A 140,843-nucleotide genomic window follows, 5' to 3' on the forward strand; every position below is an offset into this window, starting at 1 on the left:
CTTGTATTCCTGACTTTGAGGCTCTATCACACCGTAACTGCCAAAATTTCCAGCTTAGATTGAAGAAGAATGCAAAAAGTTTGGGCCTTTGTTGGTGTGAAGATTTTAAATATGAAATTTCAATATAAAATGGTTATGACCCCCCAAATAATAATAATAATTTTTATAATAACTGTTTCATCAATAACTTACTAGGTGAATAAAAAAGTATTTGCAAATCATTAAATTGATATTTCTTTTAGTCTCCAGTATCTTAGAGCAGCTAAAAGTAAAAACCTAAAATCATGAAAAAATTTATTCCTTCTAGCCTCCTATATTCTGGAGCAGCTAGAAGGAAAAATCTGAGAGGTTGGAATGGTAGCCCATGACAGACTCTGGAATCTGTCCTGTAACTACTTGTTGACGAGTGCTTTGAAGACTATTGCTTTTTTCTTTCTTTGCTTTGTATATACGTTATATTATACAATTTAAAAACTTATAACAAAAATTCCATCATCCCATAGAAATAAAATTCCATATTTAATATTCCATAACTAAAAAAAAAAAAATGTATTTGCAAAGTCCCCTTGCAGGACTGGGGAGAAAGGAGGAAATATTCAACTTCCCCATCTGAAGAATTCCTGATATTCTCTCAAGCAAGTGGGGACAACCAATCAATAGGCTGAGCCCTCGATCTTGGGGTTTGCCCCTATGAAACCTACTCCTACAAAGGATAAGCTAAACCTAATTATAATTATGCCCAAAAGTCACCCCCAGAGAACCTCTTTTGTTGCTCAGACGAGGCCCCTCTCTCTCGGCCAACTCGGCAGGTGAACCCACTGCCCTCCCCTCTCAGCCTGGGACATGACTCCAGGGGTGCAAACCTCCCTGTCAGTGTGGGACAGAAATCCTGCGATGAGCCGGAACCCGGCATCATGGAATTGAGAAAGCCATCTTGACCAAAAGGGGGAAGAGAGAAATAAGGCAAAATAAAGTTTCAGTGGCTGAGAGATTTCAAGAGGCTGTCCTGCAGGTTGTTCGTATGCATTATATAGATATTCCTTTTTAGTGTTTGTGTATCGGGGCAGCTGGAGGGAAGTACCTGGCGCTGCTGAGCTGTGTCCAGTAGACTTGATTCTTGAAGAAGAGTGTGTAATGACGACAGCTTTTACAATGTGACTGTGTGATTGTGAACACATTCTCATGCTCCTTTTATCCAGGGTATGGACAGATGAGTAAAAAAAAAGAAAGGAAAAAATAAATAACAGGGGGGATAAAGGGTAGATTGAAATACTGGTGGTCAATGAGAGGGATGTATGAGTTTTTTCTTCTTTATTTCTTTTTCTGGAGTGATGTAAATGTTCTAAAAATGATCATGCTGAATATACAACTATGTGATGACATTGTACATCATGTATGGAATGTACGTGTGTGAAGATGTCCCAATAAAAATATTTAAAAAAAAAAAGAACTTCCTCGGCATCAAGCATTGTGCCGAGAACTTCTTGCATTATATCTCCCGTAGGTGTCACCATAACCTGATGAGAGGAAGCATTATCCCCTCTATCTTACAGGGACGGTAATGCCAGGGCCTGTGCTTCCAACCCTCTGCTGACTGCCGTGTTGGGGGTCATCCTAAAGAGGGTCAGCTGGGCCCCGCGAGCCCCCCTTGTGCGTTCAGAGAGCCCCTGAACCTGCGCTGGGCGGGACACAGGCTCTGGCGGGGTCTCAGCCCCGGGGGTGGAAGGACATTCCGGCGGCTGCACCTGGAGACGCGTGCTGGGAGGGGGCTGGCCAGGGGACGCGGCTTCCAGGCGGCGCAGCCTCAAGATGAATGGCCGTGGCCTTCAGGGCTGGACGGCCCCGGCTCGGGCCTTTGATGCCGGGAGCAGAACCAATGCGAGCCGGCCGCCCGGCCGCAGCTGCCTCTCATTAGGGCCTGCGCCTCCCGCCGAGGCAGCCACGGCCGCCGCCACATGTGCTGCCGCAGCTGGCTGCAGAGCTCGCTCCTGACCCCTCGCCCCCAAGCCCACCTCCCGGCCCCCCACCCAACATCCCCCCGGTTCTTCCAGCCAGAGCCCAGGGACTGAATGGGTGCTCCCTGCCCCCGCCCCGCTACATCCAAGTCACCAGTAGACCCCTGCAAAGCCCGGCTGCGGGCTCACCGCTTCTCTCCACCCCTCTGACATCGGCTCAGTCCCAGTCGTTTCGTCTCGCCCGGCGCTGGCAGGAGGCTCCCACCGCCATCCGCTGCTTCCTCTCTTGGCTCCCTCCCCTCCCCCTGCACACATTTAAAAATTCTGATTTGGACCATGTCGTTCCCCGGCTTGGAATTACGTAACAGCTTCCCTCGGCCCCCAAGGCCCCGCTGAGTTCTCGGGCTCCCTCTCCTTCCACCTTCTTCCTTGTCCCCCACATTCCGCCATGTCTGCTGTAGGGCCGACCAAGCTCTTTCCACAAAGGGCCTTTGCACATGCTGCCCCATTTCTCCCCTTCCAGTCTTTGCATGATCACCTTGTCTAGAGAGCCAGGGGCACGGGAACCCCAGGGGACGCCGCTGAGATGGGGAAGAGGGCGGAGAAAGCGGAGGGACAGGAGAGACACTGAGGAGGGACTCAGAGACTCTGAGAAGAGAGGGTGCCAGTGCTTCTCAACTGCTAGTGTGAGGATCCTGGTCCCCAATCTAGGCACTTGTGTAACCGTAGATGAGAACCTGATTTACTGATGTGGACCTCGGTTTACCCATCTGTAAGATGAGCCCATTATTACAGAACTAGACACGTCCTCATTGAATTCTCCCAGTAACCGTGCAGAGGGGATAGATACTAACCCAGCAGCAGGTGCTGTCGGCAGCTCCATTTTTTTAGAGGAGGAAACTGAGGTAGATGAAGTAAGCATGAGAAACGGCAGAGCTGGGCTTTGAACCAGACTCTCCCTGGCTCTGGAACCCACGTCCTTATAAGGGCCCTATTTACAACGGGGCTCGCGCCCGCAGGCACTACATGAAGACTGAGAACCAGCCTTTGTTGGGGTCCGTGATTCCACCGACGCCAGCACCTGTGAGCGGACACCCGTGGAGCTGGGTCGGCAATTTTTCGGGTGCCTGTCCCGTGTCATTCTCAGCAGTCTCTCTAAAAGGCGGGGTGCATCCGGGCCTGCTGTCAGGAAGAGGCGTCCGCGGTGCACGGGAGGCGGAAATACCCAGTAAAGACAATAGGAGCGGACACTGGCAGGCACCTCTGTGTCCTCTCCTCGGCCACCCAAACTGGGGAGAAATTTCTAAGACACGTGAGTGACACCCCGTGAGTTCATCCCGAAACAATGAGATAGCCGGGAGCCTGGTCATCGCGGACGCGTCCGGGTCCCCGTCCTCAGCTCCGTGCCAGCTCCGAGGGGAAACCCCGTAGGAGCCCGATGAGCCCCCGCACAGCTCCCGCGCCGCCGGGCGGCGTCCTCACGCGCGCTTTGGAAGGTGCCTAGCGGAAGTCAGAGGAACTGCTGCGGGCACCGGCAGCCACCCCACAGGGACTGTCCTCACACGTGCTCCCGTTTGACCCTCCGAGGTCCTCCCGACTCTACAGAGAAGGAAACTGAGCGTCCCTCCGTGACGCGGCTGAGCCGGAGGTGCGCCGGGGCTGTGGCCGCGCTGTCACGCTGGCGGCAGGCGGGCAGGCGACGCCTTAATTAATGCATTTTTCTAGAATCGTGTTAGCTCCATGACACTCCTCACCCCCCAAAGATGTCCCTTTCGCTTTAAAGTAGCCCCCAGCCATTGTCCCCAGGGTCGACATCACAAGCAACGGAGGGCACAGGCTCTGAAATTCCAGTCTCGTTCCCCAGCGCGCAGGTGAGAGACACGGAGGGATTTAGGAACAGGGCTTGTTTAAAGAGCGTGAAAGGGAGAGTTCGGGTCTGGAAAAGGCAGCAGAAGACTGGGTCTCTCGGGGGCTCTGCCAGGCGCCTGGGCCAGCGGGAGACGGAGGGAACGGGGCTCCTCCGAGTCTGAAGAGGGACAGCAGAGGGAATTAGCACCTTGCATCCCCCGAGCCTGGGTGGCAGCGAGCCCCCCGCAGACCTCTGGCCGCCCACTGTGTGGACGGTGGCGGCGTGACGGGGCCGTGCCATCCCCCGGACAGCGTGAACTGGAGCAGTGGTGACAATGGGACGGGAGAGCCTCCAGTCCCAGGGGTGCCCCACCACGCGGCGGCACTCACATGTCTAAAAGACAGAGAAGCAATTGCCCCAGTAGGGCTGGCCGGGCGGGGGGCAGAGTGGGGGGCCAAGCGGGCCTGGCACCGGGAAGCCCAAAGGGGCTGCACCGCCTCATGGGTGCCAGCCGAGGACAGCAGGTGCTGGCACCGCAGGCACGGCACGAGTGGCCCGGAGTGGGTGCCCCCTGCCTCCACCTCGAGGAGGGGAGCAGGAAATCCCACCCTCGTTCCAGGAAAAGCCACGAACTGACCGCGCACCCCATGCCTGCCCACGTGTGCCCTTGTGTGACTGCCTCGGCGGAACGGGGGCTCCAGAGAGACATGGGCTCGGCACAGAAAGGCGGAGGGGTCTCCCCTACTGCACGCTGAGCTGCGGTGCAGCCAGCGCCTCATCTGCCTGCTGCCCCACCTCACACCACAGGCAGGTTCCCACCAGGACAGGCAGTTCTCTGCACACCCACCCGTGCTCCACACAAACACACATGCATGCACACATGCGCCCATGCCCACGCCTACATGCTTGGAGCCTGGGGACACATCACGTTGGGTGGCAGAGTGGGGGGAGGGAGGGGGAATGAGGCTGCAGACGGGCTGAGGCCTCCTGGTCAGCTGACTCTGAGACGGGGAGGGCCTGCTGGACTACCCAGGGGGCCCAATGTAACCACAGCGTCCTCACAGGTGAAAGAGGGAGGCAGGCAGGCAGAATCAGAGAGGCTTGAAGAGGCCCCACGGCTGGCTTTGAAGCTAGAGGAAGGGGCCACGAGCTGGGGGCTGTGGGCGGCCTCTAGAAACTGGAAAAGGAAAGAGAATAGACTTTCCCCTGGAGCCTTCGGAAGGCACGTAGCCTGCCGTCACCTTGACCTGAGACCAGTGAGACCCGTGTCCAACCTCTGACCTCCAGAAGTATAAGACAAGCAATTTGTGGTGTTTAAAGGCTGAGTCTGTTAGAGCGGCAGTGGGCAGCCCGTCCGTCTGCGTGCGCAGGACAGCCCTTTCCCTCTGCTCCCTGACCTCCCTGCTACCGCTCCGCTACCCCGTCTCCTCTCATCACCACTTCCCTTGCCTTCCTGGTCCCTCAAGGCCACTGCTGTCCTCTCCAGGGCCTCCACCCCCAGCCCAGAGCTGGGAACATAATGGGGTCATTTCCTGGTTTGGGGCATAGCAGCGGGCAGCTCTCAAATGCCACTTCCCCTGGGGCAAGGTAGGAATAAGCAAGGCCTCTGGGACCGAGGCCAGACCGTTCTGGGCCCCCCGTCTTTGCTGAGGCAGCTCACCACACTCCCCCTCGCCCCCAAGGGCCCGAGGTGCAGCGCGGGCCCAGGGCTCCGACGGGCAGTGGCTCCCACGCGGCCTTGGAGCAGGAAAGGGGTGGGGCAGGGCCGGCTGGGGGAGCGCAGGGCAGGGGGGCGGGTGGATGGAGGGAGGAAGGGGTCATCGCGAAGGTGCCAGAGTGTATCACACCTCGTAAAACTGTGCGAACTGGAGCGCGGAGAGTTACTGCCCAGGAGACTTTCATCTCCTGTCAATAAAGCGTTATCAGCACTAAGCCGAGTTTTTGGCTCTTAATTCCAGATGTGGCCCGAAGCCTATCCCTGGCAGGGATCTCTCCCCTGCCCAGTTCCCACGCAGGGCAGCCAGGCCGGTGCTGGGCTTGAGGAAGGAAAGGCTCGTCAGAAAAGCCCAAATCGGTCTTTAAAGGCTGCGAGCTGGGGTTTCGGGCAACAGCGCGGGTGCAGAGTCTCTGCTCCACGAGGGAGACGCGAGCTGCTGGTGACTCAGCCCAAGACCTGGCCGGCCCTGCTGAGACGGGGGAGGGGCCCCGGCTGCACTGGGCACGTCCAGTTCCTTTTCTGGGCTCAGCAGCCTTGGCAGAGTCTGAGACACTTGCTTTAGTTTCTTTTGTTTATTCCACCAGGATCTATGTTTTAAGCCAGTAGCACAATTCGATGCTATTTGAGGCTCAGGGCATGCAGGGTGGACGGAGCAGCAGGAGGTGGACACAGGCAAGAAAACAGACAAGAGACAAAAGAGCCCCCAAATCACATTGGGACCAATGCTGTGTGAGAAGGAAACAGGATGATGTGATGGAGGTCACCTTAGAGGAAACGTTTTTAACAGGAAGGTGGTCAGGGATGGCCTCTCGGAAGAGGGATATGCGAGCTGAGCCAAATGGAAAGATGGACAGGAACAGCATTCCAGGCAGAAGGAACAGCGAGGGAAAAGCCCCCAGGGCGAGAACAAATTCGGAGCATTGGAGGAACAGAAGGATCATTGTAGCAGGCATGGAGTGAGGGAGGGAGAGAGGGTCAGGAGGTAAGGAAAGTCCAGTAACTAGGGGTCCGATTGTGATTTCCATGTATTAATTAGATGCAGGTAAGGTACATGTGAAAGAGGCTTGTAGTTTGGTGCTGGTGTAGCCCTCGACAGTGTCATGGCCCCAGCCCCTTCCACTTGGCTATTCCACATCCTCAGCTTGTAGTTTACTCCTCATGGTCCCTCATGGCTGCCTGAGTTCCAGACATCAAGTCCAGTTTCTAGTTATCCAAAAAGAGGAAGGAAGAAAGGAGGGCAGCCTTTTTCCCTTTTTGGGCACTGTTCAGTTTTTGAACACAGCACTTATGCTTACTTATTATTGGCCAGAAGTACTCGCATGGTTACACCTAGCTGCAGGGAAGGCTGGAAGGCAGTCTTTACTCCAGAGTAAGAACTGAAGTTACATCACTCATAGAAAGGCAAGACTAGGCATTGGGGCAGACAACTGGCAACTCTGACATAGACCTTGTAGGGAGTCGACATCCAGAGCTACCCCTGCTGCTTCCACCACTTAAATCCACTTGCAACAATAAACGAATCACTTTGCCCTATAAACCTAGGCCTCTTTTAGTCTTGTCCTATAAACCTGGGCCTTTTCTAGTCTTTCCCATCTCAGGAATTGGCATCACTGAGCAGTCAGATGCCTAAGACAGAAACCTGATGATCCCCCACAAAGACCCAAACCCAACATATCACTGAGGCCTGTCCATTTGACCTCCAAAATACAGCCTCTTCTCTCCCTCTCTCCTGCCACTGTCCTTGGCCCATCCTCTTTTCTTGTCCACTGCAAAAGCCTCCACACTGGTTTCTGAGATTCCCCATGAGTTATCCACAGAGCAGCCATCATCATCACTGTAAAAGTCACCGACTCTGTCAACGACTATCAGGATGAAAATAATATCTCAAATCCACGCCATGGCCCTGCAAGGATCAGGCTCTGAACTCATCTCAGCTGTGCTCTCCTCTCGCTCTCTCTCGCTCTCTTGCTCTCCCTTCCGCCCACACTGGACTTCTTTCAAGGCATCAAATACTCCAAACTCCTTCCTGCCACAGGACCTTTGCACGTGCAGTTCCCTCTGCCAGGAATGCTTCCTCTTCCTCCTTTCTTGCTAACTGAAATGCTAATTAAGAGGGACTTCCCTGACCTACCGCCTTGTAGGGCATTGACTCATGTACCCCCGGAAGACACGCTCTTAATCTCAATACGTTTTCCTGTGGGTGTGAACCCTTTGGTAAACAGGACCTTTTTTACCTTTGGAAGTTGTTATTATAAGTTTAAGTGTTCAAACTCAGTCAGAGTGGGTCTTCAGCCATACCACTGCAGGCCTTGCAAAGAGAGGAAATTCAGATCCAGCTGAAGAAGCCAGAAGTCAGAGAAAGGCACAGAAGGAAAGCAAGGATCCTGCCAAGTGATGGAGGTAGAGACACAAGCCAAGGGACCCCAAGGACTGGGACAAGCCAGCACCGGAAGATGATGGGCTGAGAGGAAGTAGCACCTTGCCAATGCCTTCATTTCTAGTCTCCCACACCGTGGGCCAATAAATTCTTATTGTTTAAGTGAACCCATTGTGTGGGTTTACCACGGCAGCTCTGGCAAACCAAGACGTCCCTCTGACCCTGCCGGGTCATTCACTCCCACACATCTCATGCCCGGCATTTCTCATGCACAACATGTAACGCAGTTGGAATTATTGTTTAATGTTTGCTCCTCCTACCATCAGGAGAACATCAGCTCCCCTGGGCAAGGGACTGTTTCCTGTGTACTAAACGGTCCCTGTCCCAAGCCCAAAGAAGGTTTCCAATGAATGTGGTCTCAATGATGACACTGAAGTTCTCTGCCAACCCCTTCACCTGTAGCCCTGGGACGAGCTGACGCTCCGATGCTGAAGAGGGACAGGCAGGCCCCTGCGGGCTGAGGAACTGGACGTGTTACCAGATGCAGAGACCCCAAACTCTTACCCATTGCATAATAAACCTTACGGCTCCACAAAGAGGGCTTCCCAGTTTCGTGAAGCTCTGGGTTGGCCGAGCCCATCTCTGGGTGTCAGTAACAGGATTAAACTGCACTCGCGACCTCCAGCTGGGGCAATTCCAGAAGGCAAGAGGGGCAGCAAGTGGGCATTGAGGGGGAGAGAGGGAGGGTCTTTGCAGGCTTGAAGGAAGCCAGGGGGTTCACAGGGCCTGGCGTACAGACACAAGTCCTTTGTAGACATATGTGGAAGAGAGAGTTTCTTGAACTTTTTTAGTATTTTTCACGGAAATGTTACATTTGATCAGGGTGGATGCAATGGCTGTGGACCAGGAGACCTACTCTGTGGGCTCACCTGCGTCCCTAATGCACTGTGTGGCATTGGGCATGTTGCTTTCCCTCTCTGGGCCTGCTTAGGTTTCTCCATCTGTGAAAAGGGGTGGGTGAACTAGAAGATTCTGAGGGTCCTTGAAAACTATGAGCTCCTGCCTAGCTCTGAAGATGTAAATCTTTTTAGCTGTGAAATTCAAATTACTAATCAAATCAAATTCAAAGTACTAATCAGTCTAGGCTGTACTGTGCTGCAGTAATGGATAAGCCCTGACATCACCTTGGTTTAACCCCACAACGATGTATGTCTCGTTCACATAATGTCTGCCGTGTGTTAGCTGCATTGTCTGGAGCACGTGGACTCCAGGGTCCCGAGGCAGAGGTGAGAGAAGGAAGCCATATCAGCTCTAAGGGCTTCTGTCCGAAGAGACAGCATCATTTCCACTCATGGTCCACTGGCCAGAAGACATCACGGGCTGCAAAGGAGTCCAGGAGACAGAGGGAGCACGTGGACTGTTTGGTGAGTTCCAAAAATCTCTACTCTGTGACATGATGTCTGGAGCTTCTCTATACTCAGGAGCTTTATTGCAACACACAAACATCAAGCACTTACCCGGTGTACACCCCAAAGCTGGGCCTCACCCCCTACACTCTCCTCTGTGCACAGGTACATTCTGGCTGAGATGCAGCGACCCCAACCTCTTCTCATGCCCTCTGCCCCTCAGCTGAGCATGCAGCTCCACAGAGCCACCTAGAATCCCTCTTCCTCAGTGGGAGACCTAGAACTAACCCGACCTGTGTCGTAACAGTTACAGGACATCCTTGGAGTAACGAAAGAGACGCCTGGGCTCCCGCTGACGGGCGTATGGTCAAAGGGGATGAAAACGGAGATGGGTCTCTCAGCAGATGAGAAAACGTTTGAAGAAGCCAACTTACTACGTCTGTCGGTCATTCTCCTGCCACGGTCCGTCCGCCCGTCCATTCCTTTATTCCACAGGCATTTAATGCTGGACCCTGGAGGAGACATTGGAGTACAGAACTCCTAAAATGTGCAGAGTGCCGTGGGACCAGATGGGGGACGGTTTAGCAGCCTTGTCCCCAGGAGCCTTCAGTCTCACTGGCTCGCCCCACGGCAAATAATAAAAAGTAATGGTGAAAAAAAAAAAAAAAAAAAAAAAAAAGTAATGGTGAGCCGGTCTCCGAGCAGCTTCTGCGTGCCAGGCACTGAGGCGCTGGGCTGGGTGCTCTGGGGAGAGTTTTCCCTTCGACCCTCACGACAACCCAGTGAGGCAAGAACTATTACCCCACTTTCTTGATGACTCAGTGTCCGAAGGCAGCATTGGGGTGCGCCAGCCGTGGGCTAGCTGGGTGCCAGCAGGGGTGCTTGGAGGCGGTATCTCAGTGGCTGCGCTGTGCATCCCTCCTCACCGCACAGCCCCGGGCCGGCTCTCCAGCCTTCAGGTTCAAACCCGTCGCACCTGGTTTCTGCAGCTGCCACCAGATGCTCTGTCATGTAGGTAGTTACAACAGCCAGGGGGGAAAGCCCTGGCATATGTGGGGGAATCCACCTCAAAGGGACTGTCTTCTCCTCCCAGCCCTGCCTCTGCCTGGGCTGAAGGCTTCATCCGTAGTTCCTGGATACTGAGCCCACCACCCCCACTTGGCCTTCGGGGGGGCCACGGCTGTGCCTCTGGCTATTGTCCACACAGCCACTAGAGGGCGCTGTCTAACCCGCACCGCTGACCCTTCCCTTCCAGGCCGCGAAGTGTCCACAGCGCCCAGGGACCGTTACGCAGAGGCGCCTCCTGGACTGGACCTTCTGGGCCCTGTGGGTCCGGCCTCAGCCGCCCGCATGTCCTCCCCGGGTCACCTCTGAACGGCTCTCCCAACGGGCGCCCCTTGGCGGTTGAGCCCCTGCTCCCCGCATCTGGCAGGGTTGCTGGCACCCGGGAAGGTCCCAGGAAACGGCTGTTCAGTCGCGTCCCTGAACTAGACGGGACCCTGCGTCGTCCACAGGCAGCCCACAGGCTGGCTTCAGTGGCATTGCTCGACGATTTTATTGAAGTTACTTGTCGGCATAGAAGGTGGAGATTCCCCAGTGGAGTGACCCTAACTTCTGCTCTGACCCACTCCTTCGGCAGGTGCTGGGGGGCTGCGTGGTACCCACAGGACAACCGTTCACTTTTCCTCGCCCACTTATGGGCCATTTACACAAAACCTGTCTGGGGCTGTTTTCAGCCCCTGATCTGTTTGCAACCGTATTTTACACAGGAAATGGGTGCTCTGCTGGGGCTTTGCTCAAGGTTGCCGTGGTTGCAAGGCCGGGGCTGGGGCCAGGTGTCCGCCCCCCTCCCCCCGCCACCCCCGTCCCCCCAGCCCCCCACCCCCGTCCCCTGCATCACTCTTGCGGGCTGGGACGGCTCTGCACACACCCCACACGTGCTTGGAATCTCCGTTTTGGATTTGTCTTAAGCTCCTTTTGCTACAAGGTTGGGGCTGTTTTAGAGCCTCCTACGTCTCCGAGCCGAGCCCCCCCGACCTCCCCGACGGGGCCCTGAGCTGCCCGGCCCGGCGTCCAGGACTGCATCCATCACGGACACAGAGCTGTCAGCGCGGCCGCCGGCCCCGCTCCAAAGGCCGAAGCGGGACCGATTTATCCCGGGGAGGGGAGGGGAGCCTCGTTATGCTTTTATGTCTTCAATTCATTAGATTTTCTGTCAGCGGTATAAATCAGGCCTGTGGTGCTCTCCTCGCACCGGGAATGGAGGAGACGCGCGGGGAGCAGGCAGAAGACGCGTGGAAAAGCCTGGTAAAGGGGCGTTTTACTGCCCCAACTGCCTCTTCCAACCCGATATTTGCGCTCTCTCTTTCTCTTTTATTTTAAGCAAAAAGAAATTTGAGAGTGGTCTTTGGGGTGGGGGTTGGGAGGGACAGAGAGGGAGGCTCAGATTTGAAGGTTTTGGTTTCCCCCATAATCCTGTGAGATGGCCCCTGATTCCTCCTTCCGTAGTCAAAAGCTCTCTCCTTTTATTCTGCTCCCGTGCCTAAGGGGCGCGGTCTGTTAAAACAGAAACCCAGTCCTGTTGGGTTCTTCAGTTGCCCTCCTCAGAAGTCAGAACAAAATCCAAACTCGCTCTCTGAGACCCCTCGGCGTCCAGCCCTGGCGTCCTCTCCCACCTCGTCTTGCACGACTCTTTGCTCGATAAGTTGCCATATGTGTTCATTCATTCATTCATTCATTCATTCATTCATTTGACAAATGTCTAATGGGCACCGGCCGCATGGCAGGTACTTTTCCAGGCCCTTGGGGTACCATAGCGGACAGACAGACAGATAGAATTCCCTGCCCTTACAGTGCTTGCATTCAGGAGAGACAATATTAAAATAAAATGTGTAGTATGGTAAGTCTTACCAGAAAAGGGGTAGAGAGAGGAATGGGAGCTGCTTCAGAGGAGGGGTCCAGGAGGCCTCTGAGGGGGCGTCGTCTGGGCAGAGACCAGAGGGAAGAAGCAAGTTCACAGGGATAAAAGTCAGGAAAGCATTCCAGGGAGAGGGAACAAGTGCAAAGGCCCTGGGGCAGGAGTGTGCAGGGGGAGTTTAAGCAAATGCAGAAAGGCCCATGTGGCACGTAAGGGGTGGGATGGGAGTGCAGGTGGAAGAGGTGGCCAGAAGCCAGCTCCCCAGGCTCTGGGGGCCACGACAAGGGCGTGGGCGTGTTCTGGGTGCAGTAGAAAGTTCTGGAAGGTCGAAGCCGGGGAGCAACCTGCTCACGTTTAGGGGTTTAAAAGGGTCCCTCTTGCTGCTGGGTAGGACAGGTACAGCAATACCCGAGTAGACCCTGGAAAAAAGGGGGTTATTGTGAAATTTCGGCAGGGGGTCCCAGCCTGAGCTGGGGCAGGGAGAGCCTGGTCAGGGTAGAGTGGGTGGGAAACTCTTGGCAGCGGGAGAAAAGAGAATGCAACTTTCTGCCTTGCCATCGAGGCACATGCTGTGATGTTTTGCAGACTCTGTGATTTCTATTACTATTCCCTCTCTCAAACCACCCTCTGCCCAAAACCGCCATGGATTTGGGATCTCATATCAGACTCTGTCTTTACTTCCCACATCTCTTTTGCATCTCTGAGAGGGCCTCTGGGTCACACCAGGATGAATTTCTCTAGATGGACAAAATACCTTCCTGAGAACGGAGAGTGAGAAAGGCCAGCCTCTGCCCTCCTGTCCCCGGGCTCATTCCCACATTGAGACCTTCGAGGCAGCCTCTCCTTCTAGACTGTGGGCACCTCGCTGCCCCCCACCCTTCACCCAGAGCTGCACCCCTCCACCCTTCAAAGCGCTTTTGATCACATACAACCTTCTCAGCAGTTAAAATATCGAGCCCCCCCACACATACTGTTTTATAGCTATTTACCAATTTGGTGCCTATACCCCACCTTTTACTCTCAATTTGTATATGAAACATTAGAGAAAACTTTTAGTTTCTTATTTTTAATTTTGAACAATACAAATACAAGGAAACTCTATTTTCTTCCTGGACCCCATGGGTCCTCTTGGGGATTCCTGTTTGGAGACCATTATTTTGGAAGTCAACCTCAGTTCCGTGGGAGCACCTTTTCTCATCTGCAGCCCGTCCACCGCTTACTGAGTGATGGTCACAGAAGGCCGACTGGGGACCGAGTGTGCGATGACGGGTCTGGCTCAGAGGCCACGGGCCAGCCTTGGTCAGCTCTCCTGCAACGCGGTCTCCGTCGCAAGGAGCGGCAATTTGTTGTGCTTAATGAATCACCTGTTTCTAAGACCTCTACCCTTCTCGCCAGCTCCGTGAGGACGGGGCCCATGCTGCGTCCGTCGTTATCTTCACTGCTGAATCCTTGGTGCCTGCTGCACAGGGGGCACCTGGTGAGGGAACGGATGGACGGATGGACGAACGAATAAGAGAGCCAATGAGTCAATGCCTGAGTTCCTCCCTTCGCTCCCTCTCTTCCCTTTCCTCCGGCCAGTCCTTGGCGTGAAAGAAACACGGAAGGAGCCCAGGGCAGCCTCCTGGCCGGGGGGAGGCAGGCAGACAGGCAGAGTGGGAGCAAGGGGAGAGATTTGTGAGCGGGGGCCAGGTTAGCAGCGGTTTTATTACATCCCATTAAGCATATGGTCATGATTATAATAAGCACATGAGTTATGGCGAGTGACATGTGTTGCTTAGGAAAAAAAAGGCAGAGAGGAGGGGGGGGAGAAGCAACACAGTGAGCCCCCAGAAGTGGTGGGGGGGGTATCAGAGGGCCCCACCCTGCGGCTTCTTAACCCCTTCCCATCCTGGGCGAGAGAGGGAAGGCAGCTGGGCTATAGAGATGCCGGGCTGGGAGAAGAGGGACTCTAGGGGCCAGTTAGGGTCTGGGGGCTCCCAGGAAGATCTTGCCCGCTTAACTGCAAGCTGCCAGGGGACAGGGAAGCGGTCAGCTCATCTTGGTGACCGCAGGTCTGGGGCAGGGTATGCCCCAGGCCAGGGTGTGTGTGGAGGGGAGGATGGTGTCGGGGGGCGTAGGACAAAGGAGGAGGACGAGAACTTGAGCCTCCACTTATTCATTCAAGAAACAGGTCTGCACGCCAGGGCCGCCCGTGAGGAACGACCGGTCCCCCCACTTCCCCTTCCTTCCTCCTCCTTGCGCCAGGGTCAAAGGGGATCATAATCAGAGCCTGAGAGACGCGAGCATCTTCATCCCGGCCTCCCCAGCCAAGCTGACCTCCACCTCTGGGCAGCAACAGGAGACAAAGGACCCTGCTCTGAAAAGTTCCGCCCGGCTCCGGCAGGCAGGCCTGTGGCTCTCAGCTTTGGAGCAGGCGCTGGATGCTGTGCATGGAGGGGGCCGGGGGGGGTACCTTGGCCGCCAGAACCGGGGGTGTCAGGAAAGGCCAACCCCCCCCAACACGTGCTCAGGTCGCCAGGAGAAGGGCTCCTCCACCGCTCTCGTGGCCTCACCGCCTCCTCCCACACGCCGGGACGGGCCCTGCTCTCGGGCCGAGCGCCAGCAGGTGCCGGGCTGGGCCGGGGCAGGAGCCCTGACTGCAGAGCCGCTGCTCGGCCATCCCTCTACCTGGGTGCCCGCGACACGTGAGGGAGCACCCCTGAGCGCGGTGTCCTGCCTGCAGGAGGGGCGGCCCTCCGGACGGCTGCGGGGAGGGGGCCCTCGGGGCTGCACCAAATCACGGCTCCCCAGTCTGTCCCCCCACCAAGGCGGCTTTTATTAGGCTGTGTTTGGAAAGATTTTATCTCTTGAATAAACTTTGTTTTACAGTACCAATTCATTTACGTCCCCCTCCTTATTCCTTAAAGATGCCCGGCTGCCCACTGGTCTGGGGGTGCCACGTGTCCACGCTCAGCTCTCAGCCCTCCCACCGCTCACAGACCGACGCCCTCTGCTCAGTCAGGACCCAGGCCGCGGCGAAACGTGTCGCAAGTGTACGAGCACTGGCCTGGCGAAATGGGGGGCTGTGCCCACTGCTGCCATCCCTCTGACGACCCCAATTTGTCCTCGCTGGCTCTGTCCCTCGTCCTCTTTCTGCAGAGCAGGAAACTGAGGCTTAGTGGCATTGACAAACCATCCACAGCCACAAGCTGGCCCGTGACAGTCTGATTCCAGAGGCCCCCCTAAATCCAACCTCAGGTCCCTTCCCATGCCTGAGTCTGGAATCCTGTCCCCTGGAGGGGGAGGGTCCTAAGGGTCCACAAGCCCTGCCCTGGGGCCTCCCTCAATTTGGCCCAGGGTGGACGCTGGTGCCTGCATCACATCCAGGTGGCCAGAAGAGCCCTGTGCTGAACTGCTTTGGGCAAGTCACCTCCCCTCTCTGTGCCTCAGGGTCTGCCGTTAGGAAGCATGGACAGGAATGCTGTGGCCAAGAGACAGCAGGGGCCAAACTGCCCAGGGACCTCAGCCCTTGGCCAAGATGAATCTGCTCGGGGCTGCAGGCCTTCTCAGTGCATTGCCCAGGGTGGGGGTGTGGGAAGGAAGGCAGAGGGGGATTGCATTTGGGGGGCCAGTCCTGAGAACCAGGGCTGCCCTGTGGAGTAATGGCCGCAGGGGGAGGGGCCTGCAGATAAATAAGAACAGTCCGTGTGAGCCGGGGCTCATCTTAACACTAAGCAGAGGGCTGTGGCCTGGACTTGAAAGCTGGGGGCCGAGATGGATGGGCTGCTGCCGAGGCGGGGGCGGCGGGGCGCGGGGATGAGTGATGGGGTGTCGGGGCGCTCAGTCCCCGCCAGCCAGAGATGCCGGCCTCTGTTGGGCCCCCCCACCTCCCGCCCCTCCCACCCCGCTGCCTGGGAATTTATGGCTTCGTTACAGGCCTGGAGAGCGGCTGGGCGAGGCCTGCGGTGGGAGGATTTGATGTCCACCCGCCGCCCCCGTTGGATTTCCGCCCTGCGCAGCAGAGGGGAAACCAGGCCAGGCCCTAAGGGGCAGTGGGGATGCGGGGTCAGGCACAGAGGGGCGTGAAGCCCGGCCTCCTTCCCTACAGGGGCTGGCCACTAAGGGCTCCTGGGCTGAGGGGCCTGGGGACCTCCCCGCGGCTCGCCCATTGGCCCCGCCCTCAGCCAATAGGACTTGGGGTGCTCCCAGCTCCACTCGTGCTCTCTAGCCCCTTGCCTCTGCCCACACGCCTCCGCGGCCCACGCTGCCCAGGAGCCCTGCAGAAACCCCACACAACCTCCCAGCCTCGGCGCTTGGGTCACCTCCTGTGGGAAGGCCCCCTTTGGCACCCTGCTCTGTGCAGAGTGGGGCTCCCTGTGCCCACTTCTTCTGCAGGAGTCCTTCCCAGCCTCTTCTACGGACATTGGGTCGTATCTGTCCCCGTGAGACCACGGCTGGAGAGCAGAGAGCCCTTTTCTTCATCCTGACACCCCCAGGCTTTACTCCATGATATTAACGAAGCCACTTACTGTTTAACCAAGAGCTGTGCTAAGGGCTTCACTTTGGAGCCAGGCCATGTTCATCCATTCTCCAGGTAAGGAAACTGAGGCTCAGAGAATCATCTGCCAGGATTCAAACCTGGGTCTGTTGAGTTCCTGAGCACAAGTGCTTCATTCTTCAGTCAAGCACCCACCTGGGGTCGGGGAAGGGATCCAGACAGTTTCACCTTTTCCTTGGCTCCTGTTTTGCCACGTCCACCCCCGAATGCCCCCGCTTTGCCTGTGCAGAGTAACTTGGCTTCACATGCATTCTCCTGTTTGCTCCCCAGAGCACTCTTGTGAGGTCAGCCTTACCAGGAGCACCCCGTTTTACAGACTGAAAACCCTGAGACCCAGAGAGGGGAGGCTCGATGTCCTGCCCTCTCCCGTGACCCCTCAGTTGTCCCCCCAGCACTGTGCCTCTCAGGCCAATCTCAGGAGGGCAGACCTTGGAGGGTGGGGTGGGTGGGGAAGAGACTCTGCAGGGAATGCTGGGGGACTCCTGGCCCTCCCCACCAGGGCAGCAGAGCAGCCTCCAGACTCACACTCTTGGAGTGGTCTCAAGACTTCCCACAACTGCCCTCACCCCCGCGCCAGGCAGGATTCGTTCCTGCATGTGAATGAGACCCCTGAGCGCCAGGCAGCCTGGGCTTTCCCTTCCTGGGATGTTCCTGGGTCACCCTGACCCACTGCCCACCCACGTCTGCCAGCGCGAGGGTTGGAGGCGCCCACGCATTCTCCATTCCTGTCCAGACCTGCAGCTCCAGAGTCTGCCCAGCTGTCCGGTGGGGGCCCTGCCCCAGAGGGTGTGGGTGAAGGGTCACCGAGGCTGCCTCGGGGCCGCTGGGCGGTGCAGGCCGGCCCCCGCCTCCAGCTCCCCCCTTCATCGCCCCTGGAGGACTTTGCTTGCTGGGTCTCTTCACTGCCCGTTTGGGGTCCAGATGTTTGTAAGTTGGCCCCCAACATCTGTCCCAAAGTGTCTTAGTTCAGTCACCCCGTCATTTCATTTAAGAGGAAATCGACGCGTCTGAAATCTCCTTGGGCCAGGACCATAGTGAGAACTTGAGCCTGCGAAGATTTCTGCTTCCGTCATTCATTCATCATTCATTCATTCACTCATCCGTGTTTGTGCATGGCACCGTGTGTCGAGTGCCTACTATGTGCAAGGTGCTGTTCTCAGCATGGGGGTGCAGGCATGAAGAGGCCAGGCAAAGCTTTTCTCTCCACAGAGCTCCTGACACTAGACAGATAATCAAAGAATAACTCATGCTGTGATAAATCACTCATCGCCGCTCAAATATCACCTTTTCAGAGAGGCCTTCCCTGACCCCCATGGCTAAAATAATACACTGTCAATCTCTGTGCCCTTTCCTGCTTTGTGTTACTTTTCATAGCATCTGGAGTATTTGGTATTGAGTTAGACGTTTCTGTGTTCACTGTCTGCCTTTCCCACTAGAATTTAAGAGCAGGATTATGACAATTCCGCACTACCTCTCCAGCACCTGGTACACAGTAGGTGCTCCATAAATATGTGTTGAGTGGAAAATGCATGAATGAACAAGTGCTACAAAGAAGAAAATGAGAAACCCAGCCTCACCTGGGGGTGAAAGAAAACTACCCCCAAAGCAGAAGCTGAGTTCAAGCTGGGCCCTGCAGCGGGCAGGACACTGGCAAGGAGGTGGCGGGGGCGGGGTGGGGAGCGTTTCAGGCAGAGGGACAGCAGCGCGCTCGGGGCCCAGGGACGGGATGAGAGCAGCGGGAGGAGAGACGCGCTGGGGAATCCTGTACGACGAGGGAGAGGCTGGCAGCGACAGGGAGGCCGAGGCAGGGGGAAGGAGAGGCAGGTCCTAGGAGGCCAGGAGAAGAGAACCCCCCTTCTCTGTAGGTTTTTCCCTTTTGCATGGGCAGGCACCAGGAAGCGAACCCGGGTCTCCGGCATGGCAGGCAAGGATTCTGCCACTGAGCCACCATCTCACTGCCCTCTCTGTAGGGTTTTATATGTTTACATGTGTGTGCAGACCTCGTGACTCGCAGGCCCCAGGTTTTGGGGGGGAGGGGCTTGGAGGTTCTTGATGATGAGAGAACCCCAGCCCTTCCTCTTCCATGACACCTCTGCCCCTTAGACCCCCCCTGTCCAGTTGGGCAGCCCCTGGTCACGTATGGCTATCTATATTGAAATTAATTTAAATGAAGTAAAGTAAAAATTCAATCCATCAGCTGCACCGGCCACATTTCAAGGGTGTGACAGCCACGCGTGACAAGTGGCTACTCGAGTGGACCTGGCAGTGTGGAACATTTCAGGAGCACACAGTCTTATCGGCTGCCTCCCTCTCTGCCCCACGATGCCAACGCCAGAGCTTGGGACCTGGTGACACCCACTCTGAGCCTCAGTTTCCCTACCCTCCATGGTCCCTTCCTAGCCGGCTCAGCATGCACACTTGGGAGTGACCACGTGGACTGCCCTGTGAAGCACAGTCGCCCAAGCACCTTAGCCCAAAAACAGATGAGCCCAGGGGCTCCTCCTGTGAGTGCTGAGCCCCGTTAGGGAAGAGAGGAAGGAAGAGCAAGGTGTTGCTAACAAGCAAGGCGGTGAGGAAAGCACTCCCTAAATGCCCGAGTGCTTCCACCTGTGTCACCTCACAGCTGCCTCTCAGCCCTGGGGCACCTGTATTCTACCTCCAGGTATAGACCGGACAAAGGCCGCAGAGAGAAAGGTGGTCATGGAAGGTCAGTGGAAAAACTGGGATGGGAAAGAGAGATGAGAGTCTGGGACTCAAGCTTTTTTCCAGGATGCCATCATGGGACAGTCATGGGAGGTATATGGGAAGGAAGCCTTCGTCCAGCTAGCTTCTGGCTCATTCTCTTTTGGGAGGCGACACAGCAAGGCCTCTAGACCCTTGGATTAAAATTCTGGATCTGCCACCTCCTGTATAAGTGAGCTTGGGCAAGCCATTTTAAGCTCCTGTGGCCTCCATTTCCTCACCTGTAAAATGGGCATGAGTTTGGCATCTATCTCATGGGCTTACTAGGAGAACCGTGGAATGGCAGGTGTGAGGGGTTTTTAGAGGACAGCTCTGGTAAGATTTCAACAAATGCTGGTTATTGTTGCCCACAGCTGCCACCCCTCTCCTGCGGAAAATTAGGCTTAGGGACTCTGGATTTTAAAGACGTCATTTCTGGGAGTCTTTGTTTTAGGAATGATGGGGTAGAAAATCCAAAGGACTGAGGGTTATCAGTTTACTCACTCAAGTAAATCGCCTGCCTCTCTGGGCCTCAGTGTGCCCCAGCTGCAGAAGGAGGCAGCTCCGGCTCCTGGCTGGACCTGCGGTTCCCCGCCTCCAGCCTGCTCCACCCCAGCTGCCTGGCCCCTGGGGCTTTAGCTTCCCGTCGGGGGGACCAGGCACCGCTGGCCCTTCACCTCCTGCAGAATATTCTGCAGCTTCCCCCAGCCCAGATGTCCTGGAGCCCGGCCTCTCCGGCTCTCTCCGGACCTGCTCCCTCCCCCTGCCAGAACGACTTGCAGCCAGGAAGCTGCTGTCCCCTCCCACGCCCCAGTGCCTGCCATCTTCTCAGCCCTGAGAAGGCCGGGGAGCCCAGCACCCTACACCTCCAGCCCCCACCGTCCGGGCCTCGGTGGCCAGGGGCATAGCCCACACTTGCAGTAATTCCTTTGAGGCTGCTGACTCCCAGGGCGGGTAGGGGGCTGCCCTACTCTTAGAGAGGAGCTTATTCACCCCTCACCCCAGGTAGGCAGAGTCACACCCCAAGGCCTCAGGAGGACGGAGAAAGCTTTCCCCCAAAGCCGGCACCAGAAGCTCGGGCGGGAGAAGGGGGCACGCAGACCCAGCGTTTTGCCCCCGGCCTCAGCAGGCGGCTGGAGGGGAGCTGGGGGCGCCGGACATGTGGGAGCCCCCATCATCCTGCGGTTGCCCACCGACAGGGAAATTTCTGGGGTCGGAGGCGGCCCCGGGATCCTAACAGGGTGGCGGTGAGCCGGCTTCCGCAGGCTGGGACCCCGGGAAGCCACCGCCCCTCGTGGGCTGGCGCCCTCCTCCGCAAAACGTCTACTTCCAGGGTCGCCGGCGCTCAGCGCGGCTGGTCGCAGCCCCAGCCCAGGCCCTCGGGGTGGCGGGCGGAGGTGAGGGGCTGCGCCTCCGGGCCTGTGCCCGCATCCGCAGGGTGGACGCCGCGGCTACCTGGGGGTGACGAGTGGTTCCTGCCAAGGACCTAACCCGAGCGAGCGGGGCCCGGGCCCAGGGAAACGGCCCCGCCCCCGGGGTCTCCCTGCAAGGATGTGGTCCTGAGCACCCTGTAGTGATGTGTGGATTTAGGTGATACGATGAACGTCCCTCTCCCCCTCTGGGGGGTCCCTTCAAGGCAGGGATCATGAATCTAGCACGTGGTAGGTGCTTCTGTTGGTTAAGATCCTGTTGGGAAAGCAGAACCCATGCCAGAGAGTTCAATCGAGGGGATTTAATATGGGGAGCTAGTTCCCAAGGGGTGGGAAGAGCCCAAGGGCCAGGTGGACGACGAGGCAAGAGCAGCGGGTCCCTGCAACATCTCCTAAGACTCGGGGGGCAAAGAGAGGAGGGACTGATGCCAAAGCCCAGGGGCCAGAATCTCGGGGTGATGCTGGAACCGCAGTCAGGTGGGGAGTTGCCCGGAGTAGCTGAGACACAGGGGCCGGGGGGCTGTCCACTTTTCCGGAAGCCACCGAGGAGACCCAGCCACTGCCCAGATGCCCCCCGGAGCAGAGAGGGGGGAAGTACCCCGGACCCGCCCTTCCGCCTGCCCCTGCGCTCCAGCAGGCCCCTCCGACTGACCAGCGCTCACAGGAAACTGCGGGCAACGGAGCCTGGGAACTGTAGTTTTCAGGGTCAGCTTGAGCTGGGGACGGCGAGGGACCAGATCCACGAGGCAGCGGCCAGATGGCAGGCCCAGGCTCAATTTACTTCTGCCTTTACAGATGATCACATAGCACCCACTGGGTACTGGGCTCTGACCTATGTCTCTGGGAAGATGAGCTCATTTCATAAGCGTGTGTTTAATGAATGAACGCCGAGCGCTCATTGATCCCCATCACTGATGCCTGTTGTTGTTGTCAGGGCTCCAGCCTGCTGGGATGCTGAGATTTTCTCATCTCTGACCCCACAACCCCAGCCCAACTCTGGCCTTGGACCCAGGCCCCCAGGCCCTCGCCAGCTGTGAGCAGGGGGAGGGAGGGCAGAGGATGTGGCCTGGAGCCTAAGCCCCCATGGAGCCCTTCCACCTCTGCTCCACAGGGACCAGCGCTCCCTTTCCCCGCCTGTCAATCACGCCCAGCCGCTTGGAAGTTCAAGCGTGGCCAAAAGGAAGCAGATTTCAAAACACACCTCTGCTTGCCCTGCTTTCCTCCCCGCCCACTCCCCAGGGGCCCCTGGCCCCTGGCCTGTCCCAGGCAGAGCTGAGAGCAGAAGGCTCTGGGGCAGAGGCCGGGCGGGGAGTGGGCGGGGCAGGGGAGGGCTGAGGAGTACCAGCACATGGTCACCTGGGCGCCACTGGGGGCTGTTCAGGCGGGAGGAGGAGGAATCTGAGGGCGGCGGTGGCCCTGGCAGGGAAAGCGGGCCTGGCTCCAGAGAATCGGTGAGGCTGCAGCCTGCCTTCCACATTTCACCCTTGCTACTTTTGTCTAGTCCTCTGGAAAGGTCTTCTAGAAGATTCCCCCAGAGTATCTGTTGAATGAATGAATGAGTGAGTGAATGAGTGGATGAATTCCCGCCAAGGAGGAGTTTGAACCAGGGAGTGGTGCAGGCTGCAGGGGTCCACTGACCACCTGGGGCCCGACCTGGGCAGCTCCTGCCCGTGTCTGCCCTCCCCTCCTCTCAGCAGGGGAGTTGGGGTCAGAGCACTTGGGCGATGGCCCTGACCGCTGTCTTCTAACTGTGTGCCACTGGACAAGACGATTGCCTCTTCGAGCCTCCGTTTTCCTCACCTGCAAAATGGGGAGAGACCTCCCTCTCCCATGGGATGCTGTGAGGCGGGAATTGAGGTCCTTCTGCAAACAGATTCCAGCACAGCACCCCTGGGCAAGAAGAGAGCTGCACAGCTAGCGTGGCCTTTGGAAGCGCCAATGAGCTGAGTTGTCAGTAAGGGTAAGAGCAGGGCCAAGGACTCCAAGAAATAGCCAAAGCGTCTTGTTTATTTGCAAAAGCAAATGTGACTGAAACAAGGCCCAGGCAGTGCAGACGGATTCTGGAATGAAAGTCTTGGCGGAGGGAGCTTGCCTTCCCTGCTGGGCTGGTGAGTTTTTTCGTCTCCCCTTAGCACTCTCTTCCCGCCCAGAGTCCAGTCATAAAAGCCGCGAGAGCTGGGACCACATTTTTCACTTTATTGCAGTGTTGTTTTCCATTTGGAAAATTTCTCCTCAGAATTTGCTTGAAATTTTGAAGAGGTGAGTTAATATATTGATGAAGTCTTTATTATCAGGACGCTTCCTGAATTAGAAATAAAAGGTTCTGCTTCATTCAATAAAATGAAGTGGAGTTGGGAGGGATTTCCTTTTGTGGGATGAGAGCCTACCTTTTCTGGCTAGCTGGGGTGGGGTGGGTGCTGGGGTGGGGTGAGTGCTGGGGGAATTAAAGCTTCTGAGGCTTGGAGCTTCGGGTTGAAGATTTCACTGGTAACCCAAGAGCCTGTCTGGCGTTCTGAGCCCAGTTTTCCCCTGCAGAGAAGTCCCTGCCCTCCTGGCAGCAGGGCTAAGCGGGTGGGTATCTGTGGTCCTTACCTGGCCTGCCCAGCACCCGCCTTTCTGCATGCCGGTCCATGGGGCAGACCCTCCCTCTGCAAACCTGTGAAGCGGTGTGCTGCACTTAGTGCCTCTCCTGCTTCTCCAGGCCCCCCAGCCCGAGCACTTAAACCCTGGGTTGCACCCCCACCCCCAGCCAGGCTTCTCCTGTCTTTTGAGAATGAAGTGAGTCTGCGGTTCATTAGGAGAGGCGGATGGCAGAATGGATGGGAAGGACCGAGGCCTGGGGTTGCAGAAATCAGGGCTTGAGTCTCCCTGGTCTCTTAGTTGCTGTGTGAACTTGAGCAAGTGGTTTCATCTCTCTGTGCTTCAGGTTCCTCTGCACACAAAGCTGGATAATCTCCTGTTGTAAAAATGAGCAGAACGAGATGGAAACAGGAACACGGGGCCAGGTGAGCTACTGCTACTCCTTGTTCACTTTCTGGAGGCTTAGAGCACTGGGAAAGGAACAAATTGGAGGGAGGGAGAGCCTATGGATGTGGGCAATAGTGGGGCTGGGCAGCACGAGTTTCTTCTCAAGGAGAAACAAAGAAACAGGGTGGCCATTTTATGAGCATCTATAATGTGTCAGGCATATAGCACCTCTTATTCTGTGGGTCCAGAGAGGCTAAGTTTCTTGCCCTAGGTCACACAGCCAACAAAAGAGACTCAGAGATCAGATCCATACCCAGGTCATCAGACTCCCAATCTAGCCTTCAGAATACCTCTAGGCAAAGGAATGACTCTCAAAAGGTGGAATGTCAGGCTCTACAGCACGGGGACAGAGGAACTCCCATGTCACCTGCCAGAAACATGTGAAAGGAGAGAGAGAGGGAGGGTTCAGGCAGAGGCCCTCCCCCACCGATTCAGCCCTGGCTACCATTTCTACCTGTGATGGGGGAGTCTGCTCTCGCAGGAAGAGGCATGCCGCGGCCCACCATGTTTCCCTAAGGGGAACATCATATTCAGTTGGAGAGTGGGATCTGTTCCCCAGGCCCCGGTGTTTTCCGATTCCATTTCTTATTTCCTAGGATTTATCTGCCCTTATTTCCTGACCACCTGCCACTCTGTGCCCCAATGCCCTGCTCCTTGGCGGCCACCTTCATGGGTGTCCAGGACCCAGAGATGGGAAGCTGGGGGAGCTGTGCCCCCTGGCCTATCTCTGTGCCATAGTCAGGGCAGATTGGGTGCAGATCCGGGGGTTTCAGACCTCTGGGGGTGGGGCAGCTGGACTGGGTGGGAGATTGGGCCTTGCCTTGGCCACAAGGAATGGCGAGGGGTCAAGCTGAGTAGTGGGGCTGGGGGCAGGGGACACACCTTTAGCCAAAGGTGCAGCTTGGCAGGGGTAGCGTGGTGGCAGGCCTCAGTGCCCAGCGCCAATTCCCTTCACCCCAGGCAGCCAGGCAAAGAGCCCAGCATGTCGAGTCTGTTTGCTATGAGCCCACCCACCTGCTGAGTTCTCGAATTAGTTGCTTCCCCACCCTGCATCTCTCTTTCCCCACCTGGAGAATGGGGGGGGGGGTGCACCCTTCCCTATACATCCCTTTGGGACCGTCAGATCTCTTCTAGCTCCATTTTCCCAGTCTTTCCCCCCAAATGCACTACATCCTGATCCTCTTCCCTCAGGCACCCATCAAGCTTCCAGCTAAGCTGAGAAATGCATCCCTGCCCATGTTCATGCATTCACTGGAGAGGGCCCTACCTCTCTGGAAGGTTAGTTACCAGGAGGTAGCATGAGCCTCACTGCGTTGGCAGCCTGGGTTTGAATCCCACCTCTGCACACCCATGGGTGTCAGCCTCTGTGTTGTCCATTGGCGAGACAGCAATGGCCATCCCTTGTTCAGGATGTGAGCTCCCACAGCCTGGGCCATCTGTCTTTGCCCCAGGGCAGGGGGTCATGAAACCCACCTTCAGATTCAGACCTGGGCACTCAGGTGCTGTGTCCTGGGGTACAGGAGTCCATGTCCTTGTGCCTCGATTTCCCCATCTGAACAATGAAATTGCACATCCTCCCATCCATCCACCCCATGGCCCCAGATGCTCAAAGGAGCTGGAGTAGAAGGGGCTCAGGTGGGAGAGCAGCTGAGCAACCTGGCCTGGAGGCCCCAAAGAGGGCAAAGAGGTGGGCAGGAGGCCGCTGCAGTGCAGCCCCCCAGGATTGCTTGCACAGGCACATCTGCAGCCCCAGCTGGTCTCAGAGCACACCCCCCTGTCCCTACCTGCCCAGAAACACACGGTCTGGCCGCCTGACCTCGAGTGCACCCCCGCCCCCTGCTGCTTTGCCCGCACCTGTATTTGTACCTGGAATCTGCATACTTAGCAGCTTACCACACGACAGGGCAAGAGAGCCCCGAGGCCTGGCTTGTGAGTCCCTGCTCCCCAAGTTTCCAGGAAGGGGCACCCCCTCTGTCCTCAGCTGTCCCTGGGCCTCTGGAGGCTGAGCCAGGCAGCGAAGAAATCAGAATAATCAAAATATTTGGAAGAAGCAGCGCAAAGGGAAATCAGAATGATTTCATTTGGCTTTCGGGGTGCGGAGTGAGGTAGGTTGGGCAGCACCATCATGTCCATTCTGTAGAGGGGTAGACTGAGGCTTGGGCTCAGTCCCAGTTACGGGGCTGGCTCAGTAACAATGCCAGGATGAGCTGTCATGTCTTGAAGGCCTGGCCAAGGCAACTGGGATTCTAATTCCCAACTCTGGAGGCAGGTGGGAGCCTCAATCCCAGCTCGGCCCCCAGCCAGCTGTGCAGTCGTGGCGATAGGTTTGAGCCCTCTGAAGCCCTGCATGCCCACGTGCCCCTGTGCATCTCCAGGCAATATCCAGCCTCCTGCCTCCCCAGCTGCAACCCCAAATGGGCAGCACATTTCAGCATCACTGATTCTTCTCGTAAAAATGGAAACAGACACCATTAGAAAGTTGTTACCAAGAAATGTGCTCAGCAGACCTCCTGGTGCCCTCAACCCATCACTGAACCTGACCCCGCCCCTAGAACATCAGTCATTAGCATTTCCGAGCTCTGTCTACGAACCAGATGGTGAGATGTGCAGTCTGTGGAGCTTTCTCCTCTAGTCCTGCCATCAGTCCTTGGGGGAGAGAGGAAGATAAAGATGAACATGATGGAGAAGATGGCCGTGGCCATTGAATCTCAGAGCAGTTATGTAAGGCCAGCAGTACTATTGCTCCCATTTTCCAGGGGCAGAAACTGAGGCCCAGAGAGGTGAAATGACTCACCCAGGGCCACAGAGCTAGCGAGACTCAAAGCTGGGGATGTCAGATGTGGGGCCTGGGGTTTTGTCACCACACCCTCCAGAGCCAGGGGAGCCCTTGGTAAGTCTGACTCCTACTTTCTGTTCTTTGCACCCCCCCTGCAAATCCCCTGGCCCCATGTGGCTACACCCCGAGGTTCAGCTCTGCACATTCCCCAAGACCCCAAGGGCATGCCTGCCTCCCTGCCTGCAGTCCCCACCTCCACTGCTGGTCCCACCTACCTCCCTGCCTGTAGCCCCCCTCCACTGCCGGTCCCCAGGCAGGAGCTCTGCCCTGAGTGCCTCCTCTGCAGACGTGTGTGTCGCAGGTGACCTCCGCACCTGACTTCGTGGCCATAGGTCTGGTCTCGTCCCCCGAGCAGCGCTGTCTGCTCCCCAGGGCAAGACTTGGGTATCCAGGCCTTGAGCTCCCTCTTCTATTCATGCATTTAACAGATGTTCACTGAACCCCTGCTGCATGCCAGACACTGTTCTGGTGGTGGGGATAGAGCCATTTAAAGGATGTCATTAGTCCCATGAACTTCAGCCCAGGCTGGCGCCCAGGGGTCCCCCAAGTGTCCACGGAAAGATAGAACAGAGATTTTAGGAGGAAAATGGTAAAGCCACATCTGGGACCGGAAGACCAGGGTGCAAGCACTCACCTTGCTGTAAATTTACTGTGTGACCTTGACTGAGCCACTCACTCCCCGGGCCTCAGTTTCCCTACCTGTCAGGTGGGAGACCTGGACTCCAGCACCCATACAGCCTCAGCCAGGCCCGTGTCACCTTCCCAATTTTCACCACCTACACCACATACCACCTGTAACCTTATTCAGAGAATATCACCTTTAAATTAATGTAGCTTTCCAATTAAATACATTTGTTTTAACAGGAAACTTTACATTGCGCCACGTGCCAGCAAATGAAAACCTTGTATCAGTTGCCATGAGAAATAGAAAGTAACCAAGAAAATAAATACGATGAAGATGAGGTAATGTTATTAACCTCCCTGGAAGCTGCTCCCTCTGCCAAAGGCCCAGTGCCCTGCTCTCTCTTCTCTCCGTTCATGGGACAAATATGTATTGAACTCCCACTACAGACCAGGCATGGTTCTGGTGCTAGAGATGAAGCAATTAAAAATAAATAGGACAAGTGCTTGTCCATGCAGAGCCCACACCCTAGTGGACGAAGACAAGCAACGAGAAGAATAAATAAGTGTTTGAAGCACAAGACACAGAGAAAAATAACGAAAAGTAGATGGGGGACATGCTGATTCCTTACGCAGGTGCTCTGGGAAGGCTTCAGTGTGAATTTGAGCAAAGCTCTAAAAAAGCGAGGGCATGAGCTGAGAAAAAAGCATTCAGGGCCAAGAGAACAGCAGATGCAAAGGCCCTGGGGCAGGAGCAGGCCGGCATGCTCGAGGGAGAGCAGCAAGGTCAGTGCTGAGTGAGCTGGGGGAGAGCACAGGACCTGAGATCTGAGTAGAGGGAAGCCGCTCTCAGCAGGGCCAGGTGGGAGTGCAGAGAGGAGTTCAAGACAGAGGAGCAGCAAGCTGCAGTTTCCTTGTTGGTTTCATCAGAAGGGTGGAAAAGAAGTCGCCTTCCTGGTCCTGGGACCCAGAGCTATTCACCAGAGTTTGAAATCTTCCTATGGAACTCCAGGGCCAGCCCGCCTGGCCACACAACCCTCCTTCCACCAGCGCCCATCGGGGCTCTCTGGGCTGCCTCCACAATTCGTGATTCTTCACGATGCTAAGCTGGGCAAGGTGCATCCACGCAGCTCGGAAAGTGATCTGCAGTGGCCTGCACATGTCCAGGGGGCTTCCCTTTCATCACCGCCTCAATCCATCTTGTACTTATGCATCTGCATCTTTTTTTAACCCCCTCGCTTCCTGGACAGAGCCCTCAGCTTCGAGACTGTCTGCTGCCAAGCAAAGCACTTGGAGATTCTCTCCGTGCCAGAGCCCCCAGGCTGGGCCCTTGACCCCGGAGCCCAGTCCACGCACTCCCTCCACTAGCGCTCGCAGCAACCCCAGCCTGTCCCGTTGTTCTCCCCATTTTACAAAGAAGGAAAGCAAGGCCCGCAGAGGTCAACAGGGGCCCACCCAGCCAGGAGGTAGTGACCTCGTGGGCACCCCAAGCCAGGTCTGAGGGACCCCCAGATTTTGCCCTTTCCCTCCACTCCACATGCTCTGCCCAGGAGACAGAACCATTTGTGAACTCCCGAGGAGACTGACTGCAAAGAGAAGCTTGAGGAATGTGGGGTGAGGGGTTTCCTGACACCAGGCTGGCCTATGGGTTACCCCTGGGCTCTGTGCCCTCGGTCAGTGGGGAGCCAGGACTGGAAAATTCAAAGACTTCCAAGCTTTGAGCCTACCCCCAGGCTGCCCCAGTCAAAGCAGGGAGGCTGCCAGACAACCCATTTTTCCAGAAGGACCCAGGCTCAGAGAGGTGAGAAGAGGACCCAGGGACAGACTAGGGTGAGGCAAGCGAGGCACCTGGGGTATAGCATTGAAGGAGACACTCACTCCCAGGACCTTGCAAGTGTGGCGCCGGCATTTGCCCACACAGACAGAAGTGCCTCCTTCAGTTTTGCTCTCTGGGTGCCCCACTTCCCTCACCCTAGTCCTGGCTGTGAACTGGGACCCCATTCTCCAGCTTCACCCAGGGGAGAAGGAAACCCATCCACCCCTCACCGTTCTCACAGCTTAACACTGCAGAGCATCAGGCTTGCTAAGCTGATGCTGCTAACAAGTTGATTTCCACCTCTCACTCTGTGTGATTTTGGGCCAGCCCCTCCCCTATTTGGGCCTCAGTTTCCCCACCTGTACAAGTGGAAATTTGAGTCAGATTACACCAGAGCATCAGCATCATGGGGAATGCTTGCAGGGGAGGATGGGGTGGCCGCTGCAGACTTCAGAGCCCCGGACTCCAAACCTGGAGTCTCATGGACTGCCAGGTCGGTGAACTCCTCAGAGTTTTCCAGCTCTGACTCTCTTTGGGTGTAGGTACTCCCAAGTGGAGAAAAATGCCATTCATTCATTCATTCATCCACACATTCATTCATTCATGCACTCCATCAGCACGTATCTCTTGGGTGCCTGCTGAGGACCAGGACAAGCAGTGGAAGGAGGGGCCGCGTCCCTCCACTCTCGGAGGACCTGTCCTAGCGAGGAGGTGAGCGACAGTAAGCAGGACAATGCAGGCAGCACAGGAAGATCTTAGAAAAGACTTGTGGAGTGAGATGAGGGAGGGTCAGGGTGGCCTTAGGGGCTTAGAAGCGACTCTTTGAGGAAGGAGCATTGGAGCTGGCGCCGGGATGGTGAGACCCTGGAGGAAGCATGTCCAGACAGCAAGGACAGCCGGTACCAGGGCCCGGCCGGAGACAAACCCAGCGCAGGTGAGCAGTGGAGGGAAAGCAAGCTCGGCTGGGGGGGTGGTGAGCGAGGGGGAAGGAACCGGCGCGAGGGGAGAGGCAGGCAGGGGCGGGGCACACAGGGCTGGCCTTGGCAAGTCGGCAGGTTGCAGCAGGAGGAGATTCCTGTCTCTAAAAGATGGCTCAGCCTCTGGCTGCAGACGTGCACTGGAGAGCGGGAAGGCAACAGCAGTGGCTCCGGGGAGGTGGCCTGGTGTCCAGGTTAGAGGTGGTACAGACAGCATCTATTTTGGGGGGAGGGTCCTGCCAGCCCTCTTATGCTCCTGTTGGATCTCTTGTGGTGGTTTGAGTGCCCTGAGGGTAGGGCTGGGTCTCAGGGCAGAGGCCACTGATGGGTTATAAGAACGCCTGCAGGGCCACTGGAGCGCTGGCAATTCCCGACATGGCCACAAGATGGCAGAATTTCAGCGACTGTATGCCTTGTGGGACAGAGGGGCCACCTGGGGGGGTGGGGGGTGCCACAGCTCTGAGGGGGGCCCCTCTTGTTGCATTCTCTGTAAATGCTGCCTCCTGGGTCCTGCCGGGCCCGGCCTGGCCTGGACCCCCGAGCTCTGGCCTGCCTGGTGGTGCTGACCAGTAAGTGGGAGCTGAGCTGGGTCTCACCCCTGCCAAGAACTTCCTGAAAGCTCAGACCCTGGAGCTGCCCGGTGGGGGTTGAAGTCTGACCCTGGGCTAGCTGTCCATCCCTCCACGCCTCAGCTTCCTCATCTGTAAAGTGGGGTAGATTCTAGTACCCACCTCATGGGTTGCTGGGCACATTATATGAATGAATGCACATAAAGTCTTAGAATGGGGCTCGTCAGTGCTCAATAAACGTGCGATTTTAAAATAAACGTGGTGGTTGCCGTTATTAGTTCGTTCTTCGGCAGGTGAGCTGGGGACAGGGTTTGGCTCAGGCAGGATGGGACGTGGTGAGGGGAGGGCTTCATCGGTAGGGCGGGGGCGGGGGGGACAACCATTTCCCGTGTGAGCTGGACCCAGAAAACAACAGGGTGAGTCCCAGGCCCGGCGGGAGAAGCTTCGTGGTCAAACGGTGGAAAGCCAGCCAGAGCGAGTGCCAGGACAGCAGGGGACGCGGGCGGGGCCTGGGCTGACCGAGGAGGCCCCTGGAGTAAGTTGGGGACCCTTGGGAGGGAGCAGGCAAGCTGGAGGTGGGATGGAGGACAGCAGAGGGAGGTGTTACAGCCAGGAAAAACTGGGCGTTCCCTGGGACAGGGGAGGGGCCAGAGCCTGGATGAGGAGGAGAGTTTTCCATTGATCCCTCTGGGCTCCTTTTCTACTCTGCTAGCTGCTGGAATGTGATATATCAGACACAGAATGGCTTTTAGAAGGGGGAATTTATTAGGTTGCATATTTTACAGTTCTAAGGCCATGAAATTGTCATAATTAAAGCAAGTCTATGGAAATGTCCAATCTAAGGCATCCAGGAAAAGTTACCTTGGTTCCAGAAAGCCAGTGAAGTTCAGGGTTTCTCTCTCTCTCCACTGGAAAGGCGTGTGCTGGTTTTCTCTCGGGAGTTTTCCTTCTTCATCCCCAAAGGTCGGGTCAGACTTCAACCCCCGCCGGGCGGCTCCAGCGTCTGAGCTTTTAGGAAGCTCTTGGCAGGGGTGAGACCCAGCTCAGCCCCCGCTTACCAGTCAGCACCACCAGGCAGGTCAGAGCTCGGGGCTCCAGGCCAGGCCGGGCCCGGCAGGACCCAGGAGACAGCGTTGCACGGGCCCTCGTGCTTCTCGTGCCTTATCTGTTGTTCTCCCGTCATTCTGAAGCTTTTTCCAAAATGTTCCCTCTCTTAAAGGATTTCAGTAAACTAGTCAATACCCACCTGGAATGGGTGGAGTCACATCTCCCTCTAATCAAAGGTTAATACCCACAATTGGGCGAACCACATCTCTGTGGAGATAACCTAATCAAGTTTATAACCTATGTTAATTGGATAGGGATTAAGGGAAACAGTTGCTTCCGTAAGATTGGATCAGGATTAAAACATGCATTTTCAAACCTGCACAGGGCCCCTCTGGGGGCCTAATATAAAAGGATTTCACAGAAGCTTATAATGTGCCAGGTGCTAACACATGTTATCTCCTGTAATGTTCAAAACGTCCCTCATTATCAATGACTATCATTATCTCTGTTATAGACGAAGAGACTGAGGCTCAGAGAGGGGAGGTATTTCTCCCAAGGACACACAGCTGCGTGGGGCAGAGGACCTTGGGAATCGGACAAACTCTCTTCTGGCTCTGGCTCTGCTTCTGCCTCGCTGTATGCCCCTGCCCTGAGCTCCCTGCCCTTTTCTGTGAAATGGAGTGGGGTGGGGGAGCTGACGGAGAGGCTCTCTGAGCAGGGGGAGAAGGGTCTGCAGGAGAAGCAAGGGCTGGGCCGTGACCTCAGCAGGCGCCGAGAGTCTGGGTCCACCCCTTCTCTGGGGGGAGGGGCGGGCGGGGGCGAGGCCGCGCTCCAGGTCGTCCTGGGAGCTCTGGCCGGCCTGGCCTGGACTTAATTAGCCCCCGGGAGGCGGGATGGTGTCCGCGGGACAGGCACCCACCCGCCAGCGGCCGGCCGCCAGGCCCGGCACCTCCGGACATCCGGCCGGCGCGCACGTGGGCTGGAGAGAGGCTCCGCGGCCCGGCAGGGGCTGGGGGCAGCTCGGGGGAGGCAAGCCGGCCCTGGATGGACCTGCCTGGGGACCCAGCTTCCAGCCAAGTCCTAGGGTGACCTGGGGCGGCCCCAGCAGGCCTCAGGACCAGTCTCCCCATCTGTGACGTGCGGTGGACAAGCGGTGGCACTGGTCCATGGGCTCCCTCCCACGCCCCATTTCCAGGGTGTGCGAGTGTGGGGGCCAGCCAGCGAGATGGGAAGTCCCTGGGGCTTGGGGTGGGGGTCCGAGTGTGGGTGGACAGCCGGCGGTGAGCCAGGGGAGGAGGACCTGCAGAGTCAGCACAACTCCCACTTGGAGAGGGCCTTGGACAGATAGCCAGTGGGTCACGGCGGGTGGCGGGGGAGGCCATGGGGGGAGCTCCCTGCCCCGCCCCCCGCAGCCCCTGACAGCTTTGCTTTTTCTGCCTCCACTTCTGACTTCCACACAGATGTGACTTGAAACAAGGCATAGGTGCCTCAAAACCAACGTGAAAATCGTGACCTAGGCCCACCTCATTTCACAGAGGGAAGGGGCAGGGAGGGGGACGGGCTTGCTCCAGTCACGTGGCCAAGGAGGGTGAAGCGAGCAGACACCCCACATCCCATTTCCCCTTAACTCTACCATGTCTGCCTCTCAAGAGAGAAAGGTCTTTAGTGTACACAGGGTGGGCTCATACAGGCACAGAGGAGCTACCCAGAGGTGTGGTCCACCTGGACCACTGGCTCTACTGAGGCTTTTGGGCTCACAGCCAGTTCCGTTCATTCATTCTTTACTCCCCGGCTGGTGAATTTTCATTTCATTTCCACTCAGAGACCCGGAGTCGGTGACGTTGGGAGGTCTACTAATACCCCAGCCTCCGATTCTGCGGCAAAAAGAGCAACTAAAAACAAGCAAGGAAACAAGAAAGCAAATCAACCCCCATCAACCATGATATTGGGCCTGACAATTTACCATGTCCTCTCACAGCATCACTGCCCCTGCTCGGCCGATGAGGAAAGTGAGGCTCCGAAAACCCAGGGGACTGTCCCCGGCTGGGAGGAACTGGTAGAGCTGGTACTAGAGTGCAGGCCCTGGGGTGACCCTGCCCCACGCAGCCAGCTCCTGGGAGGCATTGCACAGCTCTCCCAGTGTCTGCCCCTGCGTGCAGCACGCATCCCACCTGCTGGGACCACGGCTTCCTCCATGCCGTCTCCCCAGGGGGGGACCACTGAGGGTTGGGAGGGCCGGTCCTGGGGACAAGGGTGACACCTCGTGGACACTCATGAGCATGACATGCTGCTATGGGTTAACCCAGTTCTGAGAGTCCCTCGCTCCCTTCCCCCCTCAGTGCACAATTAGGGAAGCCCTGCTGTATGCCAACAACTGCAAAGCAGCAGCTTTCACATTTGTTCCTTTTAATCAGAATAAACAAATTCCTATGTGGACGTGTAATTTGCAATAATAGCCAATGCATACCAAGGATTTGCTGCCCACGGGTCCCTGAACTCAAGGCATTACCCGAGTTAGCACATCTCATCCTCCCAGCAAGCCCGGGAGGCAGGCCAAGCATCAGCTCCGCTGCACAGATGCGGAGCTTGAGCAACTGGCCAGGGCCACACGGAGTCAGGAATTGCACCTGGGTTGACGGGTTCGTGTCAGCATGGTACCGCCTCTGCAAACAGCTGGCAAAAGGGAGGCGTCACTGGTGGAAGAGGGGGTGGGTGGGCAGGAGCCAGGCTGCTCAGCCCGTCCTAGCGCTGTCTGGACCTGGGGACAGTGTTTCTGGCAGAAGAGTGCAAAGGCCCTGAGGCGGGAGGACACTCGGCACGTTAGAGGAAAAGCGGTGCGGCTGGAGCTAGGGAAGGAAGGAGCTCAGAGAAGGAGGCAGGGGTCAGGCCAGGTGCATGGTAAACAGCTTGGGTTTTTGTCCAGGGCAATGAGACGCCATAGGAAAGGTTTGGGGCAGGAGCATGGCAGGCTCTGATTTGCATTTTTAAAGGGTCACTCTATTTGCTGCATGGAGAAAGATTTTAAGAGAACAAGAGTGGAAGCAGGAGCGCATTAGGAGGTGATTATATTCATCCAGCAGAGAGACCTTGGAGTAGGGTGAAAGTGGGAGAGATTTAAAGAAAGGAAAGGATTCAGATGCACTTGGGGGCAGAGTGGGCCAGGGTTCCGGGTGAGCTGGACATCGGAGGAGGCGAGAAAAAGGGAGTAGTCAAGGCTTTGACCTACAGTTTGGACTCTCAGTGGCCGGTGCTGTGATGTACTGATGAGGAAGGCAGGGTGATGGGCTCAGGAGCTCCTCATGGTGTTACCAGGAGAGATGAGACATGTGCAGCTGGGCATGGGGATCTAGGTATTGCTGAGCAGATCACAGCTGAGAGTATAAATTGGGGTGTCTCGTTAAGAAAAGGCAAGGCACGGTCTGGGAGAGGACGTTCACAATCCTATATCCAGAAAATATCAAGAACTTTTACAAATCAATAAGAGAAAGACTTGTGCAATATTTATAAATGGGTGAAAGACTTGAACAGGCACTTTGCCAAAGAAAACAGCCAAATGGCCAAAAAAAAAGAATTGAAATTTGCCCAGCCTCAGTAGTCATTAGAGAAATATAAACTAAACCCACAGTAAAATAACACTTCACTCCACTCAAATGGCTAAAATTTAAGACTGGATAAAATGAAAAGAATGGCTAAAATTAAGTACTGGTGAAACAGCTGGAGCTCTCATTCACTGCCAGCGAGAGTCTAAGTTGTGCTTCTCTTTGGAAAGCTGTGTGACAGTATGTACAAAAGTTAAACATACTTATGCCCTATGACCCAGCAATACCGTCCAGAAATGAATGCTTATAGCCACCAAAAATCACATTTAAAGAACGTTTATAGCAGCTCTATTCATGATAGCCCCAAACTGGAAACTATCTAAGCGTCCATCATCAGAAGGCATAAATAAATTGTGATATATTTACACAATGAATATTACACAACAATAAGAAATGGATTACTGCTACAACTAGACAAAGCACACAGATTGTGACATATGGTGGACCAAAGAAAATGAGACATAAAACAGTACATACTGCATCATTTCATTTATTTAGAGTTTAAAAACAGGCAAAGTAATCAATGTTAATAGCTGTCAGAATAGTGGTTGTCTTTGGGGAGTGCTGAGAAGGCAAACTTCCTAGGAGCTGGAAGTACTTTTGCTATAACAGGTGAGAAGATGGGTGTATATACGTAAACATTCATTACACTTGATATTTGTGGACTTTACCATATATAATTTGCACCTCGATAAAAGGCATAAAAAGTAGGGTGTCATCTGTCTAATAAATAGGGTTATTGCCATGGTCAGGAGGGTGTGTGAAGGGGTAAGGGCAGAGGGTAGATGGGGAAGAGGTTTGAATTCTGGGTCACTTAATATTTAAAAATTTGAGCAAAATATGAGAAACTGGCAAGGAGAAGAGATGGGGCAGTTAAGGGAGGAGGGAAGAGTGATTGAGTGCAGTTTTCCAGAGGTTTCAAGAAGAGATTATCAAGTACATCAAATGCTGCTGTGAGGACAAAGTGAAGATGGAAATCTAACCAGCGGACGTGATAGCCTTTGGTGACGTTGACAAGAGCACGTCGGTGTAGTGGTGGGAAGAAAACCAGGCTGGGTGGGGTTGACATGGACTGAAGGTGAGGAGGGGGTCACTGGGACTCTAGGCAACTCTTGAGAAGTGCTGCTGTTAAAGAAAGAAAAGAAATAGGGTGTTAGCTGGAGGGTAATTTACAGCATGGGAATTTTTTTTAAGATTGGAAATATTACAGCATGTGATGGAAATGATCTAATCCACAGAACAGGAAAAATTATATTGGAGGAAGAAGAAAGAATTGAAGGTGCAAAATCTTCAAGATGGCAGGAGCAAATTGGGTCTAAAGCATAAATGATGCACAATCATAACCACCATCAGCCACTATTGACATCACCATCAGCATCTGAGATCTCATGGCCATCATCATCATCACCACCACCGTGACCATCATCATCACCACCATCATCATGACCATCATCATCATCATCATCACCACCGTGACCATCACCATCACCACCACCATGACATCACCATCACCACCACCATGACATCATCATCATCACCACCACCATGACATCATCATCATCACCACCATGACATCATCATCACCACCATCACCATTATCATCACTATGATCACCATCACCATTACCACAAGCATCATCACCATGATATCATCATCACCACCATCACTATCACCACAACCATCATCACCATCATCACCACCATGACCATCATCACCACCATGACCATCATCATCATCACCACCACCACCATGACATCATCATCATCACCACCACCATGACATCATCATCATTACCACCATGACATCATCATCACCACCATCACCATCACCATCACCACAACCATCATCATCATCACCACCACCATGATATCATCATCACCACCATCACTATCACCACAACCATCATCACCATCATCACCACCATGACATCATCATCATCACCACCATCACCATGACCATCATCATCATCACCACCACCATGACATCATCATCATCACCACCACCATGACATCATCATCATCACCACCATGACCATCATCATCATCGCCACCATCACCATCACCACAACCAGCAATATCATTGTTGACACCAACATCGGTACCATCATCACATGCCATCCTAGCCATCACCAGCACCATCATCGCTATTGTTTCCAGCAAGGTGAGCGGCTGTGTGACAAGACAGGCTTCAGCCAAACTGTGACAGGTATGACAGACCAAAGAAAGACTCAACAAGTCCATCTTGATGAGAAAATGAGTCGATTTATTAGATGCCTTATGTGGGTTCTCACCCTTAGTGGTGGGAAGAGACATAGCACTTCTCCATCTCAATTGTTCACACTGACCAGAGGACAGGATGTGCAGGAATGCTGTTTTCTTCAAGCTAATATATACAGTTTTATTGGTAGGGAAGACATCTCTTCTCTAGGGCTCATGGGCAAGGGGAGAGTTGGAGGGCTCAAAAGTTCATTTATGTTCAGCCATCATCCCCATTACTACCACCAGCACCATTATATGCCTCATCATCACTACCACCAACATCATTGCAGTCTCTATCACCCCCATCATCATCAACAGCAGCAGGAGCATCATACCACCATCATCATCACTGTTACATCACCATCATCCCCACTATAACCATCTCCATCACCATCATCATAATCACTATCTCCACAACCATCACCACCTCTACCACAATCAATGTCACTATGGACACTACCAATATGTAATCATCCTCATCATCACTAACATTTCCACCATCACCTTCAGCCCCATCATCATATGACCCTCCATTACCATCACATCATCACCATCACTATCTGTATCATCGTCAGCATCGCCATGACTATCACCATCATCTTTATCTGCATCACCATCACTACTGCCACTGCCATCTCCAAGACCATCAGAGCACCTCCATCGCCACAACTGCCACCATTATAGCCATTGGTACTTCCACTTCTGTCACCGCCATCATCAACACCTGTTCTTGAACTTCATCCTTTTCGTTAAGACCCTAAAGTCCTCATTCATCTGTATGCATCTCAGTGCCAACAATGCCTGGTTGGGCTCAGTCTTTCCACTTTTCAGATGAGGAAAAGAAGCTCGAAGATGGGAAGTACTTTGTTCAGGATTAGCCATGGAATTGGAGATGGTGTTTCTGGTTCAGGCAATGATCACCTGAGTTAGAGGTCCCTATGATTTAGAGATGAGTTTTGGGGAAAAGGTCACCCTCAGAAAAGACCCCTCCAAGAGAAGCAATACAATTGTTAGGATAAAGATCAGGCTGCTATTAAAAGATTCCAAAATTTAGTGGCTTAAACCAGATGGAAATTTATTTCTTCCTTGGACCAGAGCTGGAATGGCTACTATTTTAGTTTCCTAGGCTGCTGAAAGCAGATATTATGAAATGAACTGGACAATGGGAATTTATCAGCTTGCAGTTTTCAGGCTGAGAAAAAATGTCAAATCAGTGTGTCATCAAAGAAGTCCTTTCTTCTTGAAGACTGGAAGTCAAGTGATCCTTGACTCTTCTGCCACATGGCAAGGCACGTGGTGGTGTCTGCTTGTCTCTCCTTTCTCTTCTGAGTTTCTTTGCTTTCAGCTCCTTGCTCCCATGGTTTTCTCTCTCCGTATTCATCCTGTTTATAAAGGACTCCACTAAGAGGATTAAGACCCATCATGAATGAGGTGGCTCACACCTCAACTGAAGTAGCTTCAACAAAAAATCCTACTTAAAATGGCTCCCCAACTACAAGAATGGATTAATTTTAAGAACATGCTTTTCTGGGGTACATGCAGTTCCAATCCACCACAGCTGCTCAGTCATGGTGGGGACTCAGACTCTTTCTATCATGCACCTCTATCATCCTTGACATGCAGCTTCCATTCATTTTAAGAAAGCTTCTCCACTTCACAGTGCCATGTCCTTATTCCAGGCAGTGGAGATGGGGAAAAAGGAAGAGACAGTTAATCTCCTTCTCCTTTAAGGATATGACTCAGAAATTGAGCACATCCCTTCTGTTCACACCCATTGACCAGAGAGAAGGGTCATCTCCCATCAAGATAACTCATATTTAATCGTTACTAATTGTTATAAGAAGTTATTGTTTGTTGGATCACTAAGTATAAAAGCAAGAAATTAATACATACCATTTCTAATTTTGTGAGACAGATATTACACTCTTTTAATTGCCTTCATTTTATACATAAGAAAAGTGCCATTCAAAAAGGTCAGATCCATTGTGTCCAAGATACCCGCTGAGAGCTGTTGGGCCCTGCACTCTGCTCTGGGGAGGGACCCAGCTGGCACTCAGGCATCAGCAGCCACATCTCCTTGCTGATCTCTCAAGTCGAGGGTGAGGACTCCCGAGTCTGACTGCCAGTATCTAAGAGCTGGTTCTACCCCTCCCTAGATGTTTGACCTTGGGCAAGTGACTTGGACTCGCTATCCCTCTCTGTGCCTCAATTTTCTCATCTGTAAATTGGAGACATTAAGAATGGGATGGTCCATGAAAAGCCCTCAGCATACAGCCTGGAACACAATGGGTTCTCAGGAAAAATCTAGTAGTAACGGTAGTAATAATAGCAGCAGCAACAGTTGTTCTTATAACTGGAGCAGGAATAGTGGCAACAGTATTTCTTATTGGAAATCATTCCTCTAAGGATTCTGGCCTGATAATCCACTCTGCTGGGATCATTCAGTGCAGCAGAACGGTTGGTGATGCTGGTGGTGATGGTGATGGGACGGATGCTGCTGATGGGGATGGTGACAATCTTAAAGGCAATGGTGACGGTGACGGAGATTGTAGGAGTCAGGGTTCTCCATGGAAACAGAACCAACATACAGACTTACACGTGTGTGTTCAGAATTGGCTCCTGCAACCATGGAAATCGGCTTGTTCAAATTCCGTAGGGCAGGCCAAAATTTGGGAATCCCGATGAAGGTTTTCATGAATTGCCCAGGGAAAATTGGCTGGCTGAAGTAGAGATAGAAATTCTTTCTTACGGCTTAAATCATCAGTTCTCCCGTTAGGACCATCAACTGATTGGATGAGACCTCTCTCTTTTGTTGATTATATCAGCCATAGATGCAATCAACTGACTAACGGTTTAAATGCAAGAAACACCCTCACAATAACAATCAGGCTAATGCTTGCTGGACCAAGCAACGGGACACACCATGCCCTAGCCAAGTTGACGCATGAACTTAACCATCCGGAGAGGGAAATGGTGATGGAGGTGATGGTGATGGCCTTGGTGGTGTTAATAGTGACACTGATGGTGGTGGTGATGATGATTCTCTTCAAAGAGATGATGAAGATGGTGGTGGCTGTGATGGCGGTGCTGAGTGGCATTGCCGATGGCGGCTAATGGTGATAATGATGCCATCGCTGACATTCAGTCCCCCTTAAGTAACGTGTAGATGTAGCTGAGTTTACAGTGCTGAAACCCTATACCTTCTATCTTTGTGGCTTGGCCTCCTCAACACTTAACTGTTATTTTGAGTCTAAAATAGGGGGAGGGAGGGAGGAAAAGGCACTCTCCTGCCCTTTTAAGGCATAACCTGAAACATTTTGAAATGGAACTGAAACAGAACATTCTTTTAAATACTGTCATCATGGGTAAGGCTCATTAGGTAGTCCAGTGATCCTATATGGAAAGATCTACAGGCAACCTCCTCTCAGATCCAGAAGAAATGTGGTCTCTCTTGGTGACCTGAAAGCTTTTCTTCCAGAAGAGGCAGCAAAATGTCTGGGCTTCAAAGACAAAGTATCTGCTTCCAGTCTGAGCTGCTGACCGTGAGGCCAGGCTGGGGTCCGGGCCGGACACTACAGGTCTGGGGTCCGAATAAGGGGCAGGGTGGGCTTCTACCCTACCCGGTGGCAGGGAGAGCGCTCAGCAGACAGGAGCACTGCTTCTGCTCCCGACACACGTTCCCAGCGGACAGCGTTAGCATCCCTGCTATGGTTCGGGCGATGGACAAGACAATGGGAGAAGGAGTCACAAATACATAGTTTCTAACTGTGGTTCTAGCACTCACTGCTTTATAGACTTAGACAGTTCTCTAATTCTCACTTTTCTACTTTCCATTTTTGCTTTTGAAAAATTTAGAATACACACGTGTGTATATGAAAATGTATTTGTCCACTTACGGGCAAAGTTAAAAACAAGGGCTTGTGTCAAAAATTATGATTTGGACCAACTACTCAGCCTCTTTCTTCATTTTCCTCATTTCTGAACTGGGATTGATCATAATAAACCTGCCTAACCCACAGCCCTGTTTAAGCATCAGATACATATGACATGTTAAAGTCTAAGCTCAATGCCCAGGACAAGGGAAGTATTCTTTAATATTGGTTATCATTAAGGCCTTTAATTTTATACGTACAGGCATTCCTCACAAAAAAGTAAGAAAAAAACAACTAATCAGCAACTGAATGTTGGTTGGTGAATTTTGTATAGTGAGTGTGACGGTTTTAGGTTCTGGGGTCACCTTTGCCACGTGTTCTCCAGGAGGCTGTATGTGACTCAGTGTCCACTCTATGATGCTGTTTCTCCCACAGCCATGGTTCACGGGTTCCGGAATCAAGGGGTGGAAATGGAAGTGGCACCACTCACTATCACCCCTAGTGATCCACTAGGACAATTTTTACTTCCTGTCCCTGTAACCTCAAGCTCTGCGGGTCTTAGTTCCAAAAGGAGAAGTGCTCCTTCCAGGAGACACAGCGGTGATTCCATTGAACGGGAAGCTAAGACCGCCACCTGGCCACTTTGGGCTTCTCATGCCACTGAATCATCAGGCAAGGAAGGGGATTACTGTTCTGTTTGGGGTGATTGACCCTGACTGTCAAGAGGAAACAGGACTGCAGCTACACAATGGAGGTAGAGAAGAGTTTTTCTGGAATACAGGAGACTTCCAGGGCACCTCTTAGCACTACCATACCCTGCAATCAAGGTCAATGGAAAACGGCAACAACCCAATCCAGGCAGGACTACCAGTGGCCCAGAAACTTCAGGAATGGGGTTTGGGTCACCCCACCAGGCAAAGACCCACAGCCAGCTGCAGTGCTGCTGAGGGCGAAGGGCACATGGAAAGGGCAGTGGAGGAAGGGAGTGATAAATACGAACTAGGACCACGTGATCAGTTACAGAACCGAGGCCTGTGGAGGGATGAATATTTCCTCCCCGTTTTGAGTAGGTTCGCATTTGTACATAAGCAATGATCTTGTTTTCCTCTTATCATGTGACAGAAGTTGTGTCGCTCATGTTATAATATTGAAGTCATAGGATGTGAAGTTAAGAGTGATGCTACCTGTGGACCCGCACCCTGTCCTGGAGAGATGTAGTGCGTTTTGGGTTGTAGGCAGGACAGTTGAGAATCGTTAGATGAAACCTATGTCTAGAGTGCTGACTCATAAAATGAGACAATACATTTTATTTTAAGTGGAAAAGGACTGCATTCCTAACCCAACCAAAAATCCTAACCAATTTCCCCAAATATCATGTAAACATATATAACAAGGCAACAAGGATTTCTGCATAATATAAAGCACCCAAAACACCAGTGGCTTCAACATCATTATCCATTATGGGAATGTAAATCAAAACCACAATGAGACACCAATTCACATCCACAAGGATGGCAATTATTTTTTAAAAAACAGAAAATAACAAGTGTTAGAGTGGATGTTGAGAAATTGGAACTCTAGTGCACTGTGAGTGAGAATGTAAAACGGTGCAGCCACTGTGGAAAGCAATATGGCAGTTCCTCAAAAAGTTAAATATAAATTATCATATGACCCAGCAATTTCATTTTTAGGTATATATCCAAAGAAAGAAAGAACAGGGTCTCAAGCAGAAACGTGTGCACCACTGTTTACAAGCAGTATTCACAAGAACCAAAATATGAAAACAGCACAAGTGTGCACCAATAAAGAATGGATAAACAAAATGTGGTCCATACACACAAGGGAATATTATCCAGCCATAAAAATGAATGAAGTTCTGAGACATGCTGCAATAGGGAGGGACAATGAAAACTTTCTGCCCAGTGAAATAAGCAAAACACATAAGGACAAATATCATATGATGTCACTTTTAAGAGAAGTTTTAGAAATGGAAAGCTGCAGAGAGGGAAGAGATTAGAGGTTATCAGGGGATAGAGAAGGAGGGAAGGGGGGCGTATGCAGATATGGGGTGTCATGTGAGTAAAAGTAATTAAACAAAACACCAATTGCCGAATTATCGAATGCTTCACAGACTCATTGGCAGTGAGGACATAAGGCTCGGGGGTTCCTTGGCAAATGGTTGTTTGTCAACTGCTCAGCCCATTATGCCACTGCGCGCATTCCCCAAGCACGATGTGGTGTTTCCGGAATGGGATGATGTCTCCCAAGCCAACAACGCTTCTATAATCGTTCTTTACTTTCTTATACCAAAAAAAAGTGCAGTAGGGGGAGGTACGTGCATGGACAAACTTGGGTCTCCTTGGCTTATGTCTTTGATTACCCAACTTTTGGTGTAGATTAGGTATTTTAGGCCTCTTGGCTCCCCTACTTTCCTCCACGGCTTTCCCTCTTTTATAGAAAACATGTACACTTACTGATGTGGGAAGATGACAGTGGAGAGCCAAGGCATATCACACAGTGTGACACGGGACAAGGCTCTCCCAGAAAAGCTGCTGAGACACGAAGGCCACGCGTGCTGTGTCATCTCATGGGATGTACCCCCCTCACCCACAGATAAAGGTTCTTCTGGCATTTTCGTGCAGAACCATGAGAGCAGGCTTTTAGCTCATTAATCAGAGAAGGAATTTTGCATAACTATTTTTTCAGGTCATTATGGCAATTATGTACCTATTATGCATGTATGTGTGTGTGTGTGTGTGTGTGCTCTTGGGATCACCCTTTCTTCAGAATAAATTTCATCCCTATATGCAAAGCAAGCGAGAGCAGGGCAAGGGTGTAGCAGCCCTGGAGGCCCCTTCCCGTGGGCCCCGTGCTCATGCCATTCTAGCCACGGTGAGCAGACTCAGCCACAGGACCTTTGCACGAGCGGCCCCTCCGCCTGGGTGCTCTTCCTTCGGGCACCTGCAGGACCTCACACCCTCACTTCATTCAGCTCTCGGCCCCCAGTTAGGCTTGCCCGGTCACCCTTGATACAAAACAGCTCCTTCCTCCCACCTCCTTGAGAATTCTGTACTCCTTACTCCACCAGTATTCTCCAGCCCACCCACGTATACATATATATATTTATGCATATGTGTGCATATATATGGAAATGTCTATCTATATGTGTGTGTATATTACTTGGTCACTGTCCATCTCCTCCACTGGTAAATAAGCCCTGAGAGTGCAGGGATGCTGCGTGCTGTGTCCTCAGTTGTTCGCGCTGCAGCCCAGTGGCTAGGACCATGTAGGCAACCTTGCAGCCAGCCTGTGGACGGGGGCCGAGGCCCCTCCGATCAGACACTCCCATGCCCGGCTTGAGCATGGGGAGGAAACAGGCTCTTTTGAGAGCCTCTGGGTTTTGCTGGTGGGTGAGGCAGGCTTCCTGGTGGTTTCCCAGGGGTTGCAAAATTGACTTCTTGGGGCAGAAAGGTGTGGCATGCAGGAGAGGGACGGTGCCAGCTGTCTCCTTAGGACCGTTCTGTGGCCCAGTGAGTGTACTTGGGGGTTTTATTCTTGAAAACCAAGCTTGGGTCTGATTCTCCAGGCAGCCCCAGCCCCCACTCAGCAAACCCGGTGGCTTTGCAAGAGCCTTTTTAAAAAGGCTCTTTATTTTTTATTACAGAAGTTGCAGGTTTACAGAAAAATCACGCAGCAAGTACAGTTCCCACCACACTAACGCAAGGTGTTAATAATAGGGGCGAATAGCAAGAGCCTTTTAATATTTTTTTCAGCTTAAATAACTAGGGTCCACTTTTCACGCTCATAATTAGCACCATAGTTAATATTATTATTGCAATTGCCATTACTAGATGCATAGTCATCAAATTCTCTAGGCCAGATATCCAGCTAGCATTGCTTTGCCAATCCCACACCTCAAGTTTCTTTGTCCAAGTTGGGTGAGGTGCCTGCACTTGGAACCTGCTGCAAAGATTAATTCCCTGTCTGCTCTCGCCTGGCGCCGGGGCCTGGCTCCACCCTGCCTGGCCGACCTCTGTCCTGGGGGCCTGAACTGATCTGAGGTCACGGGGTGGGGGGAGGGGGCGGGGGGGCGGGAACCCCAGGCTTTCCTTGTCTTCTCCTGCCCTCTCTAAATTAGCAGCACTGCCTGTTATGGACACCAGAGGGCGGTAAAGGCTTATTTTAGAGAGAATGAGGCCAAGAGATTTTTTTTTTTTTTTCTCTCCGTTTCTATTAGTGAAAGAAATGACTTGGAAACAACAAACTAGTCCATCTCACAGCCCTAACATTGGAGATATCCTGTGTGCATGGCTCACGGTTTGCAGTGAGGAAACTGATTCCAGGGGGTGAAACTGTGTTAACTGAGGTCACATGACTAGTAAGTTAGCTAAGCCTGCAGCGTCTGTCCCCGGGAGGGCTGTGCCAACACTGCCGCACTCATAGGAATGGCCGGGGAGCGAAGGGAACAAAAGAAGAGGACGCGGTGTCCCTGCCGTCCTGCAGAGGCCCAAGCAGCACTGCTGCTACTCAGAGCGCTCACAGGTGAACCCCAATTCAGCCAGCATCTACTGGACCCAAGAAGGCAAACTCCGCGTATCCAGGAACCACGCCGATGGCAAAGATGAGGGGGCAGGCTGGGAGGGGCAGCAGGGAGCAGCGGTGACTGCGGCAGCTGGCGGTGGAGGTGGCAACCGCAGGGGCAGCCACAACTCAGGCACCCTGTTGGAATGCAGATCGGGGTTTTCAGATTTTCCTATTTTTCAACAGAAGCTATAAATCTGTTAGTGGGAATATTCCTGATTTTTAGATGTTCCACATTTTTTTTGAACTTAACTCTCTGCGCCTTGGTGTTCTCAATTGTACCGTGAACGGGGAGGCTGTCTCCATCGCTGGCTTATTGGGCTACAGGAGGGTTTGTTTTCTCTGCTGTTTTTTTAACCTCAGACCCCATTTGGGGAAGACTCTCACGCTGGTTTTGCTGAGCCTGTCCCGATGGCAGGTGTGGCAGCTCCCCTTTCTGCTCCCAGGCGTGCAGCACCTCATCACCCAGGGCTTATGAATAGCTGGAGACACTGGAGAAGAGGCGAGTAGGAGCCGTCTCCATACTCTGCTCCCGCTACCCTACCCTGTGGGTCTGGGGGCCGTGCAGAGATCCCCAAGGTGACCTACTGGTGTCAGACAGAACACGATAGGGGCACTCATTTTCATTTATTTATACTTCTGTATGCATTGAACGGTTTTAATAACTATTTTTATCTCATCTGGCTTTTCTATGTGTCTGGTTTATAATATGCCAAGTGGCTAGGAAAACAGTGCACACATGTTGATTATAAATAAACACACTAACATATATTGGGGTGTGGGCTCATGACCGTTTGGGGTGTCCACGTCCCACCACGGGGTTGAGCTGATGCCTGAAAAGGGAGAGGAGAGGTGTGATAAGCAATTGTGGAGGAGGCAGGAGGCATCACGGGATAGTTTCAACCAGTTACGCAAATGCCCAAGTTGTAGAGAAAAGTTTTGTGATGTGGAAAGTACCACCCAAATGCCAGTTACCAGACTAGTTAAATGCACTTAAAGACATTTTTAAAAGACGCCTTGCCCACGGCACGCGCTTACTTATTAAGCGGTGGCTGCTAAAAGCACGGTGGCACCAATGAACCACGGCAGTGCAGGGTGCGCTGATTTCCGGGTCTGCTTCCCCCCTGCGCTGAAAGCCCCCCGAGGCTGGGGCTGAGCCCGACTGACCTCGAACCTTCCGAGGCAGCTGGGGCCAGCGTGGACCAGCCCAGGGGCTGAGTTGGCATTGGGGAAATGATGGAGACAGGACCATTCAGGGGCTCAGGCTCCTCTGTGGGCCTGGCCTCAGCGACAATAGGCTCAGCCTTCAGATTCCCATGAAGACCTTTCAGAGAAGTCAGTAAAGGAATTACAGGAAGTAAAGGAAGTGCAGGAATTACCGCACTTAGGAAAGGACAGAGGGACAGAAACTGCTCTTAAGCACCTCCTAATGCTGATGCTAAGTGGGAAGACAGAATGCTAAGTAGCTGGGCAAAGCATGGGGCCAGTGTTCTTTCTGCCACCACCCAGAGAGCAGAGATCCCCGGGGAAGCTCTCTGACCCAGTGTGCGCCTTCAGGGTGAACCATCTGGTTCTGTTAGGTGCTCAGAGCCCGAAACCTGGGCTCCAGGATCCTCCTGCCTTTGGGCCTTCACCTGGGGCTCAGTCTCTGCCATGAAAACCGAGCTGGCTACAAACTCTCATTTCTCTTTGCTCCACCACCTCAGGCACGTTACTCTCAGGACCTCCATTTGCTCATCTGGGAAATGGGCATACTAGTAGGGCGTGCCTCCGAGGGCTGTTACGAGGAGTAAATGAGTGCTTTGTGGGTTTACAACCTTAAGGAAACAGGTAGATTGAGGGGAGGAAGTTGTTGGCTCCTTTCCGAGGACTCCCCGAAGAACGAAGAGCCTCAAGAAACCAAGCGCTCAAGACAAATTGTCAGCTGCCTGCCAGAATCATTTGTGCACGGAGGGTGGTGTGAGAAAAGCTATTTAAGTCACCTTAATTTGGACTCTCTACTCACATCAGAGAGAAATCTATTCCAATCATTCTGAAGCCCCACCGTGGCAGGTTGCTTTTCCAAAGATATCCCCGCCTGCTCTGTCTCAACCGCTTCAAAAACTTTGCCACGAGGTGCTCTTTGCTGGGGACTGCTTATATACTTTTTTCAACTGTGAGCAACAGAAGCGTAAGCTGCTGTGTCTCCAGCTTCCGTCTACTGCCGTCAAATGGGCCCGTCAGAGCAACGAGACATGTGTGCTGCTTTGAAAGGATGTATGGACCCTAGAAAAGCCATGTGTTAATCCTAATCCCATTTTGTAAAGGCAGCCATTTCTTCTAATCCCTACTCAGTCTGTATATTTTTGAATCTGTAATTAGATCATCTCCCTGGAGATGTGACTGAATCAAAAGTGGTTTTTAAACTGGATTAGTTTACTGAATCCAGTTTAGGAGATGTGTCTCCATTCATTCGGGTGGGTCTTGATTAGTTTCCTGAAATCCTATAAAAGAGGAGGCATTTTTGGAGAAAGCAGGAGATTCGGAGAGAGCAGAGAACATCACAGCACCACGAAGCAGAGAATCCACCAGCCAGCGAGCTTTGGAGATGAAGAAGGAAAATGCCTTCTGGGGAGCTGGAGAGGAAGCTAGCAGATGACGCCGTGTTCACCAAGTGCCCTTCCAGCCGAGAGAGAAACCCTGACCGTGTTCACCATGTGCCTGTTCACTAGAGAGAGAAACCCTGAACTTCATCAGTCTTCTGGAACCAAGATATCTTTCCCTGGGTGCCTTAGATTGGACATTTCTATAGACTTGTTTTTTTTTCAGACTCGTTTTAATTGGGACATTTTCTCAACCTTAGAACTGTAAACCAGCAACTTATTAAATTCCCCATTTTAAAAGCCATTTTGTTTCTGGCATGTTGCATTCCGGCAGCCGGCAGACTAGAACCACGTGTGCGCACAGGTGCCTACCATACTTTCGTAGACAGAGCTCAGGCTGCTGACGTTTTCCCAGGTGGCCACCAGGTTCTAATCTTTTTCAGGAGGAGAGGTGCTTGTCGCTGCCAGTACATTGAAACCACTATGGGAGTTCCACATGGAGGGTAGGGGCTAAGGGCGGGGAGGGGACACTGTGACCCTAAGCCTCTGACCTGGAAGCAGAATGATTTTCTGCAAATCCAGGTCTGAAATTGATGGCTGACTCTCAAACTTTATTTTCCCCCCTTCTCAGTATGCATTTCCTATTTAAACCCAGACTTATTTTAATTCCCCTACCTTTCATTTCTGCTTCATTCCAGAGAGGAAAAAAGTAGCGTTTAATGTTTTTGAGCACCCCCCATTCTTTTCACACAACCCTAAGCCCCACTTCCCTCATCACTTCCCCCCCCAAAACCTACCCTCTTCCCAGCCACCTTAACTTCCCTTTCAGATCTCTAATTATCCTCTTAACAGCAGCTTGAAGAAATTTATTTTTGCACGTTTTCTTTTTGTCAGATGTATCTAATAAGTACGTGTAGAGAGACCTGCTCCGGGGCACCTCCCCGACCCCCCATATTCTCTCAGGCCTTCTCTGCTATTTATAATACATCACAGTCTTACAGCCCCTGGTTATGTCTTTTATTTTTTACTTTTTTTTTTTTAAAGCTTTATATATATATTACTTTGTCAAGCTTCTTTGTTGTACAAAAGTCTTTAAAACTATTACTTGTATGACGGTGGTATGTCAATGTTACAAAATTATGAAAGAACAATTCATTTTTGTTACTGGTCTGTTTCATAAATCTTTTTTAAATTGGTTTATTGTAAGATAGTTATGCAAAAAAAAATGTGATGTGATGCATTTTGGTTGCAGACGTAATGTGTGATAAACAGTAGAACGTGAAAAGCACACAGACTTGCCACTCCCCCATCAAGGGAGGGAGGCTGCCTCCAACCCCTGAACTGGGTGGACCTTGGAAGCTGCACCCACCAAAAGAGTGCAGAGGAAGGGGTGCTCTAGGGCCTCCGAGGTTCAGTCATAACATGCCACAGACTTCTCTCTTGTTCTCTGTTGGCTCTCACAACCCAGCCACCTTGCCGTGAGGAAGCCCGAGCAGCCCGGGGAGAGGCCTGCGTGGACAGGAATGGAGGTCTCCAGTGGCTGAGAGCAAGCGCCAACTTCTAGCCATGTGAGTGCACCATCTTGGAAGTGGATCCTTCAGCCCCCACTGGAACTGCCTGAGCCGACACTACAAAGAGCAGAGATAAGCCTTCCCTGCTAAGCCCATGACAAACTGCTGATGTACAGGCCAAACAAATGAGTGGAGTGGTTAGTTACACAGCAATAAGAAATGGACAGACTACTCTCTGTCCTTCCCTCCATCCACCCAGAGGGCGCAAAGGTCACGGGATCTTACCTAGGCTGCCCTATGGTCAACAATCACCAATGAGACCCTGACATCCCCGACTTACCCACAAGGACATTCAGGTCTCCTGTCCCTCAGCTTCTGTGTCACCTTTGGGTGGTGGAATCTTCTGAAAGGCTGGGAACTTCATGGTCGTGCCCTTCCCTTGCCATATTATCATCACTCCACCTCCAAGTTGGCTATTTGATATCTTTTTCAAGACTTTCTAGAGTGGTTCTTCTTGTCCCTTTTCTCACCTTCAAAATTCTTGGCTTCTACCTCTGAAATGGATTGAAGAACTTCACAAAAGAAGGAATGTGTCCCTCATTAGAGGTGGCTCTACTCTCCACCTGGCAAAATGCCCTAGGTGAGTCCCAACAAACCCTGGGTCCTGCTAGAAGAGAGGGGAAGAGGAAAATGTTGGGGAACCAATCAGATATGATATTTCAGTAAATAAGCCAGCCATACATTCACTCAATGACAGCACAAGGCTGCCAGGTGCTGGCGAGTACTGGGTGCTGGGGAGACAACATCAGCCAAATGGCAATGCCACCCAGAGACCCAGGCAAAAGGGACACCTTCCCAGGGCCCTCTGTCCATCCAGAGCCCACATTCCAACCCTCTCAAACCATGCTACAGGCATCTGAGGAGCTGAAATTCTCTGCCTAACTAGCCTGAGTCCAGTTTTAGGGCTCATACAAGCTGCTTTGCAGACCCATCCTTGGAGTACGCATCCCTAAACGGGTGGCCGAGCGGTGGCTGCAGGCAGGGTGGGTGGACAGAATTTGAGTGGTGGGCTGGAGCACCCACACGCCTGATCCTAGCCATGCGTGACGCAGGACTGACCTGGGGTCAGGACACGTGCGGGTGGGCTGAGGGTTGGGGACCAAGTTGACTCTTCTCATGCTGCCATGTTTCCACATAGAACTCCAGAGAGCTCCAAGAATTCTGAATCTGGACATGACATTTTTGGTCATTATAAAGAATATTTGTCAAGGTAGGTGAATGAACGTATTTTAACAGCCTGTTAAATATTTAGACCTCAGGTACGTGGACCTTAAATGTTTACTTTAGGGTAGATCTGTGGGACTGAACAAGCCCCAGGCTATAAGCGCCTACAGGAAGACCCTCTTCTAGGGGCTTGCGACAGTTTGGAGCTGAATGTACCCCACAAAGGTATGTACTGAAACCTACTCCATTCCTGTGCATGGAAACCCACTGTAAGTAGGACCTTTTGATGAGGTTACTTCAGTTAAGGAGTGGCCCACCTCAGTGAGGATGGGGCTTAACCCCATGACTGAGGTTCTTCATAAACAGAATGAAATTCAGACAGAGAGAAAGTCAGAGGGAGCAGCCCGAGGCTGAGCATCAATGGAACCCGGAAGAGAAGGGAGAGAACGGGAGACATCGCCATGTGCCTTGCCATGTGACACAGTAAGGACCAAGGATCGCCAGCAGCCAGCCCCAGAAGGCCACAGCCTTCGGGAAGAAAGCATTGCTTTGATGACTTGATCTGGACTTTCTCCCAGCCTCAAACCATGAGTGAACAAATTCCCATTGTTTAACCTGCCCCACTTCATGGCAGTTCCTTGAGCAGCATAGAAACTAAAACAGGGCTGCAGAGGATGGTGGGGAGCATGGCAGGGATTCCAGCAGCCACCTGCAGATGGACCCTCTCTGCTGCACAGCTGCCTCCACCTCTAATCCACAGAGGCAGAGACAGGAAACAGCAGATGGACTACTGGGAGGGACCATCTTTCTGGGGGAAGAGCGGCTGTTGGGCTCCAGCTGTTTTGCCAGCTGCCAGGCTCTATCACAAACACCCCCCGCTTAGGTGGTGTGGGATGGGGATGGGCCAGGGTGGAAGGGGAGGGTACTCTTATGCCCACTTTACAAGGTTGGGTGGGGTGGAGAGCTGGAACCCAGTTCAGGACAGGGAGCATCAACATCCTCTGGGGACGTGTTAGGATCTTGGCCTCTTGAGGGGTAGGTGGTGCCCTCTGGGAGTAAGGCAGCAGAGAGGCACATTGCTGGGCTTAAAGGATCTCCAGCCCCACTCCCGTACCTTGGTGTGGAGATCGTATGAAGGAGACTTTTTATTGGAAAGAGACCATTTGCTGAGCATGCACCGTGTGCAAGCATTTTACCAGTGTCACCACATTTCATCCCCCATGGCCACTGTCAAGATTGAGATGATTTCCCTTTCCAGGACCCATCCCAGACAGGTTTTAAGTACCCTGTGCTGGCCACAAAGCTAGCAGAAGCTGCTAGGACTGCGCGACCTCCAGCACACCCTAACCTCCCCACCAGCTGCTAATCGGTGGTCCTCAAGCTCCAGCCGCTTCTGAATCACCTGGAGATCTTTTCAGAACAGGTTGTCAGGTTCTGCCCCAAGTTTCTGACTCAGGAAGTCAGGGACCGGGCCCCAAATTACACATTCCTCAGATGACGTTCCCAGACGATGTTGATGCGGCCTGGTCCTAGCACCACGCTTTGGGAACCACACTGCAGGGCTGAGAACAGCTCCCCACGCCACCCCACCCATGCAAAAGAGCAGACTCACATCCCCTTCACAACGGCGTGCTTGTGAGATGCCCATGAGATAATGCAAGCAAAAGCTGAGATAATGCAAGCAAAAGCGCTCTGTCAGCTGCACAGCTCCCGGCCATTAACCCGGGAACCTGCAGAGCTGGTCCCCTGGGGTCTGGAACTGCAAAAACCTGGCATGCGGGGCGTGACAGCCGTCTGGAGGTCTTGTGTAGCCCACCTTAATGCTGGGTCTCTTCTCCTGGGAGAAGGCCAACTCCTGGAGGCGCCAGCAGCCCCTCCTGTCACCCCCTCACTGGCCACCCCGCCTCCCTCCCTCAGGCCGCCTGCGGGCACTGCGTGTCGGGGGCCGGTCCGGGCGAGCCCGGGCAGCCACAGGCCTGCGATTCAGGGCCCGGGGCTGGATCTCGCTCAGCACCGCCTGGAGTGTGAGACGCAGGGCCCGCGACTTCCCTGTACTAAGCCCCAGACTGCTCGGGAGTGAAGAGGGCGTAACGTGAACGCCGTCTGCCCAGGGCCGCGGGAATCCAAGGGCCAGGGCTTCTCACGGCGCTCCGGGCGCCGAGCCCGCTCCTGCGAGGGCCGGGTAAGCGGGGCTGCTGGTACTTCCAAAAGGTGCCGGGGCCTGGCCGCCTGGGGATCGGCGCCCGGGCTTGGAACGCAGCCACCCCCACGCCGCTCCCGGCTGCGCCCGGACGCGCCCGCCCCGGAATGCCAGCGTGGGGCCGCGGCCGTCCCGCCCAGGGCTGGGGCCGGTGGGGCGGGGCCATGGAGGGGACGGGGCGGGGCCTCGCCCGGGGAGGGCCAGGGGGCGGGGCTAGCCCGGAGGCGATGGCGTAGGAGGGGCGGGGGCGGGGCTAGAGGGCGTTGAGCCCTCCCCCCCAGCTCTTCCGCGGCCTGACGGGTGGGGAAGGATGAGGGGGGTCGAGGCGGGGCGGGGGGACCGTTAGGCAGGGCCGTGAGTGGGGCGCCCCGCGCCCAGCGGGCCTGGACGGGTGGGGAGCAAGACGCCACCCGGGAGGGCCGGGGACGGAGCTACCGGGGCCAGAGTCGGCGGCCTTGGAGGCAGAGCCAGGGGGCGGGGCTGCAATCCGGCCGGACCCGGGACGGGCCGACGGGCGTCGGGAAACCCAGTGGGTGTGGCCCGGGGCGGGGCCTCCTGGGGGCGGGGCCTGGCCGAGGCCTCCGCGCTCACCGACGCCGCCGGGAGGAAGCCGCCGAGGCTGAGCGCAGCGCTGCGCAGTCCCACTCCGGCTGGGGCGCGAGCGGGCGACGCCGGGCGTGCAGCGCCGAGCGGAAAGCGTAGCCAGCAGGTGAGAAGCCAGCGGGGAGGCCGGCAGGACCGCCGGAAGCAAAGTTCGCTTTCGTTCCCCGCCTCCCAGAACTGGGCCGGGCTGCGTTCTGCGAGCAAGTGGCAGGTCGAGCGCGGAGGCAGCTGGTAGGTGAGAAGGCACATTGCGCATCTCGCCCCCCGCGCCGTCCTGCCCCCTTGATTCTCTCTCTCCGCCGTGCACGGGCCCTGTGACCCCGGGTCCGGCTCTGGGACTCTCGGGTTCCGGTAAAAGGAGGTGGTTGAACCAGGTGAACCCCATGTTCCCGTTGTCCTTTCTCACCAAAGCCGGAAGATGAGGACTGGCAGGTGAGAGCCGGCTGTGGCTCAGCCACAGGTGTTGGCGGCAGCTGCCACTTCTTTCCCTGCAGAAGGGGGCTGTGCTAAGTGAACTCTCCAGGAGCGTAAAGCGAATTGTCTTAAAGGTCACAGGAGTCCCTCCACTGAGGCTCGAACCCAGAGCGCTGGGCAAGGAGACCCCCAAACTGGGGAGGTACCGGCACCCCTCCTCTCTCCTGTCTCTGAGCGCTCAGCTGAGCCTGGCCCCCTGAGTCTTCAGATGGGAAATTCAGTGGGATTTTCAGCCACTTCCTGGGGCTTTACTAGGTGAGCTGGCCTGACAGGCCCAGGGCGGAAACGAGAGGGACAGGTTCTTATCCGGGTGAGTGGGGAGAAGGGAAAGCCCAGCTGGTTGTCCAGCCCTGGGGGCACTTCCCACATGACTCAGGTTAGTTTTGTGCCTGTGGAGAGAGCTGGTAGGGTGTAGTAGCTGGGGAGCCTAGTGCACTAGTCAGGGCCTTGGGCTTTGGGCTCATGGGTTCCTCTCCCCTCCATGCAGCAGTTTCCTTATCTGAAGACTGGGTCATGATAGTACTGAAGGGTAGCAGAGGGGACTAAGTAAAATAATGTGTGCACAGTGCTTAGCAAAGTGCCTGGCATTGGGGGGCCCTGCTACATGGCAGCGTCCCTGATGTGGGTGGACAGGTGATGGGCGGGCTTCCTGCCGGGGATTGAGCCTACTTTTTGGAGGGCCAGAGGCTTGCTGCAGTTCCTCCTGACGTATGGGACAGCCAACAACTGCCATCTGCCACCAGCGTCAGCCTGTCTGGTGGGCAGGAACTGTGTCACCTGGATAGAGAGTAGCAGCGTTTTCCATGATCTTGCCTGAGCCTGGTGGGTATTCAACTCCATAAGCTGCACATGCTTACTGAGCGCCCACTGTATTCTGGACTCAGAGCTAGGGGATGCAGAGGGCAATTAGCCAGACCTCACCTTGAGTTGCCGACAGTGAGGGTTCCCCCAGCAACCCTGTGCCCCTGCAGGAGAGGGTAATTCACACGCAGAACCAGGAAGGATTTCATGAGTCTGTACTGCCCTCATGGCTGGAATCCAGCTCTTCCTTTGCACGCCCGGTTCGGGGTGGAGGGTAGGGGTGGGGCAGCGTGGGCACCCGTCTCTCCTGAGCAGGAGGTGCCCCAGGGTGCTGCGTGTGCCCGCTGCATCTCTGGCGGAGACTAGCCATCCCTCTTAGAAACAGCTGGAAAGGACGAGGAGACAGAGTTGGAAGGTTGCACTGAGTGGAGGAGACAGTGTGTGGCTACGGGTGCAGGGCGGGGGTGGTGGCTTCCGAGTTGGTGAGACTTGAGCCTAACTCTCTGTCTGGACTCCAAGTCTGTGGAGCTTAGATCAACGTGGGGACACTGACTCCTCTGAGCATCTGAGCTGCGTAAGATTAGAGTTTGGCATGGTGGGGAGGGTGAGGGCTCAGCAGGTGGTACTTTTGGTGGAAAGGAGAGGATGTTCATTTCACATAGTGCTTATTAAACATCCAGTGGAGAACCGCCTCCTCCCGGCTCTGCATGGTGAGTGACAAGTGATGACACATGTCCCCACCCTCTAAATTGCTTACCATCTGGGAAGGGGGTTAGATGAGGATACCAGTGACCCTGAGACATGATAAATGAGGAAGGATTGATGAGATCTGGAAAGCTGAATCAGGAAGTGTTCTGGGTGGCCCTTAAAGATTGGGTTTCAGCAGCCAGAGCAAAGGCTGCGTTCCGGGGAAAGAAAAACACCTCGGCAGAAGCAAGGATGTCAGAACGTGCAGGGAGTTCTCGAGAAGCTCCTTGGTTGATCACTCTGGCTGAAGAACTGGGGCTTTGCCGGAGGTGGGGGGAGGATAGGAAGTGAGAATGGTTGGATCCGCTTGTGGAGGGCCTTGAATGCCAGGGTGAGGTGTGGTATTTGACTCATAGACAGTGGGGAGCCATTGAAGGTTTTTGAGCAGGAGACTGACATATCTGAGCAGCACTTTTGGAAAGGCAGTTTGTGCTAGAGGTGCTGGGATGGAGGCTCGGCGGTCAGGGGAGACTGAACCGATGCCTTTGGTGATGGTTTGGGCAGAGAAAGTGGGGCCTGAGTGGCTTTGGGGATGTCTGCAGCTGGGGGCTGAAGGAAGTGACATCAGCTGTGGGAAGGGAAAGGCACAGTCAGAGGAGTGGTGGGGGAGCCAGGGCAGCATGGGGAGAGGAGTGTTCCAGGGCACACCTGCCTCCCTTCCTAATCACTCACCCAGCCGAGGCCCTGGCCTATAGCAGGGAAGGTGGGAGATGCTGAGGACGGTGACAGGTGCTGAGGGTGATGTGGGGGGGGGGGGAGCATCCAGGAAGGCCCTTGTGGTTGCCCGTGAAGCGGAGGCATCTGCAGGGATGGGGGGAGCTTGAGGAGGCCAGCAGGAGGTTTGGAGTGGGGTGGGTGGAAAGAAGGGCCTGTGGGTCTTCCCCTCCCAGTGCCAGCCCAGGGAGGGTGGGGATGAGATGTCAGCTCCAGCAGGGGGGCACCAGCCTTCTCCCCGCAGTGGAGGGGGTGGTTTCCCGGTTCTTTCCCCTGGGCCCCTCTGAATGTCCTGCGGTGCTGGGGCAGCCCCGTCTGGCTTGAGGCCTCAGACTTTTGAGCCACAGTGTGGAAGCTGGAGCGCTTTCACGCCGAGCTCTGGTTTTGGCCTGGCCCTTGCTGCTGACCACTCACCATTATGGCCGCCTGCCTCCTCTGCTCCAGGGTGGGGGCGGCAATGACTTAATCAAGAGGATCAGACCAGGGTCTGTCCGTCAGGAGCTGGCTCTGCGGGAGAGGGGGGAGCACGTGGCTGCTGGGCACCACCTCACCTGGCTTCCCTGGGGGGCAGGGCTGGGGGGCTGGGTGAAGCTCAGCAGGAGCTGCCCTGCCCACTGGCTTCCCCCCTCCAAGCCTGGGCATTCCCGATCTTGGGTGCAGGCCTCGGAATCTGCCCCGTTGTCGTTGTCATCTCTGGGGGCTGCCCTGCCCCCGCCCCAGCCCTGGGGTTCCCCACAAGGGGAGGGGAGGGGCCTGCATCTGGTTCCCGGAGTTGATTCCCAGCGCTGCTCTAGACGCCTGTGCGGAGGGGGAGCGCAGGCCCTTCTCCTTGCCGGCTTCCCAGCCCTGCTCCGTGAACGGCCCAGGGGCTTCTGCAACCGGGGGTCTGTTTTTTGTAAAGTAGGGCCCAAGTGAACACTCACACACACATACACTCACACACTCACTCACTCCTCACGGTCTCAGTGCACAGAGGCACTGGGAGGCGCCTCGCAGAGGACGGTGTGTAGTCCCACCTCCTCACTCTCACTCTCCCGGTTCTGCCTGAGCATGCTGGTGACAAGCTGCGTCTCCGAGGTGGAATCTGGGTCCTTTTCCATTCCTAGCATGCCGGACCATTACCGAGCCTCAGTTTCTGAATCTCTACATTGGGGCTGACAACGGTAACTCGCTCAGCAGGTGACATGAGGATAAAATGTAAAGAACAATGCAAGTGGAGCTCTTAGCCCTTTTGTGTGTAGCACACAGTAAGTGCTCAATAAACGGGCGCTGTTATTTTCTGCAGGTGGCTGGTCTTTCAGGACTCACACCAGGCGGGGTCTCTGTTGCCCTGAGCGCCCACCGTTCTGGACACAGTCTGTACCGTGTGTGTGTGTGTGTGTGTGTGTGTGTACCCCGAGACGCTCGTCATTTCCGGCTGTGGGCTGCTCCCCACTTTTCTGGGGGTCAGCTTTAAGTTTCCTGAGGGGAAGTGGGTTGAGGGTTGATGACGAACTTTCCCCAAACCGCCTCCTTCCCCACCCCCTCCCTCCTCTGTGCTGGGCTCCTCCTGGGTCGTGCTGCTGGCTGGGGCATGGGTGTCCCCTGGTCCTGGGCAGGGACTGCCCTCTCTGTCTCTATCTCCTTGATTCATGGCATGAGACCTGGCACCCAGCAGGCGCTTGAGGAATGGTAGCTGAGTGAGTGAGTGATTCTCCTCGAGGTTTCTCCACGCCAGGCACTGGGAGACTCCTTGGCAAAGTTGGAGCTGGGGGCCAGGGTCTGGATGCCCCGCTCTGCCCCCACGGCAGGGAGGCTGGAGCAGGCCGGGATAGCCTGGGATTGCTGGGCCGTCCTTGTGAGGCCTGGCCTCTCCCCGGTTGGAGGGAACAACCCACTTCCTCCAGCCCCAGCCCGGCGAGGGGCTGCTCTGGGTCAGAGGTGAACCTGCTCAGCCAGGAAAGGCACCTCCGAGTCAGCAGTTATTTCAGCAGGCGCTCCTGCCCCAAGGGGCCAGGGAGTAGGGGTGGGGGTGCAGTGGAGGTGCCCTGCAGGCACCCCTTCCCCACCATTGTCCCAAGGGGGTGGGCAGCTCTGGGGTACACCTCTGCTCCCCCATCCCTTTCTTCCCCTGTGCTGCTGGGTTAGGGGTGAACTGGGATGGGAGACAGTCAGAGTTCTGGGCCTCAGCTCATACAGTCAATGCAGGGAAGTGGACAGAGCGCGGGGGGCTGGATGTCGGAAGCCTCGATGCCAGCCCGGGCTCCGCGGTGGAGCTGCAGAGTGACTGGCCAGGGAGGCGAGCCTTTTCTTATTCTTCAGGCAGCAAGTGCTCTGGAAGCCTGCCTGGGACACTGTGGGCCTGGGAGAGCCAGGAAGGGGCTCCAGGCAGGGTGAGGGGCCGAGAGCTGGGGCTCCAGGCAGGGTGAGGGGCTGAGAGCTGGGGCTCCAGGCAGGGTCAGAGGCCGAGAGCTGGGGCTCCAGGCAGGGTGAGGGGCTGAGAGCTGGGGCCCCAGGCAGGGTGAGGGGCCGAGAGCCGGGACTCCAGGCAGGGTGAGGGGCTGAGAGCTGGGGCTCCAGGCAGGGTCAGAGGCCGAGAGCTGGGGCTCCAGGCAGGGTGAGGGGCCGAGAGCTGGGGCCCCAGGCAGGGTGAGGGGCCGAGAGCCGGGGCCCCAGGCAGGGTGAGGGGCCGAGAGCCGGGACTCCAGGCAGGGTGAGGGGCCGAGAGCCGGGGCTCCAGGCAGGGTGAGGGGCCGAGAGCTGGGGCCCCAGGCAGGGTGAGGGGCCGAGAGCCGGGACTCCAGGCAGGGTGAGGGGCCGAGAGCCGGGGCTCCAGGCAGGGTGAGGGGCCGAGAGCTGGGGCTCCAGGCAGGGTGAGGGGCCGAGAGCTGGGGCCCCAGGCGGGGTGAGGGGCCGAGAGCTGGGGCCCCAGGCGGGGTGAGGGGCCGAGAGCTGGGGCTCCAGGTGGGGTCAGGGGTGAGAACTGGGGCTCTGGAGTAGATTGCCTGAGGGTGATGCTTACTCTTTATCAGCTGAACATGGCCTTGGGCAGGAACCTGAAACACTCTGTGTATCAGCTCCAGCATCTGTAAAATGGAGATAATAATAGCGCTTCCCTCCGAGGGTTTGTTTGAGAGTTGTGTGTTATGTATGTGGAACATTTAGGACACCCTCTGGTACATTGGAAGCTCTACACGTGTCACCCGTATTGGTAACGTTTCTGCCATTAAGAGGAGGTCGGATTTGGGTCTCTTGGTGAATGGCCTGAGTCTGGGGGTCAGGAGGCCTAGATTTTTGTCCCAGCTCATGTTCTACTTTCCCCGTGGCGTTGGGCAAGTTGCAGGCTTCTCTGGACGTCATTCTCCTTATCTGAGAAAAGAGAAGGAGTTGAGGTGGGTCCCTTCTAGCCATGATTGGGCAACGGCCCTCTATCTACCACCCTGCAGGGGCCACACTTGGCTTTTTGTGAGCCAGGCGCACGTAGAACCCAGTGGGCGGCCGCGGGGTTCATTTGGGGAAGGGCCCCCGGCCCACCCTGCTGCACTGCACTGAGACCCGGAGGCGGGTGACCCCAGGGGGTGGCTTCAGGCTCCTGCCCAGCTCCCCCGAGACTGGACGCCTGCTCTGGAAGGCCAGACAGTAGACAGATGCAGCCACGGACACCACTGCAATGGGCTTCCACAGATCCAGTAACAGAAGAACTTCATTATGGTTTCACTTGTCCTTATTTGCTGGGTCTTCCCCAGGGAGCCTGAAAACACACACCCACACACACACACGAAAATGCCAGGGAACACTTACTATGCGTTTTTAAACAAAAGAATATATTCTGTGAACTTGGAATCCAATTGAGGTTTTTGTTGTTGTGTGTAGGGTGTTGGTGAATCACCTTTTTTCAAAGGGGCCAGCCAACCCAGAGAACACCTAGGGCAATATAGAAGACTCCACAAGGGCTCCAGGCACTAGAGTAACTTGTCAGAAACCTACAACTTCCAGATGGGTCCCTGGTCCAGAGAAGTCCTGAAACCTAGTCCAGCCTCTCCAGAACATCAGATGGTTCCACCTCCTTGCCCCATATCAGTGACAGACCCTACCAATTAAAAATTTAGAATGGCTATAGCCCAAACATCCCTAGAGAGAGGGATGGAAAGATCAAAGGTGATGGTGGAGTTATACAGAGAAGGGAGGGTTTAACAAGTGAATGTGAATGCTGAATAATTAAATGCATATCTCTTGTAGTCTCCAGTATTTTAGAGCAGCTAGAAGTAACAACCTAAAATTGTGCAACTGTAACCCATGTCAGACTCTGAAGTACATTCTACAGCTAATTGTGATGCTATGCTTTGAAATTTATAACTTTTTGTATATATGTTATTTTTCACAAAAAAAAAGGAAAATGATAAAGTATTTAAGCCCTCTAGCCTCCTATATTCTGGAGCAGCTAGAAGGAAAATTATGAGAGGATAGTATGGTAGCCCATGACAAACTCTAGGATCTGTCCTGTAACTCCTTGTTGAACAGTGCTTTGAAAACTATTGCTTTTTTATTTCTTTGCTTTGTATGTATGTTATACTACACAATGAAAAGTTAAAAAAAAACAAAACACAGCATCTGAGGGGCTGGGGCTGTTGGTCTGAGTTAAGCGTCGGGAGTCCGAGGGAGTGTGTGGAGGGCCTGTCTGTCCTCCAACCCCATGGCCTCGGGCAGGAGCCAGGAGTGGAATGGAGCCCAGCTTCCTGGCGGAGGAGGTGACAAGGATGACGGTCAGAGGGTTATTGCCGCTGCAGCAGGGCTGGGGTCCGGGGGTCATGCTCGCCCAGCCCGGCATGGGAGGGGCCCCTGCCCAGTGGCAGGCAGCACCGGGAGCCCATGGCAGGGTGGCTCCTGGCAGCCTGGCCTGAGAAGCCCCTCCTGGGGGGAGTGATGTCCAGAAGGGATGGAGCCAGGCCAGAGGCGACCCCCGGGAGAAGTCCCTCAACAGGGGAGCACGTGGACAGTGACGTTTGCCCCGCCACACACGTAGGAGCTTTGAGTGGTGCGCGGTGCTCCCTGAGCACGCCATACGTGTTAATTGGTTGTCGCTGCCAGTAATGATAATGGTTATTACACTGCCTCCTACTCACCGCCTCAGCAGCTTGTCAGCATTTCTCTGGAAGATGGAATATTAAAATGTTGCTAAAACATGAGCTGCCACCATTGATGGAGGAAATAGAAACTCAGTGCAGTGGGAGGGGATTTGTCTGAAGTTGGGCAGTGAGTGGGCCGTCGCTTGCTTAGAAGCCCACCTCCCCGACCCCTGCTGTCTCAGGACACACGGGCAGGCACAGCAGGGCCAAGGGAGGGTGTGCCGTCTGCTCGGGCACTCGGCAGTTGGGGCCCAGCGGAAAACCCCTCTGCGCCCCTTTGCCCTGCCCCACACCGTCGCTGGCAGGCGCCGGGTTCTCTGACTGTGCGTGTCAGGAAGCCCTGGCCAGCACGCGGCAAGTTGGGGACCGCTGGGGGTTGGGCTGCCACTCGGGCTCCCTCCGGCGTCCACGTCCTGAGAAGGCCAGACTTGGGTGCAGGCCAGCCCCCCCTTGCGCCGGCTGCTCACCTCTGGGCTAATTTCTCAACTTCTCAGAGCCTTGGAAGGCATGCGGCACTTTCCTCCCGGCTGCGTAAGGGCTGGGCGAGCTGCCGTGGGTGAGACGCTCGGCGCGCCCGGCACAGCACACGCTCAGTGCGGCCGCCCGCCACTCCTGTCGGGCAGTGCCGAGAAGCCCCCTCTCCAAGGGCTCAGGCCCCTCGTCCATGGTGAGGGGTCTCTCCTGGGCTGTCGGGGGCTGTGGGTGCAGGAGGGGCCTCTGTGGCCTCAGCCAGACCACCTGGACCTGGGTGTGCTCGGCCTAGAGGGGAGGGCACAGTTGGGGGGCTTCGGTCTCGAGTCCCAGGAGCTTGGGGTTGTTGGCAGCTCTGTGTTCCACTGAGTCAGCCTTCCTTCCCGGCCTTTGCTTGCACACTTCAGGGTTTGGGGAGTCACTGCCTTTGCGTCTCTGGGCAGAGCCGACGCTGAAGGAACTGCCTTGGCCCGACCCCCTCCTACCCCACGCAGGTCGCAGCCCCCGGGCTAGGGCTGGGACGCCGCAAAGGCATTTCTGTCAACTTTTGTTTTAAAAAAAAAATCTTCATCTCCATCTGAACCACGCGACTGCTTCAAATTCCTTCCCAGCTATGAAGTAACAGTTTCCGTAGAAATATTTGGATGATAAAGAGCAGCCACAGAGAAGGAAATAACCGGTCAGATAGCCACTGTGAGCAGTTTGGCATTTTTGTCCTCTTTTTTTTTTTTTAAGCGGAAGATTGGTATCTCCCCAAATCCGCCACTTCCTGTGCCGGTGCTCTCTGCTCAGCGTTATAGGGGAGGATTTCCCCCTGTCCTCAGATGCTCTCCGGCGGCCCTTCCCTCGCCTGCAGGCAGCCCCCGGGCCCAAGGAATGGGGGTGGGGGGCGCCCCCTGCTGTGGCAGGGTTGGGCTGTTTGGGATTTTTCATTCCTGTCCCCGTGGCTGCGGTGAACCCCTTGCCCACCTGTGGACCTTGTGCTCGGCTCAGATGGTGCCGACAGAGGGAATGCCTGGAAGCGGGCCTTGAGGTGGGTGGTTTAAACCTCAAGGTCTGCCCACCAGATTCCCAGGCAAAAGCCCTTTTCCCAATGCCCACCAGGCTGTAACCCCACTTTTGGTTCCAGTCCCCCTGGGGGGTGAGCAGTGGCTGCCCGTGTGTGCTGGTTAGCCAGCTTAGCCAGGAAGGAGGCAGGCCTGGGGGGTGCGTGCGAAAGAGACAGAGAGAGATGGGGGAGTCTTCTTCAATAATCGTCTGACTTCTGACCCTCCCTCTTTCCTCTCTGGGGCCTCATTAACTAACTATGGCGTCTCTTTACTATTTCATGACCTCCCTCCACGATGGCTCCTTCCTCCCCAGCAGCCTTCTGGAAGCCAGGGAACAGGAAGATGAGCTGGGGGAGGACATTTCTCCAGAGTAGGAGGTGGGTCCTGGCGTGGTGCCTGGCTCTCAAACTGGACACGCCTGTCACCTGCAGGGCTTGTTAAAGCACAGACCCCTGGGCCCCGTCCCCCGGGGGTTCCGGGCCCATTGGCCTGGGGGTGAGGCCTGAGATGGTGCATTTCTAACACGATCCCAGGCAATGCTGCTGCAGGGGAGAGGGGCACGGAGGCCATATGGCATGTTTCCACTCCTGGTGCTGCCTGCAGCCAGAACCTGCCCTGCTTGCCCCTCCCCAGCCCCCACCTCCCCACCCCTTTCCCAGCACACTGTGTAGAGATTGGAGGCTTTATGGACATGAGAGCCATCACCGTCTCCACTTTATAGAAAGGAAACCAGCTCCGGCAGGTGACCTGATAGGTCTAAGGTGCTCTAGAGCCAGCAGGAGCCCTGGCACCTGCCCTGCCCTCCCAGCCCCCCTCCTGGAGTCCTCCCATGCCTGCTGGGGCAGGAACAGAGGTGCCTCCCCTGAGCTGACCCTAGACACCCCAAATGAGGAGGCTGCAGAGGCAGGGTCCCCCATGCTGTCTCCGAGCCAGAGTCTCAGACATACTATACTTTTTATCCCTCCATGAACCATCCAGTAACGTGATCCTCTCCAAGGTTTGTTCTCTAGCCAGTTTATGTCGCAGTTATTGTTCTGGGCCGGTTTTCCCGGAGGCCGGAAACTTTCCCCTGCTAAGCTTTCCAGTTTCTCCTGGCGTGGCCCAGCAGGCCTGCATGGCGGGGGGATGAGCGAGCGCCCGTCTGCTCAGCAGCTAGAGTGCACCAGCCCACACTGGGCACCCTGCGGCACTGACGTCAGGCCTCTTCCCACCAGCACCCCAGCTGGAGGGCGTCATCAGCCCCCATTTCACAGACGAGGAGACCAAGGCTCCAGGAGCTTAAAGCAGCTGGCCCAAGTTCAGACCTCAAAGAGGCAGAGCTCCCAACTCCAAGGCTGAGACTCCCGGTCTGGAGTGGTGATGGGCCCTGGACAGGAGGGAGCCGGGATGGGGGCGCCAGCCCAGCCCACCCCCCATCCCGCAGAGGGTGTCTGCCTGTGGGGCACAGCCCTCTCGGGACTCGGGGTCCTGCAGGGGGAGGTCCCTGGCCTCGCCATCCAGAGACTGTACCCCAACTCTGCTCTGCTGGCACCTGGCTGGCTGACCTTAGGGAAATCTCTCCCCTTCTTGGGGCCCCAAGTCCTCATCCGTCACAGCGATACGTTGTGCTTAATCGCTTTCAGCAGCGCACGTTTTCTCAGGTACTTCCTTGCTCGGGCCAGCGCCTTGTGAGCCAGGTGAGTGGGGTGTTTTTACAGCTGATGACAGGGCCAGCGGGCCAGCTGCCCAGGGCCCTACCTCGAAGGAGGTGCAGAGCCAGGACATGACCTGGCGGTGTCCCCCATCCCAGCTGCCTCCTCCCCGGACCCTTCCCAACCCCAGCCTTAGGGTTAGAGATCCCCCCCCCAGCCCACAAAAGGCTGGCCTGAGATTCTTGCTTTGAGCCAGGAACTGGGGGGTAGGGAGAGGGGCCCTGCCCCAGGTGCCCCAGGCTCTCCCTGTTTCCAGCACCTGCCTAGGCGCTGGTATCTGAGACCCTGGCAGCAGGAATGGAGAGGGATGTGACCCAGGCCCTGCTCGCATCAGCCCTGGCTTCCCTCCAGGATTGCACCTGTTCTCCAGGTGCATAGCTTGCAGAATTTTCCAGACTCACACACCCAGTGCCCGGGCCCAGCAGCTCTGCCTGGAGTACCCTCGCCAAGTCTCTGTCTCCTGCCCCAAGCTCCCCTCGTTCCTCCAGCCGGTCCCGGCCTCCTCCTTCCCTGGGGCGCCCCCCACCCCGGTCCTCCGCCCCAGCCAGCTCAGCCGTCTCGGGCTCTGCCCAGAGTGTGGCCTGGCTCACTGGGCGTGTGACACCCAACCCGGCTGTGAGGGCAGGGACCGTGGCCAGTGTGAATCCACACGGCCGGCTCTGTGCGTGCTGGGGACACAGGCCCACTCAGGGTCAGCACCGACCTGTGCCCCCTTGCGCTGTGTGACCCGGGGCGGGTCACTTACCCTCTCCAAATCTCGGCTTTCTCTAACAATAAGGAAGCTGCCCTCCTCCTTGGCTTGACTCGGGAGGCCTACACGAGAGGCACTAGGCGTGGCTGGCACCTCGGTCTGCTGGGTCCCTGGTGCTCAGGGCCTGTCCACCCCTCCCCTTCCCTGGAGTCGTCCCGGCCACGCTGCGCCCCCGCCCGCCCCGGGCCCCGGGATGGGGGTCTGGCTGAGCCTCACCACCTACCCCTGCGCCCCCCTCTTGGAGGGTGTTGGCTCTGTCACGTGCTGCCTTCCCGGGGCCACGCCTGGCCGTGCCTTCCCAAAGCGCGGGGAGCAGGGTGACCCCAGGGCAGAAGAGGTGTGAGTCTCCAGGCCTCGAGCCCTCAGGCATCGGCTTAGGGTAGAGGGCCCTGCATTCCACCCTGCCTGAGGGGCAGGCCCGGGACCTGTCCCCCTTGCCCAGGTGGGGACGCAGCGGCTGAGGGAAGGAAGCGGTGACAGGCAGGCCTGGCCGAGCTCGTTCCCTCCCTCCCGCCTTCCTCGCAGTGCCTGGGGGACAGCAGGGCCCTTTGGAGCTGGCCGTGGTCATGTCCCCTCTCTGTGCTTTGTCTTCCCTGGGCATCTCGGAGAGGCTTGGGTTACACCCCATCTGGCAGCCCGCTAAGGCCTTTCGGGGAGGAAGGTGTTAGGGGCCTCCCTGCGGCCCCTAGAACCTGGGGGCGACTGCGGCTAAGAGGGAGGGGCTGGGGAGGGGCAGGCCACCGTGAGAGCCGGGGGGGTGGTCAGAGCCAAGGCGTCCAGGGAGGTCACGTGGGGAGGCCGGGCTCATGATTTCCGACCGGGGTGTGGCGTGTGCTCCCAGGGCAGGCTCGGGGTGCAGGGTTCCTGGGCCCTCGTGGGCTTCCTGTGGTGGCCAGGACGACTCAGGTCAGCAGGAGGGAGCCCCGTCATGTCAGAGGAAGCCTGGGCTGGGGAGACAGCGAGAGTGCCAGGGGAGACAACCAGGTCCCCAGGCTGCAGCACGTGCTGGGCCTCTCTGCCGTGTCTGTTGCCCTCTCTCTCAGTGTCTCTGTCCCTGTCTCGGTGTCTCCGTCCCCTTCTCTAGGTCACTCTCTACCTCTCATTTCCCCGTTCTTCCTTCCCCCACCTGCCTCTCTGGCTCCCCCTCCTTCCTCGTCTCTCTCTCTTCCCCTCTTGCTTCCTCCTCTATGCCCACCTCCCCACCCCCACCTCCCTCTCTGGGCACTCCTGAATCTGGGCTGCTCTGGGGGTGCCAGGGCCAAGGCCACGCTGGCTGAGCCCAGCCCGGGAGGGCCGGAGGCAGTCGGGTTGGGGCTCCCCAGCAATCCTGGGGGGACCTGAGAGGCCGGGAACCCTGGGGAGGGAGGCCCAGTGGGCTGCATGGCCCCCTGTTCCCACCTTCCTGACTGGGCTGCCAGGGATGCGGATGGGTGGAATGCCCCGCCCTGCCTGCGAAGCAGTGGCCTGAGCTCCAGCCTGTGGGGTTGGCACAGCCCTCTTGGGCCCAGCCGCCTCCTCATGACTGTGGAAATGGATTTTCTCTGGGCCTCTTCCCTATGGAGTCCAGGGCCTGGGTGCTGGGTGACGTTGCCCCGGACACACCCAGAACCCCTGTGCTTTACTGTCCTGTTCTGTCGCCTGCAGAGACAAAGTGATAAGCGAGAGGGAGCGAAAACAGCCCTGTGAAGTTCCCCTGGGTTCACGGGGTTTGGGGCCCAGTCTCTGAATCCAAGCAACTGAAGACACGCTGGGGCTGCACAGGGCACTGGGGTCCAGCTCGCACACTTTATAGAGCCTGGCTGGCTGAGGACAGGTGGCTAACCAAGGGTTAAGCTCGGGCCAGGGCTGGTGTTCCTAAGAGACTGAGGCTAGGCCTGGGCCCTTGGCAGCTGATTAGGGGGAGGAAGGGGGTCTCTAATCAGGGACCCCACATGATAGCAGGCAGGTCCTTCAGCGACAGCCTGCCCTGTCCAGGCAGTGAGCTCAGGAAGGGAGACAAGAGGCAGATGAGATGCCACCGCCCCCAGGCAGCCTTCCCAGGCTCTACCACAACTCCCAGCTCTACCGCTGTGTGACCTTGGGCAGGCCCGTTACTGCTCTGAGTCTCAGATTCTTCAACTGCAAAATGGGGTTAAATGCTGTGCTTACCTCAGAGCGGTTGAAAGGGTAAACTGAGTCACGTGAAAGGGTTACCACAATCCTTGGCAAGTAGTAAGCATGAAATAGTAGCTTTTATTATTATTAAATATGGGAGACCACACTCTTAGAGCCCTTCTTGACCCTCAGAGGCAGCGCCGGGGCCTAGGTGGAATCCCCTGCTGCTTCATGATCAGGTGGGTGTGTGACTGCTTGTGGTCAGTCCTGGTCCCTGAGGGCAGACTGGACACTCCCTGAGGGCAGGGATGGGTTTGAGTCCTCCATTTCCTGTGTCCAGTAAACTGCAGTGGGCGGGGGCTCAGGACGGAAACCCTGAGAAGACATGGCTCCTTGGGAGGCCTTCTGGAGGAAGGTGCCTCTGAGGGTTGGTCCTGGGTCCACGCCCTGGCCTGCCCACGGCCCCTGTGCCCACCGTCATGGTTGGCTAGCATAGGCGCGGGTGTTTGGTAAACCCACAGGTGCCCGGCTCCGCTGCTTGGCGTTCTGACCCCCTGGGCTGGGGCCCGGGCACCGTCCTTCTGACATCTGTCTTCAGTGACCCCACCGAGAGAGCACTGGAGTGCAAGGGAAGCACATCCCAGAGTTGGTGGGACACTGAGCTCGGGTCGGAGGGACCTGAGGGTAAAGCTCAGCCAGGCCGCTGTCCTGCTTTGTGACTGGGGCAAGTGCCACCGCCATCCTGAGCTCCAGTGACCCCGGGTGATAAAGCCAGAGTCTCTAGCTTGCAGGGTGGTGGAGTCCAGTGAGAGAAGACCAGTGAAGCACTGGTCACACGGTGGCCTTCCCTCGGCCTGACCCCCTTTACAAGTTCTTGGTGACACTCATCTTCCTGGAGCAGTTATAGGAACCCCTTGTCCCACATCTCAAGGGGACAGCCGTTGTTCACACTTTCCTCCCACCGTGTGAGAAGGGGACACCTTGTTAGGCCTAGCATGACCTCTCCCCAGAGCTCCAGGCTGCTGCCAGGCTCACATCTGGGTTTAGCGAGCTGGTCCTGCCTTCTTCCCCATTTTACAGGTGAGAACACTGAGGCTCAGCTTGCCACAGTTTTTGCTACAATTTTGAGTAAAGGGATTGGAATTTAGGTTGTCCTCAGTTCAAAGTCCACAGCAAGAACTGGTTCATAGTTCTGCCTCTTGCCATGGGACGGGGAGGGTCCTTGGGAGATGACTGACCGCTGGGAGCCATCCTGGGATCTGTTAGGGCTGCCTTTCAGGTAGTCCCTAAATGTCCCTCTAACTTAGAGCTTCCCAACCAAAGTACACGCCCAGATGGGTTCCAGGTGTGTTGACATGGTCATTTTAGCTCTCAGGGGCAGAGTCCTGGGCAAGTCATCTCAGGCCAGGTACAACCCAGTCTGTCCACCCCAGTGTGAACACCCATCCTTCTCTCTGTGTGTCTTGATGTGACACCAGTTGGGAAGCACCAGCTGCTCTAACAGATCTCCCTCCCATCCTCCTATATGCGCGCGCGCGCACACACACATATATTCCCTCGAAGGGTGGGGATTCTCTGGCCCTCAGACTCCTCATCTGAGAAATGGGGACTGAACTAGATGATGTCCTCAAAGACCTTTCTGGCCCTGTGATTCTGAGCATTGGAGCATTGGAATTCAGCATCTGAGGGTGCAAGAGCTAGTGAGGCCCAGACAACCTGCTAAAAAAGTCAAATAGTCAAGAAAAGGAACCCACAGAGAGGGGGACAGTTAGAGGCTATGGTTCAACCTCAGTGTGAGGCTTTGGCTGCACGCAGGCCAGGTGAGGAGGCTGGAGGATCTGTGGTCTGCCATGTCCCCACTCTGCATCCTCCCATCAGAGAGGCCACTTCTTCACATCTCAGGCCCTCCAGTCTCATTGCTTAGGTTTCAAAGCAAGACTTCCTTGGAAGGACTATATCTGCAGACCTCATCAGCTATGCCAAAGGAATGTCCTAACCACGATTGGTGGAGCTGATCTTTTCCTTCCTGACGGGAAGCTGAGAGTCGGGCCTTCAGGGAGCTTTAGGAGGAGGGGAGGTTGGGCAGACAGGCAGAGGGGTGGAACGGTGAGGTGGGGGAGCTTCAAAATCTTTGTTTCACTCAGGCAGCAGGTAAGGAGGCAGGAGTTCTGGGCTCAAGTCAGACCTGAATTTTATTTAATCATTTAATTTGATGCTTTTTTAAAGAAATGTTTTATTGATATATATTATATATTTACATATGTACTCATCCAAAGTGCAATCAGTGGTTCACAATATCATTATGTAGCTGTGTATTTTTTCATCACGATCGATTTTTTTTTTCATTTTTGTGAAAAATAACATATATACAAGAAATAAATTTCAAAGCGCATCGCAATAATTAGTTGTGGAGCAGATTTCAGAGTTTGGTATGGGTACAATTCCATAATTTTAGTTTTTTACTTCCAGCTGCTCTAAGATACTGCAGACTAAAAGAAATATCAATGTAGTGATTGAGCAGTTATACTTATTTGTTAAGCCCGACCTTCTTGGTATAATCCACCATCTCCTTTGATCTTTCTCCCACTCTTTAGGAGTATTTTGGCTATGCCCGTTCTAACTATTTCATGTTGGCAGGGGCTTTCAGTAATTTGGAATAGGGGGATGAAACTAGCTGATGTTCTGGAGAGGCTGGCCCTCTGCATTTCAGGACTTATCTGGTCCAGGGACCCATCTGGAGGTTGTAGAATTCTGGAAAGTCACCCTAGTGCATGGAACATTGGTAGAATCTTATATAACACCCTAGGTGTTCTTTAGGATTGGCTGGAATGGTTTTGGTTGGGGGTTGGCAAGCTGTGATAGTCAGCAATATCTAACTGATGCTTGCGTAAGAGTGACCTCCAGAGTAGCCTCTCCACCCTATTTGAACTCTCTCGGCCACTGATACCTGATTTGTTACACTTCTTTCCCCCCTTTTTGTCAGGATGGCATTGTTGATCCCATGGTGCCAGGGCCAGGCTCATCCCTGGGAGTCATCTCCCATGCTGCCAGGGAGACTTTCACCCCTGGGTGTCATGTCCCACGTGGAGGGAGGGCAATGGCTTAGAGAGACTGAGGCCACATCTGAACAACAACAGAGGTCCTCTGGAAGGTGACTCTTAGGCATGCCTATAGGTAGTCTGAACTTCTCCTCTGCATCCATAAAGTGTCATAAGAGCAAGCCTCAAGATCAAGGGCTTGGCCTTCTGATTTGGGTATCCCTAATGCTTGACGCAATATCAGTGGTTTCCTGGTGGTGGAGTTTAATAGTTCCATGTATTTTTTTCCCATCCCTCAAGCAAACCTGAATTCTAATCCTGGCCTAGCCACTTACTTGTTGGACCACTGGAAAGTCACTGAACCTCTGAGGCTCAGTTTCTTTGTCTGTTATCTCCGGGGTGGGGGGTAGGGGTGACTTAGAGATTAAGTGAGATACAGTGAGGAAAGGCATGAGACAAGCTGTAAAGTGCAGCCGCTCGTCTGCCACAGTCTGGCCAGGGCAGGGCTGCTGACCTGCGTTCTTTGTGCCCCTGGTCTCCTTCCCCCAGAGGTCAGGAGTCAAGCCTGGCTCCCACCTCCCAGCTCCAAGGCTTGTCTGTCCCCAGGAGAGTGGGGCTCCCAGGATTGTGTGATGGGGCTTGGGAACCACATGTAGTAGGCAAGCAGGAGACCCTCTGGGCTCTAAAATCGTCTGATTCCCGGAGGTTGTGAGAGCAGCGTGCTTCTTCCACGACGCTGGAGGGAACAGCTCTCGGTTGGTTGGACTCGGTTGACTGTGTCCCCAGAGCTTTGACATGCATTTTCTCACTTCTGCAGCGATCCTGCAAGATGTGGGTCTCCTGGAGGGAGGCCGCTGGGGCTCAGAGCGGCTGGCCCAGCAGCTCACCTGCTCGGCTAGTGGGAGGCAGCCTGGGGCCTTAAAGGGAACTTGTGCTTTATGGCCTCACACTTTTCCTGGTGCTCAAAGTAACAGCTTTTTTTGTTTGTTTTAACAACTACAAAAAGGTGGGGTGAATAAGACCAGAGATGAAAAAATAAGATAGTAGGGCTCAGAAGCCAGCCCCTGGAGTCAACTGGGGTTTCTGGAAGCACAGCACCTGTCAGATGTGGAAACCAGCACTGCCGCCTGGGACCAGCCTCTTTCCTGAGCCAACAGGACAAAGTCCAGACAGCAGGAGAGCAGGATGGCCGCGCACCAGTGTGCAGGCGGGCCGGCTTCCAGGCCACGCTTTCCCCCTCCCCTTCCAGCCAGAGAGGCAGACTGTGCTCCCACGTGGTCGATTGCCTGACTCACCAAGCTGGCTGGGCCATATCTCGGCCAAAGGCCCAGGGCAGAGACCCCGCCCGTGCAGAGGGCAGGGGCCCCGGTAGGCTGTCCAGCTGGGCCCTGCCCTGCTTAAGCCCGCCTTCCCTTGGCCAGGAGTAGCAGTGAGCACTGTCCGACCGGGAGGCCGCCAGGCCAGATGTGTCTCTGCAGGCTGGGTCAAGCCCCCAGTGGCCTTCACACTGCTGGGCGAACAATCGACAGTTTCCAGATGATGATAATCATCATCATCACAATTGGTAACATTTATTTGGCACATCCTGTGTGCCAGGTACCTTTCAGGTACCTACTCGCCACAGGCCATTATTAAGTCCATTTTACAGGTGGGAATAATAAGGCACAGTAGTGAAGTGATGATCTAGAGCCACATAGCTGGGAAGATGTGGCAACTGCAGCAGCTTCAGGTGGGAGGCGGGAGGCCAGGCAGCAGTGTGGACTGAGCCCTGCTGTGGCCCAGCCTGGCTCACCTTCACACCTGTGTGGGATGGGCGGCCTTAGTATGCCCCTTCACGATAGGGAAGCAGCTCTGCATAGGCTCCCAAGTTCAGGTGGTGGACACACGGCAGAACCAGGAGTAGAAACCAGGGGCCAGCTGTGTGACTCTCAGTCCAGTGCTCCGCATGCCTCTCCATGCTGAGGTCCTGGTGAGCGGGGATGGGGCAGCAGGTGGAGAGAGATTAGCTCTGGGCTGGGAATCTCCAAGTCCCTCCTGCATGCTCAGTCCTGAGCGGGCCATGCCAGCTGTGGCAAAGCTCTTGCTCGCTCTTCCTGGGCCCCTCTGAAAACACTGTGGTCTCAAAGTTTCTTCTCCTGCACGGTGATATTGCTCTGGGGTAAATGACCCAGGGGGAATGAGCCTCCAGGAAGAGACAGAGGGAGTGGCAGTGTCACGCGCCACTGCTTTCCAGATGCCAGGGTGCCAGGCAAATTCTCCCAGGCCAGGTCCTGCTGCACCAGGAAACCCAGCCTTGCCTGCAGCCCACGTGGGAGCAGTGGGACTAGACTGTGCTGAGGGTGGGGTCTGAGGCGGGTGTCTCAGTAGAGCCGCAGATGCCACGATGCAAAAGTTGATGCCCAGGCTGCACCCCAGACCCGTGAAATCAGGATCTCTTGGCAGGGGACCCCAGCATCTGCATTATTTAGAGCCTTCAGGGAGTTCCAGTGGGGGGCCAAGGCTGAGGAACCACTACTGTAAGACTCTATGGGCAGTGGGGGAAGCCAGAACCTCCTGCCTCCCCAGGTAGGCTTCTTGGGGTCAGTGAACCCAAAGCCTGCTTGTGTGTGTGCAGTTTTCCAAGAAGAGGAGTCTGCAGCTTCCATCAGTTTTTCTGACTCAAAAGAGGTTAAAAACCCCAAACTCCTACATCCAGCAATGTGATTTCTAAAGACTGGAAACCTCCAGGCAGGACCAAAGTTGGTTCGTCTTAGCTCTTCTGGAAAACTATCCTGGCCTCTCCAGACCCCTTTCCTCTCCTTCTTCCTGAAAATATCTACTGAGCATTTACCAGGTCCGGGGCCCTGCTCTAGGCTCTGGACACAGGGCTGCAAAGGACAGGTCCGTCCCTGCCCTCAGAGAGCCCGTGTTCGAGTGGGGGGCACAGGCATGCTGTGAGCGAGCAGGATGGTGGCACTGAGCCATGGTGAGCACTGGGAAGGTGTGCACAGGTGGGAGCGACAGACCCTGGTGCCAAACCTGGCATTTCCTTAGCATCATGGGAGCTCTGGCCCCACCCCCAGGGGTTCTGAGGACTTGGTCTGGGGTGGGGCCTGGGCATTGACAGTTTTCATTTCTAATGTGCAGCTGGAATTGAGGTTCACTGTGTAGGTCAAGTACCAGGAAAGGCTCCCAGGAGGAGGGAGCTTGGCTGAAGCCTCCAGGGAGAGGAACCAGCCAGGCACTGGGGGGGGGGGGGGGTTGGCGGTGGGGGGGGTGGGGCAGAGTACTTGAGCAGTGGATCTGCAGGACAAAGGGCCTGGTGTCCTGAGACAATGAGGAAGAGGCCAGGAGTCTATAGGGTCCAGGTGGGCGGGCGTGGTAATAGTAAGGAGGACAGAGGAAGGGCAGGGGCAAACAGGCAGGGCTCCACCGGCCACATAGGAGTCCGGATTTTATAGCCAATGCAGCAGTAGCTATACTTAATATGGTGGAGACCTGCACATGGGGGAGTGACAAGATTCAATTTGCATTTTTAGAAGAGCCCCCCTTGCTACGTGGATAAGGGAGTGGGGCAAGCAGGACTTGGTGAGGAAGCTGCACTTGTTCTGGTGGGAGCTGGTGGCATAAGGCCGAGAGAAGGGGTGGGCTGGAGGCACATATTGGCTGTGGGGGTGGGAAAGGGGGTCCTGAGAGTGGCCCCTAGGTGTGTGGCTTGAGCCAGTTGGGGGGGTCGAGGGGCCGTTTACTCCCCTCCTCTGAATCCCACGGCCCTTGGAATCCTGGAGTGCCAGCTGTGAAGGCACCTTCGAGGGCCACTGGCTCAGCATTTCTAAGATGTGTGCCACATGGTGTTAAGAGCTGTTAAGGGGAAAACAGTTTCAAATCCGTTTGGAAATGACTCAGTCAGCAGCGTTTTCCTGGCTGACGCCTCAGAAACTTCAGTAGCCTAATATATGGGGGGGTGGTTCCGGGGGAGGAGAATCAGGGCACACGTACCTGGTGACAATAAAACCTTTTGTTCTTCGCAGCGCATCTCCTGGGGCGTCTGCTCTGAGGAGCTCTCCGAAAAACACTGTTGAGGCCCGCTGACAGGTGAGGACCATCCCCTGTGCTGGGCCAAGGGTGCCGTGTCCTGCGAGCAGGGGTGGGACCCCCGTTCAGTCTGGCCACAGGTGCTGTGGCCACCACACCGCTCGATTCCCCTGGGGCTGTCAGGGGCGCCTGGGTGCTGTTGTCAGGCTGGGAGGGCTCCCGCCTCGGTGAAGGACGAGGGGACTCTCCATGTGTAGACTGACAAGGGACCCAGAACAGAGAAGGAATTCTGTTCCAGAGACCGCCCCTCTCCAAACCCACCCCCTGCTCCAGGGGCTTGGCAGACGCCGAGAGAGGCGAGGCGGGGGGTCCTGGCGCGTGGCGCTGGCTTGGGGAGTTCACCCCATGTGTCCCCCACCCGGCCCCTTAGACTTAGGACACAAGAAAGCCCCTGAGCTGACGGGGGCTGTGGGTCTCATTCTCTTCAGGTGAGTGAGCACTGAAAGTCCCGGTGGTCTTTGTGGCCATCTGGTCATCCCTCCGTCCCTCTGTCCTGCTGTGCCTCTTCTCCTCCATCCACTTTTTTATTCGGGAACATTTGTTCTCATGAACACCAGGGAGTCCCTCCCCTCACAGCGTCGTGTGCAGGGGAGATGGCCAGCAGCGTGGTGAGTTACAGGAGCAGCCACCATTCACTGAAAACCTGCTGTGCGCCAGCATTTTACACAGATTCTCTATTCTAATCCCTGGACTAATCTACAACACAGGTGTATCTTCCTCTTTCTACAGATGAGGAAAGTGAGGCTCAGAGAGGTTAAGTCACTTGGTCAAGGTTACACAGCTAGGAGGTGATACGACTGCATTCAAACACAGGCAGTCTGGTGCCAGAACCTGGGAGCCGTGTCAACATCTGGTGCTATTAGAAGCAGATCGGAAATGCCGCTCACCGGCATATATGAGGGGGAGGCAGTAGGGGAGTGACAAGGCTGCTGGGGGAGGAGGTTTCTTGGAAGAGTTGAGTATTGCAGGGTGACTGGAATTTAGTAAAACATTAATATAATAATTTCATTGTATAAACTGAATTGATACAAAAGTATGTATTTGGGCGGTACGACAGTGGCTCAGTGGCAGAGTTCTCACCTGCCATGCCAGAGACCCAGATTTGATTCCTGGTGCCTGCCCATGCAAAAAAAAGAAAGGGTAGTGAAAAGTATATATTTGGTCAATTTAAACTGTAGTTGCTTAGAAGTAGTCAGTCTGCCTGCTATAAAATATCATCTAAAACCGGTACCTCCACTCTCACTGCTCACACAGCTGCGGTGACTGTTCCAGAATTTTCCAACAAGCTGTGCCTGCAGCTGGTTCCCTTATTTTGTTCCCATCAGCACACACCAGCAGGAAAGCACAGGCAGACCCTCCAAGTTTGCAGGAAATGTATATGAAAGAGCTCAACATGGATAGTGTTTCGGTTTCTTAGGCTGTTCCAAGGAAATACCATGAAATGGTTTGGCTTAAACACTGGGAATTTATTTCTTGGGATGGAGTCTGGGAAAATGTCCAGTTCAAAGCATCATCAGGGCGATGCTTTCTTCTCAAAGACAGCTGCTGGGGATCCTTGGCTCCCCTGCCTCGTGGCCAGGGGCTGGGCAGTGACTGCTGCCTTCTCTCTTCTCTTCCTGGTTCCATTGATCTCAGCTTCTCGCTTCCATGACTTTCTCTCCCTATGTCTGAACTTCGTTCTCTAATAAAGGACCCAGTCATGGGATTAAGATCCACCTTAGTTGACGTGGGCCACGCCTTAACTGAAGGAGCCTCATCAAATTCCTACTTACGATGGGTTCCCACCCTCAGAAATGGGTCAAGTGTAAGGACATGTTTTTGTCCTTAATTTCTCCTGCAAATGACAAGTTCCCTGCTCACTCCTCCCACACGTATGGAGCAGTCGATGACGACGATGCTAGAGGTGCTACTGCCAGCTCTGATCCCTGAGCCCTGCCCGTGCCCCTGCCCAGCCGCTGCCGCCTGCTTCCTCTTCCTAGCAGACCAACCAGCGGGTGCTTTTAGGGGTCCCACTCCGCACGTGAGAAGAGCGAGGTCTGGCAGTCCCTCACCCAGACCGTGGGGGGCAGAGCCGAGGTCTGGACTCGCACCTGGGACCCTGTCTCTCCTGAGGACGCAGCTTCGGTGCCTGCCCCCAGCCTGCTGTCCTCGCGCCTCCAGCGCCCGCCCCCTGGACCCTGGGGTGCCCCACGTCATCCCCTGCAGCACTGCCCCGGGATGTGTGGTAGCTGTGAGCAGGACCCAGGCCGGCGGGCCTGGCCGGCCCCGGAGCAGCTTTGTGCATGGACCCTGAAATCTGGATTTCATGTGTTCCACAGTAATTTTTTATTTTATTTTTCCAGCTATTTAAAACTAAGCCCTGCTCCTAGCTCACAGCAGGCCGTGGGCCGGGTTAGGCCCACAGGCTGTCGTTGGCCGCCCCAGGCCCTGGACCAACCCTTACTCTGGTCTCCTGGCCGAGGTGCTCTCCCCTCCAGCCTTGAGGCCTCCCCAGGGCCCGGCCGTGGTTGGGGGTTCCCTGCAGGTGACAGTGCCCCCCACCGTGGGGCGGCCAGCGTGCGGCTCCCTGCCCTCGAGGGCCCACCCTTCTCCTGCGGGGTCATTCCCTGCTCCCTGCCGACCAGCCCGGGTAGAAGCGTCTGCACTCTGGGGGAGAGAGGCTTCTGCCATCCCGCAGGGGATTCCCAGGCGGCTTCCGGGCCCTTCCCGTTGGCCGAGCTGCCTGCCGCTCCCAGGGCTGCCGGCTCCTCCTCAGCACCTGAACTCACCCAGCTGCCTCTTCAGTGGGGTGGAGAGACTGGGACGGCGGCGGGTGTAAGGGCTGGGGCCCCACTTGCGACCTCGGCCAACTTCCTTCACCCCCCCACTCCCTGCCTCAGTTTACTCAGAGGGTGTGGGAAGGGCTGAGCTCAGTGCCCGGTTCCAAGACCAGAGAGGCTGCCCAGGCTCTGGAGTGTCAGGGCCAGCCCAGCAGCCTCTGCCTCAGGTGTGGGTTTGATGCCATCGAGGCCGGGGCCCCTGCGGTGACATTTCCCACCCTTGTAGTGCCCACCAAACCAGGGCTCCTCAGAGAGTTGCCTTGGGACTCACCCATTAACCTGACAGAGGAATCCCGGCCTGCCCCTGAGAGCCCTTTCTAAGTCTTGGCCACTACCCCAGAACTGGGGTTCCTCTTGGGCTCTGCAACCCCAGGCAAGTCACTCACCCTGTCTGAGCTCCGCAACCCATCACCACATACCAGCTGAGCGGCCCTGGGCAAGTCGCTCACCTTCTCTGAGCCTTAGGTCCCCAAGAATAGAACTAACTGCCTGCTGGGCTGGTTGTGAGACTCCAAGGAGATGATGTTCGCAAATGTCCCCGTGTGGTTGGTGCTCCTACCAGCGGCCACCCCTCCCTCAGCTACCTGCTATTTCTAAAGCACTGCTTTCCCCCGAATGCCGTGTCTGCTGCCCTGCGGGGCCACGTGGGGCCGGCCTGACCTGAGGCTTTATGAGTCATAAAGTGTAGAAACCCCTTCCTGGAGCCTCCAGGCCTGTGCGGCAGAGCGGGACAGGATTGCCAAAGGCCTGTTTCCACACTGAGTCACAAAGAGACAGTTAAGGAAGCCTTCTCTAACAAAGCTGTCAGAATACCATGGCCCTCTTGTGAGGTAGTGAGCCCTTCATCACCGGAGGTATGTAAAATAGAAGCTAGGCTCTCATCTGGCAAGAGCTAGCAGGAGGTGATTTTTGAGATCTTGTCCAGCCCTGAATTCTCATTTGTCCAGAGGAGGGTGGGGGACCCCACAGGCAGATAAGGGAGTTTTGTAAGACTTTTTGACCACCCTTCACCCCTCGTAGAGGAGAGGGGGTGAAGTTCCTTCCTGGAGCCATCCTTCCCCTCCACTCTCTGGCCTGCCCCCTCCCCACCTCCAGACATAGAGCAGCGGGAATGCAGCTGAGCCCAGCCTGCCCATGCAGCTGTCCCCAGCCAGCTGTCAGGCCCCAGTTGCCCGACACTGACTCTTCTTGACCCACAGAGCCTGCACTGGCACTTGTCATTCCTGGGTTGTTTGGTTTCAGGAAGGGGTGAAGGGCAGCCAGCTTCCAGCTCCCCTCCTCCCATCTGAGCCCCCCTCCTGGGATTATTTGGTGTGGAGCGGCTCTGAGTGCTCAGCATGGCTTGTGTCGTTTCAGAAGGTGTATCGCCCAATGTGACTGAACAATTGCAAAAAGCCTGTGTCCTATCTTAGAGTATCAGTTAAAGGCTTTATGTTTTAGCTATGTCTGCGATTTTAAACTGGGTCCTTGGAGTTCCTGCATGGGCTTCGTGAGGTCTGTGAACCCCCAGAAATTATTTGCAAAATACTGCTTGTGTCTAAATTTTCTTGGGGGGGAATTGTCATTTCCAAAATATTAATAAGCACTGATTGATAAGATGGAATCCCATGCAGTGTGTACAGTTATGTTGTAGAGCATTTTATCAACATGCAAAAGTTTTCCCAGTGTATTGTAGAATGAAAAAAACAGGCCCCCAAACAGCAGTCTTTGCAATATGAGTCCAGCTTTGTTGTTCACACACAGATGCACTAGACATACAGCTGTTAAAATGATGATAGTTTTCATTTCTAGGGTGAGATGATAGGCAATTTTTGTTTTGTGCTTTCCTGTATTTGTTAAATGTTATATAATGTAAATTTATTCCTTTTTAACAAGGTTGGGAGGGTACTCAGTCCATTTTCTGCAGAGAAGTAGAGCCCTCCTCCTCTCCCCGGTAACTCCGCCTTCCTTCTGGTCCTCTAGCCCAGGAGGGGTCTGCAGGTCTTTGGACAAGCTCCAGATTTTGCCTCTGTGACTCTAGTCAGTCACTAGCTTACTTACATGTTGACTTTGACCAAAGTCCATCTGGGGGAGTTTTGGAGCCTTGGAGGCTATGGAGGGGGGCGTCTCCCTATGTTTTTCTTTCTAGCCCTACCCCAGTGGAGTCGCTGACCCCAGACCCATCAGCCATGCATCGAGCTGCTGAGACTGCTCATAGGACCACACTTCCTGGCTGTGTGACTTGAGGCCAATCACCTAACCTCTCTGGGCCTCAACAGCCCATAAAGCACAAAACCTGCCTCATAGGGTTTGTCATGTGAGCAAACTGGGACAGCCTAAGGTTGGCAGATTGTGGGGGCCAGTCGTTGCTGTTTTCTCTGACATCGCAACCCAGACACCCACCCCACCCCCACCCCCAACTGACCTGCCTACCTGCCTTCTCTCTTCTCCTCAGGGAGCTCCGGGACCGGCGAGATGGGGGCCGCTTGTATTAAAGTCACCAAGTACTTTCTGTTCCTTTTCAACTTGCTCTTCTTTGTAAGTACAGCAGTGCCGCCTCAGCCACCCCATACAGAGCCTCTGCCCAGGGCTGCCCCAGCCCGATGGGATGGTGGCAGGTGTGGTCGGTGGGGGCTGAGGACAGAGCGTTCTGAGCGGCATCGGCTGGGGGTGGCCAGGAGATTCCCGGCATTCCCAGCTGGCCCTTTGGCAAAGCTCTGAACTCAGTTCCCAACCTCCCCTCTCCTGGGGCACCGAGGCCTGGGCCAGGCGGGGCTGGAGAGCGCCTGGGATGTGACCCCCAATTCATCACTGGGCAGCTTGGGGGAAGAACTTCCCAGCATCTCCTAGAGATCCCCCTGGGATCTCTGATCCTCTCCTGATCCCCCTGCCTCCTCCGCCTCCTCGGAAGAACTTGCCTGTTTCAGACCCAGGTCTCAGCTGTCCTCATGCCACCTGTACCCCGTCGGGGGGACTGTCTCCCCAAACAGCGTTGGGGTGGGCAAGGGGCGGCGCTGGGCCAGGTGGGTGCAGAAGCTATCAGGCAGACGCGCTCCCTGTTCCCCAGATGCGTCCTTCAGAGCGCACAGGTCCCCAGACACGAGGCACCCAGATGTCAGCCCTGAGCACAGCTGGAGCTGGTTTTCTTGGGGCCTGGGCTCTCCTCCGGGGCCTGGGCTCTCCTCCCTGGCCTGGTACTGACGGACTCCTGCATGTTGCTGCCAGGACAGTGGTGTGTTTGTGTGTGTCCATGTCTGTGTGTGTGTTTGCGGGGGATGAGGGTTCGGGTGGGAGGGCCCTGGTGCTGGAGGTGGTGGGCTCCCTCACACACAGTGCACACACCCGCGTGTCAGCATGTTGCTGGCTCATCCTGACATGTTAAAAAATCAGGTTATACAGTAGAATGTTTATCATGGTCCAATTTTATTTTAAAAAATTGTACCCATGCATGAATATTTTTGAGAGGAGAAGGAAATACCTCTGAAGATTAGCATTGGGATTCCTGGAAATTTTTATTTTATTCTTTTTGCCTCTCTGTACTTTCCAAATTTTCTATGATAGACATGAATCACTTGGAGAAAAAAATATTTTACAATATTGGTTGTGTAAGATTACAGAAAGTTTGGAAACTAAAGAAATGAATCATCCTAAATCCCCACTTGTAACTTTAACCCAACACGTAGATACTTACAAGTGTGTTCCTGGGCACATATGCACGCAGATGCATACACACACATGTACTGTACACAGACATGCATGCACATGTACTGTGCACACACAAAACATGCACACACAGACATGCATGCACACATGTACTGCATGCATACACATGCACTGTGACACAGACATGCATGCACACACATGTATGTGCATACACAGTCATACATACACCCACATGCACTGTGCACACATGCACACACAGAGACATGCACACACATGCACTGTGCACGCACACAGACATGCATTCACTGCATGCACAGACATGCGCGCACGCACATGCCCCATGACACAGACACATGTGCATGTATAGATATGCATGTGCACACACATTGTACACACACATATGCATTGTGCATGCACCTATGCATGCACACCCACACATACACACATGCACTGTGGACACACACAGACACACACCTGTGTACACATGCACACACAAATACACACAGCCCAGGTGCTGCCTGCCCGTTTGTCTGCTTCTAGCCCCAGCTCCATGCTCACTGGCCGCGGAGGCTGCGCTGTGGCTGTGGCCGTCCAGGGCTCATGGCCCGGCCTGGAACCTGCCCCGGGCAGGCCTGGGCTCCTGGGCTTCCCTGGTTTGGCAGAGTGGCCCCTCCAGGCCAGCCTGGCTGCTGAGGAGCGGCTACCCCTGCGGTGAGAGCCAAGCCCTCCCTGGCAGGCCCTTGACTCCCAGACCAAGGACTGACTTCAGGGCCAGCTTGCCAGGATGCAGGGAGTGGGTGGGGTGCAAGCCCCATAGCTTGACCCCTGAGGGCTTAAGGGTCTAAAGAGTGGGGGCCTGGCTACAGCCTAGGAGGCCGGGGGCATGGGGCTAGGGGTTCAGAGACATAGATACTCCCCCTTCCCCTGAGCTGGAGAAGGAGGGTCAGAAAGGAGTGAGGTCAATGGTTTTGGCCAGGGTGTCCCTTCCTGTCCCTCTTCCAGGCTGCCTTAAAAAAAAAAGCTTCTGTCAGGTCAGCACTTGGGGGGCTGGTCTGTGGCCATGCGGGTCTGGCTTCTCCCAGGTCTGGCAGGAGTCAGGATTAACTCCCTGTGTGCTGGGGCCCAGGGTGAACTGTTGGGACGGTCAGTGTGGGGCTGGTTATGGATGGGTGGGGCTTTTATCGGAGAAGGACAAGAGGGAAGAAGAGGATGAGGTGACTGTGCCCATGCACTCCTTCACTCACCATTCATTCAGCACACGTGCTTGACATCTCCTTGTGTCCCGACCCTGACCTGGGTGCTAGTGGACAGTCCCAGGAGGGAGAGCCAGGGCTACTGCCCGCAGGGGCTTGTGTCCTGGGGGACAGCAGGCTTCTATCAGATAAGCATTCAGGTGGATTATAAAGCTGCAGTCTTGGTGAGCACCAGCTCCCATGAAGGATAGCCACGCTAGGAAAGCAGATAAGAAGAGCCCTTGACCTTGTCGGGGAGGCCAGCAAAGGCTTCTGGAGCCCCACTGTGTGGATGGGGAGTGGGCTCTGATGGGGCAGTGGGCCAGAGCCTGCTCTCCAGGGCACAGACCGCGCCCGGGAAGGAATTTGCTCTTTGCCTTATGCACCTGATGACATTATGTTCTGGGGAAACCGCCCTGCCTGCCGTGTGGGTGCCCACGCGTGTGTGTATTACACCTTCACATCCTTGCCTGCATGCCCTCCTGGCCCCAAACTGGGAGAAAACTGCCCCGCCAGCTCTGTGAGGACCGAGGAAATCCAGAGGTTGCTGGTGCCATGTGTCCTGGCGGAGGGCTGCACACGGGTCCTGGCTCCTCACTGAGCCTCTCAGCCTCGGCGGGCCTGGGGCTGGCTTAGGCAGGGTGGCCCCACGCCCCCAGTGTTGGTTCAGAGAGAGGAGGTGCCGCAGAGCCTCATCCCTTCTGCAGGGCCACAGGGCCGTCCTCCTTCCTGGCCTGTTCCCCCACCGCGGTCAGGCCACGCCCGTGGTGCTGGGAGCAGCCCCCGCAGAGGGCCTGAGCAGGCAGTGCTGGCACTTCCCTCTCTGGGTTCCTCTTAGCAAGCTGAGCAGCCCAGCTGGGCAGTCTGGGTTTTGATTGGCCTGGGATGTTTACCCAGAGGTAGTTTTCTGCCCTGCCTCCCCCAGCCTCCTTGTGGAAGGGACTGTTCCTGCCTCTGTGAGGACAGGAGTGGGCTGGGCTCTGCCCACGTGGGTCTGAGGCGCCTGGGGGCTGACCGCTGGACTGAGGGCTGTTCCCCGCCCAGCTGTGCGTGGGGTGGGGGTCACGTGGGCAGGGGTTCAGGAGTCTTTGGGAACCAAACCTCCAGCTCTTCCCAACACACTGCAGCCCAAGGCGCCCGCACCCTCGGGCAGATCCTGCCCCTCCGCAGGGTCTCAGGACAGACCCCCAGTCACCCCTGCACCTCACATGCCACCCTCTGACTGAGGTTATTGGTCAGACCTGGGTTCAAACTGATGGATGAGTTGTTGATCTTGGACAAGGTCAGGGCATCAGTTTCCCCATCTGTAAAGTGAAGACCCATCGGACGAGGAGAGAAGAAAGGACACAAGCTAGAGGAAGCCAGCGGTAGATACGTGTGGGGCCGGCCTTCGCTCCGTGGCCCTCAGTGGTGTCTTTCACAGGCCAGGACTAGGGCGAGGCAAGCGAGGCATTTGCCCAGCATCACCAACGGTGCTGAGGCATACTGGGGCCCGAGGTTAAAAGGAAAGCCAGTAGCACGCGTCACGTCTTTACTTAAGATTTTGACATTTGTTCATCATGGATTTGTTTAAGTTTTTTGCATTCATTGTGATTTTTAAAAATGTATCTTGATTATTGAGTTTTGGGGCACCCTCTTAAATTTCGCACTCAGGGGAATGCCTCACTTGCCTCACCCTAGTCCTGGTCCTGTTCTTTGATAACAGCAGAGCGCTGGCCTTTTCCTGGCTGTGGGATGGTGGCTGAGGAGGAGCCCACAGCTGGTGGCAGGTGGGTGGAAACCCAATGGGTTTTCCCCCAGGCCAGCCTCGTGTGGTGATGCATCCTCCGTGGGGTGGTGGATCATGGCTGGGCCAGCCCTGGGGAGATTGTGGGTGCCCTCCTAGTGGAAGAGGAAGGCAGGGCACCTGGGCGCATGGTCCCTGTCCGTGTAGTTTGCTGAGGCACAGCTTGGTTCGTGAATTCAGTCCTTCTTTGTTCAGTCACCCAGTGCCGGCCCTTTAGGGCTCCCACAGATACAGAACTGTGGCCAGCCCAGCCCTGCCCTCAGGGGGCCACGGTCCAGCCAGGCAAGGATGCACACAGCTGCGTCAGATCCCCCGGGAATGGCTGTTCAGAAGGGCTCTCGGCGTGGCGCTGTGGCGGTTAGCAAGAACATGCGCCTTGCAAGACGTGGCCAGGAAGGAGCCAAGAAGAAAGCGGTTGATTCGTTTTCTAAGAAAGAGTGGCGCGGTGTGAAGGCACCAGCAATGTTTCATGTAAGAAATATTGGGAAAACACTAGTTACAAGGACTCAGAGATCCAAAATTGTATCTGATGGCCTTCAGGGTCGTGTTTTTGAAGTGAGCCTTGCTGATCTGCAGGACGATGAAGTTGCATTTAGAAAATTCAAGCGAATTGCTGAGGATGTGCAGGGCAAAAACTGCCTAACCAACTTCCACAGCGTGAATCTGACCCGTGACAAAATGTGTCCCACGGTCAAAACCTGGCCGACCACGACTGAAGCACATGTTGATGCCAAAACTGCCGATGATTATTTGCTTCGTCCATTCTGTGCTGGTTTTACCAAAAAACGCAGCCATCAGGTTAGAAGACCTCTTCTGCTCAGCACCAGCAGGTCCATTCAATCCAGAAGATGGAAACTATGATGCGAGAGGTACAGACAGATGACTTGAAAGAAGAGGTCAGTAAGTTGATTCCAGACAGCCCTGGCAGAGACGTAGAGAAGCCGTAGCAATCTGTCCTCTCCGTGGAGTGTTTGTTAGAAACATGAAAATGCTGGCGAAGGAGCTTCACGGTGACGGTAGTTCTGAAGAAGCCGCTGGAGAGGAGACGGGTGCTCAAGTGAAGTGAACTGATGGCTATGAGCCAGCAGTCCAAGAATCTGCTTAAAATTTAGGCTTTTAGAAGTGACAAATAAAAGGTCTTATTTGTGTAAAAAGAAAAAAGAACAGAGGCTGGGCAGTGGTCCAGAACAGGGGTCCCTTTGTCTGCTGGGGGAGGTGGCCCGGAGCTGAGATCTTTAGGACAAGGAGGCAGGCACGGAGGGTCTTCCCCAGAGCCTGGCTTGTTTGGGAAGCGCCCAGCCCCCGGAACCAGGCTGGCATGGAGGGGCCAGGAGGCTGGGCCCTCCCAGCCAGTGTGGCCGTTTGACCTCATGTGGGGTGAGAAGCGGGGCGGGAGGGGGTGCTGGCTCTTGGCCCTGCTGCCTGGATTCCTGGGGTTTGACAGGGACTTGGGGCCCGAGGCCATCCCGGCCTGCTGGCTCGGGCTGGGGAAGGGTGGGCCTGGAGCCCCCTGGGCCCCCCTACCTGGGCTCTTGGGCTCCCCACTCACTGCCCTTTTCCTTCCAGATCCTGGGTGCCGTGATCCTGGGCTTCGGGGTGTGGATCGTGGCCGACAAGAGTAGTTTCATCTCCGTGCTGCGTAAGGGTGCTTGCGCTGGAGGGGGGATGGGCAGCGGGCAGGCCCCCCCACCATGGCTCAGCCTCAGCGCCCACCAGTTTGCCAGCTGACCTTGGGGCCTTGCCCGGTCCTCCTGCTGACCACAACACCACGGGGCCCTCTACAGGGGGTTCCGGAAGGAATTTTCTCTCCCACCCCAAAACAAAGCAACCTTGTCTCGAGAACACTGGGGGATGAGAAAGGCTGATTTTCCCATCCCGGCCCCTTCCCTTGGCTGTGACCTTGAGCGAGCCTCTTATGTTCTCTGTCCACTGGCCTGTTGAGCACGGGTGGGCATTGCTGTCTCTCCTCCCCAAGCCAGGGAGTGAGGGGAAGGAGCCGGGAAGGTAGATTGTCCGGTGTCGAAAGGGCTCTGCATGTGCCATGCACCAGCCAGCTGGGTGGGTCCCTGCATGGACAAGGAAGGCGCCAAGAGCGCTGGGTGCCAGGCGCGGTGCCCATCATTCCACCCGTGCAAATGGCCTTAACCCCGCAACACCCTGTGAGGAAGCGTCATCACGTTCCTGCCTCACAGATGGAAAACCCGAGGCTGGGGGACAGTAAGCCCCGTGCTCAAGTTCACGCAGTCAGTGGGAGATGTGGGGCTGGAGCCCCCCAGGCTGCTCAGGCTGAACCATGGGTTAGAAGCTCCTGGGAAGGTGCCCCTGGGTTTCAGGCAGGACCCCTCTGGGTCTACTCAGTCTCTTCCAGGAAGTCTTCTAGGTTTGCTGCGTGGGGTGGGGGAGGGGCACGGCAGAGAGCCCCAGGGAACAGAGTGGTGCCCCCCCCTTCATTAAGTTGTCCCTGGGTCACTTCCCCCTTCCCACAGCTGCCCGAGGCAACGTATTTGGGCCCGGGCTCATGACAGCTGCTTGATTTGCGTAAAACGGAACCAGGCTGGGCCACACCTGTCACCCTGGCCCCCGGGGGCCTGCCCCCTGGAAGAGGCTGGAAGCAGGTGATGCCTCTGTCCAGCCGCAGCCCGGGTGGACTGCCTCCCACTGCGGGGCTGGGGACCAAACCCCGGGTTTCCTGCCTCTGCCTGGTGCCCCCTGCTCTTCCAACCCGGGGGCACTGCTGTCGGCCCTGGCTGAGCCCAGGCCCCCAGGCTCCCTGCTTTCTGGGCTGTGGCCACGAGCAGCAGGCCCTGTGCCAAGGGCAAAGTCCGGCACCCAAGCTGTTGCATTTCTGCCCTCCGTGCCCCACCCAGGGCTCTAGGGTTGGGGGTTGGGGGTGGGGGGCCTCTGGCCACTTCTCCAGCCTCCTGCCTGGTGGGTCTGAGAATCTGGAGCTGGCCAGGCTTGGTGGCGCTGCCTAGATGCCCCGGGGGGTGTTGGGGGGGGCTGCTTTTTACAAATACCAGGGCTCTGTCCCCACCCTCACCCTTATCGGCCTGAGTGCTGATAATTTTTAAAAGCTTCCCAGTGATTCCACAGGCAGCTGGCATTCAGAAACATTCATCCACTAGTTGGGTAAACTGAGGCTCAAAGAGGCGAAAAGGACTTGCTTAGGGTCCTCAGTCTCTTCACCTACTATGTACTGGGCCATGCACTCGGTTTCCCCCTTTACCTAGTTGGAGCCTCACGTGTCCACGGGACTGGTACTGTTACCCCCATTTTATAGAGAGAAAATCATGGCCCAGAGAGGTGAAGGAACTTGCCCGGGACACACAGCTAGAAGGTGGGGGCCTTGAGCCTATACGCTTAACCTTGAACCACAGATCTCTGCTGCTTGCCGTGCCTTGGCACCTTAGTGAGTGGCACTGGTGCTGGGGTTAAGAGCACAGATACTGGAGCCAGGCTGCTGGGATGCAAATCCCTGCCATTCTGGTGGCTGAGCTGTGCTATGCTGGGCAAGTGACCTCAGCTGTCCCTCTGCTCCTCTTCTGTAAAATGGAGCTGATGATGAACACGCCATACAGAGTTACTGCAAGACATTAAATGAGTCCATATCCAAAAGGAGTTCAGAACGGCTCCTGGGGACTAGCAAACCCCATATAAGTAATTGTTAAATAAAATTGTTATATAAAATGTGATCCTTCTAACAGCTTTATGAAGTGAGACTTCCTAGACATGTGTTAGAGGGACCGAGGGAGAGGCCCAGCCGTGGCCCCCGCGGGGTCAGGGTGTGCTGGCAGCAGTGCTGGGCTTAGAATCCACATCTCTCAGCCCCTGTCCCTTTCAGTTTGGCTACTTCCTCTCTGCCATGCTGGTCCCTGTGAGTCCCAGCAAGAGAGAAGGGAACTTCCTGCCATTTACAGTAGGTGGGCTGCCCCAGCATGTGTGCCTGCCCCTGCCGGGCACCTCGGTGCTCTCGTAGCTTCTCTGACCCTCAGGGAACTTTCGGAGTGACCAGGATGTGAATTGTACCCTCGTAGGGCTGCTGTGAAAACTAAGCAGGAGAATTCGGACAAAAGGCTGGCATGCAGGGGATTTCCAGGCAGCGCAGTTCCTTCTGGGAGGAGTTGTTAGAACAGAAGCCCAGGGAGTGTGGACAAGTGAAATCTGACCGCCTCTCCCCGTGCTGGCGATTGCTGAGGGGCTGGGAAGGAGGTGGGGCTGGGTGCCAGGAGGCCTGCACTCAGCCAGTAGGGACTCGCCGCGGCTTCCCCAGGGCTCCAGCCCCATCCGGCACCCCGAGAGTGGCAGTGTGTAGGTCAGGGCTGTTCTGACTGCAGGAGGTGGAGCAGACCACAGGCCTTCTCTCCTGCCCACTTCCAGCCCTGTGCACCCGTCGTTAAGGATGCCGACACCCTTGGTGGCCACAATGGGGTCCTCAGACTCTCCCAGGGCCCCAGCCAGGCCTGTGTACTCCCTTGGGGAGCATGCTGAACCTGGGGTGCTCCCAGGAGAGCTTCGGTCCAGCTGCAGTGGACCTGGAGGGGGTGAGGGAGCAGGTTCCTTGTTGGGTGGTGAGTGGTCAGCAGGGAGATGTGGCTGAGCCCAATACCCCGACTCCAAGGAGGGGCTCAGGGTACACTCCGAAGGCATTGGGCCCTCCCCTGTGTCCATATTTGGTTAAGGGGGCCAGCTGGGCCCGAGCAGACACCCTTCTCTCCACCCCTGCTGCCCCCTGCAGAGACCTCATCCAGCTCACTCAACAGGGCGGCTTACGTCTTCATGGGCGTGGGGGCGGTCACCACACTCATGGGCTTCCTGGGCTGCGTCGGCGCCATCAGAGAGGTCCGCTGCCTGCTGGGGCTGGTGAGTCCAGGCCTTCTGGGGCCGCCCACCCAGCCGCCTCCTGCTGGGGCTGAGCACTGCCCTGGGCCGGGCGTGGGAGGGGATCCTGAGGGGCTGGGATGCGTCCCCCTGGTGGGGCCCCACGGCTGACTCTACCTGTTCTGCATCCCCAGTACTTTGCTTTCCTCCTCCTGATCCTCATCGCCCAGGTGGCTGCTGGGGCCCTCTTCTACTTCAGAATGGACGAGGTGAGCACACACACATGCACACGTGCAGTCCTGGGGCTGGGCAGACAAGGTGAGTACACGCACACATGCACACGTGCAGTCCTGGGGCTGGGCAGACAAGGTGAGTACACGCACACGTGCACACACGTGCAGTCCTGGGGCTGGGCAGACAAGGTGAGTGCACTACACATGCACACGTGCAGTCCTGGGGCTGGGCAGACAAGGTGAGTGCACTACACATGCGTACACGAGCAGTCCTGGGGCTGGGCAGACAAGGTGAGTGCACTACACATGCGTACACGAGCAGTCCTGGGGCTGGGCGGACAAGGTGAGTACACGCACACGTGCACACGTGCAGTCCTGGGGCTGGGCGGACAAGGTGAGCACATGCACACGTGCGCACACATGTGCAGTCCTGGGGCTGGGCGGACAAGGTGAGTACACGCACACGTGCACACATGTACAGTCCTGGGGCTGGGCGGACAAGGTGAGCACACTCGCGGGTACACACATGCACACCTGGGGCTGGGTGGGCCACATGGACTGTTGGGCCTGGGGTTGGGAGACAGACAAGAAGCTTCTTGACTGTCACAGACAAACACAGTAGGGGACAGAGGCCACTAACCAGACCTGTTCCTTGCGATCGAGTGGTGGAATATTGGAGAAGGCAGAGTGTGAGGGTGCAGTGGCTGCCTGGGCCTGAATCTCACTTCTTTTCCCACCACTTTCTGCCTGTGAGGCCCTGGGCAAGCTGCTTGCCTCTCTGTGCCTCAGTTTTACCACCTGTGCAACGGGGACAGAATGGAACTTAACTCTTGGGACTGTAGAAAGGATTCAGTGAGATTATCTTTATAAAATGCTTAGCAGAGAGTATGTAGTATAATGAGCACTTGACAAATGTTAGTTTTCCTTGTTATTAAGCATTAGATCCATGCTGCTTATCTACAGATGAGGCAAGGAGACTGATAATAAAAACTTTAGTCCAGAATAAGAGAGAAGGCTTTCAGCTTCAAAGAGTAGAGAATCAGACTCACTGTGACTAAAACCCTTAGGACTTCTGTTGTTAACTTAACCAGAGGGCAGGTTTGGAAGCTCAGAGACCCAGGCTCTGACTGTCTGCTCTGCAGCTTTGCCATGATGCCTCTTCCGCATCATGCCACTCACCTCCTGGGCACAGGATGGCTGCTGCAGTGCCAGGCACAGCGTCTGTGCTGTTGTGGTCAGAAAAAGGGGAAAGGGACACTACCAGGCTAGCCACGGCCATCCCTTTGATCAGAAAAGCAAGCCCGCCAACAGACTTTCCAGACAGAGCATCCCTGGTTTCAGGGGAAGCTGAGGAAGCAAGTGTCCTGCTTTTGGACTCTAAAGACAGAGGCTCAAGAGAGAGGAGCCAGGAGTGGTGGTTGGGTGAATCAGACAATTGTGACTGTCAAGTTACCATTTATGGAGCACCTTCTGTGTGCACATGGCATCTTCTAGACGCTTTACGTAATTACCTTGTCCTCACAAAGGCCCTTCAGTGTGAGTGTTGTGTTGATAGCTGGGCATCAGATGTTTGGGGAGACGGATAACAACGATGGTATCGATAGCAGTAACTGTCACCCCATGATCCCTGCAGCGATCACACACCACATTCTGAGTACTGTTGGTCACGTTGCATTGGTTCTTTCCCTTATCCTCTCCGTGCCCTTTCAGGGTCATGTAAGAGTCCCCATCCTGCAGTGGAGTGGGTGAGGGCTCACGGCTGGCCAGTGTGAAATCCCAGGCTCCCTGATTCCGAGTCCTGGGGACCCTGCCTCCCTCCAGTGCTACACACTCTCATCTGCTGATAGGTGGACAGACAGCCAGGTGGGCTCTGAGCAGACAGAGACACAAAGACTTCTTTCCTCATTCTTCCTGTATCTTACCACTTGAAGGTCAAGTTGTCCCAGATCCCCCTTGGAAGGAGGCTGAGTAAAAACATTACAACATCAACAAATAAGAGTTAATAGAACATAGAACAAGTCCAGCACTAATTGCTTCACACACACTACATTTAATTATTTGTTCCTCACGACAGTCTGATGAGGTCAGTACTGTTATCCTCATTTTCAGTTGTGGAAGCTGAAGCACAGAGAGGCTAAGCAACTTGCCCAAGATCACACAGCTGTTAAGTGGCAGAGCCAGGATTTGAACCCATGCACCCTAGTGTCTGAATTCACGCTGATGAGCTTTTCATTGTGGTGGTTCCTACTTGAATTTGGTTTACTTATTTCTACTCCATGTCCACTATTTCCTGGGAGAATTGGAGTCACCTCTCAAAAATGAGAGATCAGGGCGGGCCATGGTGGCTCAGCAGGCAAGAATGCTTGCCTGCCATGCCAGAGGACCCGGGTTCACTTCCTGGTGCCTGCCCATGTGAAAAAAAAAAAAAAAAAAAAAAAAGATCAGATCCTACATTAAGAGAGAAGACCATTGTTCCTGAATCCAGGAGATAATATAGATCCTCAAGCTTCCTGGCAGCCAAAGTAAAAGGAGAAACAGTAAATTACATTGTTGAAAAGAAGCTTGATTGGCTATCAGAGAGGAAGCCAGGGGTTAGGAGAAGGACTCTTCTTTCTCAGTAAAAGGGTTGTGGGGTCAGATCTTCCTTTCTGCCCCTGCAGCACCTGGGGTTTCTCGGGGGGGGCTCAGACAGTGATACATTATAATCGGGGTGGATAAGACCAGGCCCTTGTGAGTTTCTCTGACTCGGAAGCTGGCCATGTCTGGGGGGGTCTCAGGCAGTGCAGCCTCTCACCCTTGGTGTGTTTTACCATCTATAGTAACACAGGCAGCCATCTGTCGGGTGCTGACCACGTGCCAGGAGCTGAACTTTACACACATCTCAGTTTTGCAACTACTGCTCAGTTTGAGAAACTGAGGCCCAGAAAAGTGAAGTGACTTTTGGCTATGGTCACATGGCTGGGAGCAGAGATCTCCGTCCTGCTGCCTCTGACCCAAGGCCCATGCTCTAAAATCTCTGTCCGAGAGGAGCCAGGCTCCAGAGGAGTCCCCCAGCCGCAGAGCCCGGCGTGCTAGAGAGTCAGGACTCCTGCCTCCGGCCCAGGCTCTGTCCTCTGCACCCCGCTACCTCCCCTTGGGCTCCCCTGCGGCCCCCAGGCCCACCTCACCTTGGCCCACCCCCTTTTCTGGAAGGCAGGGGGAAGTTTCTGGGATTTGCTGGGAGAGTTCTGGCGCCACTATATCGCCCGAGTTGAAATGAACAATTTATTTTTTCTTTTCCCAGCGCGTTATAAATTTCAGGGGAAGATAAACATGCCCTTGGGAGTGTTTAATCCTGTAGATGAGGCCCAGCTGGGGATGCAGGGCTTGTCTGAGCCTGGAGGGAAAAGGCCTTTTGGAAGGAGTTGAGCTGGTCATTTGCCCACCCTCCGGGCCTCCCGTGCAGGGACAGGATGAGTCCCGGGCGGGCTCACCGAGCGGGCCTCCGGGCTGCCATGTGTCCCTCCCTCCCTGCTGCCCCGGAAGTTGCTGCTCCCTGGGAAGGAGCACCGCGGGGCAGGCTGTGGGACGTCCTGAGCCCTGGATTCCGCTTCTGTGAATCGGAATAAACCCAGTAGGCGCAGCCCCCCGCGCCCAGGGTGGACGTGAGCATAAACTGTGATGCTTTTAGAAAGCAGTGAGGTGGCCAAGGACCTTCACTTCAGAACCAGGTTGCCTTCTTTGGAACCCTGCTCGGAGACCCTGGGCAGGTTACAGAGCCTCTCTGTGCCTCAGTTTCCTCATCTGCCAAATGATACAAGGGTCCACTGCCCGTTATTTGCAGTTCTGAAATTTAAAAACAACGACAACGAAAAACTTTGAAAACCAAAAATATCATTTGCAACTCATTTGACGATAAAATCAGACCTGCCTGGAAGGCTATTTACAGGCTGTTTACCCCACTCAGTGTATACCCCAGGAAATATGAATGGGAAGGATGGTGGGGTGCTGCCCCAGGGCCCTGGGGGTGTGCCTTCCTGTCCCCCCCTTCCTGGACTCGAGCACTTCCCACTGTCCCCTGGAGCTCTGAGGTGAGGCCTTCCGACGCGGGTCGGGCGTGCAGCAGCATCCAGACTGGAGCAGGTATTTGCCGGAATCGTTGCTGGTGGTTATTCTCACTGTCACCATTATTAACTTCACTGAAATGCCTGCGAGGGCGCGGGGCACGGCAGCTGCTCCTGTCGCCATCAGTCACTGCGAGCACGAGCTCGAGCACGAGCTGTGGGAACCAGGATAGGCAGGCGAAGGTCAGTCCTTCTGGCAGTTTCCGCCTCTGCTTGTTAGCCAGCTTCTGTTTAGTGGACAGAGCCCAGGTCTGGTACGCAGGAGACCTGTGCTCTGGGGTGGCCTCAACCACTTTGCTGTGTGGCCTTGGACAAGTGGCCCAGCCTCTCTCAGCCTCGGGTGACCTCTCCAGCCACTCCCGTCTTTGACACACTGGCATCCTGGCTTGTTCCAGGCAGAGGGGGATGAGTGGGACGTGGGTTTAGTATGAGAGATTTTCTGTGATGCTCTTGGTGCCGGGTTAGGCTGCTCTCGCAGGCCGTGCGGCTAATCCAACATCCCGGGGAGGTGAGTGCATTGAGGCTCTAGAGCTTATACGAGGAGTGTGAAGACACACGTGGAGGTGCAGGAGCAGGAGGCCCAGGGCCTGGGAGCTTGGAGGGGAAGAGGTTCAGATGGCTGCATGGGAGCCGGCGGGCAGGGGTAGAGAGGCATGGCCTGGGCATGATGGCTGGAGGGTTGCTCGGGAGAACTGCAATTCCCCTTCTCCTGCCCTTTCCCACCCAAGGAGCCCAAAATAACCGTGTGCACATGCCCTGCTGGCCTAGGGAGGGAAACCTGTTTCTAGAGGACAACGCGTCCCTCTGGGCAACATCTGGTTGCAGCAATGGAAACTTCCCGATCCACTGACCTACTTTTTACAGGCTTGGGACAGGGAAAGGTGACCTTTTGGGAAGGGAAAAGAAGGTACCCATGCTGTCTATGGACAGTGATCTCCCCGTGGAGGAAATGTGAGTGTCCAGGCCCCTGCTGGCGCTCAGCTCTGGGCGGGGCTCCCTGGTGGGTGGGGGACAGTTACAGACGCAGGTCCTGCCCTCAAGGAGCTTACAGTTGGGGACCTGGCTGGGCCCCCTGCTAATTCCAGGGTAGCTGATTATGTGGATTGCAGCCAGGACAGCAAAGGGTCTTCAGTTCCCTGCAAGGCCAAGGGGACAAAGCCTCAGAGCTGCTGTCTCTGCATTGCAGCATCTCCTGTAGGGACCCAGGCAAGAAGGCGGAAAGATGTGGGCTCATCATACTGCATTTGGGGTGCCTTGCTGTTGGGTGATTTGACCTGCTAGAGTAAAGAGCATGGAGAGGTGTGGACTACAGCCCACACAGTGGTCAGAGAAGCCGGGAAATTACCCTGGAGAGGAGAGGGACAAATAGAGACATCTGGTCTCAGATATCTGAGAGATATTTGTCCTAGGAGAGAGGGATTTGGTTTGTGTTGAGTGGTCCCAGCTGGGACTGGAGTTTGGAGGTGGGCAGGGAGGATGCAAATTAATACAAATGGGTAGCAGTTATTTAGGCCCAACTTAAAACAAATTGCTTTGTATGGCGAGTTCCCAAACCTAGAATATGCTGTTGTGTGAGGTAATGAGCTTCCCATCATCGGAAGCATCTAAAAGCCTGGGAAAGCATGGGAAGGAGTGTCACATTTGGCTGATGTGCTGAACTCCCAGGTCTCTTCTACTCTTGACTCTCTGTGCAATGTCAGTGCAAGGTGAGGTTAAAGCATAGCATTGGGGTGAGGGGATAAGTAGAGGGGCCCCAGGATAGTGGGATCCCAGGTCAGGGGGGTGGCGGGGAGTGGCTTGCCAGGGCTGAGTTTGCAGGGCTCAGGAGCTGCACAGATCAGTGTCGCTAGCTGTGCGATCTGGAGCAAGTTGTTGCAACTCTCTGAGCCTCTGTTCCCTCTTCTGGGCAGAACCAGGGCTGATTTCATAGGTGTGCATCTGTGCAATTGCCCCTAGAAGGATCCTGTTTTTGGTTTGCCCTGATGCCACTGTCCTGAAATTCTTTATTATTTTTAAACAAGGAGCCCCACTTTTCCATTTTGCATGAGGGTCCATGAAATATGAGCCTGTCCTAGGTAGAACTCTTCAATGTATGTGACAGTAACCCAACAGAAGCTGGCCTGAGCTTGCTAGAGGCCGAGCTGGATCTCGGCTTCCAGAAGCTACCATCAGGCCTCTGTCTCTCTCGTCCCTCAGCCCAGTGGAGCCTGGTGGGTGCCTCGGTGGCTATGGCTCTCATCCGCTAGCTTAGTGGTGGGCCAGCCCGGGTCACGTACCCACCCCTGAGCTGCTCGCTGGGTCAGGGCACAGGGGCACTGAGTAGCCGGCCTGTGTCTCAGGCCCACCCATGGGTACAAGGGGGCTTCTGGTGGTCCCCCCCCCAGAAGGTAAGGAAGTGCGGTTCAAGACAGGGCAGTGGGTACAAGGCAAGCAAAAACAGCAGAGGGCCCTGCAAGGGTGAGATGAGATCAGGAACCTCTCTCTGCTTTCCCTCCCTGCTGTTTCTTGGGAATTGTCCCGTTGCCCGGGCGACCTCCCTCAGCTCCCAGCGAGGCCTCCAGGGAGGTGGGATCCCAAGATGCTGGCTCTTTGGCCACAGGCCCTCTGGGGGCCCCCCACTCTGGGCTGGAGGACAATGCGGTGTTTCCGTGGAAACCACCCAGCCTCAGTGGAAACCACCCAGCCTCTGTCTCTTTCTCATTTCAGTGGGCTGGGTGGGAAACAGGGAAGTCAGGGCTGCCGTGGAGCCTGCAGGGCAGGTATAAATAGCCTGAGGTCGGTGGGGAGGGCGGATGGGGAAGGATGTTGGGGAGGAAGTCCCCATTCAGATACTCTGGGGACCTCCCTCCTTTCCATACCCCAAGGGCCCTTGGTTCTCTGGGGCTCAGAGGTGAAACAGAGATGGTAAGGGCAGAAAGACCCAAGATCTGCAGGAGAGCAGTCCCAGCTGTGTGACTTGGGCAAACCACATACCTTCTCTGAGCCCCCAGAACTGTCCTGACCTTCTGCACAGAATGCCGTTAGAGCTTAATGGGTCAAAACATGGGTTCTGGAATCAAACGAGCCTGGGTCCACATTTCAGTATTGCCCCATGTTGGCTGTGTGACCTGGAATGAGTTAACTAACCTCTCTGGACTTCATTTTCTGTACCTCTGGGAGCCTTGGCTAGGTCTGCTGTGATGATCTCATTGAGATGGTGCGTTAAAAAACCCAGGGCCAGGGTGGGCCATGATGGCTTAGTGGCAGAGTTCTTGCCTGCCATGCCGGAGACCTGGGTTCAATTCCCGGTGCCTGCCCATGCAAAAAAAAAAAAAAAAAAAAAAAATGGTAAAAAGTTTTGGGCCACGGTGGCTCAGCAGGCAAGAATGCTTGCCTGCCATGCCAGAGGACCCGGGTTCGATTCCTGGTGCCTACCCATGTAAAAGAAAAAAAAAAAAAAAAAAACCCAGGGCCTGGTACATAAAAAAAAACTTTGAGAAAAGTTAATCACTATTAATATTATTGTGATGTAAAGCTCCATATGAATGAAAAGGAAAAAAAAAAGCTCAAGCTGAGGGCTGTCTTGAGAGGGAGAAGTGCACAGTGGTCACTGGACGGGGCTGGCTGCAAGGGAGGCGGGTCTCCCAGGTCTGTAGGGAGTGGGGCCTGGAGCTGGGCTGGAGCCCCCTGGAGGGTGTGGGCTCTCTGAGCACAGCATCCGAGGGGCAGGGGGGAGGCTCAGGCTGCCTGCGGGTGGGGGGAGGCAGCCCCACTCTCAGGGTCTCCTGGGAGCCAGGCTCTGAAACCTCCTGCCTGGGAGCACCTGCCCACGTCTCCCAATTCCTCTTTCTCAGGAACGGCTTAGGGGGTGGGGGTTGGTGAGTGACCTTTCCACGCGTGTGCGCCTCAGGGCAGAGGCGCCACCTGCCCTCCGCTCCCCTGGCTGATTTGGGGTTTGCAAAGTTTTGTTCCTGAAAAACTGCCGTGTGTGGGGTCCTCTCTTTTCTACGCCCAAATGGGAGGCCTTTGGGGCTGAAACTTTTGATACTTAGACCCCTTGTCTGCCTTCTTTGTAAATCAGCATTTTCTCCATGGAGTTAGATAAAAACAGGTGTTTGGGGGGGCACTGGTGGTTCAGCGGTGGAATTATCGCTCGCCATGCTGGAGACCTGGCTTCGATTCCCTGCCCCCGTCCTCCCCCCAACCAAAATAAAAATTCAGTGAATGGTGCTGCAATAATGGGATAGGCACGTGGAAAAAGAATGAAATGTGACCCATACAGCATCAATAAAAAAGCATTTCTTTTCTACCTCAACCAGGCGTCCGGAAGCCCTGCGCACCCCAGGCCGTGGTTGGATGTGGGTTTTAGGGAGCCCCGGGTCAGGCAGCCAGGTCATAGCGAGGTGCCTAAGCACGTCCTCCTGCCGCACCCCGAACATGCACTGCTTGTGGGAGTTGGACATGCACTGCTCGTGGGGGTTGGACATGCACTGCTCGTGGGGGTTGGGTGGTGCTGGCCCCTGTGGGGGCGGGGCGTGCTGGAGGACTGCCGGACACAGGGGCGATGCTGAGGGCACAGCCTGGGGCTCAGGTCTCCTCTGGGTCCCCCCGCAGTGCCCGGGGCTGTTCCGAAGCCCCGCCCTGCCCTGTGGAAGAAGGCAGTAGAGCCTGCCTCTCCCCTGCCCCTCCTCTGGGCAGGGTGCCCTGGTCCTCGCCTTGTGGGCTGGCCCGGGGCCTGGAGGCCCACTGGTTCCGCGCGTCCTTCAGGTGTGTGTTCTTATCAATGTGTGACACACCCACTCCGGCTGGCCTTCGCTCTGGCCCCTGGGGCTCGCAGGGCCCCTGCCCCCATGGAGCTGGCATTCTAACAAGGCGAGAAACCAAAAAATACCCTGAAAACAATGGGGCAAATAATCTCTGGAGAAGGAGGGCTTGGGGTGGGGAGCGGGAGTGGAGAAGGGCTGGTATTTGGGGCGTGGTCCAGGAATGTGGTTCCCAGCAGGTGGCATTTGAGCAGAGCCCTGAAGGAAGTGAGGGGTGCCATGTCTGTATCTTGGGAAAAAGCCTTCCAGGCAGAGGGCGCTGCATGTGCAGAGGCCCTGAGGCAGGAGCTTGCCTAGCCTGGAGAGAGCAGAGAGGTCAGCAAGCACGGGAAGTGAGGTCTGGGCAGAGAGGAGCCAGGCCAGGTAGGGTCTTCTAGGCCATTGAGAGGACGCTGGGAGGCCTGAGAGGGGTGGGAGGCCGCTGGCGCAGGGGGGCGTGGTATTCAGCTGGAGAATGGCAGGATGATTCATGTCCAGAGGGCCCCGGAGCCGCTGCGTGTGGAGAGGGGTGGTTGCCTCTGCCTGCATGCACCCCAGAGTTGTTGGGAGGCTGGCTGAATCAGCGCAACCTGGGTTCCAGGAGATCTGACCACGGGCCTTGCTTTCCCTGCAGGTGAAGCAGGAGATGGGTGATATCGTGTCCAAGCTCATCAAGAACTACAACGCCAGCAGTGACGACAGGCTGCAGGAGGCCTGGGACTACGTGCAGGCGCAGGTGAGGGCGCGTCCCGGCCCACCCGGGCTGTCCGGTCTGGGGCTCTCCTGCCCTCGTGAGCGGACAGCGGCGCGCAGGTACGGGAGTGTGGATGTCAGCGCGTGTCTGCTGGCGGGGGCTCCTGAGCAGCCCCCTCCCTGGCACCACAACCAACCCCGCGCCTTGCTCGGGGCGTGGGGTCTCACAGGCAGCTCCTGACCCTTTCCACCCTAGGCCAGGGGTGAGGGGCGGGAGCCCCACCCTGGGCATTAAGAAACGGGCTCCAAGGCTGAGTAGCGGCTAGAAGACGGGGTGCAGGGCACCTGTCAGGCAGGGACTCTGGGGCGGAGGGAACTTTCTAGCCAAATCTTGATCTGGGTGGTGGTTACGCCTGGACAGACGTAGGTGAAAACCCACCAGGCTGAGCTCTGCAGGTGTGTATGCCTCGTGCCTTCTGCCTTAGTTCAGAGAGTGACAAACAGACTGAGTAACTGACTGACAGTCAAGCTGACGGATGGACGGACAGGTGGACTGACTGACCAGCTCCTGACCTGTCTTGATGGTGGACCAACCATCTCACCCACATATCCATCTCGACGTGTGGGTGTCAGTTCCCTTCTCGTGGTCCCAGGTGCTGTGTGCCCTTGGCCAGGACCCACCTTTTCTGGGCCACCTCCTCCTTGCTCCCATGAGAGCAGCGGGCACGCGGGCACTGCAGACCTGCTGGCACCAGCCACCTGGAATGGGGACGGCTGCGGGGTTTGGTGGGGGGCGGGGATGGAAGAGAGAGCGTGGCTCTGAGGTACCAGGACAGTTTGGACATTGGAGAGGAAGCTGGGTCCAGGAGACAGGGGCCCGACCGTCCTCTGGGCTGTGAGCAGGGGCAGGCTGTCCCGGCCTGGGGGCCTCACTGGCTGCTCCGGAGGGATGAGAGGAGCACAGGTAGGGATGGGGCTGCATCGCTGGAGGTCTCCTGCCCGCTGGAGAGGTTATTGTCACACCTTCATTTGGGTCATAATAACTGAGACCCTTTGCTAGGTCAGCAAGGGATGAACAAGTGCCACCCTTCAAGGAGTCTGGAGGACAGGGGGTCCCTCTGCTGATTGAGGGGTGGCAAGAGGACTCCGCCGCGGGCACGGCCTCCAGATGGTTCTGACATCTGCGTGGGCAGTGGTGCAGATGGCACACTGGGGCCGGGCTCCCAGGGGCTGACTCTGCCTCTTCTAGCCAGGGCTTCTCCCAGCCTCAGTTTCCTTCTCTATAAAATGGGGCTACTGGTCCATGCCCGTGTGCAGTCGAGTCTGTAAAGCACCATTACGTGGCCCACGGGTGGCGATGTCTTATCCCCATGCACGGCCACGGAGACACGGGGATGGAGGCTCGTGCAGACCATGGCGGCGTGTGAGGGGTGGGTGTGGGGCTGGAGAGGAGGGCTCTGCCGCTGCTGTGCACCGGAAGCTGCCAGCTGTCTCCTTGCGCGGGGCCCTGCAGACCGGGCGGGCCCCAGGCTGACCTCGGGGAAGGGAAAAACGGACAGTGGGTTAGGAACACTGCCCGGCGCGTGCTCCTGGGCGTGCTCGGCGCGCCCCCTGCTGGCCGCGGGTCTGGACGCATCACCCCGCGCGAGAGAAGCAGGCGGGGAACCCACCTCTCCCATTCGGCGCCGAGGCTCGCAGCGCCCGCCTGCGGTCCGCTGGAGTCTTCCAGGAGTGGGATACGGCTGCTGTATCCCACTCTCCAGGTGATGAAATTGAGGCTCGGAGAAGTGCAGCGGATTGTCTGTGCATGAGGCAGGGCCAGGATTTTTAACACCCAGGACTGCTCGCCTTCCAGGGCGTTTCCAGCACAGGCCCGGCCCCTGGGGCCCCAGTCCCGCTCTGCCGAGGGCTCCTGTGTCAGAAATACAAGCCCGGGAAACTCCTTTTAGCATGTGCAGCCCAGGAAGACTTTTCTCCATGCCCCTGCTCCCCACCCCCAAACATTTTCTCCTCTAAAAAACAGAATTGCCCTTGTCTCCTTTTTCACTTTGGCAACCAGGAAGCTCAGAGTCAGATTGCAACTCGAGGAGGCGCTCAGCAGCTAAAAGTGGCATTTACTGAGCTCTCCCCATGCCTTCCCCACCTGGGCTGGATGCCTCGCCTGCCTCTTTCCGTAGGCACTAATGGCCCTGCAGGCTAGGAGCCTTTCAAGGCTGGGAACCTTTCCTGTGTTATGCAGGTGAGGAGGTTGAGGTCAGTGCCTCGGCCAGGGTCACTCAGCTGGGAGGTGGCAGAGCTGGAATTAGGGCCCCACGGCCTGACCCCCAATCCCACATTCTTAGCCATGTGTCCTCTGCCCTCCTCGTGCAACTGTGTTCCGACTTCCAGCCTGTGCTTCCCTCCTGCTCTGCTTTGTGCCCTCTCTTCCTGCTGTGTTGACAGTCTGTGGCCCATGTTTCCAGAGGCCCCTTCATTTCCCTGCGGCTTACAGAAGCCACAGTGAGCCCTGAACTCCGACCCTGGAGGCTCCACTGGGGCCCGAGGGTCCTGGAAGTGGCGGATCCGAGCCTCAGTCCCAGGGAGGCCTAACCCCCGTGCCATGGGGGCAGCGGGCAGTGGGTACGAGCAGCCTGGCCCCTCTTTGCCTAGATGAAGTGCTGCGGCTGGGTCAGCTCCTACAACTGGACGGACAACGCCGAGCTCATGAGCCGCCCCAATGTCACCTACCCCTGCTCTTGCAAGATGAGAGAGGACAAGGACAGCGGCCCCCCCGTGATGACGGGCTTCTGCGAGGTCCCCAGGAACAGGACCCAGAGTGGCAACAGCCCCGAGGACTGGCCTGTGTACCCTGAGGTGGGTGGGGTGGGCGGGGCGGGCGCTCGGGCCCCGGGGCTCCGACGGGTCCTTCCTGCACTTGGTTGTTCCCTCCTTTGATTCTCCTGTGCTTTCGTCCACTTCTGCCCACCTGCTTCATTCGGGGAGCCCACGGCACCCCTGGGCGGGCCCCTTAGGCCACAAGTGGCCCCCTTGGTGCCAGCGTGTGCTGGCGTGTGTTGGCGTGTGCTGGCGTGGTGTGGCTCACTGTGGCCGTGTGTCCCCGCAGGGCTGCGTGGAGAAGGTGCAGGCATGGCTGCGGGAGAACCTGAGCGTCATCCTGGGCACGTGTGTGGGCGTCGCTGTCATCGAGGTCTGCGTCCCTTCCCGTGGCACCCCCTGCGGCAGGCCTGGGTGCTGACCTTGTGCGGGGTGGCCGGGAGGCACACGTCAAACGTCTGTCCTGTCCAGCTTAACATCTGGGTGTTGACTGGCTGGCGAGATGCTTCTCCACTGCCTTGCAAGGCTGGGGCCCCCGGGGCTGGGCTGGGGGCTGGGCTGGGGGCCGGGCTGGGTCCCCTGGGGACTGGGCTGGGGGCCGGGCTGGGTCCCCGGGGGCTGGTCACCTCCACCTGACTCTCCTCTCCTCGACAGCTCCTGGGGATGCTCCTGTCCATCTGCCTGTGCCGGCACATCCATTCTGAAGACTACAGCAAGGTCCCCAAGTACTAATGAGTCCCTGTCCCCCCTGCTCCAGGCCCGTGCCCCTGTCACTGCCTCCCTCGCCCTCCTCTCCTGTGCTGGCTGAAAGTAGGGCTTTCTAGGGCCTGGACCCCTCTGCCGGCCTTGCTCAGAGCCCTGGGCTCTGGCCGCTCGACCCCCTGCCCACCAGGGCACACTGAGGACCCAGAGAAATTGCTCCCTGCAGTGTCCCTGCCCTGTTCTGGGTGGGCTGGATTTCCACCTGTCCTTGAGGCCGTGTGTACTGTAGGGCCATGCATATTTAAAACTCAGAGTGGGTGGGGGTAGGGCTTGAGTGAGACGTGCTGGGCTGTCAGGGCTCTGCCCACTGCGTGGGTGCACTTTTTTTTTTCTGCTAAGACGCTCGTGTCTTTGGTTTTCACATTTTTATTGAAGGGAGTGGGAGAGGGTGGGCTTTATTTACCTGACATTAGGGGGCAGCAGCTCTTCCCCTGGCCTGGCCGAACCTGCTCAGGCAGCCCAGATGAGCCTGGGCCGAGCTGTGGGGGCAGGACCTCGGGGGTCCTGCCTGCCTGAGGGGGTCTGGATGTGCTCCGGGCGGCTTAGTGAGGGGAGGGCACTGGCCGGCCGCATGCTCTCCAGGACCGTGAGCTGTCCAGGGAGGGAGGAGGGAGGCCACTTTCTCCTGGAGAGGCTGGACCAGCTTTTCTGCACCAGCAGGCCACTGCCCACTGCCCATCTCCAACCCCCCAGGGAAGTGGGGGTGGGTGAAGCTGTGCCTTGTAGGGGAAATGGGGAGTGGGCTCTGCGTGCAGAGATCTATAAAACATGCTCAAGATCGAAAGACTATTAAAGAGGATTTGTAATAACCCAGCCTGCCATGGTGGAGATGCTGCTTCTTGGAGAGACCGTGGGCGCCTGGGGAGGGGTCAGGAGGAAGTGGCTGGGTGTGCTGGAAAGAGGGCCAGGCCACCCTGCTGCTGTCCCCCAGGGGCCGGGGGGCCCGTGGTGGCGTCTCTGGCGCCCACTCAGCCTGGTGCACGTGGGTCATGACGGGTAGGCTCCGGGCCGCCTGCCTGGCAACCCGGGCGCTGGAGTTTGATCTGTGTGTTGAGACAGGCGCAGACCTCTGGGCTCCTGCTCCCGAGACGAGGTTCCGGCGCCTCCGGGAGACACACTAAAGCGGCAGGTGGGGCTGGCGGGGAAGCCCGGGGCAAGCGTGGCCTGTCTTTTTAGAGCATCTGGGTTTTTTTTTTTTGGTAAACACTTGCAGAAGGAAACATTTTTATATTAAAGAAATATGATGAAAAAGATGTGCAGAGTTCAGGGGACTTTTGAAGAGGAAATATGAGACTTTTAAAACATTTTTAATTGTAAATATACATATATACTAAGCAAAGAAAGAGAAAAGCAATAGTTTTCAAAGTATAGTTCTGTACGTAGTCACAGAACAGATCCCAGAGTTTGTCACAGGCTACCATTCCATTATCTCACATTTTTCCTTCTAGCTGCTCTGAAACCCTGGAGGCCAGAAGGGATATTAATATAGTGATTCGGCAGCCATGCTCATCTGCTAAATCCCATTTTCTCTGCTATGCCACCTCCTCCTTTAATTCCTCTCCCAGTCTACAGGGACCTTTGAGGAATACCTGTTGTGACTTTTCATGTTGAGAAGGGACGTCCACACTGAAGGATGGGGGTGTAAGTAATTGATAATCCTGGAGAGGCTGGTCCCTCTGGGCTTCAGGATTTATCTGACCCAGGAACTCTCTGGGGTTACGGGTTCTGGGGAGGCACACCTAGCGTATGAAACCTTTACAGAGTCTCGGTTTGAGCCCGAGGTGTTCTTATGAGTGTGAGACTTTTAAAAGGAAGCTCTTACTTGAGCAGGCTCCTGTGGCCGAGCCCTAGTCCACCTGCCCTGCCCCGCGAAGCCCAGGGGAGTTCAGACTAAACTTTTAGGGCTTCTTAGTGCAGAAGACAAGGGAAGTCAGTCCCCTCTGGGGTGCAGCGGGAACGTGGGGGTGGCAAGGAAGGCTGGTGGAAAGGAGACCTAGGACGGTGCTTGCCCTCTGTCTCCGCCATTCCCACTTCTCCAGGTCCCTGGAGGTGGAGGGACAGCTGGAGCGGGGGAACCCTGGCCAGTACCCGCCTGGCTCCCTGCAGTGGGGCGGGCAGGGCAGTGGCCGGGGCCATTACGGCAGGACCCACCAGGGGGCGCTGCCGCCCAGCCTGGAGCCCAGGAGGCCGCAGGTCGGTCCACGCTCCTCCAGTCCTGGGCCGGCCCCCGCTCCGGGGGAGCGCTCGTGAAAATACGGGTTCCTGGCCTCGGGAGCTCTGGCCGGCAATGTGGGCGTGAGGATGAGGGATCTGCGTGTTTTAGCCAAGCCCCGAGGCAGGGCCTGGTCAGCACTGCCTGAGCCATCCGGCCCTTGCAGGCGGCAGCCCCCCACGCGGAGAGCCTTGTCCGCAGCAGGCAGGGGGCACAGCAGGAACGGCCCAGCCCTGCTTCTCTGCTGGCTAATTTCTTGCAAGAGGTTTTCTGTGGCTGGAATATGGTAGGCCCACCCTCAGGCCCGTGGGCCCCACGCGGAGGTGAGTAATCCCAAGGCTCCTGGGAGACCGGCCTTGTTCTCGGCTGCTGTGCGGGACTCTCCCTGCAGCTGCTTCTGCTCTGCGGGCTGGGGGCTCTGGGGAAGCCATTCCAGTGTATTATTTATAACCTGGCTTGTCCCACAAAAGAAGTACATATAATAAATCAGAAATAAAATGTAACAGGGAAAATACAAATTTATGAGGATGTATGGACTTGGGTGTGGTGAACTAAAACAGGTGAGGTGACCATAAGTTTATTTACCTGATGGTGGCAAATACCCACTGAATGCGTTGTTGAAATCCACAGCTGCGCTCATGGCAGACATCACTAAATGATCACAGTTCACATGGATGCACCCTGACGGTGGTGAGTGCAGCCTCAGAACCCTCAACACAGCACTGTCCATCCGTCCAGTTGGAGTGCAGAATGAAAGCCGTCACTGTCCCTGAGCTACCCCTGCTTAGTTGAACCATATATAATTTAGCCTCTGAGTTCCTTGGTGGTCAAATAAAAAAAAACAGGAAACCTTTATCACTCACCTAGCTCTCATCCCAAGGTTACTTAGGGAAGTGGTGTTTTCCTCCTCCTCAGCTACTAGAGGGAATGTGGCTGGATGGAGGCTAGAGCTCCCGACCTCCCCAAATAAACCAGCTCTGACAGCCCTTCACAACATGATTAAGCGGGGTCAGTGGGCCCCGAGCATAAATGAGGGCCCAGGTGCTCGGCCCCGCGTTGATGGCTGCGGTGGGCACAGAGGTGAAGGCCCGCGGAGCCGCTGGGGGACGCAGTTGGTACTTGGAGGGCACTGCTCTGTGCCACGCGCCACCCACAGACCCTCACCCTCCTCTCCATAGCCCTGTGGGTGACGGCTCTCCATCGTGCAGATGAGGACGGGGGAGCAGGAGAGGTTAAGCCTGCCCCCAGCACAGCTGTTGGCGAGAGGGGGAGCTGGGGGTCGTGCCCGGGCCGGGCCAGCTCCCCCCCACCCCGCCCCCCGGGGCCGCAGCTGCAGTGGTTCCGCCGGGAGAGTAACTGCCCGGCTCTGCTTCACCTTGGCCGGCCTACCCTGCCCACCGGAAGCCCGGGTGCCTCCCTGCCCTGCTTGAGCAGGGCCTCGCAGCGGGGGAGGGTTTGGCGGGGCGGGGTGGGGGGAGCTAAGGAGAGAGACAAGGCTTGGTCGCTGCCGTGGGTGGGAGTCTCTTGTCAGCTCAGGAGAATCGGAGGCTCCAGCTGGACCCGGAGCTGTTTGGGGCCGGGAGCGGGTCTGGTCCTGCTTTGGTTCACTCCGAAGCCCCCAGCAACTTGGGAGTCCTGAGGCTCAGAGAGGGTCGTTGCTGTCCGTCTGTCGCCCTGGGAAAGGCTCAGCAGCCCTGAGCTGGAATCGAGGCTCTGGGACTTTGTAACCAGGCGACCAAAGCAGCACCCCTCTGGTCGGGGCCTCAGCGTCTTCAGGTCCGAACCCGGGGATGTTCCCGGGTCGTGTGAGGCTATCCCTGTGACTGAGTGTGCAAAGGCCGTGCCCGCGTGTGCAAAGGCTACGGCAGGGCACCTGGCAGGGAATAACCGCTCAGTACTTCACGTCTCTCGCTGCTTTGAGGAGGCCGGCACCCCCTGGAGCCCCAAACCTCGCCTCCCAGATGCTGCCAGCTGAGCAGGGGTTGTTGTGGACGGCGGAGGGCTGAGTGCACACAGAGGGCGGGAGCATGGGGGCTGCCACCTTCACGGGGGCAGGGGGCAGGGTGGGGGGCCGCCCGAGACCCAGGGAGGAGCAGGTGAGAATGGAGATGCCTGCCCATGTGTCTCTCACGGTTCCAGCAGCCCCCTGGAATTGGGGTGACATCCAAGTGGGGACAGCAGCCGATGCATGCAGAGAAACTGGGGAGCCCTTTCTTCCTCTGGCACATCACTCCTTGGTCCCCTCTTGGCCTGGTGGTGAGAACAGGGTGTTGGGGCCATCCAGGAGGCTGAGCGCCTCACTGCCTCAAAGGACAGCAGCAAATGTTAGCTGGCAGAGAGTGGGACGTGAAGTGTGGTCTGGGTGGGTCAGGCCCGGGGGCTCGGGTCTGACCCTGGGGTTGAGGCTGGGAGTTTTGAGGGGGTGAGAAGCAAAAGAGGCTGACGAAACTGCAGTCCCGTTCCTGCGCCCCGATGCCCTGCCCTGTTCCCCTGCCCCGTTCCCCTGCCCCGTTCCCCTGCCCCGATGCCCTGCCCCGATGCCCTGCCCCGTTCCCCTGCCCCGTTCCCTTGCCCCGTTCCCCGTGCCCCGTGCCCCGTTCCCCTGCCCCGTACCCCTGCCCCGTTCCCCTGCCCCGTTCCCCTGCCCCAATGCCCTGCCCCGATGCCCTGCCCCATTCCCCTGCCCCGTTCCCCTGCCCTGTTCCCCTGCAGAGCTTCTGCCTAAAGGGGCACCCCAAGGGCCAGCTGAGGGCCAGCGGTGTGGGGTCCCCTGCGGTGCCCTCCGTGGCCTTGGCCACCTCTCTCTCCATGGGGTGGGGTGTCAGGATTCCAGCTGGCCCATCCTCTGGAATGGCAGTCCAGATGGGCCCATCCTGGCAGTTCAGATGGGCCCCTCCAATCTCCCACCTTAGGAGGGCACCAGCATCTAGGGATGACCCCAAAAAACACCTCATCCTTGGGAGCCGGGCATCAGGTTTGGACCTCGCTCCAACTTCTCCCCGTGTGATCCTGGGCCGGGCAGGGCGGGAGGGGGACTCAAAACTGCATTTGCAAACTCCTTTAGAGAAGATTAAGAAAATTCCAGAAGTTATTAAGGGGTGGGTTGAATCCTCTGGCAAGCCCACACTGCCCAGGGGCCACGATGGGGAGGGCCAGAGCAGACTTCACACCACACCCGGTGGGCCACTCATTCCTACCTCTGGGCAGCACCCAACTTCCAGCTGCCCTCTTCCCAGGCCTGGGAGGCTTCTGCAGGGAGGGAGCACAGGCGGCTCCCCGAGTCCTGAGATGAGCCCTGCAGCCAAGCTACTCAGCCCGCCTGCATGCCTGCCCCCCCCGCCCCCACCTCTCCTTCCAGGTCCGGCCAAGGGACTGGCTGTGCAGCTCCGTGGTGGGCTGGCTGCCACATCAGGGGGCCAGGAGGATGCGAGGGTGCCCCTTGGCAGTGCCCCCAACCCCCACCCCACAGCTTCTGGGGCCAGGCAGGAAGCACAGGTGGGGCACAAGCTTGCTCTCTAGGTCCCTTGGGGAGCCAGTGTCGTGTTCAGGAGGTGTCCAGGAAGCTGGGCTTTGGGTGATTGGCCGGCATGGGAACGGGAGCCAGGCTGGAGTTGACATAGGGTCCCTATGGCCAGCATCAACCTGTGCGGGTGGCTGTGGGGGGGGGGGGGGCGGCAGGGGGTCCTAGGCTTTGGGCTGGGGGCTTTTCCACCAACCAGCACGGAAATATTTCAGTATATAACCCCTGGCCTGGTCCTATGGATCCCTGAAGCCCCCTCCCTTCCCAGCTGTCTTCCCACCTCAGACTAACAGGCTGCAGGTGGCCAGTGGGGGGCAGGAGAGGCCAAATGCTCTTCACTCGGGCCTGTCCTGGCCGCTGACCCTGCCAGCTTCCCGGTGAGCCCCCTTCTCCTCCAGCCCCCACCCTGGGGTTCCAGGTGAACAACTCCCCCAGTGTGCATGGGGGGGCACTAATGACACCAGAGTGTCCAGCCACCAGGGCTGCCACCTCTCCCTCCCCTGCATCTGGACAGAGACCCAGGTTCCCTTGCTGTAGGGCACGTGGCTGGCTGCTCGCTGGGGTCTGTGGACTGAGGCTCCTTCATTCATTCACACATTCAAGGAGTGTTTCGTGTTGCCCGCTGTGCCAGGCACAGCTCTGGGCTCCGGGCACATGGCAACCAACGCAAAGTCCCCGTGCCCGTGGCACCTGCATGCTGGTGAGGGTGGGGAATCTCATACACATACCTGTGCCCCAGACACACCTGCACACAGGCGACACACACGTGTACAGGCACATCTGCCCACACGTGCTCAGGTATGCATAAGCACCCCAGCGCCAACTGCCAACGGCACAGTCCAGTCAGAGCATTGCCAGGGGACCCCCCGGGGACCCATCCAAGGCCCCTGGCATCCTGCGGAAGGAAGTAGAATAATGAGCAGCAAGTGGAACAAACAGGAAAGGGGGCGGAGGCGTGCATCCCGAGGCCTCCCCTTCCCTTCCAGCCGCCCTTTGCAGGAACCACCCACTCCCCACCCTGCCCTGGGGAAAGCAAATCCTGTGAAATGGCTGCTGCTTACAAGGTGGTTGGGGGAGAGTGATTTTGCCTCTCCCAGCCTCAGTTTCCCCATAGGTAGCATGCGGTCTGTGATGCCCAGTTCCCGGAGTGGCAGAATGAACTAATGCACCTACGGCTGCTTCCTGAAGCAGCTGGTTCTCACTGGCTTCGCTGAGATTCCCACCCCCACCCCACCCCGGGGTGTGGACGAGGCATTTAGGAATGAACTTCAGTGCAGAGAGGGCTGATGGGTCCTGAAGGCGGGGGCAGGGCAGGCCCTGAGCTCAGCCTCCTGCCCAGTGGGGTTGAGCCACCTGGGGCACACGGAAGGGGTAGCCAGGTAGGAGGGGTGAGGGGTGAGCTGTGAGTGCCACCCCTTCCCCTCCCTCGCCAGCTGCCCCTCTGAAGTCATTTCCCCAGCTCATACGTTCTGGGGGGGACATGTCTGGCACAGAGCCACCCCCCCCAAAGTCACCTCAGATGCCTCAAGCAGTGGCCTCTGGGAACAGGCTTCGGGGTGGGGGGAGTGGGGGGGACCAGCAGGAACAGCAGGAAGGGCAGAATGGCCATGGGGAGGGGCTGGATGGAAGACGGGAGCTGGAGAGGGTGTGGGGGCAGGAGCAGGCACTGGTGACAGAGGAAAGATGGAGTGAGGGGTCCAGCTCCACCCCGGCATCACTTACCTGAGTGAGCCCAGCTTGGGGCTTCCACAGTCACAGCCACCCAGTGACCCCAGCAGCCAGTCCCCTTTGTCCCTGTTCATGGAGGGCACAGGGCCTGGGGCGTCAGAGGTGCTGGTCTGGGGTGCTGTTGACTGTCCTCCAGGGAGAGAGGTGAGGGAGCCGTGCTGGGCAGGACCCCCACCAGAGCAGCCGGGCGACTCTGCAGCCCATGGACTGCATCCTACAGGTGAGCAGGAGGAGGAGAGGCTGCACAAAGCCACTGCAGACCGGGCAGCTGCATCCCTCTGGCACTGTCTCCTCCCCAGTCACCATCGTCCTCGTCACAACACCTGCCACTTCCTTAGCGTTGACCTTCAGCCCTCACACCCTGCAAGGGAGGCAGCTGCTCCTCCCACCACCTCGTGGTTGAGGAAACCATGACTCGGAGAAGCTGCACCACTTGCTGCAGGGCTGCGCTTCTGCCCAAATCCAGCAGTCATTCACACTGTAGTTGAAATAAATGGTGTGTCATGACATTGTCAGGGAAAAGCTAGTAGAGCCACCCAGGACACCCAGCACCCAGTGTTGGTGGAGAAGCTGGGATCAGGCCTGAGAACTGGGGCTCTGTGTCCAGACCCTTCCCACTGGGCCTCAAAGCCAATTAGAATAGACTGTTGGTTCAGAAAAGGAGTAGAGGAGGTATGCCCTTTCTGAGGAGGTAGAATTCAATTAAATCTAATATTTTATTCATGCATCCATCCACCCACCCATCCATCCATTCACCTGTTCATCCATCCATTCACCCATTCATCCATCCATTCACCCGTTCATCCACCCACCCATTCATCCATTCACCCGTTCATCCATCCACCAGTTCATCCATGCATCCATCCATCCGCCCATTCATCCATCCACCAATTCATTCACCCACCCATCCATTCACCAATCCATCCATCCACCCACCCACCCACCCATCCATCCATCCATCCAATCACCCGTTCATCTATCCACCCATCCATCCATTCACCCATTCATCTATCCAGCAATTCATCCACCCATCCATTCACCCATCCATCCATCCATCCATCCATTATCCCAGTAAATATTTATTGGTTACCCAATAAATTGGCCATGTGAGCCTGTGGTAAAAATTGGGATCCACCAAGTAAGCATGGTCCCTGATGCTGTGGAACTTACCGTGTAGTGGAGGGACCCAGGCAATAAACCAGGAAATACGCTTCTGGTTTAAAACAGAGATGGAAGCAAAGTGATTTAAGAGCTTCTCTCTGCCTGCTGGTAAATGCACAGAAGTGGGGGAGAAGCCTCTCCCCTGGCTGGCAGCTGTCACCACATCCTTGCTGTCTGGGATACAGGGTGGGTGGAGGGTGGGGTCAGGGTGGGGGGTGCTGCCTGGCCAGGAGACAAGGCAGTGAATTCCAGTGCCCTGGGTGGGCTGGCCAAGAATTGGGAGGATGCTTAGGAGCCAATCAGAACGTGAGCACAAATGAGAACCAGGTGCCACAGCCCCACCCCCCACAATGGGAACTGACCTATACGACCATCTCTTTCACATGGGCAGGAAAATTCTCAGGGGGCTGGAGGAAAGTAGCTGTAGCTTGTGCGGGTCTAAAATGCCTCGTCAGAGATAGTTTAATGAGTTTGTTGAGTGGGCAGCTGGGGCAGCTTGTGGGGAGGGGAGCCAGATGTGCCATGTGTAATGCCTTCGTCTGAGGACTGAGCGGCAGGCACCCCATCTGGGTCGATCCGTGGGAGATGTGGATCGCCAGGGCCCCGCAAGCCTGCACGTGGATGCGTGTGCCTCGGATCTCCATCTCTTGAGGGTAAAGGGATTTGAAGGTGGCAGCCTGATTCTGACCAGGCCATGGAAGATGCAGGAGTGAAGACATCTAGGAGAGCAACATGCTTTCCTGCTGGTTGCATGGGGCAGAGTGGGCAGCAGAGCTGGGGATCACCCAGGACAGTGGCCTGACTCACTGCACTGAGAATCAGGAAACCTGGTTCCTGTCCCAGGTGCCTCTAACCAGCTGCACAGTTGTGGTCAGTTGTTTGCAAAAATGGCCACACCCAGTCCTGTTCCCATATCCATGCTCTCTGCAACTACAGCTACCTCCTCTCTGAATCTGGGCTGGTCTTATGATTTGCTTTGTCCAGTGGAATATGGAGAAGATAGAGTGTGCCAATTTTAAGCCTAACTCAAGAGGTTTTGGGCACTTCTGGTCTCTTTCAAACCCTGCTACTGCCATATGAAGAAGCCCAGGCTAGCCTGCTGGAGGATGAGATGCAAGCAGCCAGGGAGTTGCCTCATCATCCCAGGCAAAAGCCAACCCACCCTCCGTGGCAGAGTCAACAGCTCACCTGCAGCCAACTGCAGATGCAAGAGGGATGCCAGAAGAGCTTCTCAGCTGAGCTCAATCTAAATTTCTCACCCAGAATGAGAAATTTAATCTAAATACATAGTTATTATTTTAGGCTCCTCAATTTGGGGGATGTTTTGTTACACAGCAATAGCTAACTGATACAAAGATGACCTTAGGTAATAGTAGTGACAGCTACCATTTGCAGAGACCTAGCGCTAGGCACTGGACACCGATGGCGTCATTTAATCCTCACAGCAACTCTGAGAGTCAGTGTTTGTATCCTCATTTTAAAGACAAGAAAATTGAAGCTCAGAAGAGATGGCCCTGATCTCAGACTGTGTGAATGATAAGAGACAGAGACAAGAGTTGAACCTGGCGTCTGTCTTCATGAACTCAGTGTTTTCATCTCCTTCCCAGAAGAGCTGTCATGTCAGAGGACGCCAGCGGCACTTGGGAGGATGTAATGGATTCTGCACACGGGAGCTGACGTCACTGAGAATGTTCTCAGCCTTCCGCTCCCCAAGAATTACGCCAGCTTTCCTCTCACCCCAGCCAATGCCTCCAATTCCCTCGTGCTTTTAGAAAGAAAGACGAAAAGCACAGATGTTGGGATCATTGTTTTCTGTGTTTGTTCCCCTCCTACTCCATCAGCAGGTATTTATTGAGGGCCTGTAATGTGTAGGCCAGTTTTGCCCATTGCCATAGTTTTTTATCTTTTTAATAATGTTTTCCAGGACCCCTCTGGGGTACTAGGCCCTCACTCAGTGCATGAGACCCTTAGAGTTCCCCTGGGGTGGTTAGATCACCCCCAATCTACAGATGGGAAAACTGAGGTTGCACAGGGGTGCAGTGAGCTGAGCACACCTAACTAGGGAGGGGTCAGGGCAGATTCTGCCCCAGGTTTGGCTGAATTCCACCAGGGCCTCTTCCTGCTCCATCATCACAGCTGTGGCTTTTTAAAAGGGACTTTTAAATTCTGTCGTCCTCCCCCACACAGGCTGGGTGCTGGAAGGTGGGGAGGAGAAGACCTAGAGGGGGTGCTGGAAAATGTCCCCTGACTCCAGAGCTGGCTCAGCGCCCTCCCAAGAGCTGATGCCCTGGACAACGCTGGGCGTGGCAGCTGGCCAAGGAGAAGGCGGGGAAGTAAGCACAGACCCTGGCCCGTCCTTCCCCCCTTCCATCTCCAGCTGAGGGTCACAGCCATCCTTTACCCTTCCCGCCTCATCCTGCCCCTCTGCACAGCTGCTGGACCCTTGCCATCTTCCATCACCAGGCGCCGGGCACCGTGCCCTTCCTCTCTCTGGCTGAACTGTTTACAAATGTGGATTCAGGGAGAGTCTGGGCTATCTCCCCTCCCAGGGCACAGTGCCCACTCCCTCCCAGGGCACAGCACCCAGCCCCTCCCAAGGGCACAGCACGCAGCCCCTCCAGAGGCACAGCACCCAGCCCCTCCCAAGGGCACAGCACCCAGCCCCTCCCGGGGCACAGCACCCAGCCCCTCCCGGGGCACAGCACCCAGCCCCTCCCAGGGCACAGCACCCAGCCCCTTCCAGGGCACAGCACCCAGCCCCTTCCAGGGCACAGCACCCAGGCCCTCCCGGGGCACAGCACCCAGCCCCTCCCAGGGCACAGCACCCAGCCCCTCCAGGGGCACAGCACCCAGCCCCTCCAGGGGCACAGTGCTGATTAGAATCAGCTGCAAGAAGCCCTTTGGCTGCCCAGGCACATGTGCTCGTGGGCGCAGAGGTGGGAAGCCCAGAGGTGGGCTTTGGTGCTGGGGAGAGCCGTGCACTGGGGACTGAGGCTGGGCGCCTCCACAAGGCCCTGAACCTCTCAGGGGCTCAGTCTCCTCGTCTTTAAGCCAGACAGAATATCCTCAGAGCCCCAAGCCACACACACACACTCACTACTATTTGGTGTGTGCTCAAGCCCTTTGCAACGTCATCCTAATTCCTTCTCACGCCAAACCTAGGACGGGAATTCTCAGCTTCATCCCCATTTTACAGACATGAAAACTGAGGCGGCTCAGTGAGGTGAAGCAGCCTGTTTGGGGTCACCAGCCCCCGGGCCCAGGGCTCTCTCGTCTGCTACCCGCCTCCCCTCCCCAGCGAGGAAGCGTTTGTAGATGCCCACCCGGGCCACAGCCACGGGTCCTGGTCAGGGCGCCCTCCCCATGGGAGGCGTGCTCCTCTGGCCTGGATTGCGAGCCCCCCCCTAAACCCCTGTCTCCCTGGACTCCTCTGCCCGACGGTCCAGCTCAGAAAGGAGCCCCCTCCTGCCCAGCTCCTGCTTCTCCTCCCAGCTCCCTGCAGGATGCTGTCCTCTCTGCACCCCTGACGGCATGGGGGGCCTCGTGCACCTGCTTGCAGCCCACAGGGCCCGGCCTGGCCCCCCGTCTGCCCGGGGTTCGAGTCCAGACCTGCCCTTCCAAGCTGCAGTGGCGCCGTCTTCAGTGTCCCCTCCCTAAAACGAGCTTAATCCTAGACCTAAACCCACAGGGTTGCTGAAGGGTGAGAGGTCAGCCCTCGTGGAGCTGAGAACCGCTGCCTGACCCCTCAGAGCTCTGGGACTGTCAGTTACATTGCTGGTCTAAGTTTGGGTCTCCTTTAATTTCCGTGAGGATGGGGGGGCTTGGGCCTGCTCGCGCTGCCACCAGCTTGAAGCACAGTGCTTGAGGCCTGCTGGCCATTTAATGCCCATATTTTGAGTGGCTGGCTGGATGAATGGACAAATAATGGGCCATATTCTCGTGGCCAGAAGGAAATAAGTTGGTGCAGAAAAGAACTCAGGCAACAGGCTTTAGACCAGTGTTTCTACTGCTTGGCTGATCGAACAATCACTTGGTCCTCTTAGGAATCCGGATTCCCAAACCCTACAAGGGGGATCCTGATTCCTTCCTTGAGCGTGAGGGGCTCGAGAAGTCGTGTTTTCAACAAACACCTCTGTCAATGAGGCTCCGCAGGCAGTTTGAGAAATGCCTGGAAGGACACCAGCCGACGACCAGGCAGATGCACCACTAATATGCCACGGAGCCTCCCCCTGTCTGAGAAGGGAGGCAGGGGGAAGGGGTCCTGGAGGGCTTCCTGGACTAGGTGGCATTGAGGCCTGCCTGTGTACAGATGCTAACCTGCCAGGGGAGAGCTCTGAGCTCCAGCCCCCCCTTTACCAAGTCCAAGGACCCGTGACCAGAATGGTCCTTGGGGAACTCACACCCCTGCCTGGAGGTCCTGGGACAGCCCCGTTGGGAGGGGAATGGGACACAGCGCTTTCAAAGCGTCTCAGTCAGTGGGCCTTGCCTGGAGGAGATGCCCTAGGCCCTGGAAGGAGAACTCCCCTTCGTCCTGGAGGGGCTGGGGTGGGCTGGGAGTGGTCATCCCCCATTTCTATCATGGTCCAGAGGGGAAGTGACCCGTCTAGAATTATTCGGTGGGCCTGGAGGCCAGCGTCCAGTGAAGGCCTTTGGAACGTGTCCTGGAGCGCGGGGAAGACAGGCCCCGTGCTGCGCTGCGGTGGGGCGGGTGTCAGCTCGGCCTCCCCGAGTCCCGCCGTCGGGAAAGCCATTGCAGGTGGGGTTTTTATTCATTCTCTGTGTCCGTAAAGCTCAGCCTCATCAGTGTGTGTCTGTGTGTGTGCTTGCAGGGCCGTGCGTGTCTGTAGCTGTGAGTGTGTCTGCAAGGCTGTGTGTACGTGTCTGCGTGCATGTCTGTGCTTATATGTGGTCTGTGTTTGTATGTGTGTGTGTATATCTGTGTTTTTATGTCTGTGTATATGGGTTTTTTCCCTGAATCAAGCACGGACTTTGATTAACAATAACATATCAATACAGGCGCATTAAGTGTGTGAGACTCCCCGTACCAACGTCAGGTGTTAATAATAGGGGAAAGTGGGTGGGCGGTGTATGGAAAACCTTTTCAACTTTTCTGTTAATCTAAATCTATTCTAAAATAATGCACTTTTAAAAAAGTAAAAGAAAAACTTAGAGCTTGCTTCTATGCCCACACACACACAAAAAAAGAAGTAATAACTAGACGTCAAGAGCAAAAGATTTTAAAAAATACTCCTCTGTATTTAAAGATGTGATTTTAGGTGGCTATTTGCACTCATGTAAACGACTGCTCTTGCTGCTATCGATGCACACGTGTTTCTTTGCCTGCATATATGTGCATCTATATCTGTACACACACCACACCCAGGCAGGTGTGTGATATGTGTGTACATCACAGGGAATTTTGTTCATAAAATGTTTCTTTTTGAGGGGGTGGGGGGCACATGGGCCAGGAAGTGAACCTGGGTCTCCCGCACGGCAGGTTTCTCCTCGTGCACCCACACGTATTTTTCACAGGTTACTCTGCATCACCTTTTGCACAGACGTACAGGAGTGTTGACGAGCCGTGCCGAGGGCGCCGAGCTTCAGCGTGTTCATGCAGTGCTAGCCGCTGGCCCATTAAATACCCTGCCCGAGTGTCTAAAGCCTGTTATATCTGTTTGTGGGTGTCGGCTGGTGTCTTTCTGTCTGGGTGTGTGTGTGTCTCTGTGCACATGTGTGTGTGTGGCCACAGGCTCACCCTGGGGCCCCTGAGGGTACGCAGACATGTGGCTCATTTCCATCCCTGTGTCCTCGGGTCCCAGGGCTTGGCCTGCAGTAGGAGCTCAACGAACGGGTTTGTGTGTCTGAGTGTGCGACCCCCATGTCCTGGCCAGGGGGCTCAGGTCTGCAGGGCCCAGGGCCTCAGGACGGGCCAGGCCCGCTCACGCCCTCAGAGCGAAGCTGTTTGGGCAGGTGGGAAGGACTTGCCTGCAGGGGACTGAGGACCGTCCTGAGGTCCCAGGGCTCGTGGATATGGGGAGTGTTGACCGGCCCCTGGAGGAGAGACAGACAGACACTGCGTGGGGGCAAAAGCGTGGGGGGTGCTCCTCAAGGAACTGCAGGGGAGGGAGGGCGGGGCTAGACACAGAAGGGGAACAGCGGAGGGGCCAGAGGGGATCATGCATCTGAGGACTTCAGTGGGGGCAAGCGGGGAAGAGGGACGCAGCCACATGTGCGTCTTCTAAGGACAATCTTGTGGCTGTGTGTGTGGGGGGGGTGTTGGAGAGGCCATGTGTTGGGGCAGGGCCCGGCTTAGAGGCCAGTTGTCTAAACAAGAGGTGACAATGGCTTGGGCCAGGTTGTAGCAGCGAAGACCGACGAGGGTGGCCAGCCACCCCAAGCAGCTGGGGCAGAGGGGTCCCCAGGATGTAGGACTGTTGTGTTAAACCTGGAAAATCAGGACAAAGTGGGGTGAGCTGGTCGCCCTAAGACAGGTGAGTCCACAGAGCAAAGGACTCGGTCGGAGTTCGGGAGCCAGGAAGGGTCCAAGCAGGCTCCCAGGTGTGACCTGAGCAGCTGAGCTCACTGAGGTCCCCCTTACTGGGCTTGGGGACCCTGAAGGAGCAGAATGGTCGGGGAGACAAGGTCTCAAGGCACAGACCCCCAGTGGCAGCCTGGGCTCAATGACCCACCCGTGCCAGGGCATAGCGGGCTCAGCTGCTAGAGAGGAGAGCGCTTTTCTCCAGAAGTTTTCCTTGGTGAGAGCTCTGGGGTGCTCGGACTCCCGGCTCCTCTGAAAGGGGGGTGTGGGGGTACCTGACCCTGTGGGCATTCGAAAGGACTACAGAAGATCCTGGGGGCAGGGATTCGGCTCTGAAAGGGCACAGGAGGGACTGGGCCTGCTCGGGGAAGAGAAGGGGATGTGCCTAGGAAGGACTGGCCAGCACGTCCAGGGCTCATCAGGGCGCAGGACACAGGTGAGCTCTCTGAGGACCTAACATGGGCCCAGTCTGCTCAGGTGTTCCATGAGTCACAACTCATCATCTTCATCTTCGTCTCCGTCATCCCTGTGGGTAACAATGCGGCAGCAGAGAGAGCGCAGAGTGGCCCATTCAGCTAGGACGCAGCAGGAAGCTCAGCGCCCACACTGTGGGAGGTACAGCCACACGGTCCCCAGGGGCTCCCTGAAAGCCCCCGGCGCTACCCTCCCCTCTGCCAGCCAGTAAAACTTTCCCTTCCCTGGCATCTTCCCCCACCCCTGCCCAGGCAGCTTCCAAAACTGCAAGTAGCAAAATGGGAAAGAAGAAGGATGAAAACCCTCTTCTCCAACTGGCCTGCCGAGTATTTTCACTTAAAACCGTGGTCAAAGTTGGCTTCCTTTCCAAGGTAACCCGACTTTGTGTTTGCAACTCAAGTGGCCCAAGAATTTTTATCACCTCGTAGCAGTCAGACAACTTGTGGGACTGCCCAGGTCTCCCTTGGGGGCAGGGGAAGCGCTCTCTCCATGGGGAGGCAGGACAGAGTTGCTTTCTCCTGCTGGCCTGTGTGTCTGCATGTTCTGATGGTGTGTCTGTGTTTGCACGTGTTTCAATCATCGTGGGTGCGGCTCTGTCTCCCCGATTAAAACGTGGGTCCCCCAGGGCAGGCCCCTGTCAGTTTGGCTCTGTCTCTCGGGCGCCTGGCTTGGGGCAGCTGCCTGATAAACCTCTGGAGACGTTCATTTCTTTCCTTCCTTCCACCTGACTGTGGATATTCAGAAGGGGAGAAACCCCACCCCCACCCCCGTGAGAGGGCAGTGCCAGTGCTTATAAATGGGGCCCAGGATTCAACCCGTCCCCCCTTGCATCCTCAAGCCTCAGTGATGCAAATGAGCCAGACAGTCCATCAGCCTGCGAGGGGCAGTCGGATGGTCAGACAGCCAGACACTGAGCAGGTGGACAGCTGGCCGCCACCTTGCTGGTGCACGGGCAGCAGGCTGGTGGCTACACGGCCGTGGGATGTGGCACCACTTTCCAGAGTCCCCTTCCTGGGCTCCCTGAGACCCCACCCCACCCCATGCCCCGGGAGCTGTGTTGGGGGCCCCTGGCAGGGTGCCTGCTCGTGATCACCCACTTGGCAGTAGCCTGGCTGCTGGCTCCGCCGTGTCCCCTCCTCCCCTCTCCCTCCCAAGGTGGGAGCTTCGGGCTCTGCCAAAGCATTACTAAGCGCTACGATGATGTCACCCTCCCTGCCCTCCCCACCCCGCCCTCTTACCCTTCACCCTTGGCTGCCCCCGCGAATATGACACATCCTGGGTGGGGGAGGGACCGTCCCCTGGGACAGACAGGGGGGTTCTCCTCGGCCGCAGGCTCAGCGCGCTTGGACCGCCCTGCCTCCTCCTGGGAACACCAGGACCTGGCCCCACCCTCCCACCCGCACCCCCGCCCCCGCTGTGGGCTGCCATTTCCCTCACGGTGCTGGAGACCCATTACGCCACGTGCACGCTCGCCTCCTCCACCGGCCCTGGAGCGACTTTATCCCCTGGAGCCTCGTCTCTAAAACGAGGGTAGTAACAGGACCTGGCTCTCAGGGTGGGTGTAGGGCTTAACCAACGATATGCAGCAAGCCCCTGCCCCAGGGCAGTCCGTCTTCGTTGCCCTTGAGACTCCCAGTCCTAATCTGTCAAGTTCCATTTCAAGGTCAGATGGCCGGTTAGTTGCCTAGGTGGTCAGTTGAGGGACAAGGGCAGGCTTCTCAGCGATCCTCTCAACCACTTCCTGGGAGCCCTGCCTCACGGGAATCCCCGGCTGGCTGGCTGCCCGGTCGCAGGGCTGGTCACTCCCAGCCTGGGACGGTCCGGGAAGGGGAAAGCCACCCTCATGCTCCAACGAGGCTGGGGTTCTCTGTGCGTGCAGGCTCTGTGCAAGTTAAACAGCCCCTCCCCATTTCCTTTCCTAGCACACAGCCACCCCCAGCATGGGGAGGATCCGGTGAGCGGATTGGCCTGTCACCTGCACCTCCTGAGAGTGGAAACCCCATGGGGACACGGACCTCGTCTGATCTCCTCTTCACTCTGTCCCCAGTGTCCAGCACAGAGCCGGCATGCAGTAGATGCTCAATTAATATTAAAATGACTTTATTTTGACATATTATATATATACACACACACACATGTAACATAAGATTTGCCATTTTACCCATTTTAAGTACACGATTCAGCGGCATTAATTGTAATCACAATGCTGTGCTCCCTAAACTTTTTCATCACCTCAAACAGAAACCCTGGACCCGTGAAGCATTAACTGCCCACTCCCCCTGCTCCCAGCTCCTGGTAACCGCTAATCAACTTTCTGTCTCTATGAATTTGCTTATTCTAGGTATTTCACATACAGGGAACCCTACAATATTTGTCCTTTAGTGTCTGATACATTGTAGCATGTATCAGAATTTCATGCCTCTTTATGGCTAAGTAATATCCAAATGTATGGATATACCACATTTTGTTTGCCCATTCATCCACCGATGGCCACTCGGGCTGTTCTCATTCACAAACAGTATTTGAATGAATGAGTGAGCTGTGCTGTCACAGGTTAGTTTGCCTGTTTTTATCCCTCTTCAGTATTTGTCACATGCTCTGACATGCAATGCCTACCTTGCAGGAAGAGTGACTTTCTGAGCAAACTGTGGCCTGACGTACTCAAATCCCTACTGTGGCTCTCCCTTCCCATGGCTGAACACTTGGCTTTCCTACGAGGACAGTGGACAGTGCAGTGACTGGGTTCTCACTGTTGTGCTATTAGCTGGCAGCTGTCCATCCATCACCCTTTAGGAGCTTGTCTGTGGGAGTGAGCCTCTGTGAGTCTGATGAACTTGCAGCCATTGAAAAGTTGGATTGACCAGTGACATGACCAAAGCAAATGTCCCCTGGTGGGGCCTATATGAGTGACCTTTCTTCTCACGTGATTTCCATTTGGACTTTTCCTGTTTGGTGCTGCCACTGCCTTCGTACCCCTCACCCTCGCAGGCTGCTAGCTCACAATGGGTAGGTAGCTGGGCTGGAGCCGGAGTCCCTGGTGTAAAATCCTGGCTTCACCACTCATTAATTGTGTGGCCATAGGCAACTAACCTCCTTATACATTGGGTTCTTTTTCTGTAAAATGGAATAGCAACAGTGCCTGCATCATAGGGTCATTAAAAATATTAAATGGGTTTATATCCGTAAAACATTTAGGCTTTTCAAGTAAGATAGTAGGTGAACTACCTTAACATTTTGCCCAAAATGCATCAACTAAACTTTTGGATAGAATATTAAAAAACAAAATCTGGCGTAGGACACAGATGAAGTGAAGTTAGAAACTGTGGCATCTAAGTGAATATCAAAGCCAGCTTTCACCTGCCGTCAGTCCCTGGTGACCGTGAACTTCTGCTCTCATGGCCGCCTGGGGTGTAAATCACAGGATATAAAACCTAGGGCGATGGGCGCATGGGTAGTTTAGTGGTGAGAGTGCCTGCCTTCCATGCAGGAGACCCAGGTTCGATTCCTGGACCGCGCACCAAAATAAAAGAAACAAAAAACAACAAACCAACCAACCTAGGGGGCTTGCCCAAGGTGGAGGGTCTATAGATGACCCCCTTATTAAGCTGGAATCCCTCAGGACTGTGTCCTTAGTGTAAGAGGACAACATTTCAATTATTGTATTTTCCATTTCTGGAAGTTTTATTTTATTGTTTTTCCTGCTGCACAGGAGACAACAAGGCAATGTGCCTATCTTCCAGGCAGCCTCGTGTGAAGGAAGAAAACATCTGTGCTGAGACTTTGTAACTATCAGCCAGCCCTGATCTGAGTTTGCAGCTTGACTTGAGGCTACCTGTGTGGGCCAATAAATGTCAAGCACAGATTTCCATTTAATGTGGTCCCAAGTTGGTAATGCTCACATGTTACTTGCAGAAGCAAATATGAATTCCCTCTGGAGGAATGCAGTTTTAAAGAATCCCACAGGTAAAGTGCCAAGAAATATGAGCTTTCAGTGAAAAATTATAAAGTGTGCAAGGAAACAAAACATCATAAATAAGAGCCAGCAGAAACAATGCACAGCAGAGCCAGACCTGTAAAGACATTTGATATTTGAATTATTTGTGAAATACAGAGCGCTTCAATAAGCAAAAGAGACTTGCAAATGTATGCAAGTAACAGGAGTCTATAAAAAACTGAGGATTGGGAAAACAATAAAATAAAACTTCCAGAAATGAAAAATACAATCATTGAAATGTTGAATTCAAGACATGAGTCATATGGGAGAATATTTAAAGCCAAGAGAGCAAAATAGACATAAAATTAGTAAAAGAGAAGACAAAGCTGCAGAGATCCAGAAAGAATGTTCTACCTCAGAGACAGAAAGAGATGGAAAGTGTAAAAATGAAGCAAAAATACATGAAGGAGAAAATGAGACGAGCTAATACATATTTAACCAGAGCTCCAGAAATAGAGGAGAGAAAGTATAGAAAAGAGGCAATATTTGAAGAGATAATGACTAGAAGTTTTCCAGAATTATTGAAAGATATCACATCTTAGATCCAGAAAGGCTAGTAATTCCCAAGCACTAAAAGTGAAATTAAATCCACATCTAAACAGATTATAGTGAAAAATCAGAATATCAAAGGAAAAAGAGACGATCCAAAAGTAATGGGAAAGAATTTTAAAAATCACCTTTACAGGAACAGCATTTAGGCAGTGTGTTAGTTTGCTAGCTGCCAGAATGTGATATACCAGAACTAGAATGGCTTTTTAAAAGGGGAATTTAATAAGTTACAAGTTTACAGTGTTAAGCCTATAAAAATGTCCAAACTAAGGCATCCAGGGGAAAGATCTTAATTCAAGAAAGGCTGATGCATTTGGAACAGTTATGCCAGCTGGGTAGTCACATAGCTGGCATCTGCTGGTCCCTGGCTCATGGGCTCTGTTGCTTTCAGCCTCTGCTTCTGTGGGGGCTCCTCACTTTGCTTCTCCAGGGCTGGTTTTCATCTCTTGGCTTCCCTTGGTTCTCTCCAGGTTCTGGCTTGCTTAACATCTCATGGTGACATCTGCTGGGTTCCAAGTATCTCCAAATATCTGTGTCTCTATTCTCTCCATCACCTCTGAAGTTTTTGTCACTTTGGTTGTTTCTGTAGGCTCTTTCTCTGTCAACTCTGAGGTTCTGCCATTTCCGTTGTTTCTCCAAAATGTTTCCCCCTTTAAAGACTCTAGTAATCTAATCAAGATCCACCTGGGATGAATGGAGTCACATCTCCATCCAATCAAAACCTCACACCCACAATGGGCATGTCATATCTCTGTGATAATCTAATCAAAAGTTTCCAGGCTACAGTGGACTAAAAGAAACAGCTGCCCCCACAAGATTGGATCAGGATTAAAGCATGGCTTTTCAGGGGGCATAATCCTTTCAAACAGACACAGGCATGTAGCTACTTCTCAACAGTAACAATTCAATCTAGAAGACGGTAGAATTATATTTTCAGCGTAATTGAAATTGATGTGGAAATAAAACAGCTGTCGACCTAAAATCCCTTACATGGTGAATCCACCTTCCAAGAGCAAAGAGCAAAGAAAACTGACTTACCTCACTGAACTACATCCTAAAGAATGCACTTTGCTCCCCCTAATATCAGGGAAAATAAAAGGATGTCCCCTCTCGCCATCTCTATTTAACATTGCACTGGAGGTTCTGGCAAAGGCAGTTAAATGAGGAAAAAAAAAACTTAAAAAAACAACAAAAAAAGCGAAAAACTTGTGTTCTGAAAAGTACAAAATATTGTTGAAAGAAATCAAAGTCTTTAATAAATGCTCAACATCATTACACATTATGGAAATGCAAATCAAAATCACAGTGAGGGGGGTGCAAGGATAGTTAGTTCAGCGGTAGAATTCTCGCCTGCCATGCAGGAGACCCAGGTTTGATTTCCAGCCTGTGCACGTCCCCTCCTCTTCCCCCACCCAAAAACAGTTCAAAAACAAATGGTGCTGCAATAAAAGGATACTCACAAGGAAAAAGAATGAAATGTGACTCCCTCCATACAGCATACAAAAATTAAATATCACAATGAGATACACTTCATACCCACTAAGAAACTTATAATAAAAAAGACAGATAATAACAAGTGCTAGGGAGGATGTGGAGAAATTAGAATCCTTGCACTTTGCTGATGGGAAAGAAAAATGGTGTAGCTACTTTAGAATGCAGTTGACTGTTCCTCAAAATATAACAGTAACATAGAATTACCATACGACCCAGCTATTCTACTCCTAGGCACACACCCAAGAGAAATGAAAATACACATCCACACACCCATATGTGAATTTTCATAGCAGTATTATTCGTAATAGCTAAAAAGTAGAAACAACACAAATGACCATCAAGTGTTGAATGGATAAATAAAATGTAGAATATCCATGCAATGGAACATTATCCAGCAACAAGGAATGAAGTCCTGGTACTTGCCATAATGTGGGGGAATCTTAAGGTCATCATGACTAGCGAGAGAACTCAGTCACAAAAGATCACATTGCATGACTCCATTTTTATTAAATGTCCAGAAGAGGCAAATCTACAGGGGCTGAAAGTAGAATATCTGTTGCCTAGGGCTGGGGGGTTTTTGGGGAAATGGGCAGGGGCTACTAACAGGTGGTGAAAATGTTCTAAAATGGATTGTACGGCTCCTTGGATACACTAAAAACCCCTGACGGTGGGAGCCTGAGGTCCTGATGGCTGGAGTGGCCATCCCGTTGGGGCTGCTACCTGGAATTATACATGAGAGAGAAATACAAACTGACATTTTAAATAAAACTTTTGGATCTTTGAAAAGATTAATAGCAAACAACCCCCTGTCAGCTAGTCAAGGAAAAAGGAGAGAAAGAATAAAAAGTCACTATTAGGAATGAGAAAGGAGGCAGCCACAGTTGCAGAAAAGATTCAAAATTTAATCAGAGGTTCTGCCCTGGTCAAGAGGGAGTTACAAGGAGCATATTTAGTCTCCTGCGTAAAACAACAAATGAAACTGACAAAATACGTGAAACACATCAGACAGTAAAGGACAGTGATCACAGAAAGAAACAAATAAGGTGAACCCTGCAGCTGCCCCAGCTCATGGCTTAAAAGAGTTTCCAGGTCACAGCGCAGGGAAGAGGAATCCCGGTGGAGCTTGGCCAACTGCTTCAGCTAAGGTGATGGTCCTGGGCCACTGGGAAGGGCCAAAACAGTTGGAGTTCACAGGGCAGAGTACTGGAGAGGAGGGAGCTGTACAGATTCACATATTTGACTGGGTCCTAATTAGTGCATGTGTTTGAGGAAACTGGCAAGGCTGCGGAAAAGATTAGCACTTACCCAGAACTGGGAATAGTTTTCATTACCACAGCCAAAGTAGAAAAACCCCATAATTCATGGGGCATTGGGGAGGATACTTAAAAGGACCTTGCCTCAGTTTTGGGGAAAGCTTAGCCCTAGGCCAAACACTGCACGGTCCCACCTAACAAAGCTTAAAAACAAGACTTCAAAGAATCAAACTCTCACCAGGTAACTTAACTGCACCCCAAAATACGGGTGCAAAAAATAGTTATAGGAATAAAAATACATTTAGCATCCAACAAGGTAAAATCCATAATCCCTGGTTTCAATAAATAATTACCAGGCATGAAAAGAAGCAGGAAAATATGATCCATAAAGAGGAGAAAAACAAATTGATCCAGAAATTAAAATAGAGATGATAGAATTAGTAGACAAGGGCATTAGAACAGTTATTTTTGCAGTATAGCATATTCGAAAAGCTAGAGAAAGCTTTAAACATATGGAGCAGAGATATGGAAAACTTAAAAACAAAGACCCAAACTCAACTTCTAATGATGAAAAGTACAATGTATGAGATGAAAAATATCCTAGCAGATTAGATACTGCTGAAGAAAAGATTAGTAAACTTGAAGTCATTGCAATAGAAATTATACAAAAAGAAACAGAGAGAAAGAAGCCTTTAAAAAATGAAAACAGCATTAGTGAGTTGTGAGACAACTTCAAGCAGCCTAATAATCACGCAATTGGAGTCCCTAGAAAGGAAGGGAGGGAAGTAGAAAAATATTTGAAAAAATAATGATCAAAAATCTTTGAAATTTTGACAAAAAAATAAACCCTCAGACTCTAAAAGATCAACACACCCCATGCACAAGAAATACAAAGAAAACTACTCGGAGAAACCATAATTATCACATTACTTAAAGCCAACAATAAAGAAAAAATCTTAAAAGCACCCAGAGAGAAAAGACACATTATGAACAGAGAAGCAATAGAAGGATGACAGCAGAGTTCTTGTTTAAAAAGAAGACAAGCCAGAGAGTAAACAACATCTGTAAAATATTGAAAGGAAAGAACCCATTAAACTAGAATACTTTACCCAGAGAAAATGTCTTCCAAAACTGAAAGTGTAATCAAGTCTTTTTCAGACATACTAAAGCTGACGCATTTCGTGATTGGCAAACCTACACTAAAGAAATGTTAAATGATGCCCTTTGAGGAGAAGGAAAATGATAATAGATGGAAATCTGGATCTGCACAAATGAGTAAAGGACATAAACGTGTTAATGTGAAAAGGGGGCAGGGAGAAACAGGAAAGAGGGGCTGCAGAGGGGCAAGGGGAAACTTTGGGAGGTGATAGATGTGTTCACTATCTTAAATGCAGTGATAGTTTCATGGATATGTACATATATCTGTCAAAGTTATCAAATTGTGATGGCAGAACTATATAACTTTTATGGTGTGATCATGTGACTGTGAAAACCTTGTGACTGATGCTCCTTTTACCCAGTGTATGGACAGATGAGTACGAAAATAAAGACAGAAATAAATAAGTAATAGGAGGGTGGATAAGGGGTATGAGGTATTTGGGGTGTTCTTTTTACATTTATTTTTATTTTTATTCTTATTTTTATTGTTTATAGAGTAATGAAAATGTCCAAAATAGATTGTGATAATGAATGCACAACCATATGATGATACTGTGAACCATTGATTGTATACGTTAGATGAGTATATGGTATGTGAATATATCTCAATAAAATTGCATTTTAAGAAGTCATTGAATCATGTGGCTTATATATGTGCAGTTATTATATGTCAATTATATCTCAATAAAGCTGTTAGAATAATTGATCAGAAATTATTACAAACGATGTCCAAATACTTTTAGAAAACTATAGATCTTGCCATACGTAAAACACTCTAGAGATTACAAAAAGAAGTTCATTTTATGAGGTCAGCTTCATCTTGATAGCCAAGTGAAACTCAGCACTATGGAAAGAAAACGATCTCACTCGTGAATAAAAATGAAAAAAATATAGACAAAATATTAGCAAACTGAATTTCGTAATGAGTAAGAACGATGCACCCCATGGTCATGGTCAGTTTATCCCAGGAATGCAAAGTTGGTTTGACTTAAGAAAAAGTTACATTCATGTAATTTACCACATTAGACAAATCAAAAGATAGATGCTATACAATAATCTCAGCAGATGCAGAAAAAGAGGTCAATGCATTTCAACATTCACTCATGACAAAACCTATTAGAAAACCGAGAAGAACTTTCCTTAGTTTGATAAGAGGCATCAACAGAAGACATTGTCACGTATGATGAAGGGTTGAAAACATTCCCCTTAAAATTAGACATAAGGCAAGGATGCCTACTAACTCTGCTTTGAATCAGCATTGTATTGAGTGTCCCATCCAGCATGGTAAGAAAGAAAGAAGATAAATCAAAATTCCCCAAAATGAAAGGGTCTAAAGATTGGAAAGAAAATAACTACTTGCAGATGGTGTGATTGTTTATACGGACAACCCAGAAGAAGCCATGACTCTGGTGTTAGGATAACAAGACTATTTAGCAAGCTCACTGGAAACGATATCGACATAGACCGTGCTATTTCTGTGATGCAGTAGAAGCAATTAGAGAGCGTAAATAATAAAAATGAGAGCGTTTCCAATAGTTGCCTCATCCGTAAAATGCGGACGGTTGTGCGTGCTCCCCCGTGTCCGTGAGGATTAAATGAGGCAGGTACATAAAGGGCTAGAAAGTGCAGAAGTTGCCAAATTAATAAATATCAGTCCCGCCCCCCTTGCTCCCTACCTGGGCACTGGGTTGGCACCATCTGGGCACCACATGGTAAGGTCAGTTTGTGTCTCAGCCTCAAGGAGCTCAGGCAAGGCAAGCAAGACCTTCACCCAAATATCTGTAAGGCAGCAAATGACAACGACCTAGAAACAAGGCACCATGGGGTCAGGTGATGGGCGGAGGGGCTTTCCGTCTGGGAGTGCTTTACTCAGGCCTTGAAGGTGCAGATTTTAGACACTAGCAGAAGAGATGGAAAGGCCTCTAGATGAAAGAACTTGGTGACCAAAGGCGAGAGGAGGGAACGTGAGGTGAGTGTTCAGGGCAGGGAGAGGGGTTGGCGTTGTCTGGAGGGAAGGGTGGGTGGAGAGGCATTGCATGCACCCAAAGCGTAAATCATTAATGGTGGGACTTGTGTGGCCTTAAATGCGGGCGCAGCAGGGGACACCAGGCGAGGGGGTCCCTGGTCTCTCACCTCCTCCCTGTCTCCTCCTGCACCTGCCTCTGAGTGTGTCTGTTCTGTTCCCTCTCTGCCAAGCCCCGGCCTCACGCCCCCTCAACCACTGTGGCCTTTGGGCCTCTGAGGTCTGGGGAGAAGCGTCCTGTGTGCAGGAGGAAGTCTCTGCAAGGTGTTGACTGCAGGGCCCCGGGAGCCGCGGTGGCCGTCAGCCAGGCCTGAAGTGCTGACTGGGGAGTTTGGAAGGAAGAGGGGAGGGGGCCTGCGTGTTTGAACAGCTGGGGCCCATCAGGGGCTGCTATGCCCTGACCCCCTCTCCTGTGCTTCCTGGCTCCGCGGGCCCTTCCCACCTGGGGCCTTTTGTGGCCTCCAGCAGGCAGAGTGTGGAGGGAGAGATTCTCCTCTTCAGCAGGCTGGCGGCAGGTGGCTCAGGAAGCCACAGACAGAACTGTGCTGTGGGAGGGGCACAGAGGACCCGCGGGAGAGCCAGCCAAACCAAACCGCTGCTGCGTCACCCCGTCAGAAGTGACTGCGGACTGGGATAGCACAAAGGGCATAGGGGATCGGGCTGGAGGGTGTGTGGGAGCTCAGCCTTGGAGGGGGGGGGGATAGGCCTAGGAGGGCAGGGCCAGGCCTGGAGCCCCGCGTGGGGGCTGCCCTGTCCCCAAACACCCAATCACAGCTCCTGGAGATGCCAGAATGAATTACCCTAAATGGCTGCAAAGCCTACCTCCTACAAGCTGTGTCTCCAGAATCTCACAGTCCGCTTCCCTGCACTCTTTCTTCCTATAGCCTCTGGGTCATTTGCTTGTGCTTCATAGGCATGTACCGAGGACTTGTCCACCCCCCGGACGGTCGCTCTGCAGCCCCGTGCCAATGCCCCATGCGCTGTGGCTGTCCCGTGTACGCGGCCTGGGAGGGGCTGAAGCCCTGAAGGTCCAGCCACAGCCTCGCCCACACCCCATCGCGAGCTCGCAGACTCCCCTGCAGTTCGCTGGGTGGCTGTTGATGAGAAGAGTCACACAGTAGAAGATGAGGACTTTCTGGGAAATTTCGAAGATGGTCCAAATTCACTCGGATCCTCCTGGGCAACGGCTTTGCCTTCCATGCTGCAGAAATATCACGTAGAAAGTAAACCACAAAGCAACTTGGAACCCACCCACCCCACCCCGCTTCTAGTGGACAGGCTCTGAGGAACACACATTTAGGCTCAAATCCTGATCACGCTACTTCCCAGCTGTGTCGTCTCGCTGAGCCTCGGTTTTCTCATCTGTAAAATGGGAACGGTGACTCCCACCGGTGGATTATTATGGGGCTCAAACAAAAGGAGACGGAGATGAAAGGGCTTGGCACATAATGGATGTGCTCAGTGGTCGGGCCCTTCTCTCCGTGGGGGGTCAGTATGTGGAAACCCTCCATGCTAGGGCCTGGCCTCAGTCCAGCCCAGGAGAGCTGGGTTTTCCGGCTGCCCTGCGCCATTTTTCCAGCCCTTTCCAGCTGTAACTCGGTGCAGCCCTTGGGGCTCGGGATGGGAGGACAGGGAGGCGGCTGCAGGGCTGGGGAGCAGCCGAATGGGGTCGGTTTGCTGACTTTGCCTTCCTCTTCAGGGCTGGATCGAAGCAGGGGTGGCTCTAGAAGAAAGGAGATGAGGCTTCAGGTTCCAGTCTGTCCTGCACTCCCTCCTTTCCTCTCCACCCAGCAGGGGCTGCATGAGCTAAGGGGCAGAAAGTCCCCGCAGGCTGTGAACTGGGGAAGGTCAGGAGAAGGGGATGGGCTCTGGATTCAGGTCAAGTTTCCAGGTCCCCAAGCTGAACCCTAAAAGCTGAGCTCTCTCTCGATGCCTTTCTCTCTGTCCCTGCTTCCTCCCCCAAACACTGCAGCCTCTTCACTGCTTCTCTCCCCTCTCCTTTGTGCAGCTGCACAGGGTGGGAGCGCTAACTCCCCGGGCCCACTCTGGGCAGGCCCTGGGCACATGCAATGGTTACGCTGGGGGCCCCGGCCCTCCCGCCCCACCCCCTGAGGAAGGTGACAGCAGAAGCGAGTCACCATGTCATTCCATTCTAGGACCCGGGGGCCCAAAGCCTGACTCCTTCCCGCAGCGCAGGAGACAAGAGTTTTCAGGGCAGACAACTCCCGAGGAGGCAGGGTCTTGCTCTGTCCCCTGCTCTGTCCCCATGTCCTCTCTGTCCTCGCTGACCTCACGCTCTCCAGCCCAATGCCCTGGTGCCCTGGCCCTGTGATGGCCTCCCTGTACCCCAGTGGCTCCAGGCACAGTCCCGCCTGCGTCAGCATCAGAAAGAAGCCAGCTGGGGGCTTTGGCACGGTAGCCAGGGCTGAGCCCCAGCTTGGCCACCCCCAGGCTGCACGATGCAGGACGAGTGGTTTGCGCCCTCAGCCACAGCTGTCTCACCTGCCAAATGGCAAAGGAAAGATTTGTCATGTGAAAGGAGAGCTGAGCATGCAGTGTGCGCCTGGCACAGGGGCACTAAGGAAATGGGCACTATTTTTGTGGTTGTCATTTTCTCAGCCCTGTCCCGAGCGTCCCAGTTCTTGGGGTGCCTGAGGACCGCATGGCAGTCACCAAGGGAAGGGCCCCACGGTGTGTTCCATGAGAGGGGGCAGCACCGTGGCTTACTTACCTCTCCTCCCGCCAGCCGGGAGCCTTGGCACAGTCCTTGCCAACACCTGCCCTGCTGAGCCAGCTGGGCTGAGGAAGGGGCCTTGGCTGATGCCGGACGCTACCAGGTGCCTTCTGTGTACCAGGCGCGATGCCTCATTACATGGCATCTTCCTCACAAGCCTGTGACATAAATATTATCATACAGATTTTATAGATAACAACAAACAAGTAAAAAGCATAAAGCAAAAACAAAAACAAAGACTCAGAGTGTTAAGTGCTGCCTCCTTGGCCTCCCCAGCCGCCCTTCCTGGGTAATGGCAGAGTTGGCTCTTGACGGAGCTGGCGTGGGAGCCCGGCGGGCACGAGTGGGCCTGTATCTCAGTGGCACAGATCCCATAAGTGAGGCAACCAGGCACAGGCCTGGCACCCCTGCTCCAACCCTCCCCCTTCTGGCAGGGACCCCTGTGCCGTCTACCCCCAGGTTCCCTCTTGGCCTCTCTAGACCCAGTAGACGCATATCCTGGGAGCCCCGCTGCCTGACCCCAAGCCTGGACTTGGAGCTGGGAAGTGTTGGGACATCGGCTTGTCCTCCTGAGCCTGGCTTATCTATCTGGAAAATAGGGAATGCAGGGTGCCCACCCGGAGGGGATGCAGCAGCAGTGCCTGGTTCATGGAGAGCACTCACTAAGTGGGTGGATGGATGAGCTAGAGGAGTAGAGGGATAGAGGGAGGGAGAGGTGGAGGGAGGAAGGAAGGATGGACAGAGGGAAGGGGGATGGGCAGAGGGAGGGAAGTCATCTCTCCCCGGCCCTGTAGATCCTGACACATGGTATGTGCTCAGTGTTTGCTTAGTTGAAACCAATGCACGCCAGCGTACTTTGGGAAGTATGCGTGACCTGCAAGTGAGAGAAGATCCCTCTCATCTCCCCCCTGATTGGGCGCGGGAGGTCCTTTGATGGGCACAAGGAGAAGAGAGGCAGGGCAGCTTCTTGAGGGGGAAGGAGGAGGGGGAGAGGCCAGCTCAGCTGTTCCGTGGAAACTTCCCATCCTCGTGGCATATGGGCAACATGTGGCCCCCTCCCTCCTGGCACCCGAGAGACATCATGCTGGCAAAGCTGGCAGCCAGGGGCACAGAGCGTTCCCGGAGGGAACTGGCAGCCGGGCACGAGCAGGCGTTTGAAGCTACAGCCTGCAGCCGGGCTCCGGGCTGGGGCCGGGGGAGGCTGAGATGAAGAGGTGGGCTCCGGGCTGCCCCGTCCCCCAGGGCGGAAAGCCTGTGAAGTACCTGGCCATGGTGGAGAAGGAGTCGTGCAGCCCCCCCTGCAGGGTGCAGCCCCCAGCCCACCTCACAGGCCCTCCACTCATCCCCGTCCAGCTCGGAGGAAACGGCACAGTGGAAATAGCACTGGACTTGGAGTCTACAACCACTCGGACTTCTAACCCCACTCTGCTACGAACCTGCCATGCAACCTTGAACGAGGCAATCCTCCTTTTTGGGTCTCACTTTCCTCGCTGTTCCGAATCCCATCCTGCCCACTGGAGAGAGTCAGTGATGAGGTTTTACTCACCAAGTAAGGAAAACAAGCACCATCTAGAGAGCTTTCCAGAAAGCCAGGCGTTACCAAACATGTAAAGAGCTGCCCATTATCTTGAAATCATGTCTACCCTCTTACGTTTTGGCATTAAAGATTGCAGTTTGTTTTTTTCTTTATGACATAAGGGCTGGTGTACGGGAATCGTATTTTGTCAGACCCCACCCCCGTGGTTTATATACTTTTTTACCAGAGCATGAAATCCAAAACTGTGTGCCACAGGACATGACGAACTTCTGGTATTGACGTAAGCCCCTGGGCCTGGGGGGAATTCTTTCTTCAGCTGTATCCTGGGAGGGCCCCCCACCCCCACCCCAGACTCCTTGATGCCTACAGCTTCCATCTGGCCCCTCCCCCTCTGCCCCAGAGAGCAGTCAGGGGTCTCTCTCTGCAGCCAGAATGGGGTCTTGCCTGAACAAGCCATCTCAGCCCCGTGGTGTGAGGCTCAGACCCGCGGGCTTGCAGGGTCTGCCAGATGGGGGCTGGGGAGCCATCAGAGGCCGTGGGAACAAAGGGAGCAGGCAGGGGCACTGCAGACATTTCCCAGGTCAGGCCAGCATTTCCCAGCTGCTCTAAAGCTCCTTCAGGGGTACAGCCCCCCCACCCCTCTTATTTTCCCCTCCCCCCTAGACATGCCCTCACCTGGTGCCATCTCTCTTACTCTCAGCGACTTGCAAAAGAAACACCACCCCACCCCCGGGAGATCCACCTGCTCGGCAAGCCCCCCTGCCCCAGCTGAATCCCTGCCCCATTGTCCCCCTCGGAGCCTGGGGGCCCAGAGAAGCTGCAGACAGGTAGGGCCCAGCCAGGCTCTCTGGCTTCCTGGATCTGAGAGTTTGTATTCATTTATTATTTAGCAAATATGTCTTAATCACTGACTAAGGGATGTGTGAAGCACCCCGGAGGGCGGGGTGGGAGTGGGTGTGTGTCTGTGTGTGTGTGTGTGTGGGGTGTCTTAGGGCCCCACCCGCCCCTGGCTAGCAGCCTGTCTGCACCCCAACCTGCCTGGTCACTCAGATGAGCGCCTCCCTCTCCTCTGCAGAAGGAAGGAGTTTGGCCGAGATTATCCTAAGACCCTGCCAAGCCTAAGACTCAATCCTCCATGGGCATGGGGCCTGGTGCTGCCTCGGCCCCGGGACCAGCGCCTCCAGCTTCTCCCGCACAGAGAACTGGGACACAGGGTGGAGGGCTGGCTTTTCACCAATATCCACTGAAGTTCTCTAAAATTTTGCAACAGAGCATGTATCACCAATTAAAAATAAATTAATTTAAAGGTGCCCTAGGGCGCACGGGTGGTAGGACGCTCGCCTTCCATGCAGGAGGCCTGGGTTCGATTCCTGGACCATGGACCCTCCCCCTCAAACAAAGAAGCTCCAAAAGGAAGCCCGTCCACGTTCCTCCCCTTCCAGAATGGCACAAGTGCCCCCTCGGGACGCTGAGACGTGGGCCCCAGTCTGGCTGGTGACCAAATCCCGGGTTCCGGCACACGGCGGGACCTTCCACCAGCAGCCGCCACCTCTGCCATGCTGTGTCCCTGTCTCCCCGGTGCACCGCTGGGGTCTGGCCCACCTCAGGACAGACAGGCTGCTAGCCAGGGGTGGGGGGGGGCGGGGCCCTAATGAGACAAGCGCCCAGACCTGGCACGCCCGCTGACGGATGAGGGCCTCTTAGGGTCGCAGCCAAAGCGGGAGCCCGTCAGACTGAACCCCTTGAACTGGGGACTGAGGCGTGATTGGTCATCACCTCTGCAGGCCTCAGCAGAAGGCTGAGGTGACATGAGGACCTGGGGACATTGGAAGTATGAATGGAGGAGAAGGAATAAGTGTGAGTGAATGGGTGAGGAGTGCGGGGGCAAAGGGATGGATGAATGAATGAATGAAGAATCGGTGCCAGTGGAGTGAGTGGCTGAGGCGGTGGCCAGGAGCGGGAGGTGTGCCCGCTAAGTAAGCACCAGGCAATGCAATGGGCGAAGGAGGGGGAAGGGGCTACAAGGCTGCTCCCCCAGCCCCAGGCAGCCTGACGCCCACTGCGCACCACCCCCTTGCTGTCTGCTCTGCATCTTGGCCACTCACTCGCTTCTAGGGCAGCTCTGGGCAGCTTGCAAAGGCCCATCTGTGAGGCCAGACCCCTATCTTCTCCCCTCCCTCCGCCTCCTCACCCCACGCTTGGTCTCAGCCCTTCACCTCCCATAAAAATCAACATTCATTTCCCGGGGTTTCCTCTCCCCTTCCAGGGCAGCCCCCTTGGTTCCCCTGGCCTGGCTCATAAAACTGCCTACCCTCCTCTAGATTTCCTTTTAATTGTCCTTTTCCTTTACTTGCTGGGGGTGGAGGGAGCGTGGAGGGGAAGCACAGTGGGGCTGGCCCAGCTGTTTCCCAGCAGCCTGGAGCTGCTTCGGAAGCGAGGTGACAGCCAGCTCCCTCAAGCCGGGTGAGGATTAAGTTAACAGGCTGCCAAATGTCCCCCCCCCCCCGCCCCCCACTGGGCCCTGCAGCCCGCTGATGTGTATGGGGGAGGGTTGGCAGGGCGAGTCTGCCCCAGATACCTGGCCTTTCTCCAGCTGTGCTCTCCGGTCTTCTTGGTCCAGTTTCTGCTGAGGTGTCCTCTGCCTCTGCTGTCTGACCCCAGGATGGCCTTCAACCTCTCCGGGCTCCCACTTTACCTTCTGGAAGGGGGCAGTGGGGGCAGAAATGACGAGGCTGAGAGGGCACAGGGCTGGCACCTCCCGCAAAGCCCGTTCTGGCCATGACGTGCACCGTCAGCCCCTGCATTATGCACCGGGTCACTTGGCGAGTTTCCCGGGCCTCGGAATGTGTCGCGCACATGCCCGCTGGGGTGCTGGGGTCATGGAGAGAACCAAGCCCAGAGCCAGCGGTCAGGGGGCTCCAGGGAGCAGACCCCCACAGCCCAGAGTGGACGGCAGACGGCGGGGCCCAGAGAAGGGTCTGTGTGTGTGCATGCTGGAAGGCGAGAGCTCAGAGAGGGCTGAAATTGGCAAGAGAAGCAGCAGGTAGCTGGGTAACAAAGTCATCAAGGCCTGGGCTGCCCCTGCCCTGGGGCCGGGATGGTGAAGGCAGCGCCCACAGCCCCCGCGCGTCCTGGGGTTCTGCCTTTACAACCATCCCTCAGCCTCACGGGGGACTCTGCTCTGACCCCCCCTGTTACTCCCTTTCTGGTAACCATCTCCTACCTCCTCTTTCTCCTCTATCAGCCTGGCAGCCAGCGTCCACCTTAGGACACTCTTACCAGCGCCCTATCTTTCACACTAACCTGTGAAATTCCAACCCCAGATGAGTGAATGCTCAGCTTTACCTGCACCAGGACAGTCTGAGAAAATCTCCCCCTAGGGCAGACTGTCCGGGGAAATGCTTTGCCTCTCAGACCACACTCTCCCATTCACCACAACATCTGTCACAGTCGCTACTGCTGTGTAACAAACAGCCCCAAAATGTATTGGCTTGAAACAGCAATGCCTATTTATCTCACAAATCTGCAGTTTGGACAAGGCTTGTCTCGCCTCCAAGCAGCGTCTTCTGGGAAGTTCCACTGAGGTTGGGAGCCACACTTCGTCTGGGCAAAGAGGATATGGGTGTCATTTGTACTATTCTCATTTTTTGTTCATTTGAAACTATTTCCAAATAAAAAGTTAAGAAAATAGAAGTGTATCACACAAATTCTAAAGATTACAAAATGTTACAGTTCATATTGCTATCCATATCGCTGTGATTAGACACCAGACCAAACTCTGTTAAAATCTTTTGAAATTTATTTCATGACCCAGTAGAATCATTTTGACAAATTCCATGTGTCTTTGAAAATAGTTCTGTCATAATTGGATGTATTTTTCTGGACACCAACTGTAGTTTTTTAATCACATTATTCAAATCATCAACAATGCTTACTGATTTTTTTGTCATTTTGCTCTATAAATTACTGAAGAAGGTGTGGTAGAAGCTTTCATTAACATTATTAATTTGTTTATTTCTCTAGGTAACTCTTTCGAGTTCTTGCTTATGTGGCATGAAGCTCTATTACTGTGAAGAGACAAGAATAATGCAAACCAACCTTCCCTTAGCCCCACTCCCCCTTCCAGCCACTGCTCTCTCTTGCCTCCCCTCACAGTTTATCTTCTAAAGCCTGTGCCACATTATGTGACTGGGTGTGGTTTGGAGATGTGCAGCAGCATTGCCTGGGAGCCTGGAAGAAGTGCAAGTTCTCTGTGGTACCCCAGACCCACTGAACCAAAGCTCTGGGGACGGGGACCCAGGAATATGTTGTAAGAAGCTATCTGGACAATTCCTAGGCTCACCAAACATTGAGAAATATCACTTTCATTGGTTGCCTTGTCTCACGTTCCATTTATTCCTCAATCCATCTGATCTGGCATCTGCCCCATCACTTTTCCCCCCATGAGGCTCAGGAATGACCTCCTTGCTGTTACTTCCAGGGGGAAGTTTACCCCTCCATTCTGTGGATCATTTCCACCTCAATTTTAGAGAATAATTTCCTGTATTGTTTCTGTAAAAGTAATACGTTTATTATAAAAATTATTTACTGATTATGGACCTGAATAATGTAAAACAAAACAAAAAACAAAATAAAAAACAGATCCCACTGCCCAGAAACAGAAAAAATATATAAGATAAACCTGGGCATCTTGCAGTGGCAGAAAGGAAGCAACTCTCATTAACATTTGATTAATACAGTTCTAGACATCTCTTAATGTGTATGTGCATTCAGAAGGATGGATAAATAAGTCACAGACAAATAGAGAGAGGTGTATGGGAATCACATGTGTTTTAAATATACTATTTTAAGAGTAGATGTCTTTGAAAAAGTGAGAATGGGCATAGCCCAAATGCCCCCAAAGATAGGGAGAAGGATCAAAGGAGAAGGAGGAGTTAAAGCAGAGAAGACAGGATTTAACTGGTGAATCTGACTGCTGAAGCATGATATTGATATTGCTTTCAGTCTACAGCGTGTTGGAGCTGCTAGAAGGAAAAACCTAAAATTGTGGAACTGTAACCCACACCAAACTCTGAAATCTTTTCTATCACTTCTTGTTAACAATGCACTTTGAAATTTGTTCCTTTTTTATGTATATGTTATAGTTCAGAATAAAAAAGTGTTAAAAATTCAGATATATTGCCTTTAGTTATACTTGACAGTATAAATTTTACTTTAACTGTATAAAGACAAACTGAGTGGAGAAAGGGAGCTGACCCAAGTAACTTTGGAAAACAGTGGTTTGATTGGATTCTGTATGGTTAAAGGCAAAAAGAACTAGAGACAAATAGTGTAGTCTCCTTTGCAAATTTATTTCTTAGAGAATCCAGGTTAGCAATCCTGAAACTACTAAACATATAATAGGTTTAAGCAAATAAGTAAATACATTGCAGATAATGAGAGCCAGGTATTTCACTGTCAGTGAAAGAAATTATATCATGAAAGTCAAGGACACACTGAGAGATCAACACAAGATTGGAGGAGACCAAGGAGACATGATGAGTCTATGCAACGCGGTGTCCAGGATTAGATCCTGCAGCAGAGAAAAGGACGTTAGTGGGAAAGCTGGGGAAACCCAAATAAAGCATGCAGCTTAGCTAATGGTATTATGCCAGGGTTAATACATTGACTTATAGACCACAGTTATATAAGACGCTAACATAGTGGGAGCTGGGTGAAGGATATAAGGGAACATTCTATATTATCTTTGCTATTTCTCGATAAGTCTATAATTATTTCAAAATAAAAATTTAAAACCTAAGTTAGTCATCATCAGCTGGTTCCAGCTCCCTACCCCATATTATTGACAGCCCCTTCCAACATGGAAAAGTTAGAATGGCCATAGCCCAAATACCCCTAAAGTATGGGATAAAAAGATCAAAGGTGATGGTGGAGTTACACAGAGAAGGGAGGGTTTAACAAATGAATATGAATGCTGAATCATTAAATTGATATCTCTTTAAGCCTCCAATATCTTAGAGCAGCTAGGAGTAAAAACCTAAAATTGTGGAATTGTAACCCATACCAAACTGAAATCTGTTCTACAATGAATTGTTGTGCTGTGCTTTGAAATTTATATCTTTTTTGTATATATGTTATTTTTCACAAAAAAAGAAAAAAATTGATTGTGATGATAAAAAATATATATTTATTCCTTCTAGCCTCCTATGTTTTGGAGCAGCTAGAAAGAAAAATCTGAGAGGATGGTATGGTAGCCCATGACAAACTCTAGGATCTGTCCTGTAACTATTTGTTGACGAGTCCTTTGAAAACTAGTGCTTTTTTCTTTCTTTTCTTTGTGTGTGTGTTATATTATACAATAAAAAAAAGTTAAAAAAAAATAAGTCAGTCAATTGAAACTGGAGAAATTGCTAAATTTCAGATAAATACTTTTTTTAATTTTAGCTACAACAGATATTAGTTCCTGTCAGGCCCTCTAAAGTTATTAAACATAATTATGTAAAATCTTAATTATGAGGTTGGAGTAACTATGTTAGTTTTTAAATGGCATTTTCCAAAATTTATCCCATATCTACTGACTATTGCTGTGACAAATGAGGACATCAGCACATTCACATTTCCTCCTGCCTCTTCTCCATCTCCTGATAATACTAGTTATACTAGTATATTTACTAGTTATACTAGTATTATTACTTCCATTGTTGATTTTAGAACATGTATCTCATGTTCTATACTCTAAATTCACAGACTTTTATTTCTATACTTAAATGGATTCAATGCTTATCACCAATATTTTTACTCTGGCTTCTCTATTCTGAGTTATTTATTTTGGTAAATCCCTTTGTCTACCAGATCTCATTGCTCAATATGTTGTTTCAGGGATTAAGGGGTATTCATAAATTCTTCGATGCTCGAGAATGTCTGTCTGTGGACTTTGCTTATTTTTTTTTCTTTTGTGTGGGCAGGCACCAGGGATGGAACCCAGGTCTCCAGCATGGCAGGCAAGAATTCTGCCTGCTGAGCCACCGTCGCACTGCTGTGGGCATTACATTTAAAAGAAACTTATCTAGGTACAAAATTCGGGTCACACTTTCGATCCCCAGAACCTTGTAGAAGTTGCCCCACTGACGGGCACAGTATGTATTTAGACAGAAGTCTGCAGGCACATGTTTTCCTCCGCTCATGTATCTTGAGATTTTTGCCTGAGGATCATACGATTCTTTCTTTAGCCTCAAAGTTCAGTAACCACATCAGAATATGCTTGGTGCTGATTGTTCTGAGTCAATTTTGTATCTCCAGATTCAAGTCTTTATTTCAGTAAGGTTTTTTCCCATGATGTATGAATAATTTTTATTGTTGTTCCATTTTTCTTTTCAGGGACATTAATCATGCAAATGTTGTATCACTTTGGTCTATTCCTATACCCCTCCACTCCTCACCCTTATGTAGTTCTTGTCACAAATTACATATCTATGCATGATGAGTTCCAAGCCATTGACCGATCATTCTATATTATGCATTTGCCTCTTAGATCCCATAGGAAG

The 140,843-nt window shown here is 54.7% G+C and overlaps 1 protein-coding gene, 2 long non-coding RNA genes and 1 pseudogene across 7 annotated transcripts; 3 read left to right on the top strand and 1 right to left on the bottom strand.

The window, feature by feature from the left end:
- Positions 1-22,932: 22,932 nt before the first annotated feature.
- LOC143643775 (uncharacterized) lies at positions 22,933-28,103 on the top strand. The gene is made up of 3 exons (XR_013156389.1): positions 22,933-23,017; positions 23,836-23,914; positions 27,637-28,103. It is a non-coding gene; the product is annotated as an uncharacterized LOC143643775 (long non-coding RNA).
- Positions 28,104-49,882: 21,779 nt separating this feature from the next.
- LOC143643777 (uncharacterized) lies at positions 49,883-54,175 on the bottom strand. Its single transcript, XR_013156390.1, has 4 exons — positions 54,065-54,175; positions 51,325-51,432; positions 50,546-50,759; positions 49,883-50,322 (listed from the first exon to the last, which is right to left on the bottom strand). It is a non-coding gene; the product is annotated as an uncharacterized LOC143643777 (long non-coding RNA).
- A 50-nt stretch (positions 54,176-54,225) lies between these two features.
- CD82 (CD82 molecule) lies at positions 54,226-103,737 on the top strand. Of its 5 annotated transcripts, none has more exons than XM_077114469.1 (10): positions 54,226-54,467; positions 75,178-75,241; positions 80,495-80,577; positions 86,287-86,359; positions 89,456-89,580; positions 89,733-89,807; positions 99,290-99,391; positions 101,998-102,201; positions 102,452-102,535; positions 102,817-103,737. In XM_077114469.1, exons 3-10 carry the CDS (start codon positions 80,515-80,517, stop codon positions 102,892-102,894), a joined length of 804 nt encoding a protein of 267 aa, XP_076970584.1. In that variant the 5' UTR covers positions 54,226-54,467; positions 75,178-75,241; positions 80,495-80,514; the 3' UTR covers positions 102,895-103,737. The 5 variants fall into 5 exon arrangements, with proteins under 5 accessions (XP_076970584.1, XP_076970583.1, XP_076970582.1 ...); XM_077114468.1 differs by having other exon boundaries at positions 54,226-54,463; XM_077114467.1 differs by having other exon boundaries at positions 54,226-54,338.
- On the top strand, positions 81,213-86,280 carry LOC143644900 (small ribosomal subunit protein eS1 pseudogene; annotated as a pseudogene).
- Positions 103,738-140,843: the final 37,106 nt, after the last annotated feature.

The sequence above is a fragment of the Tamandua tetradactyla genome, chromosome 8, assembly GCF_023851605.1.
Source record: "Tamandua tetradactyla isolate mTamTet1 chromosome 8, mTamTet1.pri, whole genome shotgun sequence".
NCBI classification, from domain to species: domain Eukaryota; kingdom Metazoa; phylum Chordata; class Mammalia; order Pilosa; family Myrmecophagidae; genus Tamandua; species Tamandua tetradactyla.

What these genes read in the sequence shown, in the direction of transcription:
- CD82 (XM_077114469.1), top strand. Translation starts at nt 80,515, where the DNA reads ATGGGGGCCGCTTGTATTAAAGTCACCAAGTACTTTCTGTTCCTTTTC. An exon ending in TTTTCAACTTGCTCTTCTTT is followed by an intron (nt 80,578 to 86,286) that starts GTAAGTACAGCA and finishes TTTTCCTTCCAG; the next exon opens with ATCCTGGGTGCCGTGATCCT. An exon ending in TCCGCTGCCTGCTGGGGCTG is followed by an intron (nt 89,581 to 89,732) that starts GTGAGTCCAGGC and finishes CTGCATCCCCAG; the next exon opens with TACTTTGCTTTCCTCCTCCT.